Source organism: Pongo abelii, chromosome 6, assembly GCF_028885655.2.
Source record: "Pongo abelii isolate AG06213 chromosome 6, NHGRI_mPonAbe1-v2.0_pri, whole genome shotgun sequence".
Classification (NCBI taxonomy): domain Eukaryota; kingdom Metazoa; phylum Chordata; class Mammalia; order Primates; family Hominidae; genus Pongo; species Pongo abelii.
The window spans coordinates 110285333-110429511 of NC_071991.2; the positions used below are offsets into that span (position 1 = coordinate 110285333).

Here is a 144179-nt window from a genome sequence, read left to right on the forward strand (position 1 = left end):
GGACCAGGACAGGTGTTCCAGAGGACACAGTGTTTAAAATGAGAAGGTACTAACTACAGAAGGCTGTGGGAGAGATGGGAAAAAAGAATGCTATCAAGAGAGGGTACAGCATGTGCAAAGGCTCAGAGGTGAAGGAATTCACAATTTGAGACATTCAGTGTTTAGAACTTAGGTATGTAAAATTGATAGTTTGTGTATTAAATCATAAAGCCATCTGGAACCTGTTAGCTTAGCCCAATTAAACACAATGCTCCAGAGGCCATGGTGTTATCTATCTGGGCTATTTTGTTTTCCTTTATAACTTGAGGTGGCCTAAATTGTGTGAATTGCAAACAACCACCCAGCAATGTGGTGCAAAGGATTACTCAGGAGACAGTGTAAGTGGCTTAGTTTTAAAAATGATAAAAAGCTACTATTTACTCGATTCCTTTAATAGGCCAAGTATAGTGCTTAAGTTCTTCACATATATTTTTCTCATGTGATTCTAACAGGGACCTAATAATGTTTTCATAGTATAGTTGAAGAGACTGAGGCTAACTGTATCAGCTGGTTCTTGCTATGTAACAAATTATCCACTCACTCTGCCCATTGACAATGTAGCCTGGGCTCACTAGGTGTTCTGATATTGGCTGGGCTCCCTTATGCATCTGTGTCAGCTGAAGGTTGGTTGGTTAGTTATTGGCTGGGTTACCTAGATCTTTTCCACACGGTTACTCATCTTCCATCAAGCTAGCCTGGCTTTGTGCTTACAGAGGAGCTGAGAGGAGAGAGAGAGAGAGAATCATAGAGAAAGAGAGAGTAAGAGAGAGAGATTGCATAAGTGCGAGGACCTTTTAAGGCCTGTGTTTAGAAGTAGAATGCTGTCAGTTCTACCATCTTCTATGGGCCACAGTAAGTCATTAGGGAAGTTCCGATTCAAAGGGTGGGGGAACAGACTCCACCTTTTGAGAGGAGGAGCTGATAAGTCCTGTTGGAAAGGATGTGGGGAGACAGAGAGGTCACTAACTAGGGTCAGGGTGTTTTGAAGAACATATTGAAAAAACTAAGATAAGACAATGAAGTAATAATCAATTCTACTGTAAGAAGAGAGGCCACATATTTGTCCAATGTCTCCACTGTGGTAAGTGGCTGAGCTAGAATTTGATTCCAATGCCTTTTCTCTTTTCAGTTGATTCACTGCCTCTCCTACTATTTACAACAAAGTTCTTGAAAAGTGTACGTTGATGAGCAAGTATATCCTGCTTAGACATAAAATGACCTGGAAATGGAAATTTACTCTGGGTGAGTGATGATGTAGCTTTTATTCATTTTGTAACCAGAAAATATTTTGCTAGAGGAAAAAGCGTGAATTGGGAAGTTGGTAGTTTAAATTCACAAAATTGTTATCTTGCTAGCTACAAACAGAGTCCTTAGCTACCAGTGATATTTTTCTCTCCCCTTTAGACCTATTTTTTTTTTTTAAAAAAAACAAAAGCAAAAACAAAAACATCTGACTGTTTGGAAGAGGCAGGGCCCGCATGACAGATGAGCAAATTCTGCTTGGATAGAGATTGAGTGGAGATTTTCACTTGGGAAAGCCCAAGTGTCTTAATTCCTCCACTGTGGCTGTTTTTCTTCCTTAGACTTTCCTGTGACATATTGTTGCCATGCATGGGTTTGTACTTGTAAGATATTTTATTTCTCTTTGTTTGGTTTTTAAATTGCCCTCATATGTTCAAAGTGAAATATTCTAACAAAACATTTGAGTTATTGACTTTAATATTTGTACAGGTTTTGTTTAATAGCAGAAAGAGTATCTGCTAAACACTGTAACTCCAGTGGGGTACAATGGACAGATACATGAGGTTGTCTTTTCTTTTTTTACCATACTTGTTTAGATATCAGAGTAAAGCATGCTTTATAATATCTCTTTAAATAGAAATTGTCCATATAATAGTGTAGCACATATTTTATGAAAGCTAAACTTAATATCCAAGTCTTGGAGATAGTAATTTATTTTAAATACCTATATTTATATTAAAAATGGTTACTACCCTCAATCTAAGAAGGAATATAACAGTTCTATTGTACTATATGGGTTAGACATTACCAAATTCATTACCTATCTGAATCATAATTGTCAGCCTTCCTCCCCATTATCCATCCGATTTCTTTACCAGCCTTTTTTCCTCTTCTTGACTTTGTATTCATAATGAGAAATGTTAGCAATAATAGCTTTAATAATGGGAACACTGTCTTGAATTTTTATAGCACAGTTCCACTAGGAGGTTTAAAGTGATTCAGATGAATTTCTTTGTTTTCACTGGCAACTTTCCAATGAGTTAGAGTGTTGGAATAAATGCTACCTCAGCTTCACGACTGTCTTTGTCATCCCCTTCATACGACTGATTATTTGCCTCTATCTAACATGAACCTGATCTCTTTCTCACTCCATTCCCAGAGTCACAGGCATTTACTATCCCCGTAAATGTGTGTGTGTGTGTGTGTGTGTGTGTCTCTATTGCTTTCAACTTCCCTCTCCTCCTACTCTGGGCACACCTAGGGGTTTAGCAATGCTCTAGACTAAATAATATAAAATGAAAATGCAAGAGCTTGCCAGAAGTAACACTTAACCAAAGTGCCAATTCTGTTTATCAGAAATATGACTAACCTTAGCTCATGACAAATGGTAATTTTCACATCTAGACAAGAAGACGAAAGAATAGGATTCATGAAAATTCAACTTATAAAATATTCAATTTTGGATGAGTTGGATAGGAATTCTGATACAGGCAGTAAAGACCAGGAGATGCAGAATAACACTTTTTGCATGCTAAGTGCATTTGATTAAATAACATCTTTTAATGATTTTCTTGTTAATGGCTAGTCACTGATGTCAGTGTTGCCTATGTGATTATGAATTTTGGGATTGATTATATTGGCATAATACAGCCTAAGAGAAAGAGAAGAAGCTCTTGGACACAGACATTATGTATTTTCTTTCTTGGGATCTTTATTCTTTCTTTCTTTCTTTTTTTTTTTTTTTTTTTTTTTTTTTTGGGACTACAGGCGCCCGCCACCACGCCTGGCTAATTTTTTTTGTATTTCTAGTAGAGACTGAGTTTCACCGTGTTAGCCAGGATGGTCTTGATCTCCTGACCTCGTGATCTGCCCTCCTTACTCTAACAATAGTTTTTAGTTTTTAACATTTAAAGACACGCACAAGTGAAAGAAAATATCAAGTCAACTGCATTTCTACATCTCAGAAATCTTAAAAGTTATGCTGGAAAAATGGTCCTCAAAGCAAAATATGAAATTTTTAAAATGGTCACATTTTAGTTGAACTCATGAAAAACTTGTAACATGATTAAGAGCTGGCATTAAAGAAATGTGTGATTATTGAAGACTATATAAACATCTATATTTGATTCACTTATAAAATGTTCAGTAGTTCTGAATGCTGTTCTAAAGTAAAAGTGAATAACATTTTTCCCATGATGTTTTAGCAGCTACTCATTCTTCATTTTTACAGTAAGATTTTGTTTAAAATATCATACTACATATTTTTGTTGTTAAAGTAGAGATGAAAATATTGCGAAGTGCTGAACATTTAGGTTATCCTATAGATTTGCACAAATAAAAATATTTTTAAAAATCATAATTATATAATATAATTAATATATTAGAGATATTATATATTACAATATTTTTATATGTGTATATATGAGTTTTTTTCTGGGAAATAAATCCCTAGAATCAATAAAAACCATTTGGCATATATGCTCTTAAATTCTAAAATTAATTGATTAAAATATTCAAACTTTCCTACCTACGTAAACTAATTGAACTCTTATGATGAACTGCTTTGTTTTGACTGGTGTTGTTAATTCCTTTGTTCCATCTGCATGATAGTTCTTCAATTCAGCCTATGTGATGATCTTGTCTTAACTTGGCTAGGCTATGGTCCCTAGTTGTTCAATCAAATACTAGCTTAGGTGTTGCTGTGAAAGTATTTTGTAGTTGTGATTAACTCTCATAATCATTTGACCTTTTTTTTTTTTTTTTTTGAGACAGTGTCTCGCTCTGTCACCCAGGCTGGAGTGTGGTGGTGCCATCTCGACTCACTGCAACCTCTGCCTCCCAGGTTCAAGCAGTTCTCATGCCTCAGCCTCCCCAGTAGCTGGGAGTACAGGTGCATGCCACCACGCCTGGCTATTTTTTTTTGTATTTTAGTAGAGACAGGGTTTCACTATGTTGCCCAGGGTGGTCTCAAGCTCCTGAGCTCAGGCAATCTGCCTGCCTTGGCCTCTGAAAGTGCTAGGATTACAGGCATGAACCACCACACCCGGCCTATCATTTGACTTTACATAAGGGAAATTATCCTAGATACCTGGGTAGGCTGACTCAATCAGTGAAAGGTCCTAAGATAGAACTAAGACATTTAAAAAAAGATGAAATTCTACCTATGTATTGCAGCTTCAGGTCATGCCATAGAGTTTTCAGCCTGCTTTTTCTGATACCCTACCCTATAGATTTCAGACTTGCCTGGTTGGCCCTCACATTTCTATAAGCCAATCCCCTGCAAAAAATCCTTTGATATATACCTCCTACTTGTTCTATGTCTCTGGTTTAACCAAATTTGACCTCCAACTGCCCTTTCAACAGTTTCACCTGAACTATCTTTTAGAAATTGCTGTAAAGAATTTCTGAGCTGTTGATAAAAGAATTGCAACAGCAACCCATTACTTTAAATGTACAGTATCTATAAGTTGCCCTTGCTTTACACAAATATTTACTTCATGTGGCATCCCAATTTGCAGCTTATTTTTCCAGATTCCTATTTCTGTCTACTGACCAAGAAGGCTTTAACATTCCCCTCACTTCACTAAACTTTAGACATGTTTCTTCCTGACTATAGGCCCTTGACCTCCCTTTTCTTGGAGCATTTACTTTAGAAAACTTGCATTTGTAAATACCTTCTCAGTTCCTTTGAGATGTAAATCTTCCCCCAACCTCTTGCCAGTTTTAGAACCGAGAAATGTCTTTCTCAAGGAGCCATCTCTTTGAAATGCAATCATCAAGGAAGATAGAGCCCCTGTCTCCTACTCTGTGCGGGGAAAGGAGGCTAACTTCCATAATCACCAATTAGCAAAGATGGTCTAATCACATTGACAACCTCTCCTCTTCAATGTCTTCCAGTACTTTTCCACTAACTCACCCCAGTGCTTAGACACTCTCGTTTTTGTTTCAGTGGAGTTGAGTTCAATCTTTCTCCTCTATTGCAATAGTCATGAGTAAAGTCTTCCTTGCCTGTTTAACTGTCCAATGCATTTTTCCTTGCAATACAATGGGTCATAAGATTAGAGTGTGTATTCTTCAGTTATTCATAATTTGGTAAATACAAATTCATTTAAATAAGACTTTGTATCACGAGCATGTTGACTTTGGCATAATGATTGGGGTTTTGACAGTATATTCTATTTATAAAAACAGATTTTTAACAATCGTATGCAAATTTTTGCATATATAAAAATGACAAAATTATTACAAGGTACTGATTCTGAATTAATAAGGACCAGCAGTAGTTTATGTAATAATGCCACTACTACAATGATTTACGTTAATATTGGCCAGCTAATTGTTACCATCATTTCCCAGCTTTTTAGCCCACTCCTCTTTTTTTCCTCTAGCTTAAAGGAAACGCTAGCCTAAAGACTAAGAACACAAGAAAATAGTGGCCATTAGTAATTTTGTGCCTAGACAGAGTTTTTGTTGCTATCTCAAACAGAAAAAGTTTGTTTGCAAAAATTTAATGTGAGTCCAGTTGCTTCTGCTATTGAAAACAGAAGAGCTAGAAATTGTGAAAAGCCATACAGAAGTTCTGTTTAGATTTCGTATGTCTGAGAGACTCTTAATAATCCCACATGTTCTTCCAGCTTCTGCATATAATCATTTCCCTGAAATTACAAGGTCTTCTATTTTGTGGCCATTATTGATTATTGAACTAAACAAACCAGGGTGGCTACTGGTCAATATAACCAGAGTTCTAGCACATGTAACAAACAGAGGAATGTATTGCTGAGGAAGCTTGGACCCTGTGACTAAGCATACAAGAAGGAAATGTGTAGAGGACTCCAGGCCCAAACCTGTGCTTTGGAGGCAAAGCATGCCAAACATAAAAATACAGCTGCTTTTTTTTTTTTTTTTAACTGTGTATGTATCTTAAATACTAAGAGTATAGTCTTCTTGACGAAAGGGACCACATGCCGGTTATTATATTATGAACATTATATATGCTGGAACTTAACAAATAATTAGTATAGAGAATTACCTATGTTTAAGATTCTGTATACATAGATTGCTATATTGATTACTTCATATAAAAATTTTCTCACCAATTTCTTTTTAGAGCAAATATCTTTTGAACATTTTTTTGCATGAAGTACTGTAATCTTATTCATCTATAATTCCAAGAAAGTAAATACAGAGTACTCTGTTTACATTAGCCAAACAAGAGTTATTATAAAATCATAAATATTCTCCCATATCTAACAATAAAGGATTAAAGTTAAAAAGTGTAAAAATAAAAAACAACACATTAGAACATACTACTATATATAATCACTTAACCACAAAGGAAGACACTAAGAAAGGAAGACAAGAGTCTCAACCAGAAAAATGGCAGCATAATGGCAGTACCAAGTCTTTACTCATCAATAATAACACTAAATGTAAATGGTCTCAATTCTCCAAGTAAAAGTCATGCAGTAGCTGAATGTGTAAGGAAACAAGATCCAAGAAACCTACTTAACCTATAAAGACTCAATAGACTGAAAGGGGTTGAAAAATATATTGCATGCAATTGGAAAGCAAAAAAGAGCAGAAGATATATCAGATAAAATAGACTACAAACCAAAGACTGTAAAAAAAAAAAAAAGACAAGGGAGGTTTCCATATAATAATTAAGGAATCAATTCAGCAGGAGGATATAACAATTATAAATATTTTATGCACTCAACAGCAGAGCTCCCAAGTATGTAATGCAAACATTAGTAGATCTAAACGGAGAGATAGAGTGCAATAGAATAATAGTAGGGAACTTTAATACCCAACTCTCAATCTAGACAGCAAATCAACAAAGGAATAGTGGAGTTAAACTACACACTAGATCTAATAGGCCTAATTAACATTTATAGAACATTTCACCCAGTGCTGCAGCATACACGTTCTTTTCATCAGCACATGAGACATTCTCCAGAGTAGACCATGTCGTAATCCACAAAACAAGTCTGCACAAATTTCACCACAATAGAAATTATACCAACTATCTTTTTTAAAATTTTTTATTTTCTTTTTTGAGATGGAGTCTTGCTCTGCACCCAGGCTGGCATGCAGTGGCGCAGTCTTGGCTCACTGCAACCTCTGCCTCCAGGGTTCCAGCGATTCTCCTGCCTCAGTCTCCCGGGTGGCTGGGATTACAGGCATGTACCACAATACCCAGATAATTTTTGGGTTTTTAGTAGAGACGAGGTCTCCCTATGTTGATCAGACTGGTCTTGAACTCCTGACCTCAGGTGATCCGCCCACCTTGGCCACCAAAACTGCTGGAATTACAGGTGTGAGCCACCGTGCCCAGCTTCAAGTATCTTTTCTGACCACAAAGGAGTAAAACTACAAATCAATAACAAGAGGAGCCTCAGAAAATACACAAACACATGGAAATTAAACAACATGCTCCTGAATGACCAATGGGTCAATAAGGAAATTAAGAAGTAAATTTAACAAATTTTTGAAACAAATAAAAATGGAAATACAACATACCAAAATCTATGGGATACAGCAAAAGCAGTACTAAGAGGGAAGCTTATAGCAATAAAGTCTTATGTAAGAAAAGTAGAAAGACTTCAAGTAAACAACCTAATGATGCACCTCAAAGATCTAGGAGAGCAAGAACAAACCAAACCCCAAATTAGTAGAAAGAAAGAAATAATAAGGATCAGAGCAGAAATAAATGAAATTGAGACTAAAAAAATACAGAAGATCATCAAAAAGTTGTTTTTTTGAAGATAAAATGGACAAACCTTCAGCTAGATTACTTAAGAAAAAAGAGACAATGGGGTTTTCTAGATATACTATCATGTCGTCTGCAAACAGGGACAATTTGACTTCCTCTTTTCCTAATTGAATACCCTTTATTTCCTTCTCCTGCCTAATTGCCCTGGCTAGAACTTCCAACACTATGTTGAATAGAAGTGGTGAGAGAGGGCATCCCTGTCTTGTGCCAGTTTTCAAAGGGAATGCTTCCAGTTTTTGCCCATTCAGTATGATATTGGCTGTGGGTTTGTCATAAATAGCTCTTATTATTTTGAGATACGTCCCATCAATTCCTAATTTATTGAGAGTTTTTAGCATGAAGGGTTGTTGAATTTTGTCAAAGGCCTTTTCTGCATCTATTGAGATAATCATGTGGTTTTTGTCTTTGGTTCTGTTTATATGCTGGATTACATTTATTGATTTGCGTATATTGAACCAGCCTTGCATCCCAGGGATGAAGCCCACTTGATCATGGTGGATAAGCTTTTTGATGTGCTGCTGGATTCTGTTTGCCAGTATTTTATTGAGGATTTTTGCATCAATGTTCATCAAGGATATTGGTCTAAAATTCTCTTTTTTTGTTGTGTCTCTGCCAGGCTTTGGTATCAGGATGATGCTGGCCTCATAAAATGAGTTAGGGAGGATTCCCTCTTTTTCTATTGATTGGAATAGTTTCAGAAGGAATGGTACCAGCTCCTCTTTGTACCTCTGGTAGAATTCGGCTGTGAATCCATCTGGACCTGGACTTTTTTTGGTTGGTAAGCTATTGATTATTGCCACAATTTCAGCTCCTGTTATTGGTCTATTCAGAGATTCAACTTCTTCCTGGTTTAGTCTTGGGAGGGTGTATGTGTTGAGGAATTTATCCATTTCTTCTAGATTTTCTAGTTTATTTGCATAGAGGTGTTTGTAATATTCTCTGATGGTAGTTTGTATTTCTGTGGGATCGGTGGTGATATCCCCTTTATCATTTTTTATTGCATCTATTTGATTCTTCTCTCTTTTTTTCTTTATTAATCTTGCTAGCGGTCTATCAATTTTGTTGATCCTTTCAAAAAACCAGCTCCTGGATTCATTTATTTTTTGAAGGGTTTTTTGTGTCTCTATTTCCTTCAGTTCTGCTCTGATTTTAGTTATTTCTTCCCTTCTGCTAGCTTTTGAATGTGTTTGCTCTTGCTTTTCTAGTTCTTTTAATTGTGATGTTAGGGTGTCAATTTTGGATCTTTCCTGCTTTCTCTTGTGGGCATTTAGTGCTATATCTCCTTAAGCTGATAAGCAACTTCAGCAAAGTCTCAGGATACAAAATCAATGTGCAAAAATCACAAGCATTCTTATACACCAATAACAGACAAACAGAGAGCCAAATCATCAGTGAACTCCCATTCACAATTGCTTCAAAGAGAATAAAATACCTAGGAATCCAACTTACAAGGGATGTGAAAGACCTCTTCAAGGAGAACTACAAACCACTGCTCAAGGAAATAAAAGAGGATACAAACAAATGGAAGAACATTCCATGCTCATGGGTAGGAAGAATCAATATCATGAAAATGGCCATCCTTCCCAAGGTAATTTACAGATTCAATGCCATCCCCATCAAGCTACCAATGACTTTCTTCACAGAATTGGAAAAAACTACTTTAAAGTTCATATGGAACCAAAAAAGAGCCCGCATCACCAAGTCAATCCTAAGCCAAAAGAACAAAGCTGGAGGCATCACACTACCTGACTTCAAACTATACTACAAGGCTACAGTAACCAAAACAGCATGGTACTGGTACCAAAACAGAGATATAGATCAATGGAACAGAACAGAGCCCTCAGAAATAATGCCACATATCTACAGCTATCTGATCTTTGACAAACCTGACAAAAACAAGAAATGGGGAAAGGATTCCCTATTTAATAAATGGTGCTGGGAAAACTGGCTAGCCATATGTAGAAAGCTGAAACTGGATCCCTTCCTTACACCTTATACAAAAATCAATTCAAGATGGATTAAAGACTTAAATGTTAGACCTAAAACCATAAAAACCCTAGAAGAAAACCTAGGCATTACCATTCAGGACATAGGCATGGGCAAGGACTTCATGTCTAAAACACCAAAAGCAATGGCAACAAAAGCCAAAATTGACAAATGGGATCTAATTAAACTCAAGAGCTTCTGCACAGCAAAAGAAACTACCATCAGAGTGAACAGGCAACCTACAAAATGGGAGAAAATTTTCGCAACCTACTCATCTGACAAAGGGCTAATATCCAGAATCTACAATGAACTCCAACAAATTTACAAGAAAAAAACAAACAACCCCATCAAAAAGTGGGCGAAGGACATGAACAGACACTTCTCAAAAGAAGACATTTATGCAGCCAAAAAACACATGAAAAAATGCTCACCATCACTGGCCATCAGAGAAATGCAAATCAAAACCACAATGAGATACCATCTCACACCAGTTAGAATGGCAATCATTAAAAAGTCAGGAAACAACAGGTGCTGGAGAGGATGTGGAGAAATAGGAACACTTTTACACTGTTGGTGGGACTGTAAACTAATTCAACCCTTGTGGAAGTCAGTGTGGCGATTCCTCAGGGATCTAGAACTAGAAATTCCATTCGACCCAGCCATCCCATTACTGGGTATATACCCAAAGGACTATAAATCATGCTGCTATAAAGACACATGCACACGTATGTTTATTGTGGCATTATTCACAATAGCAAAGACTTGGAACCAACCCAAATGTCCAACAATGATAGACTGGATTAAGAAAATGTGGCACATATACACCATGGAATACTATGCAGCCATAAAAAATGATGAGTTCATGTCCTTTGTAGGGACATGGATGAAACTGGAAATCATCATTCTCAGTAAACTATCGCAAGAACGAAAAACCAAACACCGCATATTCTCACTCATAGGTGGGAATTGAACAATGAGAACACATGGACACAGGAAGGGGAACATCACACTCTGGGGACTGTTGTGGGGTGGGGGGAGGGGGGAGGGATAGCATTGGGAGATATACCTAATGCTAGATGACGAGTTGGTGGGTGCAGCGCACCAGCATGGCACATGTATACATATGTAACTTACCTGCACATTGCGCACATGTACCATAAAACCTAAAGTTTAATAATAATAAATAATAATAAAAGAAGAAAAAAAAAAAAAAGAAAAAAGAGAAAAAACTCAAATAAATACAATTAGAAATAAGAAAGAAAACATAACAACTGAAATCTCAAAAAAAAAAAACAGTGAATCATTAGAGACGATTATGAACAACTATACGACAACACATTGGAAAACAGAATAAACGGGTAAATTCCTGGACACATACAGTCTACCAAGATTAAACTATGAAGAAATAGAAAGCCCCAACAAACCAACAACAAGTAATGAGAATGGAAGCATTAATAAAAAGTCTCCCATCAAAGAAAAGCCCAGGACATCATGGATTCACTTCTGAATCCTACCAAACATTTAAAGAGTTATTACCAATCCTACTCAAACTCTTCAAAAAAATTAGAAAAGGGAATACTTCCAAACCCATTCTGCAAGGCCAGTATTACCCTCATACCAAAATCAGGCAAGGACACAGCAAAACAGAGAAAGCTACAGGCCAATATTACTGACAAATATAAAAATATATAAAATATATAAATATATAAAAAATATAAATATATACAAATATAAATATATGAAATGTTAAAAATCCTCAACAAAATACTAACAAACTGAATTCAACAACCATGGTCAAGTAGGATTCATCCCAGAGATGCAAGGACGGTTTAACATAAGTAAATCAATAAGTGTGATACATCACATTACCAGAATCAAGAAAAAAAAACATATGATTATTTCAGTAGATGTGAAAAGAGCATATGATGAAATTCAGCATCCCTTTATGATGAAAACCCTCATCAAACAGGTATAGGAGGAACATGCCTCAAAATAATAAGGGCCATATATGACAAACGCATGTCTACCATTGTACTAAACAGGGAAAAATTGAAGGCCTTTTCTCTAAAGACTAGAACAAGACAAGGATGCCCACTTTTACCACTATTATTCAATACAATACTGAAAAGTCCTAGCCAGAGTAATTAGGTAAGAGAAAGAAATAAAGGACGTCCAAACTGGAAAAGAAGTCAAATTAGCCTTGTTCACAGACAGCATGATCATATTATACTTAGAAAAACCTTAAGACTCCACCAAACAGCTATTAGAACTGATAAAGGAATTCAATAAAGTTGCAGGATACAAAATTAACATATAAAAATAAGTAGCATTTATATATGTCAACATCAAATAATCTGAAAAAGAAATCAGGAAAACAATCCCATTTATAATAGCTACAAAAATATAAAATATCCAGGAATCAATCTAACTGCAGAAGTAAAAGATCTACACAAGAAAAACTATAAAACTCTGATGAAATAGAAGAACACACACACACACAAAAGATATTCCATAATCATGTATTAAAATAATTAATATTGCTAAAATGACAATACTATACAAATCAATTTACATATTAAATGCAATCCATATCAAAATATCAATGATATTCTTTACAAAAAAAGAAAAACATTCTAAAATTTATTTATTTAAGCTAATTTAAAATGTGAATAATTTCTTTATTTATTTTACTTTATAAAAAAACTTTGTGGGTACATAGTAGGTGTATATATTTATGTGGTGTATGAGATGGTCTGATACAGGCATGCAATGTGAAATAAGCACACTATGAAAAATGGAATATCCATCCCCTCAAGCATTTATCCTTCAGAGTTACAAACAATTCAATTACACTATTTAAGTTATTTTAAAATGTACAATTAAGTTATTATTGACTATAGGCATCTTCTTGTGCTATCAAATAGTAGGTCTTATTCTTTCTATTTTTTTTTGAACCCATTAACCATCCCCACATACCCTCAGCCCCTCACTACTTTTCCCAGCCTCGGGTAACCATTCTTCTACTTCCTATGTCCATGAATTCAATTGTTTCGATTTTTAGATCCCTCAAATAAGTGAGAATATGCAGTTTGTCTTTCTGTGCCTGGCTTATTTCACTTAACATAATGATTTTCAGTTCTATCCATTTTGTTGCAAATAACTGGATCTCATTCTTTTTTATGACTGAATTCATACTCAATTGTATATATGTATCGCATTTTCTTTATCCATTTGTTCATGGACACTTGGGTTGCTTCCAAATCTTAGCTATTGTAAACAATGCTGCAACAAACACAGGAGTGCCAACATCTCATCGATATACTGATTTCCTTTATTTTTGGTACATACCCAGAAATGAGATTGCTGAATCATATGGCAGCTTAATTTGTAGTTTTTTGAGGAACCTCCAAACTGTTCTCCATAGTGGTTGTACAGTCCCATCAACAGTGTACAAAAGTCCCCTTTTCTCCACATCCTCGACATCATTTGTTATTGTCTGCCTTTTGGATATAAGGCATTTTAACTAAGGTGAGATGATATCTCATTGTACTTTTGATTTGCATTTCTCTGATGATCAAAGATGTTGAGCACCTTTGCATAAGCCAGTTTGCCATTTATATGTCTTCTTTTGAGAAATGCCTATTCAAATCTTTTGTCACTATTTTGACTGGAGTATTAGATTTTTTTTCCCTAGAATTGTTTGAGCTCCTTATATATTTTGGTTAATAATCTCTTGTTAGAGGTGTAGTTTGCAAATATTTTCTCCCATTCTGTGGTTGGCTCTTCACTTTTTTGATTGTATGCTTTGCTGTGCAGAAGCTTTTTAACTTGATGTCTTTCCATTTGTCCATTTTTTTGCTTTGGTTGACGGTGCTTGTGGGGTATTGCTCAAGACGTCTTTACTCAGGCCAATGTCCTGGAGATTTTCCCCAATGTTTTCTTGTAGTAGTTTCATGGCTTGAGGTCTTAGAGTTAAGCCATTAATCCGTTTTGATTTGTTTTTTGTATATGGCAAGTGATAAGGGCCTAGTTTCATTCTTCTGCATATGGATATCCAGTTTTCCCCACAGCATTTATTGAAGAGACTGTCTTTTCCCCAGTGTATGTTATTGGCACCTTTATAAAAAATAAGTTAACTGTAGGGGTATGGATTTGTTTCTGGGTTCTCTATTCTGTTCCATTGGTCTATGCTTCTGTTCTTATGCCAGTATCATGCTGTTTTGTTTACTAAAGCTCTGTAGTATATTTCAAAATCAGGTAACATAATTCCTCCAGTTTTGTTCTTTTGGCTTAGGATAGCTTTGGCTATTCTGTGTCTTTATGGTTCCATGTAAATTTTAGGACTGTTTTTTTTCTGTGAAGAATGTCATTGGTATTTTGATAGGGATTGAATTGATTTGTAGATTGCTTTGGGTAGTATGGACATTTCAATGATATTGTTTTTTCCAAACCATGAACATGGACTATCTTTCCATTTTTGGTGTCCTCTTCAATTTCTTTCATCAGTGTTTTATAGATTTCATTATATAGATTTTTCACTTATTTGATTAAGTCCTAGGTATTTAATTTTATGTGTGGCTATTATAAATGTTATTACTTTTAAATTTCTTTTTCACATTGTTCTGATTTCACATTGATCTGATTGCTGCTGATTTTTGTATATTGATTTTGTATTCTGAAACTACTGAATTTACTTATCAGTACTAATAGTTTTCTGGTGGAGTCTTTAGGTTTTTCCAAATATAAGATCATATCACCTGCAAACAAGGATTATTTGAGTTCTTCCTTTTCAATTTGAATGCCTGTTATATTTTTCTCTTCTCTGATTGCTCTAGCTAGGACTTCCAGTAGTTTGTTGCATAACAATGGTGACAGTGGGATCCTTGTCATGGTCCAGATCTTAAAGGAAAGTCTTTTAGTTTTTCCCCATTCAGTATGATACTAGCTGTGGGTCTGTCATGTATGGCTTTTAATATGTTGAAGTATGTTCCTTCTGTCCCCCGTTTTTTGAGAGTTTTTGCTTTATGAAGAATTGCTGAATTTTATCAAATGCTTTTCCAGTGTCAGTTGAAATAATTGTATGTTGATTCATTCTGATATGATGTATTGTAACACATTGATTGATTTGCATGTGTTGAACTATCCTTGAATCCCAAGGATAAATCCCACTTTGTCATGATGAATGATCTTTATAATGTATTGCTGAATTAGGTTTGCTAGTATTTTGTTGAGAATTTTTGCATCAATATTCATTAGCAATATTGGCCTGTATCTTTTTTTCTTTGATGTGTCTTTATCTGGTTTTAGTATCAGGGTAATATTGGCCTCATAGAATTAGTACTCCTCCTTTATTTTTAGACTACTTTGAGTAGGATTGCTATTACTTCTCCTTTAAATGTTTGGTAGAATTTAGCAGTGAAACCATCAAGTCTCAAGCTTTTCTTTACTGGTCTCAAGCTTTTCTCTACTGGGAGACTTTATCATGGCTTTGATCTCATTTCTTGTTATTGTTTTTTTTAGGGTTTATATTTTACTCCTGGTTCTTTTGTTAAGTTGTATGCACCTAGGAATTTGTCCATTTCTTATAGATTTTACACTTTATTGGCATATAGTTGCTCATAGTAGCCATTATGAGCCTTTGAATTTCTGCAGTATCAGTTGTAATGTCATCTTTTTCATTTCTGATTTTATTTACTTGGATCCTCTCTTTTTTTCTTAGTCTGACTAAAGGTTTGTCAATTTTGTTAAACTTTTCAAAAAACCAGCTTGTTTTATTGATCTTTTGTATCATTTTTTCATTTCAATTTCATTGATTTCTGCTCTGATTTTTATTATTTATTTTCTTCTACTAATTTGGGGTTTGGTTTGCTCTTGCTTTTCCAGTTCTTTAAGATGCATCATTAGATTGTTCATTTGAAGCTTTTTTTTCTTTTTTGATGTAGGCACTTATAGATATTAACTTCCCTGTAGTACTGCTTTTGCTGTGTCCTGTAGGTTTTGGTATGTTGTGTTTCTGTTATCATCTATTTCAATAAAATTTTCAATTTCTTTCTTTTTTTTTCTCAGCCACTGGTCATTCAGGAGCATATTGTTTAGATTCCATGTATTTGTATAGTTTCCAAAATTTATCATTATTAATTTCTAATTTTATTCCACTGTGGTCAGAGAAGATGCTTAATATTATTTTATTTTTTGAGTAAAATATGGTCTATCTTTGACAATGATCCATGTGCAAGGAAAAGAATGTGTATTCTGCAACTCTTGGATGAAATATTCTGTTCTGTAAATATCAATTAGATCTATTTGGTTTACAGTGCAGACATAATCTGGGAGGCTCTTTGGAGCTCCTCATGGGGGAAAAGTTTCTGTCTAGCCAAACAGGCAGCCCTGACTGGCATGTGGAAACATTGCTGTCAGCTTTACCACTTTCAGTCACAGAAGATACACAAAGGGACAGTAGTCTCAATAATTGTTTAAACACATTTTTAAAGGCCCATTTTTCTTCCTCCATGAAGAAACAAATTTTCTGGCCAATCTAGTGCTAAGTGCCGGAAATCTATGTTACGGCATTTTGAGTTCCATTCTGATCTAATTCAATTCTGGTGAAACAAATTTTCACCTGAAAAGCATTGATTGATTTCTCTCTGCAGTGATTCCTTTTTAAAAATGCGCTTGAAACTGGGTTGATATATCAACAGGAAGATTCTATTTCTTCTATATTTCTTGGCATCATTGTCTGTACCCAGCAAGAGAATAGCAAGGCTATCTTTGGATTATCTGTGCTTTATATCTAATCTTGTTTGAGATACTTTTTATGAGAAAAGATGAAAGTATGAAAAATGTAAATTTCTTTAGATAAAGATTTATAGGTCTCTTCTTTTTAACTATATTCACCAGTAAATTTTTTTTTTCTGTTTAGGTATATATAATGTAAGAATACTAATATAAGATAAATAACACGATTTTATGCCAATTCTAGAGTTTATACTATAGTTTCAAATTTAAAATACTTAAATGATGTTTCATGGTTTGGAAGCAATTTTGACCCTACTGCATTCTCAATTTACTGAGTCGTTTGTTGAGTAATGACTAAGTGCCAGGCATGATGCTAGGCCTGAGGACTAAGACTTTTTATTTTCAAAGATCTTAAGGGGTAGTAGAGACTGTGCACAAAAGACAGGCATTTGTAATATAATGGGATAAGTATTTGAGTGGATTTATATTCCATTTTTCCCATATTATGGGTGATATAAGAATGTAAGAAAATAACTGTGTTTTAGGAAAAAGATTGGATATGTTTGTCTGGTTCTGATCTTGATTTTCCAGCCAATTATTAAAATAATCTTGCTGTATTTATGTTCGTGCATGGGTGATGTGGGGAATAAAAACAGTCAAATTAGATGGTATTATATATATATATATATATAGCAGATTTTAGACTATAAACCATAGTATGGGTAAGTTGATGTTGATGTCATAGGTGAAATCTTTGAAAAATGTAGTGGCAATTAAAGAATTTACAGACCACAAAAACCGAACATAATGCAATGCGATATCTGTTTATACAAATCAATTACAAAAATGGTGCTGTATAACAATTTCTAAACAATGACTTATAATTAGTTGCAATTTAAAGTATTCAACAAAACTTTGAAATTCATCAACAATCCTCAGTCCTGCTGAGTGCTTCTGAAATCAACAGTTTTGCTCAAATGAAATAGAAAATTAAAGATGAAAAAGTTATATTTCTAAGAATTGGGCTTAGCTCAGAATGTAACCTTGGCCTATTCCAATCTAGGTCACACAAATTTGCACTATTATTTCTGTATAATGAAGAGATCCAAGGTATTTTTCTAATTTTTCAGTGTTGGTGGCAGAAATGGCATGGAGCAAATGTTCACTTCTGAGCAGGAATTACATCGGAAGATCATCTACTTCCTCCTGGGCTCAGCACACACCGTTCTCTCTAAAGTGCAGACCCATCAGCATCCTGTTTTTCTATCCTTTTCTTGGCTTCTCATTTTGGCTTGCTCTTCTTAGTTTAGGCTGCTTGGGAGTGAGGTTGCAACACTGTAAAAGGTGGCTTGGGTTTTTAGCTCCACACGAGAAGCTTCCAAATTTCAGTCATGAAGTGTCACTTTCTCATGCTCATTCAGTATCTCAGAGTCACACTGGGTTGGTAAACCTATTCTCATGCTCCACTTGGAAAAGGGAACCAGGGTGAGAAAAACCAATTAGTTTATCCATTAGAAAAACACACCTAATCAATCTAATGATAATAGCATACATTATATAGACAGCTAAGCCGTTTTACCTACATTATTTCATTTAATGCTCACACCAACTCTGAGATAGGTGCTACATGAATGCCACACTACTACAAAATTCCCATTTTACAGATAACAAAACAGAGGTTAAGAGGTTAAACATCACACCACCAGTAATTTTAGGAGAATAATAATACATTTTTATGTAAAAAGTATTTAATAAGCAATGTGCAATCTAAAGTTTCATCAGTGTCCAAAAATGAAAGCTTTACTGAAATGTCTAATTTAAAAAAGAATATAAATCTTTACTAATATGATATTTGCTATCAAGGCTAGAGAAATATGTTTAGAGAATCCCACTTTTTGTAGGAAAGAGAAGAAAGAAAAAGAAACTTCATAGTTGGAGTTTCAGTCTGAAATGAAAAAGGGAGAAAAATGAGCCAACCTTTTCAGAGAAGATTGTTGAAACTTCCTAGGCATAGGACTTGGTGCTGATGAGAGCCTTTTTACCATAGGAACATATGTGGAAAATCAATACTGCAGGTCACAAACCCTGTCAGTAAATTCCTGTAGTGGAGCAAAGACCATGTAGAAGTGCCAACCAGAACAGATGTCATTCTTAACTTCATTTTCTCAAACAGAGAAATGCTTGTGGATTTAAAATTGGAACAAAATCTTCACATAAGCAATCATGAATTGGCAGAATTAGGGATTCTAAGAGAAGGCCTGGAAAAATGCTGAAAAACGAATAAAAAAAGGCTTAAAAACCTGATTTTGGCAAACGTGAAATTATAGGACAGACTTTCAACCCATTTTTTTTTTTTTTTAACATTCCTGCAAAGCTGCAGTCACATGTTCTTCATCTCAGGCCCAGGCATGAGCAACGCCCCATGTCAATTCTACTAGGGCAGGGAGTGCATGATAAGCTTGAGCTGCTTGATTAGAATTATGATAGACAATATTCGTGGCATCTAGGGTGGCTCTGGTATAGCCCTATGCCCAGCAGATCTCAGTGTCTCCCTGGATTGCTATACCTGCACTGGGGCACCTGCCTTGGTTTCCAGCTAAGGTGAGAGCCATTCATTTTTGGCTATGGTCTCAACACATTTCTTGATGCTTGCCATTGAAATGAATCTCATTTGTTTTACTTTGTGCTGCTAGCTGAGGTCTTGTTCAGAGAAAACATATTTTTCATAATTGAGGTAATAATATTTACCCACTTTTGAATATTGTTTATTGCTTTGTATCTCCAGAATTACACTCAGATAATAACCTATGATGCTGTTAGAAGTAAGCTAAATTTTGTCGTGACTTTTTCCTTCATGCTAGTTATTCTCAAAACCAGTTAGTCCCTTCAGTCTGCCTGGCAGAGTTCCCAGTATGTCTCACCATGTTACTCACATTATCCCGTGGTTCTCATGAGATGGAATTACATTAGAGTGAAAAATTCCAAGGAAATAGAAAAACATTAAGAACATTAAAAATTTAACATTATAGCTCATGATCTAGAAAGGTTGATTTAAGGAAATGATTCAGTAAAGAACAAATGTGTACTTATTAAAAGTATGTGTAATGGGAGCGAGGATCTGTGTCTAGTGAAGAATGTAGGGTGAAAAGTTGTGGGGTCTAAACTTCTGAGTGAGAAAAGAGTTGCAACCTAGAGAGAGAAAAATAGAAGTTTCTGAATTTCCAGAAACAAGATAGATGTTAGAATCATACAACAAATGGGATCCTAGCAGTCATTAAATAAAATTCATTGCATAATACAGGAATTCCTTCTGTAACACTGCTGATACTGATCATCTGCCCACAACTTGAAATTTTGCAGCTCTGGGGAACTTATTACTGGTAAGTAGGCCACTTTATAGAGGAAAATAATAAAGGAATATATATTCTTCTTAATAAGTGGAAACAGGCCAATAACATGGCACTAAAGATTTTTAATGCTTAAAAAGACTTTAATATTTTTAGCAGGAAGAGCCTAATCTACAGTCTGAACTCAACTGAACATGGCTCTGGGACTCAGGGCAAACATACTACAAAAGGGAAGAACTAATACATATTTTCTAATTAGCTCAGCTACCTACCTCCATTCCAAGGACACTATTATCCATTTTTTGAGACTGACTAATGGCCAATGCATAAGATGTGAAAAGGTCAGACTGGAACCCATATTTCTTTCATCATAAAATACAAATTCATATTTCCATATTGTTACAGTATTGCTAATAGTTATTATTATTCAGTAGTCTGCTTTTATCTGGATATTTACCAGCTGGTATTTCCAGTCATTGGTGTCCTAGATATATGGGTAGAGAAGGAAACCCCATTTTTTGCAGAGGGCTGCAGCGTTGCTTAGTTGCTTATTACGTTCTTGAACAGGAGGTGTCTAAGATGTAAGGACTTTTTATTATTAGCCAGAGAGACTGCCTTACAATAATTAGCTCATGTAATTCTTATTTTGACAGATTTCTGACCCACAATATCCTAAAAGAACAATTTATGTATAATTAAGCAAGTAAGTGTGATTCCAAAAGAAAATTGTAAAATAGATAAAATTTATATTTCTAGTGAATCATAATAACAAATATTCACTGACTGAATTAATAGTCATGGTTAGTAGAGTAGAATGAAGAAATGACTTACATCCAAGAGATTACAAAAATCTAAATTCGAATATATTTAAGAGAAAAAAATAAGTGAAGAAAGAAGGGGCAAAAATGAGAACATGACAATAGATTCTACAAAGCTAGGATGCTCACAAAATCAAGCAAAGCAGCAATGACTGGACAGTGATCAATTGATGGTATTTGCAAGGAAAGGATTCTTAAATAACGATCTCTAGTGAGCTTCATGGATTTTCTGTGAAGGGTTAGGGATAATAAAACTTCTTAGAAAATTTCACTGAAATCACCATACTGTTGCCTTCTGCTTCAACATGATCACACTGGCTACTCTGATTAGGGTACTGTTTATAAAGAAGAGTGTGTATGCCTGTGTGTGCACGTGTGTGTGTGTAGAGACAATGTGTCTCTTAATGAAGACGATTTCTGCATCTTTAGAACATTTATATTCTATGTCTACTGATATCTTGTTCCAAAGTAGCTGTAGAAATAAAATTAGCTCTTTAATGGATTATATCATCATGGGAAATTAGGAAAATGTCTTTCCTCTTCCCTCTTCTGTAATTCTGCCTCTAACTGGTCATTAGGACACGTTGAGTTTTTTTAAATATCCATTTCCTCTCCTCCATTGCTGACTGTTCTTAAAGTTTGGTGCTTAATAACCTTTACCATTGCCTTCTAACTGGTTCTCTTGCCTCCTGTTTGTTCTTTCAATCTGTCTTTCATATTGCCTCTGAGTTATCTCCTGAAAAGAGAGATCTGATCCACTGGCCCCCGTTAAAAGCAAAAACAGCTTATATGGCTCCCCATGGTGGAGAGAATAAAGTTCTGCATTCCCTATTTCAACTATGAATTCTCTAGGATGCATTACTTGACTATGTTTGGTACTAATGTTCTGTGCTCTTAAAGATTTTTGTCTTTTTCCTGTTATAAAACCTTGCCAAACTGTATTGGAAATCCTGATTTACTTACTGACCTACTATGATTATATTGTTGGTCTTGTTTTAAGTTGTATTGCTATTCCCAGTAGTCACTACTATATAGTATATGAAAGTTAAGGGCTGGAACAAATTTGGCTTTAACTTGGCTTAGTTTTCCACTCCATGCCTTTCTGTGCACAGTGCGGTGCACCTGTTCCTCAACACTACCCAGCACTTCTGGGCTCTTCTGCCTTGGCACACTCTCCATGTAATGTAACCTTTCTGACCCTGTATGGTAAGACTTCACCTGTCATTGAAGCCAGACCTCTAACTGTACATTCTCTTTCAAGCTTTCTCTGATCTCATTTGTCTTCTTTACTTCTTTGGAATCCAATTGCACATTCTTTTGGACTCTACCATAGCACTGAACTCTTTCTGCTTGGAAATGCAGTTAGCTTTTAATCTCACATTTTCTCTACTTCTTTGAAAGTTTCTTGAAGATAGATGTGATGCCTAGCTCATCTTTACTGCCTTCATGGCATAGATGAAAAGTGCTAACTTTAGGAAGAAGATGCTTACTAAGTATTTTTTAAGTGGTCAAGGGAGTATTTGATGGATCAATATTTCCTCATGTGTGTTCTGCAGAACTCTATTTCTGCAGCATTTCAGTAGGTTTTATATGAAATGGAGTTCTATGGTCAAGGAGGTTTGGGAAATTCTGTGTTTAACAGAGTCAAACTGTTTTATTTTTAACTGAGATACTGATTAGAGTCTTAAATGCTGAAGTTTGTCGTTCTCTAATGGTAAAATATTTTATCCAGCATTTCCAAACTTACATGGGCTACAGAACTCTTTATTCACACACTGCCATGTTACATATAATCCAGTGAGAAGATCTGGCTGGCCCCTGTTTTACAGTTGCAAAAAGTTCCAAACTCCAAACTAAATGGCCTTGGAGTTAACTAAGTTAGAGACTAAATCTTTAACTGAGTTGACATATGAAGATGCTCTGATCTTCATGCAGCTATAGCCTTTGACTTTTGAGCTGCAGGAGGCAATATCAGTGAGACTCAGCAGGGCAAGCACTGTTAGAGGATTTTTTTAACCATTCAGGATGTCTAAATTACAGTTAAGCAGAATGTCTCAATATTATGTAATTTATCCTAGGATGCAGGCTATTATAAGGAAATTTTCACAATTAATTTTTGTTACTTGATTCCTCTTAACTTACCCACTTTGAAGATGTACATTTTGCATATTTACCATAGCATAAGAGAATCTTGAAGAACAATTTTATAGATGTGCAATTGTATGAGCTTTATACAAGAAGAATTGCAACTCATTGTTCAAAGTCAAAATGAAACAGGGCTTGATAAGTAGTTTTTCGAAAAGGAAATCATCCTGCTCCAATTTCAACACCCACATCAGTAACATGCACTATAACCTGCCCTGACAAATCACACGATATCAATAATGTCTTAGAATATAATGTATACTCAGTTTTCACTTGGAATCTGCACTAGGAAATAATGGAAGACGTTGCCTTGGGAAAATATACTTCAGTTTCTATCATTCTCTTCATCTCAAGTATAGTCTTCTGAAGAGCAGAGCTATATCCTTTGTTTCCTTTGTATGCTCCTCCAACTTGAGTGCTGTTCCGTGTACCCAGCAGGTACTCTAAAGACATTATTAGGCTGATGCCCAAGTAAGTAAGTACCTTCATTAAGTTTTAAATGCAAGAACATCTTGATGATAAGGTATGATGGAGTGTAGGGGTGGTGGTGGGCAGAAGCACCAGCCCCCTGGAGACGGAAAACAAAATTCAAAAGACCTTGATAAGCAAGAAATGAATATAAAGACGTTCTCTGGTACACTCAAAGAACAAAAATCACATTGTATAAATGTAAAATGAGTAATAAGGAGCTAGATCCAAGAACCTCAGGGAAACATGGAAAAGTCATCATGAATTATAAGAGCTCCCATGAGTCAGTAATATGGTGCTTTTAAAAACTGAGCATTTTCCCAAGGATATGTTAAAAAGGAGAATAGTAGGCAAGGTTTATGCTTGGAGTACATCTCATGTTAAATGACATACCTAAATGAGATAACCTGAGTATATTGTGAGCTAAAGAAATAAAACTCAACTGATATTTCAATTTTGTGAATTTTTCCTGCAAGATTCCTGAAAATATTGTGCCAATTAAGTCTCTTTCTAAATAATGGCAGCATTCACAAGCTCAGATCTCAAATTCCCAAGTATAATATTGGTTACAATGCAGATGAAGTATCCTTTGTGTTCTAACCATGACGAAATGACAACCACCATCCTGGGGAACTATTCCCATGTGAAGAAGAGTGACTGAATTCCTGTCCTTGTAATACTCTGGTAGCATTAGGAGCAGTATTCCCATCCTGTCAAACTGTGTGCACCTCTTTTGCTGAATATTCATTAGATTTCAGTTACACATGCTATAGGATTTCAAAGATCTGTAATGACTGAAAAAATTCATATACCTATTTTGGATAATTCATGTTGAGTATTAAATAGGAAATGAAATAAAAAGATTATTTCTCTTTTATTAACTCATTAAGACTATTGTCTAATACAGTTAAGAATTTTAAATAAAATATGCAACTGGGGAAAACTAAAGCAAACAGAGTTTTGCCATAGCTTTATAATGGTGTGTAAACTCAGTTTGTCACAAAAGGCATTTTGTTAGAGGAGAATGTGCACATCAAATATATTCTAAAACTGAGAAGTAGAAATTCCCCATTTTATACAAGGCAATCTAAAAATGTAAGGAAATAGAGATTTTGAGCAATATAACTGATATGTAGATGAGAAATATTTCAACTTTGTACTTCATAAAAGATATACATTTTCAAATTGACCATTATAAAAACCAGTTACCCTGCCATGAGGAAGCCCAAACATCTTTTAAAAAGACCCACATCAAGAAAAATGGGAACTCTCAGTCCATAGCTCCATCTGAGCTCTCAGAGGCCAGCTGCCCCCATTTGTCAGTCATAGGAGTAAGCCATCTTGAAAGAGGATTTTCCAGCACCCAGTCAAGCTGCCTACTTCAGGTTAGGCTCTCCAGAAGCAAACACTGAGATGGAGTGGGTAATACAAGTGGGTAGGAGAAATCAACATCTGTGAAAGAAAGAGGAAACGCAGGACCGAGCAGAGGAAAAATCTAAATCGTAATGAAGGTCTGACAAAGCCCTTGCCAACCAGCTATGAAGCTCTACAGTGGATTTTGCCCATCGAATTTGTTCAGTGTCAGGTTAGAATGAGCAGACCTTTGTATGCCTGCCTTGCTTAGTCATCAGATGAGAGCTGCCCTGGAAAGGATGTGACCTCCGGATGAAGCAGCTCTCTGCATCTAAGACAGATCCCGAAAGGGCTGACAGCTAGAAGTGTCTGCTAACCACACACCCCATACACCCCACAGCTGGACAGCAAGTTTTTCCTTGAAAGGGGAGGATCTTTGTGGTGCATCTCCTTATCTGCCCCACTGCCCCAGCTGATGCTATGTGGAGCAGAGATGAGTTTTCCTGGGGAGGTTTTGTTATACAGCAATAGTAACTGTGATACACCAAAACTTTTCCAAGCTATAAAATGACAAAAAAGTGAAAACTCTAATTTAATTTAGGTATTTATTTATTTGATCTCTGTATGAGTAAGGATTATTTAGGAATTTATTCGTTTGGTCTCCATAAATAATGGAAAGAATCAAAAAGAAAAAATATCAAGGAATAGACAACTCTTTAGTGTAAAAGTATCATAAAGTTTGAACAGCAAATGAGACAATATTTATAACAAAAAGTAGGCAAAGAATTTTTATCATATATGATATACTCAGACAAATCAATAAGTTTTAGTACAGAAATAGGCATGTCAGAAAAGAGATATCTGTCTATATAGATAGATAATATACATATAAAAAGTGCTCAATCTTGTGAATACATAAAGGAATACAAGTTAAAACTAAAATAATCACCAGTTTGATTTACAAATAAACAATATTAAAATAAAGTGTTAATGTTTATGTTAAGGTCATAAACATAAGGTCATATGATGTGCAATAAGGTCATTCACATTAACAGTGGAGGAAGGAGAATTTCATCAGACCCTTTTAGAAAGCATCTTGGCAATAGGCATTGTGAGGCCTGTTGTGGGGTGAGGGGAGCGGGGAGGGATAGCATTAGGAGATACACCTAATGTAAATGACAAGTTAATGGGTGCAGCACACCACCATGGCACATGTATACATATGTAACAAACCTGCACATTGTGCACATGTACCGTAGAACTTAAAGTATAATAAAAAATATATATATAGAAAAAAAGAAAATGATCAAAAAAAGTCATAAAATATAAATGCAAAAAGAAAAGTTATAAAATTCCATGTCCTCTCCCATCCAGTAATTAAGTTTCCCAAACTCTACCTTGCGTAAATATTCTGAAAATATGGCCAGTATTTTTGTATTAAAATGTTTATTCTTTTATTTTTGTTAATAGCCAAATAAGGGGATAGTTGTAGTAACTGATGAGATAGAACGTTATATGGCCACTAAGCATACTGTTTTCTAAGAAATTTTAATGGTGAGAAAATGTTTATTATGTTCAAAAATGTACACAGAATCTATATACAATACAAATCCAACTATGAAAAAATATATATGTGTTTGAAAATGTGGCGACGTGTCCATAGTTGCTTCTGCTAGGAAGTTGTTCAAATAGTATTATTAATTTCTACCCACTTTGGACAGAGTCATTTCTCTTTAAATTGCCACCTTAATACAAGGCATTAATGTCTTTACTCTCAGTTCAGGGAATGTACAAGTGTCCCAGACTATTGGATAGAGTGGTTCCCACGCAATAATTTTCAAGGAATTCACTCTCAAGCACTTTTAAGTGCTGAGCTTCTTTCACTCACCTTTGCTTGTTGTGGCCAAACATCCCTTTCTTCTGCTGAGTCTCCTTTCTTTCCATAGCTTCCTCTGTGGGACAGCTACTTCTCTGCTTTCTCTTATTCCTCTCTTTCAATCACAGTTTTCTGCCCTGAACTGTGTCCAGACAAGGTTAGAATTATCTTTAAATCTTTGTTTTTGCTCTAGTGTGATCTTCAGTTTTTATTGAGTGTGATAAACTAGATGATATAGGAAACATACATAAAGTGATTTGAGCTAATAAATGCTTTGGCTTGACTTATCCACTTTATTGTAGCAAGACTTATGCTGGTTAGAGGAGACTAGATGAATTAAAAATCCCTTCTACTTGACATCCTGTAGTTCTGAGAACTTTTGGGAAGGAAAGTACATTATATTTAACTTGTAAGACAGTTTGTATTCATGGAATCCACAAAGTTCTAGAAAAGTATGAAGTCACACTGAAGATTTGTCATCAGAGGTGTAGAGAAATGACTCAATCGCCTCATGAGATCTCTGTGTTCAGTTTTTTTTTTTTTCCCTAGTCTGTTTAATGGCAGAAGAAGTGGGCAGTGCCATGGTCTCTTACACTACTAAAAACTAGTGTTAAAAAGTAATGCTAAAAGTAGTTTATCCTTACTCAGAAAATTCTCCGTTTGACAAAGACTTTTTTTGAGAGAAAAAGAGATAATGAATGTATGGATTTTTCAAGGGTATTTTAGGTACATTCAATGACTGCACCATCCTCTAAAGCACCTCCCTGCACTTGATTCTCTTCCAATAAAGGAGAAAATCAACAGAAGCAAAGTTGACAGCAAAAAAAAAAAAAAAAAAAAAAAAAAGTCATGCTGCCTGTGACAATGTGTCTGGGACACAAAGCATTGACCTTGAAGCACTGGTCCATTCATTTGTGGATGATTTAATCACTAGGACCTTTTAATGTCTGGATCATTGCTCCATGGCATGTGATCCCATGGATCTCCCTTGCTCCTGTTTTCTCACATCTATCTTTATTACTCATCAAAAGGAAACTCGAGATCTCCACTTCTATGAGTATTGGCTCAATCTTACATAGGGAAGAAGTGGGGGAAAAATTGGGAACTAAAGAAATTATCAAACCATTATTCATAGGTGAAGTCTACTGAAAAATATTCTCTAATTGTTAAACTCAAAATATTTTCTACATATCTGTTATGTAGATATTATTAAACAACATTTATTTAGAAATCCAGAAGAAAATGACACCCTAGCTGGGGTAGTTGGGAATGTGGATAAGAAGAAACAGAAGTTTATATCAGGGAGGCTACTGAAAATTGGTCTTATAATTACAGAGAAAAGAACCATACATTCTAGAGATAACACAATAAAAGATGTGTGTGTGTGTGATGAGTTAGCGTTTATTGTTATGACCATAATAAAGTGAATTATTTTAAATTCATTTATCTGTTAAAACAAAAGCAGAACATAACAGGTAAAAACCTTAATATGAAAATATTAAATCTTAGTACAAACTAGTAAATTTGCATTGGGAGAATGAGATTCAGAAAGAGAAAAAGACCTAATTGAAATTGTTTTATTTAAATAAAAGGAATAAAAATAAATTTGTGCTTGATTTGTTATGCATTAATAATTAGCAAGTAAGTAACGTGTGCTAGAATGTTATGTTAATTTATGTTAAAATAATTCAATTCCTTGTAAAACATTAAAAAGAGAGCATGATCTATATTTTAAAACCAGATTAAAAAGGGGGTGACATATGTGAAAAAAAAAACTTGAAGGAAAATAACAGAACATTATGAAGACTATGTAGAAATACTGAAAATGTTTGAGTAATGCTGAGTCAAATATAAGAAATTGAATATGTGTGGATTATATAATTGATGTAAATATAAATTCATGTGGCAGACGATATGTGAACATGTTAGGACAGTGGCATTAATACTATTGCTATTATTATTAAATTATTTTAAATATTATCTTATTTTAAAAATATCCCTCCAACGCTTTATCCTGAAGAGTCAAATACTTTTATAATTTTTTTGAACTAATATGTCTTTGAATAAAATGCCAGGAAAATTTTGCAAAGAAAACGTTTTATTTTTGTTTGTAAACAACTTTAACAACCTTGCTTTATTTTTGATATCTAACAACTAACCATTTCCATAAAAGCATCACCTATAAAATTAGTTTAATGGTGATGTGTACTGATCTATGATGGAATTCAATTATCGTTCAGATAATTATCAAAGTGATTACATTTCATGACTTAAAAAAATCTTTAGTAATTTTGTATATTTTTTTCATTTGGCATCATTGGAACATCACTAGAATGATCTGCCTCCTCTTGGAGTTGTTTCAACATATGTTGTATTTCCCATGACTTAGTACTCAACATCTAGTTACTGGAGCAGAAATGGAAAATGCCATCAAAGATAGCTGAAAAGGCTTATTTTCCTTGAATTTTTCCTGAGGACAAGGATGACTCGTATTATTTAATGTTGTTCATGCTATTAATGCCACAGCCCTGGTAAACTGAAGCATTAAAGGTTCCCTCCAGCCACAGGATGCATTGTAATAAGAAGAGGCAGCAGGATTGTTCAGTCATGTGATGAGCCCATCCCATTTCAGCAGCCTTAGGGAATGTTGTCCCCCTGGTGAGATCCATAGATCTGATTGATTAGAAATCGTCTCTGTCTAGACGTAGTTCTTGGTGGAATATATTTTCCTTGTAGAGGAACCATTTTTCCAGTTCTGTAATGGTTTTGAAATGATCAATTTGTAAATGAGGAAGAAATGTAGGTAGTGAGTAACTAACATTCATGTTGTTGAGTCATGATTAATTACCTCATAATCCCAGTATTTCCAATGCTGCATTTAGCACAGAGTAATCATTGAAGTAACTGGGACTGTGCTGATGATATGCAGAATTTTAAGTAATCCATGTTGGACTCTCAGTGAAATTTCAAATCCAAAAATGATATGAAAATGGAATGTAGTTAAAATAGATAAAAATAACATTAGCTCTTTTAACCCTTTTTATAATCCTGTGGGTGGAACTAAGCTGGAGGCATTACACTATCTGATCTCAAAATATGCTACAAAGCTATAACAAAACAGCACAGTCCTGGCATAAAAACAGACATACAAACCAATGGAACAGAATAGAGAGCCAAGATATAAGTCTATGGATTTACAGTCAATTGAAGGTGTCAAGAACACACAATGGTGAAAGGATAGTCTCTTCAATAAATAGTGTCAGGAAAACTGGATATCCATAAGCAGAAGAATAAAATTAGACCCCTCTCTGATACAATACACAAAAATCAACTCAAAATAAGTTAGAGACTTAAATGTAAGACTGCTAGAAAAAACACAGGGAAAAGCTTTTTGACAATAATTGGGCAATAATGTTTTGGATATGACCCCAAAAGCACAGGTAACAAAAACAAAAATGGACAAATGTGATTATATCAAACTAATAAGCTTCTGTACAGCAAAGAAAACAATAAACAGAGTGAAGAGACAACCTACAGAATGTGAGAAAATATTTGCAAGCCATACATCTAATAAGGGGCTAACATATAAAGTACATAAGGAACTCAAATGATTCAATAACAAGGACACAAATAACCTAATTTTGAAATAGGCGAAGAACCTTGTCTCAGTACATTGGTGCTGTTACAACAAAATACCATAGCTGAGTAATTTATAAATAATGTAAATTTATTTCTCACAGTTCTAGAGGCTGGGAATTCCAAGATCAAGGAGCTGGCATTCAGAGTCTGGTGAGGGCCTTCTAGCTGTGTCTTCGGCATGGCAATAGGTGAAAGGGTGTAGCTCATTTCCTCCAGCCCTTTTATAAGGCGCTAATTCCATTCATGAAGCCAGAGCTGTCATTCTCTAATAACCACCTAAAGGCCCACCTCTTAATACTACTGTGTTGGGGATTAAATTTCAATATGAAATTTTGGAAACGACACAAACGTTCAAACCATAGCATTCCACTGCTGGTTCCCCCAAATTCATGTCCTTCTCACAAAGAAAATACATTAATTCCATTCCAATAGCCTTAGAAGTCTTAAGTTTTTCCAGTATCAGTTGAAAAATCTAAAGTCCAGAGTCTCATCTAAATATCATCTAAATCAGATATGGGTGAGACTCTAGGCACAATTCATGCAGAGATAAATTGCTTTCAAGTTGTGAACCTGTGAAGTCAAACAGGTTATGTACTTTAAAATACAATGATGGGACAGGCACATGATAGACATTCCCATTTTAAAAGGGAGGAACAGGAAAGAAGACAGGGGTAGCATATACCAAGTAAGTTCAAAACCCAGTAAGGCAAATCATAGTAAGTCTTGAGGCTCCAAGTGGATGAATATGTAACAAAAATGTACATTCTGGAGATCTATTTGACAGCATAGTGGCTACAGTTAGTAATCATGTATTGTATACTTGAAAAATTCTGAGAACAGATCTTAAATATTCTCACCACAAAAAAATTAGTATGTGAGGTGATGGATATATTAATTAGCATGATTTAATAATTTCTTAATGTATACATGTACAAAAACATCATGTTGCATACCATAAATACATACAATTTTGTGGAACCTGAATATCCTTTCTTCTCCCTGCTAAAATAGGCTCTATCAGGACTGGCTGAGCTAGTACGGTCTCTTGCAAAAATCAGGAGCATCTACATTGTGCTATGCAAATGGAAAATAATTAGATCTGTTGAGCAGATATCATCTTTATAATATAAAAAATAAATACTATGAATGACACAGGCTTGATACTCAGGCAAACTGAACAAAGTAGAAAACCAGGCCAATTGTTTAATTAAATTTAAAATAAAGGTGCATTACTAGACAAAATAGGTAGAAGCTGGACTAATGATTTCTAAAGTTCTTCCATGATAAGAGCCAGTGTTATAATGAGGAATGAAGGCCTTGACAGTCCACATGTGGTAGGCTGAATAGTGGTCCCCTAAAGATATCTAAATTTCAGTCCCTACAACCTGTGAATGCTGTGTTAGATGGCAAAAGAGACTCTGAAGGGTTAATATCCAGAATATAGAAAAAATTAATGCAACTCAACAAAATATCACATAACTTATTTAAAAAATGGACAAAAGATTTGAATAGACACTTCTCCAAAAATGATACACAAATGGTCAGCAATCATATGAAAAGATGCTCAACATCCCACTAATCATCAGAGAAACACAAACAAAAACAATGAGATATCACTTCACACCCATTAGGACAGCTACCATAAAAAAATGGAAAATAAGTATTGGCAAAAATGTGGAGAAATTGGAACTCTTATGCATTGTTGGTGGTATTGTAAAATGATGCAAATGCTGTGGAAAGCAGTATGGAGGTGCCTCAAAAAATTAAAAGTAGAACTACCGTATGATTCAGTAATTCCACTTCTGGATATAGATCCAAAAGAACTGAAAGTAGGACCCCAAAGAGATATTTGCATACCCATGGTTGTAGCAGTGCTATTCACAATAGCCAACCCAAATATCCATCAATGAATGGGTAGATAAATGTGATACATACATAAAATAGGGTATTATTCAATCTTAAAAAGAAAGGAAATCCTGCCACAAGTTACAACATGGATGAACCTTGAGGGGATTGTGCTAAGTGAATAAGCCAATCAAAAAGATACTGTGTAATTCCACTTATATGGGGTATCTAAAGTAGTCAAACTCATAGAAACAGAAGCAGAACGGTGGTTACCACAGGCAAGGAAGAGGTGGGAAAAGGGAGTTTAATGGGTATAGTGTTTCAGATTTGCAAGATGGAAAAGTCCTGGAGATCTGTTTAACAACAATGTGAATATAATCAACACCACTGAATTGTACATTTAAATTGGTTCAGGTGACAAATTTAATGCTATGTGTTTTTTGCCACAATAATTTTTTAAAAGGGATTTTGCAGGTGTGATTATGTTAAGGATCTTGAGATGGGGAGGGGATCCTGGATTATCCAGGTGGACTCACTCTAATTACAATGGTCCTTACAACAGGGAAGCAGCAGATCAGAGTGAGTAGTAGATGTGATAACAGAAGCAAGAGGTTAGAATAATGTGGCCATGAGCTAAAGAACGCAGCTAAGGAATGTGGCTACTAGAGGTTGGAAGAGGTAAGAAATGGATTATTTCGTAGAGCCTCCAGAATGAACCAGCCAGCCCTGTAGACACCTTGACTTAAGCTCTATAAATTTTATTTGGAACTTTGACTTTCAGAAGTCAGACTTTCAGAATGAGAGAATAAATTTGTCTTGTTTTAAGCCATTAAATTTGTAATAATTTGTTGCAGCAGCGGTAGGAAACTAATGCACCATATAAGAGCTCCAGGAAAAGGTAGACAGAAGCCTTTGAGATGAGTCCTTGGAGGCTCTAGTCTAGAGAAAGTAGACATGGTGTCCTTTGATGTATAAAGAAAAGGGCCAACTTAAAGCAAGGTAATAATAACTTACTCTTTGTTGCTTGGAGGGAGGAATAAAGATTGGTCTAAATAATGGTGAATTTTCTCTTCCTCTGTGATAAACCTGTAACCTATAAGCCTTGGCAACATCTATGATGATTTCTAAATATCACAACTAACATCTGAAACCACCACACCTTTATCAAAATAAATACAAATTTTACCCTTTCCATAAATATGATCACCCAGATTGGATAAAATATGATTTGATAGTGCTAACCCAAATTTAGAATTATTTTATGTAATTAAGTTTATGCTGATAAAGTCTGAAAGTTATGATAACTGTGCACTGTTTTCTTTCAACTGATCAATATACCCAGAGAAGAGAAATATTTTAACTTACATAGTTTATCACTAGCCTAACTGTGTGTATGCTTTCAATAGGAAAAAAACAACTTTTCTATTGCCATGCAAGTTTTCCTATAATGAGAAACATTAGGAGTTGAATAGAGCTAGATTTTGTGCAACCATTGGCCCAAAATCACATATAATATTGATGGGAAATATGTTATATATATGGCTGTTGCATTAGCAACACATATATATATGTAATCCATATATATATAGTTTTGAGAACATATATTATATATAGTTTTGAGATTCTTTTGCTTTCAAAAATGTGAATGTCTTATTTTATGAGGCCAATTAATACTTCACAGTCTGAGTAGTAAAAATAAAAATAGTCAGGAAGGGGCAAAAGGTTAAGTAAATATGTTGCACAGTTCCCTGTGTTGGGAACATAATGTAGTTATTAATGAATATTGCTGCTTGACCCAACAGATTTAGTCTGTTTTATCTTGCATTTATATTATAGAGTAGCAAATGCTTTTATTCCCCTTCCAAGGCAGAATAAGCCTCAAACACAGAACCATAATATTGAGCAGATGATTAAAACCATTAGCTAAAATCTTTTATGACAAAAAGATGAAATGTACTAGATAATGACACAGGAAACATAAAAATGCTGTTTTTATAAGTGGGGACATTTTACCTTCTTTAAATATGATTCAAGGTTTTTCTTTCTTTTGTTATTAAATAATTTCACTATTATCTATATTTGTACTTTGACAGCTTATTTTTTCCTCTTTGCTATATTTAACTTCGTTAGAGGGTATACATTCACCAGTCTTTTGAATAGTATACAGCATACAATTAATATACTTCCTATTAAGACAGAAAAAATGCACTACAGCTGGCTTTCTTGAGAGAACATTCACACATATATACAGTCTTTTGAAGGATAAATTTCATAAAGACTCTTGCATTTTGTGTTACATTTATTAAATCTCCCTGCATAAATTTTCATAATTTCACATTTTATTAGTAATTGCCATTTCTATTTTTCTAGTCTCATCTGAAACATACTTACCATTTCCATTAGAAAAAAAATCTAATTTCCTAACAATACAACCAAATACTATAAGAGTTTGCAGCATCAATGGAATGAGCATGCCAGCTCCCTTCTTCCCATAAGATGACTCTAAAATATGACTTTTAATTTCCAAAGTCTTGGGATAAAATTGAGACACAGCCTGTTTCTCTTTAGGTGCTGAAAATCTGAAATTTATTTCTAATGAATACTTATCTCAATCAAATACACCCTTATCAAAAGTATTTATAGCTCTTGTAGGGTTCAGTATGTAATGATTCCACCATTAGACTTACAAATTCATACTTCTTACCTCAATACATGAATCACACTTGGGTGTAGCAAGATATCTGAGTCTCATAGTTTTAATCTCAAACCGTAACTTTTTAGCATAGAGTATATTTTCCCTGCAACAACTAAAAAAATCTATTAATATCACACATAGTGATATCAGTTGATTAATAAGTAATTATTTGAGATCCTATTACATGGTAGGCACTAGTAATAAAGAGGATTCTTACCCTGAGGGACCTGAGCTTCCACCAGACAGAAGGAAAAGTCATGTAAAAAAACAAACAATATGATTTATAGTCCTTTGGGGATAAAAGAAAAAAAAAAAAAAAAAAACAATAATTTCAGGTAATGATAGATGCTTCCTAAGATGACAAATACGGTGATTTAAAGCATGACTATTGGGGGTTGGGGGATGACTGCTGGTATGGGCCAGGAAACATTTCATCAAAGAGGTGGAAGAAGAACCCAGCTGTGTTCTTCTCAATGGAGGAAAAAAAAAAAATGATAGTCACACAAATGTCTGGGGAATGGAGTTCCATGCAGGACTAGCAAGTGCATAGACTCTGAGATGGAAAAGGAAATCCATTAATTCTGGAGCTTTATACTGAAAATTTGGATAGCGATGAAGTCGAAGAAGAAAGCAGAGACAGGTTATATGAGGCCACGTAAATCACTGTATGGAGCTGAGGCTGTAAGTATATTGGGAAGCTATCAGAGATATTCAAGCAGGTGAATAATAGATCTTAATTTCACTTTAGGAAGATGATGCTGACAAGATTTCTTTTACTTGTTGCCCTTCTCATTCACTAGCTTGCCCAGGACCATCAATTTTTTCTCTACCATAACCCCTTTTATCCATCTACTCCCCTCCATTCCCAATGTCACTATTTAAATTCAGGCTTCTATTTTTATTTTCTTGAGCTACTACTATAAAGTACTAACTTGCCTCCTTACCTCCAGTCTTTTGGTTTTCTGATCAGTTCTGATTTCTCCTAGCAGATTCTCCTGACTTAAAAACTCATCAACCTCCTAATGCTTAAAAATTAGCTGAAGTATCCCTATGTAGAAGGTTTCCAGAAAGAAGTCCTGTATTTGTACTTCACATATCTAGAGGTCTGGCAAGGTGGGCTTAGTGTTGTTAGATTTATTTGAGGAACTGAGTTTCTCAAATAAAGAGATTCACTTTTAAAAAGATAATTTCTTGATGATTTGTTTGAGTTCCTTCTAGATTCTTGCTGTCAGTCCTCTGTCGAATGTAGAGTTTGTGAATATTTTCTCCCATTCTGTAAGTTGTTTATTGGGTACAATGTACACTATTTGGGTGATGGGTGCACCAAAAACCCAGATGTGATTAGTATAAAATTCATCCATGTAACCAAGTCACTTGTACCCCTAAGTCTATTGAAATTAAAAATAAAATAAAAAATAATTTCATCCCACTAGCTTGGTCCAAAAATATGGGGTGAATGCTGGAGATGAAGGCAGATTTTGAATATAGCGTATACATGCTACTTGGGTTTCTTTTTAGCCCAGCTTCGTGAACTAAAGCAATGTTTTTTGGGAAAATTGTCCGAAGTAGAGATTCTTTAAAGAAAAAATGAAAAAAACATGCAACAGTACTTTGTGTCCTCACAAAAGGTATACCATGACTTACTCTCTTATTTAGAAAATCTGTGGATCTCAAAGACAAATCTTGGTAACAAAAGTGAGGTTACCTAAGCACTCTAGACAGATTAAACAACAAGTTTCTCCCACTATTGAATGGAGAAAACTATCAGCATCCATTTAGTATTTATTGGAATAATCTCAATAGTTTCAGCTTTAACTTTACCAGATACAAGCTTTCTTCAAATCTGCACTAATCTTGTACAAATCAGTGACTTATTCAGGGCACAGTTTGGCTATTAGTGGAAGTTAACACAGACAGGCCTGCAGATAAGTGGGTGATAGTGTAAAACACATCGTGCTGTGGGTTTTTATTACAGCAATTAATCCAGAATCTGAGAGGAACACAAACTCGTACCTTAATATCATCCCTCACTCAAAATCACTCATTTAGCTCATTTCGGAAGCCTTGTCACTGCCTGAAAATAAAGGATTACAGATGAAAGTTGCCACATCCTGTGGAGAAGAGGCAATTATCCTTTATTTGGTTTCCAACTTCCCTTGTAAATGTGCCAACAGATAAAGTGTTGGTGTGAGTTCAGGGCTGTTAGAATTTTTTTTTTTTTTCTCACCACATGAGTCAATCCTGTTCTTAGGCTTTATTTCCCAGTGATGGCTGTGTACCTAGCAAGTGTTATCTTCCCATGTTTATGTCTCCATGACAAGAATTACCATTTTAAAATAAAATGATCAAGTTGGTGGACTGATGGCTTTTGTGATCACACCACAAATTTTACTTACTTGTTTTCAGTGTTGAAAGTGATGAAAACAATCACTTGATTACTTGTTTTCAGTGTTGAAGACTGGCAGTTTTAATGTTTTCCCTTGGGATGTTGGATTCCAAGTATGACAAGATGGGGGATCTTCTTCCTCAATCTCTGTCTTTCAAGGACCCTGTACTCACTCCTGGTTGTCCCCACAGGAGTGCTGAAACATGACTGCAACAGACTTGCAGTTGTGCAGGAGATCCATTCAGCCGCACAGAGATGACCGGAAAAATGGCTGGCGCAGGGGAGTCCTGGGTAAAGAACGTGGAAGTTTGAATCAGAAATGGAGTCATGACTCTGCCGGTTACTAACCAGTTTTATATATCATTGAGATTACTTCTTTTTTTTTTTATTGCAGTAAAAAACACATAACATAAAATTTACCCTCTTAACCATTTTCTCATTGTACCGTTCAGTATTGTTAAATATATTCACATTTTTGGCAGGGTGCTGTGGCTCCCGCCTGTAATCCGAGCACTTTGGGAGGCCGAGGCGGGCGGGTCACGAGGTCAGGAGATCAGGACTGTCCTATCCTGGCCAACATGGTGAAACCCCGTCTCTACTAAAAATACAAAAAATTAGCCGGGCGTGGCGGCGCTTGCCTGTAGTCCCAGCTACTCAGGAGGCTGAGGCAGGAGAATTGCTTGAACCCGGCAGGCAGAGGCTGCAATGAGCCGAGATCACACTGTTGCATTCTAGCCTGGGCGACAGAGAGAGACACTCTTGCTCTCTCTCTCTCTCTCTCTCTCTATAAAATATATATTATATAATATATGTAATATATGATGTATAAATATCATATATAATATAATATATATATTATATTATACCTATATTTTTTACCATTTTTTACATTTTGTGCAATGGATCTTCAGAACTCTTTCATCTTGCAAAACTGAAACTCTATATCCATTAAATAACTCCTCTTTCCTCCTTCCCCCACCTTCTGGTAACCACCATTCTACTTTCTGTTTTTATGAGTTTGACCACTCTAGGTACCCTATATAAAAAGAATCATACAGCATTTATCTTTTTGTGACTTGCTTGTTTCACTCAGCATAATGTCCTGAAGTTTCATCCATGTTGTATCATGTGACAAGATTTACTTTCTTTTTTAAGGCTGAATAATATTTCATTGTATATATATATATATATATATATATATATATATACACACACACACATATATGCTACATTTTGTTTATTCATCTATTGAGATTACATTTTATTATCTTCAAAATGAGAAATAATAAATCATTTTTACCTCAAAGAATCATTGTTAACATCTAGTGTAAACTACGTTTGTCACTATTATATTGGAAAGTTATGCTTTAGATGTATTGACCAATGATTCATTAAATCTGAGTTCTATCCTTGGCTCTGCTATTCATTTTCTGACTATACACCAACAGTCTACTTGCTCTGGGGCCGCAATGTACTACAGTCTACTTGCTCTGGGGCCACAGTGTACTATCTGTAAAATCATATTGTCTTAACTACTGAAGAGGACTGTTGAAAGATGAAAAATGCAGATTCATTCCTCAGAGTAATTTATTCCTCAGTTATTCCTGGAGCCCAGGTGCTCAGTCCTTATCATCTCTGAGATCACTCAGGAGAGAAAGCTGTAATCTTACAGAGCCTTGGTCTCCTAATCTATAATATTGATTGAAGCTAAACAAGCTCTCCCAAATTACTGAACTTTAAAACCACCAATTTAAAAAAACCTCTAGTGATAAACATATACATTGTACACCCTCTTCAACATTATTTTGATATTTAAAAAATACTATGTGTCTAAAACCAAAATGCTGTATAATTTTAGAACCTGCTTTTTCAAAACTGTATATTCCAAACACTCCCTCCTCTCTGTCAAAGTCTAATGATGACACAGATGCTGCCCACCTCATACCCTCAAAATATCCCACAGAATTGCACTGGATAAGCACTAAGGCCCATTTGAAAATTCTATGATTTGAACTTTTGAATTTTTAGGTAATTTTCCATTGCATCGGTTTTTCTGGTGTTTTCAGGATCTGTGCCAAATGTGAGGCTGCCCTTGCCACTAAGGACTTCTCACATTGCAACTATCAAGATGATGACGAACTCATCAATAGATGGAGAGAGACTCCTGTATTTTGAAGGACTCTGGATAATAAATAGGTAATACTGATAAATCTTATACTTATTTTTGTTTAAACTGGGAAAAATAAAGCAATGCTAGCAAGTTTGAAAGTGATAGTCTAAGAATTATACTGATTGGTTAAGCACCTGATTATTGAATGATTGAGCCACGGGAGGCAAGGAACAGAAAGATACAGAAGTTTGCTGAATCCTCTTCCTCCCCAACCCAGAAAGCCACTAGGGGTTAATCACCTTGTCACAAGGTTGTCTAAGTCCAGACTTGTATTAGAGATGGAATGGGTGAAGGTTATCAAGGGAGTGTGAAATGGAAAACTTGGCAGAATAGAATGAGCTTTCTGATTACTATTAGAATTTTTTTAGATTGACTTTCAACATTTCAGGTTAAGCTCAACTAGAAAAAGTTGAATTTCTCTAAGGCAATGTTTAACATGTATCTATCTCAGAATAACTTGCTAATTTACATATTTATAGCACTTCGATTTAACAGTACTGAAAACTTTTAAATAAAAATCTAAGCACTTAACAGTATGTGAAGTATGAGTTATGTCTTATTGTGAATATCTAAATGTATTTTCAGCAAGAATCCTGAACATAATGGCATATATAACTTCTTTATGTATGTAAAATCAAAACCATTTATTTATTTATTCTATTGATGAAAAATTAGTTATTTATATTATTTGGTGCTATTAATTGAATATGCAACTTTGAAAAAAACAGGCTAGTCAGAAAGTATGCTGACAAAACAGAACAGAAGCTACAACAAAAAACTTTAAGAGATATTTTGGACAAGGCATTTTATTTTATCTAGATATAATCTCTATTCTTAGTATAGTGCCTAATATTATAAATGATGAGAAGGTTAACTAAAAACAATTGAAATAGAGTAAAATTTTGATGTGCATATATATTCTTATTTTGAACTTAAAGAAAGGTATATTTGACTTTTATTAATAGAAAATTGTTTTATTTTTGTTCTTTTAAAGTAAATATTTAAATAATATCAGTTTGAAGGAGTGCCAAATTATTGGTTGGCTCTGAAGGTTAGTATATTTCAGTCTGATTACAAGGACATCTTATGGAATTCCTATGGCTTTGCCTGTACCTGAGACACCTGCTGATTAGGCAGTCACAAAGAAGTACAGATGAAGGAGTGATTAATCTGACCTGGGAGTAAAATTAGTAATTCAGGAAACCTCAACAGAAGACATATGGTTAAACTTAGTTTTGAATCATGGTATGGTGTTCACCAGGCAAAGGGAGGAAGTCGATCATAGAGGATGCAATGTTAGTCCAAGGCACAGCAGTGTGGTTTGTTTGGAAAACTGACAGTGTTTCAGTGTGGACATAAAGATGAGGCAGATTAGAGGTCAAGACAGAAGATCCTCAATGCTTGATGAATCAGAGGTGGAAGGAGAAAATGGGATCAAAAGTAATACTAAGATTTTCAAGTCATATTCATTTGCTCTTGAACCATTTTTGATTGCTATGTACATGGGTATTACAACATTTTAAATAATAATCTTGTAAAAGCACCTACAAACAGGAAATCTCTTTGTTACCAAACATTAAGGAGAAAAAACAAGAGTATTTATAAGAATGAAAATAATTATGTAAAAAATCTCTTCCTGAGAGAAAAGCAAAAAATCAATTAAAAAAAAGATTAAACCTCATTTAACTTTGACATTTTTGCAATGTTAGAAAGAGATACTGTTTAAAAATATGGCTATTAACAAATCCTGCTCTAATCTAGGGAATATAAAATCAACCACCAAACCTCTTAGTGCTTTACTCAATTGTGTGTGTGCGTGTGTGTATGTGCATGAGAGAGAGAAATGAAAGAGATATATTTTAGAAATATTCTTTTAAGAAGGAGATAGGCAGATATAACATGCATAATCTGCACAAGGTTATAAACTTCATTGTGTATAAAAATGCATAATTATTTGGTTAGGCTATAAATAGAGGAAGTATATAAACAACCGAATTTATTTAGAAAAAAATACATATTTGCACCAATGATATGAAGTCAAAGACAAATAGAACAAAGTACATTCTAATTGTTGTTTCTTCAGTGATAATACCAGACATAACAAGAGTTTCTTGCTCCCTGTCATTTCCTGGTAAAAGAGTACAAACCATTACCACTCCATAGACACACTTAAAATGCCCTCAACTATTTCTGCAAATCCCCAGAGATAATCTCATGAGTTTTCCTGAATCGATCCTCTCAGTCACCGCATAGAGTCACCATATTTCTTCTTCTTTTGGCCCATGTTTCTTTTGGAGATGTCACCAAGATGATTTACAATGGTGTGTTGCCCTCTCTCTGGTTCTTGAATTGTCTCCTATTGCTTCTGCTAATCACCACTGTGCAAGATTTCTCTGGACTAAAGTTATTCTATTCAAGACAGGAGGATACTCTGAAATGCACACACATCTATATGCCACACCTTGTCAAGAAGGTCCCAAATATATGCCAATAGTATTCTCAAAGATTTGTTTACATCATGTGCAAACCACTTTTTCAGCAACTGTTTGAACATCTGTCTCTCTTATTTGGGCTTAAATAGGATTTCTTGGGTGCTGGCCAGGAAGATCTCAGTCTACTTAACACACGACTTGCACTTTTTGCTAATCTTTTTCTTGTCTTTGAATTGAAGCTTAGCATTCACAAACAGTTATTTAATTTTAAACTCTATAACAATCCTATGAGGTAAGTAGGATGGATATTACCACCATTTTATAGACCAGAAACCTGAAACTTGAAAAGCTGCATTTACTCAGCAAGTAAGTTACAGAGCAAGCACTTAAGTCCAAGTTGTCTGAGCCTAGAATCAGTGCATTATGCTCAGCTGTCTCCATAAAGATGGAGATGTGGTGCATATCAACTGCCACCTCTATTGCTTAATAACTGTGATCAATTATAGAACAACATCCCACCCTTAATGACAGCGGATTCCTCTCACTGCACGTAAGCATCTCATCAAATCCATGATTCCTCTCTCCAGAAAAATGTACATCAGTGGGCAGCCCCATGCATGCACACGCTTTACATACTTTTGCAAGTTGTTACAAGGGTTTTTAAAATATCCCGAACCTTAAGTCCCTATTCAAATGGACAACTGTCTTGTAGATGCTGATTCTGTCCTTTAAGGCCAGTTTTATAAAAGAGGTTTTATTATGTGTATTTTAGTACTAATGCTGTATGTTCTTTTGATTTCAAAATCTTTTACCCAAGGCATATTTCCTTTTAAAAGATTTATTAAAAATGCATAAAAGTAATTGGGTCTATGTGGTAAAGAAAAGTTTGATTGAAACACTCAAGAATTCTATTTTCCTAGAAGCCATCTTAACAAGTTATGATTTCTTATCATGTTTACAGTAATGAATTGGACTACCAAAAAATACCTAGGTATTTGACTTAAATTTTGTGTGTGTACATATAAACATATATATTTAATTACTTTAAATTACTCAGAGCCAACTTGAGTAAACACTTCTTGAACAAATACTTCATGAAGTCTTTTTAATAACTTAAAAATATGTCTATGTAACACGAAGTAACTTATCCTTTTGGTCAGTTGAGTGGTTAATTGTCTAGTGTCTGATCAGTATCAATAATCTGTCTGAAAATTGCGAAGGACAGTAGTGGAGTAACAGGCTCAAACTCAGTGGTTCTCAACCATGGCTGCACTTCTGAATCACCTGGGATTTTTTATGCTTTGGCCCCAGTTCCAGGAATTTTGATTTAACGGGTGTGGAGTGTGGCATGAGTAATAGGATTTTTAAAAATGGGACAATTCTCAAAAAGCACAACAGAGGGTATGCCTGTATAATGTATGAAGCTGGGGTAAGTTTAGATTATTTTCTTAGGAGAGAAGCAGGGTTTAATAAGATGATAGCTGGCCAAAGTAATAAATTTAGCCCATCCTTCCATCAACGAATCTTTTTTTTTCTTTCTTATCACACACAACAGATAACGTCTGAATTGACAAACATGCAGATATATAGTGATTACATAGTCTATGTAATTAACCTTTCCATCATGCCTGAAGAATTATAATCCATGATTGTATTTAATCAGAATCATGGAACATGTTAACTGTAAGACTCATCAGAGCTGTATGATGCAGCTCCTTATTCTGAGCACATCACAAAATGTCTCATATAACAGAATAAATTTTTGAATCACAGTTTAATGAACCCCATCCAATGCTTTTAAAAAACATCAAACAACCAAACCCTTAAGGCTGAATTCTTGTCATTAGAGAGTTTCAATTATTTGCACCATATCTAGAGTGGTTTAAGGAGTTAGAATAGTGGTGGAGAGGAAGAGAAGGGAAGAATCAAAAGTCTAGAGTAACCTGAGGAATATGGGGTCAGCCTATTTTTTAAAAACTCATATTTAATGATGTCTTTCCTTGAAAAGTATTCCTCCCATACCCCCATTTCAGAAAATGGGGAAATAAGCAATTGGAGATACATGTAGTACCTGAGGATGGAGAAGAGTAGAGAGGATGAAGAAGAGAAGGACAAATTTAGGGCTGACTCCTAATGGATGACCTTGTGTGTACTTTCTCTACTCCTGCCCTTAGTCTACACAAAGGACTAGCGGAATGGCACCTGGAAGGACTGGGAGCAAAGAGTTACCTAGGGAGAAGCTTTGGCTTTGAAATGTAGATCAGATTTGAGGCAGAGTGAATGGGAAAAAACACAAATACATCTTGACATGTATCATATCCTCTCATTCTTTTTTCCTCTCATCCCCATCTTCATAATGTTAGTTTAACAATAACCTTTTTCCTAAAATTGGTTGTTTTAAGAATAAATGGCAACAGATATCCTTCCCTCCCCAAAATGTAGGATCTGGATTTACAAAACTAACAGAAATGATTAAAAGAGAAGTAAAATATCAAAGACTAAAGTCATCAGTGTGAAAATTATGAAAATGTGTCAATGTTCTACCCCAAACATTAATAGCTATGTCTTAATATTAAGAGCAAACACCTATCAAGTACTTGATGTACTAGGCATACTTTTAATTTACATGAATTAATTTATATAAATTTCACTACAACTCAAGAGGTGGGACCTATTATTATCTCGATTTTACATATGTGGAAATTGAAGCCCAAAGAGGGAAGTAAACCCATGCAAGGTTGAGTTCGGGTTACATTCTAAGACATTTAATTTCCATAGTCCATATTATTAATCACAATATCACCTATACATAAAAACAATTTAATCCAATTGGCAGAAGGGAGAGGAAGTAGGAATTTGCATTTCTGGGAAGAGTTACCAAGTATTGCAGGCAGTTAGGTGGAGGAATCTCTGGAAAATTCCATTAATATTCCCCAATTAGAAGCATGTAAAAAACTGGACTTGCCAGGGAAAATGTAAAAAAAAATTTCCCAATTCCTTAGATAAGCGGGACTGAAGGCTGAGGTTGGAAAGCTCCAACTTTGCAATAGATAAAATAGGAAAACACAAGAAATAATCTAGGAATGACTACTTTGGTCAGCACTAGCAGTGGTAAACAAGGAGATCTGAATAGAAGAAAATAATCACCTCATCAGAAGACAGTGGTGACCTGTAAACTGATCCTGATGTAAGAGTTTAAACAAAACGAGAAAAAGAATAGAGACAAAGTTCCCCAGTACTGGCTTCCAGAGCTTTTGGATGTTTCTCATTCCCTCAGCAGGGGAATGAATAACTGATATAGTTTGGAAGTTTGTCTCCTCCAAATCTCATGTTGAAATGTAATCCTCAATGTTTCAGGTGGGGCCTGGTGGGAGGTATAATATTTAGGTTATGGGATAGATCACTCATGAATGGCAGCAACACTATCCCCTTGGTGATGAGTGAGTTCTCACTCTGGCAGTTCATGCAAGATCTGGTAGTTTAAAGAGCATGGCACCTCCCCCATTCTCTCTTGCTCCCTCTCTCATCATGTGACATTGCCTTCTCTCCCTTCATCTTCTGCCATGATTGTAAGCTTCCTGATGTCCTCACCAGAAGCTAATGCTGGAGCCATGTTTGTATAGCCTGAAGAACCATCAGCTAATTAAACCTCTTTTCTTAAAAAGTTACCCAGTCTCAGGTATTACTTTGTAGTAACACAAAAATAACCTAACAAAGCAAATTGGAGTGGGATGTTGCTATAAAGATACCTGAATATGTGAAAACAGCTTTGGAACTGGATAATGGGCAAAAGTTGGAAGTGTTTGGAGGGCTCAGAAGAAGAAAGGAAGATGAGGGAAAATGTAGAACTTTTTAGAGACTAGTTAAATGGTTGTGACCAAAATACTGATAGAAATATGGACAGTAATGGGGTCAGGGGTGATACTGGGGTGGGGACAGGACACAGGAGGCTGTCTCAAGAAATATGGAGAGTAAACGAAAGGCTGATGAGGTCTCAGATGGAAGTGAGGACTTTGTTGGAAACTGGAGTAAAAGTCACCTATGTTATGCTCTAGCAAAAAAACTTGGCTGCATTACATCCATGCTCTAGGAATCTGTGGAAATTTGAACTTAAGACTGATGACTTAGGGCATATTGTGGAAGAAATTTTTAAGCCGCAAAGTGTTCAAGATGTGGTGTGGCTGCTTCTATCAGTCTACGATCAGATGCTGTAGCAAAGAAATGACTTAAAAATTGGAACTTATATTTAGAAGGAAAACAGAGCATACAAGTTTGAAAAATTTGCAGTGTAGCCATGTGGCAGCCTAGCCATGTGGCAGGAGAGTAATCCAAGTAGGCTTTGGAGAAACCACTTGCTAGAGATATTATCATGACTAAAAGGGAGCCAAGTGTTAATATCCAAGAGAATGGGGAAAAAGCCCCAAAGGTATTTCAGAGATTTTGGAGACAACCCCTCCTCTAACGGGCCCAGAGGCCTAGAAGGAAAGAATAGTTTTTTGGGCCAGGCCTGGGGCACTACTGCCTTGCTCAGCTTCAGAACACAGCTCTCCACATTCTGGCCACTCTGTTTCCAGCCCCAGCTCAAAGGGGCCTAGATACAGCTTAGGTCGCTGCTTTGCAGGACACAAGCCTTAAGCCTTGGCAGCTTCCACATTTTGTTAAGCCTGCAGGCACCCAGAATGCAAGAGTGAAGGAGGTTTTGCAGCTTCCACCTAGGTATCAGAGTATGTAGTGGAAATCCTGGGTGCCCAGGCAGAAGCCTGCCACAGGGGCAGAGTCCCCACAGAGAAACCTTACTAAGCCAATGCCAAAGGAAAACGTGGTGTTGGAGCTCCTACACAGAGTTTCTATCAGGGCACTGCCTGGTGGAGCTGTGGGAAGGAGGCTGCTGTCCACCAGACCTCATAATGATAGAACCACAGGCAGCTTGCATCTTGAATCTGGGAGAGATGTAGGCACTTGACTCCAACCCATCAGAGTAGCCATGGGGGCTTCACTCTGCAAAGCCACAGGGGTGGAGCTGCTCAAGGCCTTGGGAGACCACCCCTTGCACCAATGTGTCCTGGATGCAGGACATGGAGTCAAAAGAGATTATTTTGGAGCTTTAATATTTAGTGACTTCCCTGTTGGGTTTCAGACTTTCATGGGGCATATTGCCCCTTTCTTTTGGCTGATGTTTTGGGATGGTAATGTTTACCCAATGCCTGTAGCACCATTGTATCATAAAAATAAATAACTTGATTTTTATCTCACAGGCTCATAGGTGGAAGGAACTCATCTCCAGATGAGACTTTGGACTTTAGGAACTTTGAGTTAAGGCTGGAATGAGTTAAGACTATTATGAAGGCACGATTGTATTTTGAAATGTGAGAAGGACATGAGAATTGGGGGACCAGGAGCAGAATTTTATGGTTGCAATGTTTGTCCCCTTTAAATCTCATGTTGAAATGTGATTCCCAATGTTGAAGATGAGGCCTGGTGGGAGGTGATTAGCTCATGGGGGCAGATTCCTCATGCATAGCTTGGCACCATCCCCTTAGTGATAGATGAGTTCTCACTCTGGTAGTTCACGGGAAATCTGGTTGTTTAAGAGAGTCTGGGACCAACTCTTTCACTTTATCGTTCTTCCTCTCTTGCCATGTGATATACTTACTACTCCCCCTTTACCTTCTGTCATGATTGTAAACTTATTGAGGCCTAACCAGAGTCAAATGTCAGCACTATGCCTCATGCACAGCCTGCAAAACCATGAGCCAACTAAACCTTTTTCTCTTCTTAAATTTTACCCAGTCTTAGGCATTTCTTTATAGAAATGCAAAAAGTAGTCTAATACAGTAACCATTAGTGCATTTTCCAGGAAAGGCATTGAATAGTACCCAGGTAAATATTAAATTAATGAGAATTTACTGGCATGATTTCTAAATTATTTTGTTTTTGTTTTTATTTTGTTTTCTTTTAAAAATTCTTCTGAAATATATATATAGAAAATTACATAAATTGAAAGAACAAAAAGATCAACAAACTACCACACAGTGAAAATTCCCACGTAACCACTGCATGTGTCTAGAAATAAAACATTAATGGTCCCACAGAAGTGCTTCTTACACTCTCTCTTGACTTCTAACACCATGTATTAGTTTGGCCCATTTTTGGATTTTATATAAATGGGACACGAAATGTTTATTCTTTTGTGACTTGCTTCTTCCACTCAACATTGTGAGGTTCATCCCTGTTGTTGCATGTAGCACTAATTCATTTATTGTCATTGCTATATATTGGTTGTGGTAGATTGCTATAATAACGCCTCCCAATATATCATGCCCTTTTGTGTACACACCCCTTTGCAACGTGATGTTGCTTCTCCTGCTATCAAAAGATGGAGTTGCAGGAGCCAAGACGGCCGAATAGGAACAGCTCCGGTCTACAGCTCCCAGCGTGAGCGACGCAGAAGACGGGTGATTTCTGCATTTCCGTCTAAGGTACCGGGTTCCTCTCACTAGGGAGTGCCAGACAGTGGGCGCAGGTCACTGGGTGCGGCATTGCCTCATTCAGGAAGCGCAAGGGGTCAGGGAGTTGCCTTTCCTAGTCAAAGAAAGGGGTGACAGACGGCACCTGGAAAATCGGGTCACTCCCACCCGAATACTGCGCTTTTCCGACGGGCTTAAAAAACGGCGCACAAGGAGATTATATTCCACACCTGGCTCAGAGGGTCCTATGCCCACGGAGTCTCGCTGATTGCTAGCACAGCAGTCTGAGATCAAACTGCAAGGTGGCAGCGAGGCTGGGGGAGGGGAGCCCGCCATTGCCCAGGCTTGCTTAGGTAAACAAAGCAGCTGGGAAGCTCGAACTGGGTGGAGCCCACCACAGCTCAAGGAGGCCTGCCTGCCTCTGTAGGCCCCACCTCTGGGGGCAGGGCACAGACAAACAAAAAGACAGCAGTAACCTCTGCAGACTTAAATGTCCCTGTCTGACAGCTTTGAAGAGAGCAGTGGTTCTCCCAGCACGCAGCTGGAGATCTGAGAACGGGCAGACTGCCTCCGCAAATGGGTCCCTGACCCCTGATCCCCGAGCAGCCTAACTGGGAGGCACCCCCCAGCAGGGGCAGACTGACACCTCACATGGCCGGGTACTCCAACAGACCTGCAGCTGAGGGTCCTGTCTGTTAGAAGGAAAACTAACAAACAGAAAGGACATCCACACCAAAAACCCATCTGTACATCACCATCATCAAAGACCAAAAGTAGATAAAACCCCAAAGATGGGGAAAAAACAGAGCAGAAAAACCGGAAACTCTAAAAAGCAGAGCGCCTCTCCTCCTCCAAAGGAACGCAGTTCCTCACCAGCAACGGAACAAAGCTGGACGGAGAATCACTTTGACGAGCTGAGAGAAGAAGGCTTCAGACGATCAAATTACTCTGAGCTACGGGAGGATATTCAAACCAAAGGCAAAGAAGTTGAAAACTTTGAAAAAAATTTAGATGAATGTATAACTAGAATAACCAATACAGAGAAGTGCTTAAAGGAGCTGATGGAGCTGAAAACCAAGGCTCGAGAACTACGTGAAGAATGCAGAAGCCTCAGGAGCCGATGTCATCAAATGGAAGAAAGGGTATCAGCGATGGAAGATGAAATGAATGAAATGAAGCAAGAAGGGAAGTTTAGAGAAAAAAGAATAAAAAGAAACGAGCAAAGCCTCCAAGAAATATGGGACTATGTGAAAAGACCAAATCTACCTCTGATTGGTGTACCTGAAAGTGACGGGGAGAATGGAACCAAGTTGGAAAACACTCTGCAGGATATTATCTAGGAGAACTTCCCCAATCTAGCAAGGCAGGCCAACATTCAGATTCAGGAAATACAGAGAACGCCACAAAGATACTCCTCGAGAAGAGCAACTCCAAGACATGTAATTGTCAGATTCACCAAAGTTGAAATGAAGGAAAAAAGGTTAAGGGCAGCCAGAGAGAAAGGTCGGGTTACCTTCAAAGGGAGGCCCATCAGACTAACAGCGCATCTCTCGGCAGAAACTCTACATGCCGGAAGAGAGTGGGGGCCAATATTCATCATTCTTAAAGAAAAGAATTTTCAACCCAGAATTTCATATCCCGCCAAACTAAGCTTCATAAGTGAAGGAGAAATAAAATCCTTTACAGACAAGCAAATGCTGAGAGATTTTGTCACCACCAGGCCTGCCCTAAAAGAGCTCCTGAAGGAAGCACTAAACATGGAAAGGCACAACCGGTACCAGCCGCTGCAAAATCATGCCAAAATGTAAAGACCATCGAGACTAGGAAGAGACTGCATCAACTAACGAGCAAAATAACCAGCTAACATCATAATGACAGGATCAAATTCACACATAACAATATTAACTTTAAATGTAAATGGACTAAATGCTCCAATTAAAAGACACAGACTGGCAAATTGGATAAAGACTCAAGACCCATCAGTGTGCTGTATTCAGGAAACCCATCTCATGTGCAGAGACACACATAGGCTCAAAATAAAAGGATGGAAGAAGATCTACTAAGCAAACGGAAAACAAAAAAAGGCAGGGGTTGCAATCCTAGTCTCTGATAAAACAGACTTTAAACCAACAAAGATCAAAAGAGACAAAGAAGGCCATTACATAATGGTAAAGGGATCAATTCAACAAGAAGAGCTAACTATCCTAAATATATATGCACCCAATACAGGAGCACCCAGATTCATAAAGCAAGTCCTGAGTGACCTACAAAGAGACTTAGACTCCCACACATTAATCATGGGAGACTTTAACACCCCACTGTCAACATTAGACAGATCAACGAGACAGAAAGTCAACAAGGATACCCAGGAATTGAACTCAGCTCTGCACCAAGCAGACCTAATAGACATCTACACAACTCTCCACCCCAAATCAACAGAATATACATTTTTCTCAGCACCACACCACACCTATTCCAAAATTGACCACATACTTGGAAGTAAAGCTCTCCTCAGTAAATGTAAAAGAACAGAAATTATAACAAACTATCTCTCAGATCACAGTGCAATCAAGCTAGAACTCAGGATTAAGAATCTCACTCGAAACCGCTCAACTACGTGGAAACTGAACAACCTGCTCCTGAATGACTACTGGGTACATAACAAAATGAAGGCAGAAATAAAGATGTTCTTTGAAACCAACGAGAACCAAGACACAACATACCAGAATCTCTGGGATGCATTCAAAGCAGTGTGTAGAGGGAAATTTATAGCACTAAGTGCCCACAAGAGAAAGCAGGAAAGATATAAAATTGACACCCTAACATCACAATTAAAAGAACTAGAAAAGCAAGAGCAAACACATTCAAAAGCTAGCAGAAGGCAAGAAATAACTAAAATCAGAGCAATACTGAAGGAAATAGAGACACAAAAAACCCTTCAAAAAATTAATGAATCCAGGAGCTGGTTTTTTGAAAGGATCAACAAAATTGATAGACCGCTAGCAAGATTAATAAAGAAAAAAAGAGAGAAGAATCAAATAGATGCAATAAAAAATGATAAAGGGGATATCACCACCAATCCCACAGAAATACAGACTACCATCAGAGAATACTACAAAAACCTCTACGCAAATAAACTAGAAAACCTAGAAGAAATGGATAAATTCCTCGACACATACATTCTCCCAAGACTAAACCAGGAAGAAGTTGAATCTCTGAATAGACCAATAACAGGAGCTGAAATTGTGGCAATAATCAATAGCTTACCAACCAAAAAGAGTCCAGGACCAGATGGATTCACAACCGAATTCTACCAGAGGTACAAGGAGGAACTGGTACCATTCCTTCTGAAACTATTCCAATCAATAGAAAAAGAGGGAATCCTCCCTAACTCATTTTATGAGGCCAGCATCATCCTGATACCAAAGCCGGGCAGAGACACAACCAAAAAAGAGAATTTTAGACCAATATCCTTGATGAACATTGATGCAAAAATCCTCAATAAAATACTGGCAAACTGAATCCAGCAGCACATCAAAAAGCTTATCCACCATGATCAAGTGGGCTTCATCCCTGGGATGCAAGGCTGGTTCAATATACGCAAATCAATAAATGTAATCCAGCATATAAACAGAACCAAAGACAAAAACCACATGATTATCTCAATAGATGCAGAAAAGGCCTTTGACAAAATTCAACAACCTTCATGCTAAAAACTCTCAATAAATTAGGTATTGATGGGATGTATCTCAAAATAATAAGAGCTATCTATGACAAACCCACAGCCAATATCATACTGAATGGGCAAAAACTGGAAGCATTCCCTTTGAAAACTGGCACAAGACTGGGATGCCCTCTCTCACCACTTCTATTCAACATAGTGTTGGAAGTTCTGGCCAGGGCAATTAGGCAGGAGAAGGAAATCAAGGGTATTCAATTAGGAAAAGAGGAAGTCAAATTGTCCATGTTTGCAGACGACATGATTGTATACCTAGAAAACCCCATTGTCTCAGCCCAAAATCTCCTTAAGCTGATAAGCAACTTCAGCAAAGTCTCAGGATACAAAATCAATGTAAAAAAATCACAAGCATTCTTATACACCAACAACAGACAAACAGAGAGCCAAATCATGAGTGAACTCCCATTCACAATTGCTTCAAAGAGAATAAAATACCTAGGAATCCAACTTACAAGGGACGTGAAGGACCTCTTCAAGGAGAACTACAAACCACTGCTCAAGGAAATAAAAGAGGATACAAACAAATGGAAGAACATTCCATGCTCATGGGTAGGAAGAATCAATATCGTGAAAATGGCCATAATGCCCAAGGTAATTTACAGATTCAATGCCATCCCCATCAACCTACCAATGACTTTCCTCACAGAATTGGAAAAAACTACTTTAAAGTTCACAGGGAACCAAAAAAGAGCCCGCATCGCCAAGTCAATCCTAAGCCAAAAGAACATAGCTGGAGGCATCATGCTACCTGACTTCAAACTATACTACAAGGCTACAGTAACCAAAACAGCATGGTACTGGTACCAAAACAGAGATATAGATCAATGGAACAGAACAGAGCCCTCAGAAATAATGCCGCATATCTACAACTGTCTGATCTTTGACAAACCTGAGAAAAGCAAGCAATGGCGAAAGGATATCCTATTTAATAAATGGTGCTGGGAAAACTGGCTAGCCATATGTAGAAAGCTGAAACTGGATCCCTTCCTTACACCTTATACAAAAATTAATTCAAGATGGATTAAAGACTTAAACGTTAGACCTAAAACCATAAAAACCCTAGAAGAAAACCTAGGCATTACCATTCAGGACATAGGCATGGGCAAGGACTTCATGTCTAAAACACCAAAAGCAATGGCAACAAAAGCCAAAATTGACAAATGGGATCTAATTAAACTCAAGAGCTTCTGCACAGCAAAAGAAACTACCATCAGAGTGAACAGGCAACCTACAAAATGGGAGAAAATTTTCGCAACCTACTCATCTGACAAAGGGCTAATATCCAGAATCTACAATGAACTCAAACAAATTTACAAGGAAAAAACAAATAACCCCATTAAAAATTTGGTGAAGGACATGAACAGACACTTCTCAAAAGAAGACATTTATGCAGTCAAAAAAACACATGAAAAAATGCTCACCATCACTGGCCATCAGAGAAATGCAAATCAAAACCACAATGAGATACCATCTCACACCAGTTAGAATGGCCATCATTAAAAAGTCAGGAATCAACAGGTGCTGGAGAGGATGTGGAGAAACAGGAACACTTTTACACTGTTGGTGGGACTGGAAACTAGTTCAACCATTGTGGAAGTCAGTGTGGCGATTCCTCAGGGATCTAGAACTAGAGATTCCATTTGACCCAGCCATCCCTTTACTGGGTATATACCCAAAGGATTATAAATCATGTTGCTATAAAGACACATGCACACATATGTTTATTGCGGCATTATTCACAATAGCAAAGACTTGGAACCAACCCAAATGTCCAACAATAATAGACTGGATTAAGAAAATGTGGCACATATACACCATGGAATACTATGCAGCCATAAAAAATGATGAGTTCATGTCCTTTGTAGGGACATGGATGAAATTGGAAATCATCATTCTCAGTAAACTATCACAAGAACAAAAAACCAAAAACCGCATATTTTCACTCATAGGTGGGAATTGAACAATGAGAACACATGGACACAGGAAGGGGAACATCACACTCTGGGGACTGTTGTGGGGTCGGGGGAGGGGGGAGGGATAGCATTGGGAGATACACCTAATGCTAGATGACGAGTTAGTGGGTGCAGCGCACCAGCATGGCACATGTATACATATATAACTAACCTGCACACTGCACACATGTACCCTAAAATGTAAAGTATATTAATAATAAATAAATAAATTAATTAATTAAAAAAAAGATGGAGTCTATTTCTTCATCATCTTGAATCTAAGCTGGCCTTATGATTTCTTTAACATTGACTGTGATAGAAATGATACTATGAAAAAAAAAAAAAAGAAATCATACTATGCAAGTTCTACAGCTCAGCACTAAAATCCCTTGCAATTTTGTCTCTTGTTCTCTTAGACCGTTTGACCATAATGCTGTGAAAAAGCCCAACCTAATCTACTCAATATGAAAATATCTGCAGAAAGAAGAATGGAGGTACTCTGGTGCCAGCTAGTACCATGTTCCAAAGGCCATCTTCAGCCTGCAGATTCAGGGAAGACATCAGATGATGGTAGCCACATGAGTGAGTTCAGACAAGAACAGTAGAAGAAAGTTCCAACCAACTCACAGAATTTTAGAAAATAGATTGGCATTTTAAGCCATCAAGTTTTACAGTAGTTTTTATCTGACCATAGATAATTGAAAATATACATACAAATATAATTTATTTATCCATTTACTACATTTGTGTTGTTTCCAGTTCTGGACTATTACAAATAGTTCTACTATCATCTTTAGGACACATATGTATGCATTTCTGTTAGATATATGTCTAGAAGAGGAATTGCAACATCAGTATTAGTAAATATTGGTAAAGGGTTATCTTTCCATAGGTAATATAAGAGAGACTAGTTGCTCCATGCCCTCCCTAATAGAAGGGGAACATCACACTCTGGGGACTGTTGTGGGGTGGGGGGAGGGGGGAGGGATAGCATTAGAAGATATACCTAATGTTAAATGGCGAGTTAATGGGTGCAGCACACCAGCATGGCACATGTATACATATGTAATTAACCAGCACATTGTGCACATATACCCTAAAACTTGAAGTATAATAATAATAATAATTAAAAAAAGAAGCTTACCTGAAGAAGAAATCATTCATGCATGTGTGCAGACACATATAAACACACATGCACACACACAAAGCAATATTCTGTTTTGTTTAATGATCCACACATTGTATTCACTTTTGCTCAATATTGATATTTCCCTATTATCTTTTTATTTGTGTATTTCTGGTTGTCCTTTGACTACCCTTTTATTTTCAACCTATGAATTACATTGTTTTAGATGTCATCTTGTATGCAGTATATGAATATGAGAGCATTATTTATCAAAACTTATGGGATTTTAGGAAAGATATACTCAGGACATATGTATAACTTTAGGTACTTTCAATATATAAAAAAGAAATAAAAACAATAAATGAAGCACTCTTTTGAGAGGTTATAAAAAGAACAAAATAAATCTAAGAAAGCAGAAGTAAAGAGTCAAAGATAAACGCAGAAGTCAATGAATTAAACTAAGGAAAGTAGGAGAAAGTATTAAGTTAAAAGAGAATTGACTTTTCAGGGAAATCCAAATTAAAACAATGAGGTACCATCTCATGCTTGTTAGAATGACTATTATCAAAAAGAGAAAAGATAATAAGTGTTTCCCAAGATGTGGGGAAAACAGAACTCTTGCACACAGTTTATGGGGATGTAAACTGGTACAGCCAGCATGGAAAAGAGTATAGAGTTTCCTCGAAAAAGTAATAATAGGGCTACCATATGATCCAGAAACCCCACTTTTGGGTATATATCCAAAGGAAATGAAATAAGTGTGTTGAAAATTATCCACAATCTCATATTCATTGCAGCATTATTCACAAGAGCCAAGATATAGAATGAACCTAAGCATCCATCAACGAATGACTAGATAAAGAAAATGTATAGATACACATTGGAATACTATACTGCTTACAAAGAAAGAAATCCTGTCATTGATGACAACATAAATGAACCTGGAGGACACTATGTTAAGTGAAATAAGTCACACAGAGAAAGACAAATTCTGCATGATCTTACTTATATGTGGAATCTAATAAAGTTGATCTCATAGAAGTAGAAAATAGAATGTTGGTTGTCAGTGGTTGGCTGATAGAACGAGGAGGAATGGAGGAAATGTTGGTCAAAAGATACAAAATTTTAGTTAGAGAAGAGGAAAAAGTTCAAAAGATCTATTGCACAACATGGTGACTATAACAATATATTCTTGAAAATTGTTACAAGTAGATTTTAAATGTTCTTGCCACAAAAATAACTATGTGAGGTAATGCAGATGTTAGATGAAGAATAGCTGAATTAAGCTACTTCATAATGTTTACATATTTCAAAACATTATGTTGTACATGATAAATGTGCAAAATTGTATTTGTCAATTTAAAATAAAATGTTTAAAAAGAAATTTATGAAGGAGGGTTGTTAAAGAAAAAAGGTAGATTGATAAAAAGTAAAATTCTAGTTACAGATTTGGTCTAAAAAACTTAAAATTATAAATAAGCAATTAGCTAGATTAAACAACAGTAGGAGAAAAAGTCCCATAATTAGACAAATGTAGCAATAAGTAAAAACAAAGTAACCATAGATAATGAAGAAATTAGGTATATAAGATTAATTTTTCAATAGTATAACTTTGACTATATTAGTGAAATATACAAAGAAATGAAAAAATAAAAATAGCAAGATTGGTTCAAGAAAAGATAGAAATGACAAATATATTAATAAATATAAACAATTGGGAAAATTGTCCAAAACTGTACCTTAGAAACTCTGGACTGAGATTATTTTATGAATGATCCATTTTAAATTTTTAATGAGAAATAACTCAGATATTATTTAAACCTTTTGAAAGCATAGAAGGATAAGAAAACCTTCCGACCTGTTTTGAAAAATCATCTTAATATTGCTACTTATGCTTGAGTGTGATCATGCAAAAAAGAAAGCTACTGCCCAATTTCAATCTTACATGGCAATATTGTTGTAAAAAAATTTGTTATAAAAAATTTTAGGATATTATCAAACAAAATGCATATTAGAATATACACTAGTATATATTCTAATATAATATAAGTATTTTATATTAGTATTAACACTAGACCCCCAGTGGTGTTTTCTTTAAAATCAGGGAAAAGACAAGAAGGAATTCAGTTTACTAATAATAAACAGCCTAAATCCTCAGGGCATAAAGCTCTAGAAGGAGCACAATACCCATATTTAGAGAAGGGAAAGAGAGACCTTGGGAGCTATTTGGGGCCAGATGAGCATTTAGGAACAGTTTTTGAAAAGTGACTAGGCAAAAATTTGCCCAGGACCCTTTCAAACTCAGCAATCCCTTGTAATCCAGAATGATTAAAGTTGCTGCATCTCTTTGATTTTCAACAGGTAACTCTCCAAATTCCTTAGCTCACAATAATCACAGCCTGAAACTCCACTATCTAGAGATCTTTTGAAGTTAAGCATTTATGCATATACCTTGGTGGTGCAAGGTGACTCTTTTGCTAGGTTATCATATCACTGACACATTAAGGGGGGACAATAGTAGCTAGTGTTTATTGAGTGCTTAACTATCTGCCAGGCACTGTTCTAATATCTCATATGGATGATCCCATTTAATCCTCACAATAACCATATTACATATGTGGAAACAGGTATAGCAGTGTGACATAACTTACCCAACATCACAAGCTGGTAAGTGATAGAGCTGAGATTAAAATCCAGCAGCTAAGTGCAAGAGCTGCTGCTCTGGACTACTATGCCACATTATCCTGTTCTCAGAGTGCAGAAGTCCTGTGTAGGGGGCTTTCCAACATTCCAACTACATTTATTCAAAAAACATTTACTGAGAGCTACCTGTGTGCAAAGCACCATGAAGCCTCTGTAGTTGATAAACACATAAACATGACACTTTTCTTGACCTTGGGAAACTTATTCTCCGTTAAAGGAGATGAATATGGGAATAACAAATGACCCTTCAGGGCTGGATATAGGGTACTTGGTTGTGGTTGTGGGTGGGTCAGGGCTCTTCAGCTTACATTTTGTGGCAGAGAATCTTCTTTGGAGAACCCAAGCTTTTGGGATTCCTCATTTTACCTATTAGAGCACAAATCTATGCTTATTTTCTCTGATGTGTATGGTGAGTTCTGTACTTTTGTTTTGAACATATGTCATGGAAAGACAAAGATTTTTTTCCCAGGTATTTTATTACTCAAGTTTCAAAAACATTACAGAAAATAAACAATAAAGAAATATGACTAAGTAACATAGGACTTCCAAACTTTTCCCTCTTAGGGAATGAAATAAGTAATATCATCCTAAAGATAAATACCTTAGTTACTCTCTAACTTGGATAACCCGCTGGGAAAAACCTTGATATTCATAGATAGAAGGGTGAGAGAAACCAGTCCTGCTAGAACTGCTCTTTCAGTTGTGAGCACATTTTAATGAAGTGCCAGTCTTTTCATGCCAAATTCAGAAGGAAATCTCTGGGTACCAATTGATGAAATGATTTCATTCCCAAATGGAATCTAAAGTAAAATAAAGCCTCTCGCATTTTGCAGAGCACAGCACTCTACAAGTTCAAAAGGTAAGACATACTTGCAGTACGTATAAACTGTGGAGTACATTTGAAAATAAAATTTTTAATTATGTTTGACATTTCAGGCCCAGCGCTGTCATCCTGAAGAAAAGTAACATCTGTTTTGACATCTCCAGTGGTAGAGACTTTAAATCAGTTTCCACATTGCTTATCTGCTGGCTAATCAGAATGGATGCAGTATTCTTACCAACTCATTAACAGGGAAAAAAGAAAAGATATGCAGAGAAATAGGGCAAACTAAAACTGATATGATGAATTTAAATGAAAAATTTAATGGCCTTTGCATATATTACATCTAAACTTTCATTCAATGTAAAATTTGACAATTTCATTTAATTCCTAACTGTACAGAAATTTATTTTTCTTTCCTATTCCTGATGTATACCTTTGCTTCCACTTAAATATAATAAAACACTAAAGCATATTTTACTTCTCAAACTATTTAGTTTCATCTTAAACTCAAGGTTTGAATTGGAGAAAATTGATTTGTTATTTTCAATAAGATGTGCTATAAAAATGCAGGATTTCAAACTGCAGGTATTAGAAAAACATCATGTTATATTGTTTCTTTAGTGGTTATATAGTCTTAACATCTCTTGACTTATTACAAACATTAGATTTAAAAGCACAGTCAATAAAAACTGCTCCCTACAGGAATTGTAACTTCCATGTCTTCCGTGTTTTTGAAACTTTCTTAAAGCTATACCAACTTAGTTTTAGGTATCTCTTATAAAGAAAAAAAAACCATTTCCACTTGAATAAGTCAGGACTTCCCTCAAAACTTTACCTGGATTATTTGGGTAATAAGTGGGTTGCCTCTGTTCTCTTTCTTTCTTTTTTGTATGTGTAGGCATAAACTTCATATTGCTACTTAAGCACTGACCTATTCATTGTAAACTGGTTGAGTTACATATAAAGTTTTCAGTCCAGTGGACCAACTCAGTTAAGTCATTTTGTTAGTATAGATGTTAGTATATATGCAGCCCGAGTTAATAGAGAAGCTGGGAGAAGCTTACAGTGGTCTTTATTGGTAAATATATGGGAGGACAATCCTTCAACCAGATTAATACTGTGAAAGACTTGTGTGTTCTTCAAAGAAAATGGCAGAATTTAAACAAAGGAACCTAAAAGTGATTGAAATAATTTTTATATTAAATATGCCTAAATAGTTAGAGATAGGCCATATTTAAAAATCTGATTTACAAAACAAACAAAAAGAGACAGGATTATAAAAAAAGAATAATATGTCACCATTAATAACAAAATAATGGTTTACTATCTTTTCTTTGACTTTATTTATAGTAGAAACACAGTTTATAGGATACAGTAGTAAACACGGTTCAGGCCTCCTCTTTATTAAGGATTAAAAATGTTTAGATGAACCTGCATTTTCTTTAATGCCAGAGTGAATGTCAGTAAAAACAGTATTTGGCAAAGCAGCTATTAATTTTTGATGGGTTAAAATAGGTACATGGTCTAGACTTTTTTGCTTATAAATTGTCATGATGCCATTTTTGGATGAGTTGTAAATATAATTCCTCCCTTCATCCTTGCCACTCCATCATAGAATTCTATATTATTTCTTCAAAATATAGAATATATTACATATTCTCCATAGTTGCATAAATTACTGTCAATGTTTAATTCTCAGTACATCTATTGATATGACTTGGTTGTGTGTCTCCACCCAAATCCCATATTGAATTTGGATCCCTCATGTTAGACGTGGGGCCTGGTGGGAGGTTATTGGATCATAGAGGTGGTTTCTAATGGTTTAGCACCATTCTCCTAGTGCAGTCTTGTGATAGAGTTCTCATGAGATCTGGTTGTTTGAAAGTGTGTAGCTTCTTGCCCTTTGCTGCTTGTTCTCTCTCTCTCTCTCTCTCTCTCTCTCTCTCTCTCTCACTCTCTCACTCCCCCAACCCCCCTGCTGCTGGCCATGTGAATATGTGCTTGCTTCCCATTCACCTTCTGCCATGCTTGTAAGTTTCCTTATGCCTCCCCAGAAGCAGAAGCCTGTATAGCCTGCAGAACCATGAGCCAATTAAACCTCATTTATTTATAAATTATCCAGTCTCAAATATTTTAGAGCAAGGCGAAATGGAATAATACAGAAAATTGGTACCAGATGAGTGGGGCATTTCTATAAAGATGCCCAAAAATGTGGAAGTGACTTTGGAACTGGGTAATGGGCAGAGGCTGAAACAGTTTGGAAGGCTCAGAAAAACACAGAAAGACGAGGGAAAGTTTGGAACTCCCTAGAGACTTGTTATATTATTGTGGCCAAAATGCTGATAATGATATGGGCAGTGAAGTCCAGGCTGAGGCAGTCTCAGATGGAGATGAGGAACTTATTGGGAATTGGAGCAAAGGTCACTCTTGCTATGCTTTAGCAAAGAGACTGGCAGCATTGTGCCCCTGCTCTAGGGATCTGTTGAACTTTGAACTGAGAGAGATTATTTAGGGTATCTGGTGGAAGAAATTTCTAAGCAGCAAAGCATTCACGTTCTGACCTGGCTGCTTCTAAAAGCATTTGCTCATATGTGTATGAAGAGATTAGCTGAAACTGGAACTCATATTTAAAAAGGAAGCAGAGTGTAAAAGTTTGAGAAACTTGCTGCTTGACCACGTAGTAGAAAAGAAAAACCCATTTTCTGTGGAGAAATTCAAGCTGGCAGCAGAAATTTACATAAATAATGAGGAGCTGAATGTTAGCAGCCAAGACAATGGGGAAAATGCCTTAAAGGCATCGGTATAGTTTGGCCTTGTGTCTCCACCCAAATCTCACCTCGAATTGTAATCCCCATAATCACCACATCTCAAGGGTAGGACCAGGTGGAGATAATTGGATCACAGGGGCAGTTTCCCCTATGCTGTTCTCATGATAGTGAGTGAGTTCTACCAGTATTTTTTATAAGCATGGGGCATTTCCTCTGCTTGCACTCACTTTGTCCTGCTGCCCTGTGAAGAAGGTGCCTGATTCTCCTTTGCCTTTCACCATGGTTGTAAGTGTCCTGAGGGTCCCCAGCAATGTGGAATTGTGAGTCAATTAACCTCTTTTCTTTATAAATTACTCAGTGTCAGGTATTTCCTCATAGCAGTGTGAGAAAAAACTAATATAGGCATTTCAGACACCTTTGCAGCAGCCCCTCCCATCACAGGTCTGGAAGCTTAGGAGGGAAAAATGGTTTCATGGGCCAGGCCTGGGACCCCAGTAATGTGTGTAGCCTTGGGACATGGTGCCTTGCATTGCAGCTGCTCCAGCCATGGCTAAAAGGGGCCAAGGTACAGCTGAGGCTGCTGCTTCAGTGGGTACAAGCTGCAAGCCTTGGTTGCTTCTGTGTGGTGTTAAACCTGTGGGTGCACAGAAGGCAAGAGTTGAGGCTTGGGAACCTCCACTTAGATCTCAGAGGATGTATGGAAATGCCTGGATGTCCAGGCAGAAGTCTGCTGTAGGGACAGAACCGTTATGGAAAACCTCTACTAGGGCAGGACAAGGGGGAAATGTGGAGTTGGGGCCCCACACAGAATCCTCATTGGGGCACTGCCTAATGGAACTGTGAGAAGTGGACTATTGTCCTGCAGACCCCAGAATGGTAGATCCACCAGCAGCTTGCACCCTCTAACTGGAAAAGCTGCAGGCACTCAACATCAGCTCATGAAAGCAGCCGCAGGGCCTGTACCTTGCAGAGCCACAGAGGCAGAGCTCTCCAAGCCCTTGGGAGGCTACCTCTTGTGTCGGTGCAGTCTGGATGTGAGACATGGAGTCAAAGGAGATTATTTTGGAGCTTTAAGATTTAATGACTGCCCTGCTAGATTTCAGACTTGCATGGGACCTGTAGCTCCTTTGTTTTGGCCAACTTTTCCCTTTTGGATAGGAGCATTTACCCAATACCTGTACCTCTATTGTATCTTGGAAGTAAGTAACTTGTTTTTTATTTTACTTGCTTATAGACTGAAGGGACTTACCTTGTCATAGATGAGACTTTGGGCTTGGACTTTTGAGGTAATGTGGAAATTTTGGGCTTGGACTTTTGAGGTAAGGTGGAAATGAGTTAAGACTTTGGAGAACTGTTGAAAAGGTATGATTGTGCTTTGAAATGTGAGAAGGACATGAGATTTTGATGGGGCAAGGGTCTCCACCGAAATCTCATGTTGAATTGTAATCTCATGTTGAATTGGAGGTGGGGCCTGGTGGGAAGTGATTGAATCATGGAGGTGATTTCTAATGGTTTTGCACCATCCCCCTAGTACAGTCTCTTAATAGAATTTTCAGAAGATCTGGTTGTTTGAAAGTGCATAGCACCTCCCTCTTTATGCTCTCTCTCTCCTGCCAGCATTTGAAGATATGCTTGCTTCCCCTTCACCTTCTCCAATGATTGTAAGTTTCGTTAGGCCTAACCAGAAGCAGAAGCCTGTACAGCTTGCAGACCTGTGAGAAAATTAAACCTCTTTTATTTATAAATTACCCGGTCTCAGGTATTTCCTTACAGCAGTGTGAAAATAAACTAATCCATCCATATTGCATTCACATACCTATTAAAACTGTCTTATTCAAAAATTATTTAGAATTTGAAGGTACCATGAAATAATATTTATTTTTAAATTATTGTTTTTCTGTGTGAAATATAAGTCACCTTGATTTAAGGAAGAGAAGATTCAACATCTTTTTATGTACAAATAATTTCATTTTATCCTCACAAAGTAAAAACTAGTTTAATACTAGCTAGTACTAGAAGCATCTCAGATATACTTTGAACTAAACAATCATTTATAGTAGATGTCACACAACACTAATAATTATGTTCTGCCAAGTATCTTATTTAGTTGTAATCATTTTATCCTGGAGGACATACTAGAGAATTACACTGATGAAGGCTGGACATTTTGTGGATCTTTTATGAAGATATATTTTCATGGATAAGGTGAATGTAGGATATACCTGTTTAAATAGATTGTTACCACCATCACCACCACAACAGCAACAATAGTATTAAATAACCATGGGTTTTCTTGAAGAAACTACAATGAGTTGTTCTTCTTTAACGAAGTGTTTTACTCCATACAGTGTATATAAGCAACGGATACAGGAATCAGGAATGTTGCTGATATTCTTGGTTGTATACAAAAAAATCAACATTTCCAAACCTCTTTCTATGATATTGTTCTGATATTATTCAAAGACAAAATTAATTTTTCAATAACTCAGACATAAGTAATTTTACCAAGAACTTGAGCTTTTATTAGAAAGGATAAAAACATAATTAATTGAATAATAAATGGTGACAACAGAGTTAGCATTTTTTTCTTCTCCTTTTTCAAATATTAATTCTGTTAGCATGGTTAAATGACCTAGAGGTTCCTCTAATTTCAGAAAATTTTCTTCATCTTAAAGTCCAAGTGAGATAAAAGTGAGGATGAAGAAGGAAATAGTGTGAGACTCAGGATATTTAGGTAAGAAATTATCTTCCACATTTCCTTTTTCTCCCCTTATCATTTGAGTGATATGTTTTGGAGAGTCAAAGCTAAGTTGGTGTCCAACAGAAACGGCACTGAAAATGTTGTTTAAGTCAGTTTTTTGCCTAGGCCTTGTGACAAAAGAGCTAAGGGGTGGTGTCCTCAAGGTCTTGAATGAGAAAAAACTCAGCTTTTCAGCTAAGTCATCTTGTAAGCAATTGAGTTTAAAATCCTAGTTAACATTTTCATGGGTTGAGGCTGATAGAGGATTTGAGGACCTGGTGATGCTGTTTATTTTACGCTGTGGCCTTGATGCACAAATGCTTTAAGGCCAAAAAGAGAATGTTGCAGAAATGTATAGCATCTAGTGTTCACACAACCTCAGAAGTGCTTTTCAGCATTACTCCATATTTTACTTCAAGTGATTGTGATAGTAGACAGTGCTCTATTCATACTTGTTTTAAATTAGTTAAAATAAGAAGTAAGCAACATAGCACTCATGTACAATACAGTGAGGTATGTGTGTATGTTTTAGGCAAATTTTAGTCATTCACATGTTCCTTCATTATAAAAGATATCCCATTTCAGATTTGAATTTAACATGCAATTTATTTAGTGGGACATTATATATTATGTCTTTCTTTTCAGACTTTTTGGCATTTTAATCATAAAGGAGAGGCAAGCTAATATTAGTAGTTCAAAAAACAAGGTCAAAAGTGTAATATTATTCCTTCAACAACATTTCAAATTCTGAGTCAAGCAATTGATTTTTTATTTTTTAAGACATTTCTCTTTAGGATATACAGATATATACTTTGAAACAAGTGAAATTTGTAGTTTTACACCAAAATGGGCATTTGCACTTAATATACAAGCTGTCTTTGAAATAAATAGCAATATAACATTTTAAAGTTTTCTATGAGTTTCTTTTTTTTTTCTTTTCTCTCTTTTTTTTTTGTTTTTTGATACAGAGTCTCGCTCTGTCATCCAGGCTGGAGTGCAGTGGCGTGATCTCGGCTCACTGCAAGCTCTGCCTCCCGGGTTCCCGCCATTCTCCTGCCTCAGCCTCCCGAGTAGCTGGGACTACAGGTGCCCGCCACCACGCTCGGCTAATTTTTTGTATTTTTAGTAGAGGTGGGGTTTCACTGTGTTAGCCACGATGGTCTCGATCTCCTGACCTCGTGATCTGCTCCCTTCGTATTATATTTGATATGCTTTTTCTTTCCTGAATCAGTAAAATTTTGTGGCATTTGAATGTTATGAAGTAGAATTTGATCTATTGTATGCTGTCCAAATAAATGTTATAATTGATAATTACTAAGTTAACTTGATTAGTAAATAGGCAAAACTTACAAAGCACACTCAAACCTCTGTTCTGACCTTTGAATCATGTTTTTCTTACACACCAGTTGGATTTGCTAGATGATTTCTATATCACCACTTGAGGCTATGTAGTTGTGTCTTTTAGCTTTTTATTATATCTTATAAATATTGGATAGTAGGAAATATTAGTAGTTAATTGAAATTAGTTTTGCCTTACAGTTCTTAAAATATTATTTTGATTCCTAAATTAAATTTTTCAATATGATTACTTTGTTTTTCTCAGAGATAACTTTTACTTTTAAAATCTTGAATAACTCTTTTCTATGAAAATCATAATATAAAAATTGAATTTACATTCATAAGTCTATACAGATATAAATAAATGATTGATAAATAAATACAAAGGAGAGAATAAACAAATCTCTGTAAAAGAATTCCAAATGAGTATGTAGATACTCCACTTTCAAAAAGGTGGAGCATGACTTTCTACTCCTTAAGCGTGGGCTGCAGATAATGGCTTTCTTCCAGAATAAAGGGAAGAAAGTAGTAAATTCACAAAGGAGAACCTGAGAAGCATTATATCAGGTGATCGAGATTAAAGTCAGCAGAGATAAGACATGTTGATAGTATGTACTCTTGATATGACATGGAAAGAATGGCACTTTACCTCTATTCTTTCTCCCTAAAACCCATGACCTAAGTCTAATCATGAGAAAAACATCAGAAAAATTCCAACTGAGAAAAATTCTGCAAAATGCCTGGCCAATACTCCTTCAAACTATCAAGGTCATCAAAAGGAATACTGAGAAACTGTCACCACCAAGAGAAGCCTAAGAAGAAATGACAAGTTGATGTCATGTGATATCTTGGATAGATTCCTAGAACAGCAAAAGAACATTAGATAAAATCTAGGAAAATTTGAATAAAGTATGGTTTTCAGTTAATTGAAGAAATGTATTTGCTAGGAAATCTCTTCTATTGGTATATTAAAATTAATTCCTAGACTATTGATAATGCTTTTCAGATATTCCATTTAATTCAACATTGTGCCAAAACAAAGAAACTGACACTATGCTCAGATAAAAGACAATCTGTAACAAATACCAGTACATTTTTCTTTTTCTTAATTTCACATGTCAAACAAAATCAATCAAAATGCCATTTAGTATACTGGAGTAAGAAAGGGACCAACTATCTCAAGACTTTCTTAATGGAAGAAAATCAAAGTATAATCATTTATAAATTAAAGAGGGAAATACATTTATAACAATACTGGGCATAACTACTTAGAATATAAATTACTTGAGATTCCGTGTATGACATCAGTCTTGGAGACAATCTATACTTGAAGATATGTCAAAAAAGATTATGTTTCTATGGAATCATTTGCAGTTTTAGAAATTATATCTGCCATGATTAAAGACTATTAGGTAATTCCTCCTATATAAAAAGCTTTTAGCAAATGTGTAAGCTACAGTTCTAATTTTGCTGTTATTCTCAAGCATTATCAGAAATTTGATTAAATTTGTTCATGGCCATGAGATAAATGAAAATGTACATATCTTCTATTTTGCATCACTAGTGGTATATTCTTAAGAAGAATAGCACCTTATGGAGGAACCTTATGACTGAGGCATCATTATTTTTATTCTCTGTGTACTGTAGTGCATACATTAGCAGGCATATTCTCTGGTGAATGGCAGCATAATGTAGAGAAACAGGACTCTGGAGAACCATATGGAAGCTCTGTGTTCCCATAGCAACTTGAGCATATATTGAAAGGATCTGTTTCCCTGACTATTCTCCTGTATAGTGTAATAGACTTAGTACAGGGGCTGTATCTTGTTTTTCTATTCTCATTTGCTACACAGTTTTTAAAGTGAACCATTCTGATTTTAAATGATTTTAGAGCCAGATGAGTGGACTCCAAAATAATATATAAATCTAATCCCAACTATGCTACTTACTATCAATATGACAGTAGAAAATTTACATTTCCTAATTCATAGAAATGAGATTATCTGTTTAGAAGATTTGACCTAAAGTGAATACTAAATAAATATTTGGCTTTCTTTAACTTAGTTAAGGTTGTGGACTTTTTTCAATATCACTTCAAGCATTGTTTTTACTTCTATTATTAAACAAATTGCTTCTGTTATCATTGTTAGAATCAAGCCTTAATTGGAAAGAGATGTCTTTGTTCAGGACAATTGATGGGCTAGATAGCAGAGAAGTATTTTTAATAGTTGATGACTCAGCCTTGGGCATAAAGGAAAACTAGGTTCTTTCAGGAAACATAACTGAGTTAAGGCAAGGCTTTTATTTTTCTAACTTTATAGAAGCTTTAGTTCCTTTTTTGATTTTCCATTTATTGCTGTTTGTAAAAAATACAAGTGAAAAAAGAAAAAATATGAGTAATAAAAGTGTAGAAGTTATATATAAGGCTTATGTGACTTAAATAGACTAAAATTTGAAGGACAAAATGTAAGGTTAATTCACTTTAAAATTTTTCAATATTTTCTTAAATATTGCAATGCTATTTTAAGTTAAAACACTTTATTTTTTGTTTATAATTTACTTCTAAGAAAAAATTGAAATAGAAAAGATTATTTGTCTCTTCAATCAATAAATTCTTTAACCACTGCTTAGTCTTCTGTTCTTAGCATTATTCTGTGTATATTTACTCACTTTTGTCAGGCTGTCTCTCCTTTTATTACTGGACACCACTGCTTCTATGGTGCCATATTCTTCTGGAGTAAGAATATTATACTCAAATATAAAGTGTAAGAGGCTATGCAAATAAGGCATTCTACTACATAGGGAGGAATTGTTGTGATACTGAAGTGTAAAGGACTCACCTAGAGTGAGTATTTGCTTTTCAACATTCTGATGTCTAAAGAAGAAAATCTCTGGGTTAAATTGTTTTATCAGCTGACATTTTGCTAGTTGTGCTTTATCTACGGCACACATTACTAACCTGGGGTCCAGAGATAGAATTCATCTTTATTTGGGTGGAAAAAAATCTTTTTTTAAAATAATGTAGTATTAAATTGTGAATGAGGGTAATCAACCACAATAGTATTAGCAGTAATTATGATTTTTCTTACTATCATAAATCAGAGATATTTTTGTATCTAATTATAGTTGATACAAATATCACAAAATGTTGTTTACATTCACTACTACTTTAAAATGTGGTGCTTATTAGGCCTACCACTGGGTCTGGTTACTTAATGCCTTTATAAAAAAGATGGATATATATTTTGTCACAAACGGCTTTGAAAATATTTCATAATTATGTTTCAATCTATCTGGTTTTTTTTAATATTATGTATTTTATTTTATACATTAAAAAACCTCATTCTGAAAAAGAATTTATAACTTCACCTAATTTTTCTTTTAATCAGTTATTAGAAAAAAAGCATAGAGAGATCCTGAATCTCCCTAACATTTCAATCCATGGATTCAAGCCTCATAATCTCACTTCAGAGTCTAATTATGTGGGGTCATTTTTATATGTGAGGGAGAGAGAAATCCAAGAGGTATATTTTTTCTAACAATTATAAAACATAACTGGGGAGACAGAGGGTGGAGCAAGATGGTAGAACAAAAAGATCCATCCAGTAATGCTGTGATTCTTGCAGACTTGCAGAGGTACCACCTTGATGATCTTGGACGAGATCTGGTAGAAGTGTATTAACATTACAAATTTTGTCCTTCAAATTTTACCCTATTTATTTAACATCTGGTAAAATTATCTGAATTACTGCACTTGAGATGCTCCCTAAAGCAGATATGGCTTAGGTCACAACACCCATGTCCTCTCAAATATCTGAAAATCCTTCCAAAGAAGGACATCTACAAATAAGCCCAGCCAGTGAAGACCACAAGAAATATCTAGCCTTTCAATGCCCAGATACCAAAGAACATCTATTAGCATCAACACCATCCAAGAAAACATAACCTCACCAAATGTACTAAATAAGCCACTAAGAACCATTCTAGAGAAGCAGAGATATGTGACCTTTCTTACAGAGAATTCAAAATGGCCATGTATAGAAAATGCAGAGAAATTCAAGATAAAACAGAGAAGGAATTCAGAAATCTCACAGATAAACTTCACAAAGAGACTGAAATACTTAAAAAGAATCAAGCAAAAATTCTGGAGTTGAAAAATGCAATTTGCATACTAAAGAATGCATCAGAGTTCTATAATAGAAGAATGAATCAAGCAGAAGAAAGAATTAGAGAGCTCGAAAACAGACAAATTGAACATAAACTGTCAGAGGAGGCAAAAGAAAAAAAAGTAAAAAACAATGAAGCATGCCTACTGGATCCAGATAATTGCCTGAAAAGGGCAAATCTAAGAGTTATTGGCCATAAAGAGGAGGTAGACAAAGAAATAGTGGTAGAAAGTTTATTCAAAGGGATAACAACAGAAAACTTCCAAAACCTAGAGAAAGACATCAAAATCCAAGTACAAGACAGTTATAGAACACAAGTAGATTTAACCCAAGGAAAACTACCTCAAGATATTCAATAATCACACTCCCCAATGTCAAGGATAAAGAAAGGATCTGAAAAGCAGCAAGAGAAAAGAAACAAATAACATACAATGGAGCTCAAATACATCTGGCAGCACACTTCAATGGAAAACTTACAGGCCAAGAGAGTGACATATCTAAAATGCTGAAGGAAAAAGCTTTTACTGTAGAACAGTATTGGCAGTGAAAATATCCTTCAGACATGAAAAGGAAATAAAAACTTTTCCCAGATAAACAAAAGCTGAGGAAATTCATCAATACCAGCCCTGTCCTACAAGAAATGCTAAAGGGAGTACTTCGATCAGAACCAAAAAATCTTTCCCAGACAAACAAAAGCTGAGAGATTTTTATCAATACCAGATCTATCTTATGGGAAATGCTAGAGAGTACTTCAATAAGAAATATTAATAAAAGGGCATTAATGAACAATAAGAAATCACCTGAAGGTCCAAAACTCACGGGTAATAGTAAGTACACAGAAAAACACAAAATAATATAACACTGTAACCGTGGCGTGTACACTACCCTTAACCTAAGTAGAAAATCTAAACAATAAACCAATCAAAAATAATAACTACAACTTTTCTAGACACGTAAATACAGTAAGATATAAATAAAATCAATAAAAAGTTAAAAACCAGGTGGATGAATTTGAGGCATAGAGTTTTAATTAGTTTTTATTTTGTGTGTGTGTTTGTTTATGCAAATAGTGTTAAATTATTATTAGATTAAAATAATGGGTTATAAGATAGTACTTGCAAGCCTCATGGGAACCTCAAACAAGAAAACATACAATGGATACAGAAAAAAATAAAAATAAAAACACTAACTCATGTTATCAGAGACAACCACCTTCACTAGAGGAAGACAGAAAAGAAGGAAGGAAGATAAAACCACAAAACAACCAGAAAACAATTAACAAAATGGCAGGAGTAAGTCCTTGCTTATCAATAATATAGTAACATTGTATGTAAATGGATTAAACTCTCCAATCAGAAGACACAGCCTGGCTGAATGGATGAAAAAAAGACTCATTGATCTGTTGCCTGCAAGAAACACACTTCACCCATAAAGACACAGCGAGACCGAAAACAAAGGGAAGGAAAAAGATATTTCATGACAATGGAAACCAAAACAGAGCAGGATTCACTGTACTTATATCAGACAAAACAGGTTTCAAGAGAAAAATGGTAAGAAGAGACAAAGAAGATCATTACATAATGATAAAGGGATCAATTCTGCAAGAGGATATAACAGTTTTAAATATATATGTATCTAAACCCGAAGCACCCAGATTTCTAAAAAATATTATTGGAGAGAGAGAGATAGGTCCCAACACCCCACTTTCAGCATTGGGCAGATCTTCCAGACAGAAAATCAACAAAGAAACATCAGACTTAATATGCTCCATACACTAAATGCATCTAACAGATATTTACAGAATACTTCATCCAAGACCTGCAAAATACACATTCTTTTCCTTGCACATGGATCATTCTCAGGGTGAACCATATGTTAGGTTACAAAATAAGTCTTAAAACACTCAAAAAATTGAAATAATATCAAGCATCTTCTCTGACCACAATGGAATAAAACTAGAAAATAAAAACAAGAGAAAATTTGTGAACTATACAAATAAATGGAAACTAAACAATTTGCTCCTGAGTGACCAGTGGGTCAATAAAAACATTAAGAAGTAAATTGAAACTTTTTTTTCAAATGAATAATAATAGAAAAACAACATATGAAAACCTATGGGATACAGCAAAAGTAGTACTCGGGAGGGAAGTTAAGAGCTCTAAGTGCCTACATCAAATAAGAAAAAAAAAGACTTCAAATAAACAATCTAATGATACATCTTAAAGAACTGGAAAAGCAAGAGCAAACCAAACCCAAAATTAGTACAGGAGAAGAAATTATAAAATCGGAGCAGAAATCAATAAAATTGAAATGAAAAAAAAAATACAAAAGATCAATGAAACAAAAAGTTGGTTTTGTGAAAAGTTAAACAAAATTGACAAACCTTTAGCAAGATTAACTAAAAATAACAGAGAGATGATCCAAATAAATAAAATCAGAAATAAAAATGGAGACATTACAATTAATATTGAAGAAATTCAAAGGATTATTAGTGGCTACTGTGGCAACCATATGCCAGTAAATTGGAAAATCTAGAAGAAATGAGCAAACTCTTAGATATACACAACCTACCAAGACTGAACCAGGAAGAAATCCAAAACCTGAACAGGCCAATAACAAATAATGAGATTGAAGCCATAATAAAGTCTCCCAATTAAGAAAAACATGGGACCTGAGAGCTTCACTGCTGAATTCTACCAAACATTTAAAGAAGAACTAATAGCAATTCTATTCTAACTATTCCAAAAAATAGAGGAGGAGGAAATACTCCCAAACTCTCTCTATGAAGCCAGTGTTACACTGATATCAAAACCAGACAGACACCTCAAAGAAAGAAAACTACAATCCAGTATCTCTGATGAATATTGATGCAAAAATCCTCAACAAAATACTAGAAAACTAAATTCAACAATATATTTGAAGGATCATTCATTAAGACCAAGTAGAATTTATCCCTGGGATGCAAGAGTAATTCAACATAAAGAAATCGATCGGTGTGGTACATCAAATTAACAAAATGAAGGACAATTGCAATGATCATTGCAATTGATACTGAAAAAGCATTTGATAAAATTTAACATCTCTTCATGATAAAAACCCTAAAAAAACTGGGGATAGAAGGAACATACCTCCATGTAATAAAAGCCATATACTACAGACACATAGCTAGTATCATACTTAATGAGAAAAAACTGAAAGCCTTTCCTGTAAGATCTGGAACATGACAAGGATGTCGTGTCATTGCTCTTAATTCAACATAGTACTGGAAGTCCTAGTTAGAGCAATCAGAAAAGAGAAAGATATAAAGGACATACAAACTGGAAATGAGGAAGTCGAATATCCTTGTTTGCAAATGATATAATGTTTTATTTGGAAAAAGCTAAAGACTCCACAAGAAAGCTATTAGAGCTGATAAATAGATTCAGTAAAGTCACAGGATACAAAATTAACATTCAAAAACAAGTAGAATTTATGTATGCTAACAGCAAACAATGTGAAAAAGAAATTAAAAAGTAATAACATTTATAATGGCCACACATAAAATTAAATATCTAGGAATTAACAAAATAAGTGAAAAATCTCTATAATTAAAAACTATAAAACACTGATAAAAGAAATTGAAGAGGACATCAAAAAATGGAAAGACATTCCATGTTTAAGAATTGGGAGAATAAATATTGTTAAAATGTCCATACTACCCAAAGCAATCCACAGATTCAATGCAGTCCCCATCAAAATACCATTAATATTCTTCACATAAATAGAAAAAAAATCCTATAGTATATATGAACTACAAGAGACCCAAAATAGCCAAAGCTATCTTAAGCAAAATAAGTAAATGAAATGGGAGGAATCACATTCCCTGACTTCAAATTATACTACAGAGCTATGGTAACAAAAACATCATGATACTGGCATAAAAGCAGACACATAGACCAGTGGAACAGACTAGAGAACCCAGAATTCTATCCACAAACCTACAGTAAACTAATTTTGACATACACTGGGCAAATGACAGTCTCTTCCGTAAATGGTGCTGGGAAAACTGGATATCCATATGCAGAAGAATGCAACTAGACCCCTATTTCTCACCATATACAAAAATACAATCAAAATGAATTAAAGTCTTAAATCTAAGTCCTCAAACTATGAAACTAGTATAAGAAAACGTTGCAGAAAATCTCTAGGACATGGGTCTGGGTAAAGACCTCGTGAGTAATATGCAACAAGCATGGGCAACCAAAGCAAAAATGAGCAAATGTGATCACATCAAGTTAAAGTTTCTGCACTTTAACTTAGTAAAAGTAAAGTAAAGGAAGTAAAAGTAAAGGAAGCAACCAATAACGTGAAGAGCCAATCACAGAACAGGAGAAAATATTTGCAATCTACCCCTCTGACAAGTGATTAATAGCTAGAATATATAAGCAGCTCAAACAACTCTATAGGAAAAAAATCTAATAATTCAATTTTAAAATAGACAAAAATATGAATTGACATTTCTCAAAAGAAGACATCCAATGACAAACAGGTATATGAAAAGGTGCCCAACATCATTAATCATCAGAGAAATTCAAATCAAAACTATTATGAAACCTCTCACCTCAGTTTAAATGGCTTTTATCTAAAAGGCAGACAATAACAAATGTGGCTGAGAATTTTCAGAAAAGGGAGCCATTGTACTCTGTTGCCGAGGATGTAAATTATTACAATCACTATAGAGAACAGTTTAGTAGTTCCTCAAAAAAACTAAAAATACAGCTACCATACAGTCCTGCAGTTCCACTCCTAGGTATATATGCATAAGAAAGAAAATTGGTATATTGAAAAGATATTTGCACTTCCATGTTTCTTGCAACACTATTCACAATAGCCAAGATTTGGAAGCAACCTAAGTGTCCATCAGCAGATGAATGGATAAAGAAAATTTGGTACATATACACAATGGAATACTATTCAGCCATAAAAAAAGAATGAGATCCAGTTACTTGCAGCCACATGAATGAAAGTGGAGATCACAATGGTGAATGAAATAAGCCAGGCACATAAAACAAACATCACATGTTTTCACTTATTTGTGGGATGTAAAAATCAAATCAATTGGACTCATAAACATAGAGAATAGGAGGATAATTACCAGAGGCTGGGAAAGATAGTGGGAGGTTTGGGTGGAGGTGGAGATAGTTAATGGGTATAAGAAATAGAAAGAATGAATAAAATCTATTATTTGATGGCATAACAGGGTGACTATAGTCAATAATAACTTAATTGTATATTTGAAAATAACTTAAAGAATATAATTAGATTATTTGTAACTCAAAAAAATAATGCTTGAGGAGATGGGTACCCCATTCTCCATGACGTGCTTATTTCACATTGCATGCATATATCAAAACATCTCATGTACCCAATAAATATATGCACCTGCTATGTACCCACAAGAATTTAAAAAAATACTTTAAAAATTAAAAAATATAAAAAACACTGGTTAGATTTGAGTTTTTGGTCAATAAATGAATCTTTTATTTTAAAAAAAAACTACTGAAAAGATAACACTAGGTTAATACTTCATACCACACATATATGTAATTATTAAAATGCATTGGAAATCTAAATATAAAAAATAAAACCATATAAGTACTGTAAGAATAAATTCCAGTATAAACTGATAATAGAGAAACATTTTCTAACTATGACCCAAAATTCAGATGCGATAAAGAAAAAATAGTGAATCTGGCTTGACTTATGTTTGTGTTGGTTAAGTAAAGTTAAAAGACAATTGAAAAATTTGGAGAAAATATTTGCAATGTAGATTAAAGAAAAAGGGGTTATATTGCTAATATATATATTTTAGAATTTGATATAAAATGCCAAAATTTTAGAAGTAAAATTGGCAAGATATATGACATGCTAAAATTGTTCTCTCATCTCTCTGTTTTTCTTCCTTTCTTCCAAATCCTTTAAACCTTTTAAAAATTTTCAGCTCAGGAAACCTTCAGGGCCTGTGTTATCAGATGTCATTTGACAAACAGGAAAAAACAAGTTGGTCACATTTTGATCTTGGTTAACATAAAACACACACACGCACACACACACACACACACACAAACACACACCCCAATACATATTATTATTATTTTTTCTGAATAATTTGAGAAGAAGCTGTATTGTAATGTTCCATTACCCCTAAATATTTATATACTTTTAAGATTAGGGATACTTTTTTACATAATTTCCAAAAATGTATCATAATCAGAACATTGATACAACATCATTATCTAATGTATTGATCTTATTTATGTTTTAGTAATTGTCCCAAAAATGTCCTCTTAGCAAAATTAAAAATATATTCCAGAATCACACATTACATATTAATATTTTAAGAGTGAATATTAGAATAATAAAGCTATGACATATGACTTTTAAATCAATAAAAAGAAAATAAATGAGTAATAATAAAAATCAATTCAAAAGTAAGAGAGGAGAGAAAGAATAGAACAAGTGGGATGAACAGAAAGCACAAAATAAGGTAACAGAAATCTATTCCAAATATCACTAATCACACTCTAGATAAAAGTTATATAAAATATAAGTTAAAACATAGAAATTAAGTGGCTGGACTTTAAACTATATAGCTTTTTACAAGATATATGCTCTAAACATAAAGGCACAGTTGGGCAAAGGATGGAAAAGGAAATACCAGTCTAATGCTAGCCAAAAGTAAGCTAGTATAATTCTATTGGTATTAGACAAAATAGATTTTAAAACAAAAAACACTGATAGTGACAAAAGGAATAGTACCTAATAGTTAAGTTTTCAGTTCTTAAAAATATATGTAAAAATTATGAACATATATGTCAAAAATGACTTCAAAACACATAAAACAGAAATTTATAGAACTAAAAAGAGAAATTTATAAATTTGCAATCAGAGTGAGAAACTTGAGTTTTTACTTCTAGTCTTTGGAAGATTGAACATGCACCAACAGATAAAATTTTGAAAATCAATAAGGATATAAACTTGAGCGTGAAATTAACAAGTTTTACCAAATAGGTTTGTATAAAACCCTACAGATGAAAGTTAGCAAATGCATGTTATTTTTATACCCACATGAAACTTTAAGGAAAATTGACTGTAAAGTAGGCCATATGGTAAGACTCAACATGTTTCGAAGGACTGGCCTTTCAGATTACATTGTGTGATTCCAGGACAATTGTTAGAAGCCAACAATAAGAAGATAGCTAAAATTATCTCCATATTTGATACTTTAGAAATGTCCTGCTAGTAATTCATAGATCAAAACAATAAATTCTAGTAAAAATGAGAACATATTTAGATCTTAATATTATGTAAATAGGTGACAAATTCTGTTTAAGAAATGCTTTAAATGAGTACCACAAATTTTTATATGTATTGCTTATACATCTGAGGAAATAATAAACTTGTAGATAGGCTAATAGAATTGATCTGAACAGAAACATAAAAAGAATAAATAGTTTAAAAATAAAAACATAACAGAACATCCGAGAACTCTAGGAAATGTCAATAAGTCTAACAAAAATGGAAGTGCAGTTTCAAAAACAGAAGAGATGACACTTTGGAAATGGGCCAAATAATATGTGAAAAGATAATAGCTGATGATTTTTAAAACAAATTGAAGAAAAGAAAACCTAGATCAAAGAAGTCTAGAGAACCCTAGGCAAAAGAAAGAAAGAAGAAGGAGAAAGGAAGATGTTTAGAAATATTATAGAATGCTGAAAAGTTAAAGACAGTATCTTGAAGGCAAACAGAGGTAAAAAGTATATATTATGCACAGCTAACTTCTTAGAAATTTTGCAAGCCCAGAGTGTTATCTATAAAGTACTCTCAACTTAGAATTTTATACTCAGAGGAAATACCTTTCAAAAGTGAAAGTAAGATAAATACTTCTACAGACAAACTCTGAGAAAATTCATTGCCAGTAGAGCTGAACTATATGAAATATTAAATAACATGTTTAGGCAGAATCTACACAAAAAAATGAAGAGCACTGGAAATGGCAAAAAGGGTTAATATAAAAACATTTTCTTATTTTAATAACTTTTTACTATAAAGTAAAAGAGTAACAATGTATCATTGCAAGATATTGAAACTGTCCAACTAAATAGAGACATACACCGTGTTTGTGGATAAAATATTTAATTCTATAAAGTTGGTAAATTTTCCAAAATTGTTTTAAAAAGTTAGAAAAGTGCAATCAAAATAACAAGAGTGTTTTTAATGTTTTTTTTTCCCTTTGTGAAACTTGAGAGTAAATTTATTTATTTATTTAATTTATTTTAACTTTTATTTAAGTTTGGGGTATAAATGCAGGTTTGTTATGTAGGTAAACCTGTGTCATGGGGATTTGTTTTACAGATTATTTCATCAGTGGTTTATTAAGTCTAGTACCCATTCGTTATTTTTCCATATCTTCTCTCTCCTCCTACCCTCTACCCTCCACCCTCCAAAAGGCCCCAGTGTGTTTTGCTCCCTTCTAAGTGTTTATGTGTTCTCATCACTTAGCTCCTACTTGTAAGTGAGAACATGCAGCATTTGGTTTTCTCTTTCTGTGTTAGTTTACTAAGGATAATAACCTACAGCTCCATTTATGTCCCTGCAAAAGACATGATATTACAACTTAATTGTAAACTTAAAATAAAAAAGAGAAGCTCAAGACTTAATAAGACTTTAGAAAATAAGAATAAGTTTGAAGGACTTGCTTCAACAACTAGCTGGAATAATTGATGCAATGTGGTATTCTTTTCAGGAATCAACACAATAAAAGGAATGTAATGTAATAGAAAAGACAAAAACATGGGTATGTATTTCTATATGAGGAAGCATATAAGGAAAGTGGGTCTGCAGATGAATGAGAAAATAAGGAGCTATTCAAAAAATAGTTATGGGTTATATATAAAAATGATATTGTTCAATACTTCATGTGATATAAAAATCTAATTCAGGTGGAAAAAAGATTTAAATATGAAAGGCAAATTTAAAAAATGTTTAAAAGATAAAGCTTTCTTAAAGAAAACACATGAAATAAATCTTAACATAAATATTGTTAAATTTGATTATATTAAATTAAGAACTTTTGCTAGAAATCTAATGTAAAACATAGTGACTGTAGTTAATAGTACTGTATTGTATACTTGAAATTTGCTGAGAGAGTAAAACTTAAATGTTCTCACTTCACATACACAAAACTGATAACAATGTGAGGTGATGCATGTGTTAATTAACTTGATTCTGATAATCATTTCACAATGTATACATACATTGAAACATCACATTGTACACTCTAAATATATACAATTTTACTTTTCAATTATACCTCAAAAAAGCTGGAAAAATTAAGAAATTCTGTTCATTAAAAGTACCATAGTAAGAGTCCACCACTGTGCGAATGTTTTGCCATTTTATTTCTATGATCCACAAAATTAGTATAAAGATACATAAAACTCAATGTGAATAAAATCAATGTAGTAAAAAAAAATAAAGAAAAAACCACAAAGTGTGTGAACAGACATTTCAGAGAAAATAAACATGATTAGTCAATAAAGATAAGACATGATGATCATAGTAGAAAATCCTGAACAGTTTCTTAAAAATGTACAAGAACTAGGAATTGCGTTTAGCAAAGCAAAGGATAGAAGGCCACTATACAAAAGTTAATTCTATTCCATATGGTAGCAATAAGCAATTAAATAAAAATTAACATCATTTACAATAGCCTAAAAAGTTTAAAAATTTAGAGAAAATTTAATAAAACATATACAAGTTTGATGCCAAAAAGTAGAAAACATTGTTGAGAAAAATTAAAGAAAACATAAATGAAGAGATATACCATGGTCATGGATCAGAAGACGTTATCATTAAAATGTCAATATTCCTGAAATTGATCTGCAGATTTAAGACAATTCTAATAAAATCTTGGCACAATTCTTTTGTAGAAATTAAAAACTGGCTCTATATGTTATATGGAAAAACAAAAAACCTAGACTAGATGGTTGGTGGGCTCATAGTGATCAAGAGAGTGTAGTGTTGGCTTCAAGGTAGACATATAGATAAATGGAGCAGAAAATAAAATTCAGAAGCATGCTCCAATATATTCGTCAATTATTTTTTGACAAAGTTGCCAAAATACTTCAATAAAGAAAAGATAGTTTTCTTTTTCAAAAAATAGTCCTCGAATGTTTGTCATCCCAAAACTTATATTTTGAAGCTTCAATCCCCATTATGATGATATTTGGAGGTGGTGCCTTTGGGAGGTAATTGGGTCAAGGGGATAGTGCCCTCATCAGTGGGATTAGTGCCTTATAAGAAGAGAAAGGAGAGAGAAGATGGCTCTGTCTTCACCATGTGAAAATAAAACAAAAATATGGCCATCTGCAAACCAGGAAGAGTACTCTCACCAGATACTGGATCTGCTGGTGGCTTCATCTTGGATTTCCCAGCATCCATAATTGTGACAAATAAATGTCTGTTGGTGTTCTGTTATAGCAGCCTGAATGAACAAAGAAAATAGGGAAATAATTAAACGTCATGAAGAAATAATCAATCTTAACTCTAACCTGCACCATATGAAAATAGAAGTGGAGCATAAAATGAAATGTAAAAATTAAACACAAAATTTCTAAAATGGATCACAGGCAACAAGTATTGTGACCTTGGATTAAGCTTGTTTTTTGCTTTTTCTTTTTTCTAAGATATGCTCCAAAAAGCATGAACCATTAACCACAATAACAACAAAAATTCTGTTCATTTGGATTTCATGAAAAAGTAAAACTTCTGCTCTTTGAAAGGTATGGTTAAGAAACTTGACAGACAAGCCACAGACTGGGAAAAAATATTTGCAAATTATATATCCCAAAACAGACTTTCATCTGAATGCATTCTATTAGGAATATAACATATTTCTAATATATTATGAACTCTCTAGACTCAATAATAACTAAACAAGCATTCTAATTAAAATGGGCAAAATATTTGAATAGATACTTTAACAAAAAAGATATATGGGTGAAAAATAAGCACATGAGGGGAGGAGCCAAGATGGCCGAATAGGAACAGCTCCCTTCTACAGCTCCCAGCTTGAGCGACGCAGAAGACTGGTGATTTCTGCATTTCCATCTGAGGTACCGGGTTCATCTCACTAGGGAGTGCCAGACAGTGGGCGCAGGTCAGTGGGTGAGTGCACCATGCGCCAGCCGAAGCAGGGGCGAGGCATTGCCTCTCTCGGGAAGTGCAAGGGGTCAGGGAGTTCCCTTTCCAGAGGTGACAGACAGCACCTGGAAAATCGGGCCACTCCCACCCGAATACTGTGCTTTTCCGACGGGCTTAGGAAACGGTGCCCCAGGAGAGTATAGCCTGCACCTGGCTCAGAGGGTCCTACGCCCACGGAGTCTCGCTGATTGCTAGCACAGCAGTCTGAGATCAAACTACAAGGTGGCAGCGAGGCTGGGGGAGGGGCGCCCGCCATTGCCCAGGCTTGCTTAGGTAAACAAAGCAGCTGGGAAGCTCGAACTGGGTGGAGCCCACCACAGCTCAAGGAGGCCTGCCTGCCTCTGTAGGCTCCACCTCTGGGGGCAGGGCACAGACAAACAAAAAGACAGCAGTAACCTCTGCAGACTTAAATGTCCCTGTCTGACAGCTTTGAAGAGAGCAGTGGTTCTCCCAGCACGCAGCTGGAGATCTGAGAACGGGCAGACTGCCTCCGCAAGTGGGTCCCTGACCCCTGATCCCCGAGCAGCCTAACTGGGAGGCACCCCCCAGCAGGGGCAGACTGACACCTCACATGGCCAGGTACTCCAACAGACCTGCAGCTGAGGGTCCTGTCTGTTAGAAGGAAAACTAACAAACACAAAGGACATCCACACCAAAAACCCATCTGTACATCACCATCATCAAAGACCAAAAGTAGATAAAACCCCAAAGATGGGGAAAAAACAGAGCAGAAAAACCGGAAACTCTAAAAAGCAGAGCGCCTCTCCTCCTCCAAAGGAATGCAGTTCCTCACCAGCAACAGAACAAAGCTGGACAGAGAATCACTTTGACGAACTGAGAGAAGAAGTCTTCAGACGATCAAATTACTCCGAGCTACGGGAGGATATTCAAACCAAAGGCAAAGAAGTTGAAAACTTTGAAAAAAATTTAGAAGAATGTATAACTAGAATAACCAATACAGAGAAGTGCTTAAAGGAGCTGATGGAGCTGAAAACCAAGGCTCGAGAACTACGTGAAGAATGCAGAAGCCTCAGGAGCCGATGTGATCAAATGGAAGAAAGGGTATCAGCGATGGAAGATGAAATGAATGAAATGAAGCGAGAAAGGAAGTTTAGAGAAAAAAGAATAAAAAGAAACGAGCAAAGCCTCCAAGAAATATGGGACTATGTGAAAAGACCAAATCTACGTCTGATTGGTGTACCTGAAAGTGACAGGGAGAATGGAAACAAGTTGGAAAACACTCTGCAGGATATTATCCAGGAGAACTTCCCCAATCTAGCAAGGCAGGCCAACATTCAGATTCAGGAAATACAGAGAATGCCACAAAGATACTCCTCGAGAAGAGCAACTCCAAGACACATAATTGTCAGATTCACCAAAGTTGAAATGAAGGAAAACATGTTAAGGGCAGCCAGAGAGAAAGGTCGGGTTACCCTCAAAGGGAGGCCCATCAGACTAACAGCAGATCTCTCGGCAGAAACTCTACAAGCCAGAAGAGAGTGGGGGGCCAATATTCAACATTCTTAAAGAAAAGAATTTTCAACCCAGAATTTCATATCCCGCCAAACTAAGCTTCATAAGTGAAGGAGAAATAAAATCCTTTACAGACAAGCAAATGCTGAGAGATTTTGTCACCACCAGGCCTGCCCTAAAAGAGCTCCTGAAGGAAGCGCTAAACATGGAAAGGAACAACCAGTACCAGCCGCTGCAAAATCATGCCAAAATGTAAAGACCATCGAGACTAGGAAGAGACTGCATCAACTAACGAGCAAAATAACCAGCTAACATCATAATGACAGGATCAAATTCACACATAACAATATTAACTTTAAATGTAAATGGACTAAATGCTCCAATTAAAAGACACAGACTGGCAAATTGGATAAAGAGTCAAGACCCATTAGTGTGCTGTATTCAGGAAACCCATCTCACGTGCAGAGACACACATAGGCTCAAAATAAAAGGATGGAGGAAGATCTACCAAGCAAACGGAAAACAAAAAAAGGCAGGGGTTGCAATCTGAGTCTCTAATAAAACAGACTTTAAACCAACGAAGATCAAAAGAGACAAAGAAGGCCATTACATAATGGTAAGGGGATCAATTCAACAAGAAGAGCTAACTATCCTAAATATATATGCACCCAATACAGGAGCACCCAGATTCATAAAGCAAGTCCTGAGTGACCTACAAAGAGACTTAGACTCCCACACATTAATCATGGGAGACTTTAACACCCCACTGTCAACATTAGACAGATCAATGAGACAGAAAGTCAACAAGGATACCCAGGAATTGAACTCACCTCTACACCAAGCGGACCTAATAGACATCTACAGAACTCTCCACCCCAAATCAACAGAATATACATTTTTTTCAGCACCACACCACACCTATTCCAAAATTGACCACATATTTGGAAGTAAAGCTCTCCTCAGTAAATGTAAAAGAACAGAAATTATAACAAACTATCTCTCAGATCACAGTGCAATCAAGCTAGAACTCAGGATTAAGAATCTCACTCAAAACCACTCAACCACATGGAAACTGAACAACCTGCTCCTGAATGACTACTGGGTACATAACGAAATGAAGGCAGAAATAAAGATGTTCTTTGAAACCAACAAGAACCAAGACACAACATACCAGAATCTCTGGGATGCATTCAAAGCAGTGTGTAGAGGGAAATTTATAGCACTAAATGCCCACAAGAGAAAGCAGGAAAGATATAAAATTGACACCCTAACATCACAATTAAAAGAACTAGAAAAGCAAGAGCAAACACATTCAAAAGCTAGCAGAAGGCAAGAAATAACTAAAATCAGAGCAGAACTGAAGGAAATAGAGACACAAAAAACCCTTCAAAAAATTAATGAATCCAGGAGCTGGTTTTTTGAAAGGATCAACAAAATTGATAGACCGCTAGCAAGATTAATAAAGAAAAAAAGAGAGAAGAATCAAATAGATGCAATAAAAAATGATAAAGGGGATATCACCACCGATCCCACAGAAATACAAACTACCATCGGAGAATACTACAAACACCTCTACGCAAATAAACTAGAAAATCTAGAAGAAATGGATAAATTCCTCGACACATACACTCTCCCAAGACTAAACCAGGAAGAAGTTGAATCTCTGAATAGACCAATAACAGGAGCTGAAATTGTGGCAATAATCAATAGCTTACCAACCAAAAAGAGTCCAGGACCAGATGGATTCACAGCCGAATTCTACCAGAGGTACAAGGAGGAGCTGGTACCATTCCTTCTGAAACTATTCCAATCAGTAGAAAAAGAGGGAATCCTCCCTAACTCATTTTATGAGGCCGGCATCATCCTGATACCAAAGCCGGGCAGAGACACAACCAAAAAAGAGAATTTTAGACCAATATCCTTGATGAACATTGATGCAAAAATCCTCAATAAAATACTGGCAAACCGAATCCAGCAGCACAGCAAAAAGCTTATCCACCATGATCAAGTGGGCTTCATCCCTGGGATGCAAGGCTGTTTCAATATACACAAATCAATAAATGTAATCCAGCATATAAGCAGAACCAAAGACAAAAACCACATGATTATCTCAATAGATGCAGAAAAGGCCTTTGACAAAATTCAACAACCCTTCATACTAAAAACTCTCAATAAATTAGGTATTGATGGGACGTATCTCAAAATAATAAGAGCTATCTATGACAAACCCACAGCCAATATCATACTGAATGGGCAAAAACTGGAAGCATTCCCTTTGAAAACTGGCACAAGACAGGGATGCCCTCTTTCACCACTCCTATTCAACATAGTGTTGGAAGTTCTGGCCAGGGCAATTAGGCAGGAGAAGGAAATCAAGGGTATTCAATTAGGAAAAGAGGAAGTCAAATTGTCCCTGTTTGCAGACGACATGATTGTATATCTAGAAAACCCCATTGTCTCAGCCCAAAATCTCCTTAAGCTGATAAGCAACTTCATCAAAGTCTCAGGATACAAAATCAATGTAAAAAAATCACAAGCATTCTTATACACCAACAACAGACAAACAGAGAGCCAAATCATGAGTGAACTCCCATTCACAATTGCTTCAAAGAGAATAAAATACCTAGGAATCCAACTTACAAGGGATGTGAAGGACCTCTTCAAGGAGAACTACAAACCACTGCTCAAGGAAATAAAAGAGGATACAAACAAATGGAAGAATATTCCATGCTCATGGGTAGGAAGAATCAATATCGTGAAAATGGCCATACTGCCCAAGGTAATTTACAGATTCAATGCCATCCCCATCAAGCTACCAATGACTTTCTTCACAGAATTGGAAAAAACTACTTTAAAGTTCATATGGAACCAAAAAAGAGCCCGCATTGCCAAGTGAATCCTAAGCCAAAAGAACAAAGCTGGAGGCATCACGCTACCTGACTTCAAACTATACTACAAGGCTACAGTAACCAAAACAGCATGGTACTGGTACCAAAACAGAGATATAGATCAATGGAACAGAACAGAGCCCTCAGAAATAATGCCGCATATCTACAGCTATCTGATCTTTGACAAACCTGAGAAAAACAAGCAATGGGGAAAGGATTCCCTATTTAATAAATGGTGCTGGGAAAACTGGCTAGCCATATGTAGAAAGCTGAAACTGGATCCCTTCCTTACACCTTATACAAAAATCAATTCAAGATGGATTAAAGACTTAAATGTTAGACCTAAAACCATAAAAACCCTAGAAGAAAACCTAGGCATTACCATTCAGGACATAGGCATGGGCAAGGACTTCATGTCTAAAACACCAAAAGCAATGGCAACAAAAGCCAAAATTGACAAATGGGATCTAATTAAACTAAAGAGCTTCTGCACAGCAAAAGAAACTACCATCAGAGTGAACAGGCAACCTAAAAAATGGGAGAAAATGTTTGCAACCCACTCATCTGACAAAGGGCTAATATCCAGAATCTACAAAGAACTCAAACAAATTTACAAGAAAAAAACAACCCCATCAAAATGTGGGCAAAGGATATGAACAGGCACTTCTCAAAAGAAGACATTTATGCAGCCAAAAGACACATGAAAAAATGCTGATCATCACTGGCCATCAGATAAATGCAAATCAAAACCACAATGAGATACCATCTTACACCAGTTAGAATGGTGATCATTAAAAAGTCAGGAAACAACAGGTGCTGGAGAGGATGTGGAGAAATAGGAACACTTTTACACTGTTGGTGGGACTGTAAATAATTCAACTATTGTGGAAGTCAGTGTGGCGATTCCTCAGGGATCTAGAACCAGAAATTCCATTCGACCCAGCCATCCCATTACTGGGTATATACCCAAAGGACTATAAATCATGCTGCTATAAAGACACATGCACACATATGTTTATTGCGGTATTATTCACAATAGCAAAGACTTGGAACCAACCCAAATGTCCAACAATGATAGACTGGATTAAGAAAATGTGGCACATATATACCATGGAATACTATGCAGCCATAAAAAAATGATGAGTTCATGTCCTTTGTTGGGACATGGATGAAATTGGAAATCATCATTCTCAGTAAACTATCGCAAGAATAAAAAACCAAAAACTGCATATTCTCACTCATAGGTGGGAATTGAATAATGAGAACACATGGACACAGGAAGGGGAACATCACACTCTGGGGACTGTTGTGGGGTGGGGGGAGGGGGGAGGGATAGCATTGGGAGATACACCTAATGCTAGATGACGAGTTAGTGGGTGCAGCGCACCAGCATGGCACATGTATACATATGTAACTTACCTGCACATTGCGCACATGTACCCTAAAGCCTAAAGTATAATAATAATAAATAAATAAATTAATTAATTAAAAAAATAGAAAAAAAGAAAAATAAGCACATGAATAGACATTCAACACCATTAGTCATCAGGAAAATGTATTTTAAAACCACTACACTACCTGCACACTAGAAGAGCTAAAAGTTTAACAACTGAAAATTAAAAGAAAAAAAAAAAAGAAAACCCAAATTGCTGTGGAGGATGTGGAGCATTTGCAACTCTCATAGGATCCTGGTGGGAATGTTTTCCTCTATGGGAAACATTTTGGCAATTTTTTTCATTAAATAAAACTAAACATATATTTAACATACAACCTATCAATTTTACTGCTAAGTATTTACCCAAGAGATATGAAAACATATATCCACACAAAGACCTCAGTGTAAATATTTATGGTAGCTTTACTCATAATGATCCCAAACTGGAAACAACCAAAATACTTATCCACTGGCCAATGTATAAACACATTGTGTTAATTCACACAATGGAGTGCTTCTTTGTAGTAAGAAGGTGCAAAGTATTGACATGTGCAACAGCCTAGGTGAATTTTAACAGCATTATGCTAAGTGAAATAAACCAGACAAAAAATTACTATATATTGTATGATTCTATGTGCATGATATTTCACATTTTGTGTGGAAAAACACAAAACTAAAATAGCAGAAATTAGATCAGTGGTTCCCAGGAGCTTGAAGTATGAGTCCAGGGACACAAGGGAAACTTTGGAGGAGTAATGGAAACATTCTATGTCTCACTGAAGTGGTGATTATACATCTGGCAAAGCCCATTAACTGTACACCTAAAAAAGGTGAATTTTACATTATGTAAATTGTACCTCAATAAACCTGAATTTGAATTTTCCATTTTATTTCAATCTTATTGGAAAAATTATCAAGTTTGGAGGTTGTCGAGTAATGTAATCTGTACTGTACAGTTTGTGGTAGTGTAAAATGGTTCAACCACTTTGAAAACAATTTGTCATTGTCTATTAAATATGAAGATGTACCTATTCTACAATCCAGTAATGTTGCTCTTCATTTTATAATTTGAAAATATCTTGGTTCTATGTACTTAGAATTAACAACATTATTTCTATATGCAGCAATAATATAGAAAATTATAGAAAAATCATTTTTGCAGCAATTTTAACAGGATAAAAGTGAAAATGATTCATTGTCTATTGACATTAGACAAATAAATTCCATGTATTCATTCAGTGGTATATTGTACAATGGTGAAAATCAATGAATTACAACTACTTGAACAACATGGTTTACTCTTGGAACCACAATATCTAATAAAAAGGACAAAACATGGCACACAGTATTGTAATATGTATGCATATACATATTACATATATGTATATGTTCAAAAAGAGTTACAACTTAATATATAATTTAAACATATGTACATATTTGTTAAAATTATAATTAAAACTCAGGGATTTATTAAGACACAATTTGGGATAAGAAGGCTGCAAAATAAAGATCAAGAAACACATTCTGCTGTATCTACAACACTCCATTTCTTAAGTTACATGTTGAGTCATGGGTGTCTTTTATCATTGTTTAATAACTTATTATTCTCTACTTTCTTTTGTATGTAAAAATACTTTATATCATAGGTATTTTAATAACATCTCTTAGATGTCAATATTGCCTACTCTACTCTCCCCCTTTTTGGCAAAGTTGCTACCACTCGCTGCCCTTACTGAGCTGGTGGAACACCATATAACCCTACTTTGTGGTATCATTTGTTGGGCTAGAGGTGAAATCCTGACATATGCAATAGCTATGAGATTGCTCAATAATCTTGAATTTCAAGAATTTGCCTTGAAGAGAAAAGCTGAATGGAACTTACTTTTGATCAAAATCTTGAGTTGAAACACAGAGAAGTTACCAGTTATTATAGGTAATTTAATCTAAAGGAATATCTAACATGAAACCAGTGAGAGCTGCCCATGATTAGAAGTCATAGTTCAATAAACTCCTAAAATTATGTGCAAAATTTTATGTATATCCCTCAAGGGGGATCATATCTTTCACTTGGTGTCTTTGGTCTAACACAGGATAAAAAACACTGGGGCAAAGTCTTACGAGGAAGCTGAGTAGTTAAGTGAGAACACACCAGAGTAGGGATAGACATCACTAGGCTGGTGCCCAGATCTGCATCTGCGTCTGCTTTTCCTGAAAAAGATGCTCTTCATCTTTTTTTTTTGGAGTCTTATGAGAAATATGAACCTGTCAAGAAGTTCAATTGAAAATTTTTAAAATGCTTTGGACCACAAGCATCCTATGAACACACAGACATGATACACAATGAATTTTAAATTAATGTTCAAATTTGGATGTTTTCTTAAAGAATAAAAGTAATTTACAGTTTTTAAAACTATTGCTCTGGAAAATAGTTGGAAGGGTTAACTCTTAGCAACTAATTATCACTTGATTCGAACCAAGGAGAGATTTTTTAAAAATTAGAAATTTTGGTGAGAATCCTTTCTTTTTATTATTCATTAGATTGGAAAGCACCATTGGGCACCCTTAAAACTATAATGTGCTTGGCTATCCATTTCTTTAGGTTGTGTGTTTGTAGTTGCAAGGAAAACTCAATGCTTCTAATTGCAAACATTCAAAAACAAACAAAAATAAACAAATCACAACAAAATTCATCTTTTTGTGTTGCAAATTCCTAGCTATTCTATCATTATAAATTCTGTCAAGCAGAAATGACAGAACCATGTTCCAGCTTCTAAAATGCATGTCTCCATAGCACATACTGCTTCTTGCTTATTTTTCTCATGTTTAAAAATCATTCACGGGAAAAGGTAATTAGGACTTGCAAAAATCTTTAAAATGTGATATAGTTTGGGTATGGATCATGGTGGCAGATTTCTCATGAATGGTTTCACACTGTTCCCTTGGTGCTGTCGTCACAATAGTGAGTGACTTCTCAGGAGATCTGGTTGCTTAAAAGTGTGCAGCACCTTCTCTCTCTCTCTCTCTCTCTCTCTCTCCATTCTCACCATGTGATGTGCCTGCTCCCCCTTTGCCTTCCACCATGATTGGAAGCCTCCTGAGGCCTCCCAAGAAGCAAATGCTGCTATGATTCTTGTATAGCCTGCAAAACTGTAAGTCAATTAAACCTCTTTTCTTATAAATAACCCAGTCTCAGGTATTTCCTTATAGCAATGCAAGAATGGTCTAATATAAGATGTTTTTCTTATAGTGTAATTTTATTGGCTCTGTATCCTCCAGCTAATATTTCTGAAGCCCCTTTTATTTGTACACTTCCATAGCCATTCAGAGGAAATATCTCACTCATAAAAAATGCTTTGCCATATGGTGTTAGAAGAGTATATCTCCCAGTACTTAAGGAGATAGTTTTTTTTTTTCCAAGTGGCAAAACCTGCAGGAAAAACACAGGTGACAATTTGGCAGTGACTTTGTAACATCGTATCAATTCCAATTACCCTGCTGGACTGCAAATCTATCTTGAAGTGAAGAATCAAATAGATCACAAACCAGACAGGAAGTTAAAGTTTTTTTTTTCCTTCCTCTCTTATTTCATGCACTGGCTCTCAAAATGATGGTTATAATGCTATATACAAAGTCGGCTTGGCACAGTGGCTCACGTCTGTAATCCCAGCACTTTGAGAGGCCAAGGTGGGTGGATCACCTGAGGTCAGGAGTTTGAGACCAGTCTGGCCAATATGGTGAAACCCTGTCTCTACTAAAAAAAAAAAAAAAATACACAAATTAGTCAGGCATGGTGGTGGGCATCTGTAATCCCATCTACTTGGGAGACTGAGGCAGGAACCCAGGAGGCGGAGGCTGCAGTGAACCGAGATCACACCACTGCACTCCAGCCTGGGCGACAGAGGGAGATTCCATCAAAAAAAAAAAAGTAATTAGTTGTGTACTCCACTGTTACATGTTACATGGTTTGAGGTTTTGAGGTTAAACAAATGTGACTTCTGAAATTTCACGCAAAGAATAAATAAAAAAATTGTACCTTCTAGGTAAAAAAAATCATACCTTGTAAGTACTATTAAATGCTTTATGTCACACATAAACAAATCACTGTAAATAACACATAAAGACAATTTTATATAGCTTTAAGTGCAATATAATTCAAATGCATGGACATCTCCAGCTATACAAGATTTAATCTGATTTTTCCTACCAATGAAAATATTCTTTTGTAAATGTAGTAATTTAATGTTGCACCTATAATCCTGAACTTCATTCACATAATAAAGTTTTGATATATAACCTATAAATTCCATAAAGCTCATAAAAGAAAGTAGCCAAAAGTGGACAGGCTAAGTAAGTAAGGTGGCCAAGCAATTCTAATCTTCTGAGAATGTGTCACTGAAAAATTGTCATATATAAGAAGTATGGTGGTGAGAAACATCATCTGGCAGACCATGGGAAAGGTTCATTATTATAGGTCAAAGATAAAGACATCTTGCAAAGTGGCAAAGGAATACTCATTTAAGAAAAAGAACTGAAGAACTTATAATGCTTGACCATTAGAGAAAATATTGGAAATAATTAAAATCGGAAATAATTCCATAAACGGAAGCAAATAAAACAAAACCCTGCAAAAACCTCCCAGCTTTTGCTGTAATTAAAAATTTGATGAAAATTGTGCTTGTGTAATGGTGTTGCAGTTCGACCCTATTGCTATATGCAGTCATTTCCCTTTAAAATTGTGGAATGCAGACTGGGCAACCTAGAAAGACCCCATCTCTACAAAAGAGAAAAATTAAAATATTAGCTGGGCATGGTGGTGCATGCCTGTAGTCCTAGCTACTTGGGAGGCTAACGTGGGAGGATTCTTTCAGCCCAGGAATTTGAGGCTGCAGTGAGCTTAGATCACACTACTGCTCTCCGAACTGGGTGACAGAATTAGACCCTGTCTCAAAAAGAAAAATAAATAAAAATAAAATTGCAGAATGCCTTTACATACCCAGTATTTTATTATTTGAAAAAGTAGTTCAAGAAATATTTTGAAAAACAATACAATTTTTATTACTGGATATTAAAAATATATGGCTCTATTTATTAGGTGAATCGTGTCTCCCCAAAATTTATATGTTGAAGCCCTAACACCCATTTCCTCAGAATGTCACTGTATTTGGAGATAGCACTTTTAAAGAAAAAAAATTAATGTCCGGGCACAGTGGTTCATGCCTGTAATCCCAGCACTTTGAGAGGCCAAGGCGGGTGGATCACTTGAGGCCAGAAATTTGAGACCAGCCTGGGCAACATGGTGAAACCCTGTCTCTAATAAAAATACAAAAAATTTGCTGGAGGTGATGGTACATACCTGTAATCCTAGCTAATTGGCGGGCTAAGGACCAAGAATCACTTGAACCCAAAAGGTGGAGGTTGCTGAGATCATGCCAGTGCACTCCAGCCTGGGCGACAGAGCAAGACTCTGTCTTAAAAAATTAATAATAAAAATAAAAACAAAAAAGGAGAGAGAGAGAGAAGATTAAGTTAAAATGAGGTCATTAGGGTGGGCCCTAATCTAATATAACTGGTGTCCTTACAAGAAAAGGAAGGAGATAAGGACACACAAAGAGATACCAGGGATGCATGAACACATAGAAAAGATCATCTGAGGACATGTCACAGAAATGGCCACCTGCAAGCCAAGGAAGGCCCTTGGAAGAAAGCAAACTTGCTGGCACCTTGATCTTGAACTTCCAGCTTCCACAAATGTGAGAAATAAATTTATTATTTAAGGTGCCCAGTCTGGTATTTTGTTATGGCAGCTCTAGCAAATTAATACACTCTACGTAAGACATTGAAAGTAGCTGGTTCTAAAATGACTATTGTAAATATGTTCAACTATGTCAGTAAGTTACTTGAATCATCACAGAATTATAAGAGGAATTTAAAGACACTTAAGTAATCTAAGAAAAAAATAAAATAAATTATGATAGCCATCATTTAAATAAAAGCTTTTATCTCTTTATGAGAGATTCAGTTTTTCTTTTTTTCCCCCAAGATGGTGGATTAGAGGCTTTTAGCATCCTTCAGCCACTTGGAAATAGTGAAACTGTATGAACTTTATTTCAGTTCTATGAACTTTATTTCAAGAAAGAAAATGTGAATTCACTGGAATAGTGAAAGACACTTCAGATCCCAGAGAGAAGGTGGGCAAGCAGCCTCTGGGATGGCATTTGGCTGATAAAAGTGAGTAAAGCCACTGTACATGAGAGAGGCAGAGAGTCTTTCTTTATGACTCATCTTCTCACTAGGGACACATGTAACCCAGGCCAAGGGAAAGCCCTTTATTTCTTGAAAGCCCTTTATTTCTTGAAACTTGGGGAGAGGCTAGGGGATGCCGAAAGGGAAAGACATCCAGAAATGTGGGAATTTTCCTGGATTTTGGACTGAGAGCAGAACACCATTTTTAATTCTGGCTCAAACAGTGATATGGTTTGGCTGTGTCCCCACCCCAAATCTCCTCTTGAATTGTAATCCCCACATATCAAGGAATGGACAGGTAGGGGTAATTGGGTCATTGGGGAGGTTCCCCCATGCTGTTTTCATGATAATGAATTTCATGAGATCTGATGCATTTATATATGTCTGGCATTTCCCTTGCTTACTTTCATTCTCTCTCCTGCTGTCCCATAAAGAGATAACTTCTGCCATGATTGTAAGTTTCCTGAGGCCTCCCCACCCAATGTGGACCTGTGAGTCAGTTAAACCTGTTTCCTTTATTAATTTACCCAGTCTCCGGTATTTCTTCATAGCGGCATCAGAATGGACTAATATATACAGAGTCAGTCTTTGTTTGGTGACTCAGTAGAATGGCCACACAGACATTTTAGTGTTAGGCCAGAGATTGGAGGAAGCACTTGCTCTAGAGCAGGAGGAGTACTCCCACAGCCAGAATTGAGTGATGAATGTGGTAAGTGCCCCAGTAGTAAGCGCTTGAATTGGGTTGCCTCCCAATGCAAGACTGAAGTGGTAGGAGAGTTGATGAAACCACAGTTTATCCTGGATGGCAAAACATTCAGCCACGGAAAGTTTTGCAACTTGGAACTGGTCTGTGTTTGTCACTGCTGGTTGCCCCAGCCTGCCACCGAGATTGTGGTGCAGTGAGGTCCTCTCTGCTCCACACCCAGGCATTTCTCCAGGCATTCAGAGCACCTACTTGCCTAGATTAGCAGTCTGAGCAGGCCCATCCTTCCTGTGCAGAGACTGTGGTATAACAGGGCTCACTGTGCTCCATGCCCAGGCATATCTCTGGGCATTCAGAGAATACACTCACCTGGATTAGCAGCCTGAGCTGCTGCCACCCTTCCTGTGCAGAGCCTGTGAGGCAGAGGGGCCCTCTCCACTCATTCCCAGGGACATCTCCAGATATTTGGAGTACCTGCTTGCCTGGATTAGTAGCTTGAGTCATCCCACCCTTCCTGTGCAGAGATCTTGGTGCAGTGGTGATCTCTCCACTTCACACCTGTGCATATTCATAGGCATTTGGTGCAGTCCCTTGTAGGGATTAGCTGCCTGAGCTGCCCTCACGTTCCTGCAAAGCTTTTGTTTCACCACCGGCTGGTCCACTCCTTGCTAGGGGACAACTTCCAGGCAATCAAAATACCTGCTTGCCTGGATTAGTAGCTGTCTCTGCCTTCTCCTGTAAAGACATTGCTGCAATAGAGGTTATTCCATTCCTTGCCAGGGACTAGTTGTTCACTTAGATAAGTGCCTGAGTCTCCTCTCGCTTCCTGTGCAGAGATCTTGGCAGGCAGCACACTTTCTAAACCACGCCCACACATATCTCCAGGCATTTGGAGCATCAACACTTGTAGATTAGGAATTTAGGCTGCCCCCTCTCCCCATGCAGAGAACTTAGGGCAGCAGAGGTTTCCCAACTCAATGCCTAGGCACAACCCTGTGTGCTTGGGGGCTATCTACTTGACCACATCCACTTGGTACTGGTGCTTGTGTCTGCCATTAGGGAAACTGTAGGCAGGCCTGCCCTGTTCACCTCCACCCATCTTGGTCCTCCCTCTGGGACTGAGCAGAGATCTCAGACAATGATGTATTCGACAGATCAGTGCAATACGTGAGGCAACAAAGAGCTTCCCCTAAAAACAAAGATCAAGTGTATACCCATCTAGATTACCTATAGCCAGGTCTTACCCATAAGTGCTACATTCTGACCTACAGGTTGAATAGTGCAACACAAGAGGAAATCTGATACAAGTGCCAAACACTGGGGAATGAGATCAGCCTCCTGAGATCTCCACCATCCCAACCTCACAGGAGGCAGTGAGTATGCTCACAAGCCCAGCACATCAATACTAAAACCAGCTGTTGAGAAAGCCACCATACAAAGGCTAAATATAACCATGGAATTTAAAAAGATTTCTTGCCTAAACTCACTCAAAACCGTTCAACTACATGGAAAAAAAACAACCCCATCAACAAGTGGGCAAAGGATATGAACAGACACTTCTCAAAAGAAGACATTTATACAGCCAACAGACACATGAAAAAATGCTAATCATCACTGGCCATCAGAGAAATGCAAATCAAAACCACAATGAGATACCATCTCACACCAGCTAGAATGGCGATCATTCAAAAGTCAGGAAACAACAGGTACTGGAGAGGATGTGGAGAAATAGGAACACTTTTACACTGTTGGTGGGACTGTAAACTTGTTCAACCATTGTGGAAGACAGTGTGATGATTCCTCAAGGATCTAGAACTAGAAATACCATTTGACCCAGCCATCCCATTACTGGGTATATACCCAAAGGATTATAAATTATGCTGCTATAAAAACCCATGCACACATGTTTATTGTGGCACTATTCACAATAGCAAAGACTTGGAACCAACCCAAATGTCCAACAATAATAGACTGGATTAAGAAAATGTGGCACATATACATCATGGAATATTATGCAGCCATAAAAAATGATGAGTTCATGTCCTTTGTAGGGACATGGATGAAGCTGGAAACCATCATTCTCAGCAAACTATCGCAAGGACAAAAAACCAAACACCACGTGTTCTCACTCATAGGTGGGAATTGAACAATGAGAACACTTGGACACAGGAAGGGGAACATCACACACCGGGGCCTGTTGTGGGGTGGGGGGAGGGGAGAGATAGCATTAGGAGATATACCTAATGTAAATGACCAGTTAATGGGTGCAGCACACCAACATGGCACATGTATACATATGTAACAAACCTGCATGTTGTGCACATGTACCCTAGAACTTTAAGTATAATTAAAAAAAAAAGAAAAAAGATTTCTTGCCACTGAAAACACCCAGAACCAAAGCCAAAGGGACTGCAAAACGTTATATATTATAGACATCTCCTCAAAGGGAGAAAAATCCCATCCAAATTATGGCAAAATTGAAAAAGTAAGGAAAGATAACATATCCAGATAAAAGAACCAGATAAACAACTCCCAAAATATTAAAAACCAGAGTATTACAACACCACCCAAGGGGAACACTAACTCTACAGCAACAGATCCTAGCCAAAATGAAATAATTGAAATACCAGATAAATAATTCAAAATATTGATTTTAAAGAAGCTCAATGAGATCCAAGAAAAAACAATACTAATAGAAAGAAATCATAAAAACAATTCAGGACATGAAAGAAGAAATAGACACAATTTAAACAAAAAACTTCTGAAAATGAAAAATTTATTGAAGAAGTTACGAAATACAGTTGAAAGCTTTAACAATAGTCTAGACCAAGTGGAAGAAATAATTTTAGAACTCGAATATAGGTCTTTTAAATTAACCCAGTCAGACAAAAGTAAAAAATAAAGAATTGAAAACGTGAACAAAGCCTTTGAGAAATACAGGATTATGTAAAATGTCCAAAGCTGTGAGTCATAAGTATTTTAGAGAAAGATGAAGAAAAAATAAAAGTATGTAAAACCTATCTGAGGAAATAATTAAAGAAAACTTCAATAGCCTTAGAGAGATTTAGACATTCAGATGCAAGAAGCTCATAGAACTCCTGGAAGATAAATTGCAAGAACTTCACCAAGGCATATAGTCATTAGACTGTTCAAAGTCCACATAGAGGAAAAAACTCCTAAGAGCCACAAGAGAGAAGCATCTAATCACCAATAAAGGAAATCCCATCAGACTAACAGTGGACTTCGCAGCAGAAACCAGAAAAGACTGGGGGACTATTTTTAGTTTTATTAAAGAAAAAACAATGCCAGCCAATAATTTCATACCCTGCCAAACTAAGCTTCACAAATTAAGGAGAGATAAAGGCTTTCCCAGAAAAACAAATGCTAATGAAATTCATCACCACTAGACTGGCCAGCCAAGGAACATTCAAAGGCATTCTAAACATGGAAACTAAAGGATGACACTTGCCATCATAAACGGTCACATAGATCAATTACACAATTGGAATCAATTACACCTAGAAATCAATTACACAATTGAAACCCCTAGGTAATTATATAACAACACTATGACAGAAACAAAACCTCAAATATCAATATTAATCTTGAATATAAAAGACCTAAGTGCCCCACAAAAAAGAGTGGTGAATTGGATAATAAAACCATCCCACCTGCTGCCTACAAGAGACACATCTAGCTTTAAGATAGGTACAGACTCAAAGTAAATGGGTGGAAAAAGATACATCACACAAATGGAAAACAAAATTGAGCAGGAATAGCCATTCTCATATGAGATAAAACAGACTTTGAACCAAAAAATAGTAAAAGAAAAGACAAATAAGAACATTATATAATGATGATAATAAGAAAGAATCAGTAATTGTATTACTGTGTTTTCACACTGCTATAAAGATACTACCTGAGACTGGACAATTTATTATAAAGATACTACCTGAGACTGGATCATTTATTAAGAAAAGAGGTTTAATTGACTCACAGTTCCACATGGCTAGGGCAGCCTCAGGAAACATACGATTATGGCAGGAGGTGAAAGGAAAGCAAGGTACACCTTACATGGCAGCAGGAGAGATGGAGAGAGAGAGCAGGGGAAATTCCAGACGTTTATCAAACAACCAGATCTCATGAGAACTCTCTTGCTATCATGAGAAAAGAATGGGGGAAACCACCCCCATAATCCAATTATCTCCCACCAAATCCCACCCTTGACACCTGGGAATTACAATTCAAGATGAGATTTGGGTTAGGACACAGAGCCAAATCACATCATTCCACTCCTGGCTCCTCCCAAGTCTTATGTCCTTTTCACATTTCAAAACCGATCATGCCTTTCCAGTGGTTCCCCGAATTCTTAACTCATTCTAGCATTAACTCAAAGGTTCAAGTCCAAAGTTCAAGTTCAAATCCCTTTCGCCTATGAGCCTGTAAAAGCAAAAGCAAAGTAGCTACTTCCAAGATATAATGGAGGTACAGGCATTTGGTAAATGTTCTCATTCCAAAAGGAGGAAGTTGGCCAATAACAAAGGGGCCATAGGCCCCACTCAAGTCCGAAATCCAACAGGGCTGCTATTAAATTTTAAAGCCCAAAATAATCTCCTTTGACTCCATTTCTCACATTCAAGGCACACTGATGCAAGGGGTGGGCTGCCAAGGCTTTGGGCAGCTCCACTCCTGTAGTTCTACAGAATACAGCCGTTTGGCTACTTTTTACCAGCTGGCGCTGAGTGCCTGCATCTTTTCCAGGTGCATGGTGCAAGCTGCTGATGGAACTACCGTTCTGGAGTGTGATGAATGGTGGCCTCCTCTCACAGTTCCCCTAGGCAGTGCCCCAGTGGGGACTCTGTGTGGGGACTCCAACCCCACATTTCCTCCCAACACTGCCTGCATATCCAGGTGTTTCCATATACATCCTCTGAAGTCTAGGAGGAGGTTCCTAAAGCTCACTCTTGTCTTCTGCACACCCACAGGCCCAACACCACGTGGAAACTTCCAAGGTCTGGGGCTTATACCCTCTGAAGCAATGGTCTGAGCTGTATCTTGGCCCCTTTTAGCCCCGGCTGGAGCCACAGTGGCCGTGATGCCAGGTACCATGTCCTGAGGCTGCACAAAGGAACAAGCCCCTGGGCCTTGCCCAGGAAATCATTTTTCCCTGCCTAGGCCTCTGGGCTTGTGATAGCAGGGGCTGCTGTGAAGGTCTCTGACATACCCTGAAGACATTTTCCCCATTTTCTTGTATATTAACATTCAGCTCCTCATTACTTAGGCAAATTTCTGCAGCTGGCTTGATTTCCTCCCTAGAATTTTTTTTTTTCCTATCACATTGTCAGGCTGCAAATTTTCCAAACCTTTATACACTGCTTCCCTTTTAAATATAAGTGCCAATTTCAAATAATCTTTTTGTGAATGCATACAAATGTATGCATTCAGGAAAATCCAGGTCACATCTTGAATGCTTTTCTGCTTAGAAATTTCTTCTGCCAGATACCCTAAATCATCTCTCAAGTTCAAAGTTCTGCAGATCTCTAGGGCAGATGCAAAATGCCACCAGTCTCTTTGCTAAAGCATAGCAAGAGTGACCATAGCTCCAGTTCCCAATAAGTTTCTCATCTCCATCTGAGACAAACTCAGCCTGGACTTCATTGTCCATATCATTATCAGCACTTTGGTCAAAGCCATTCAACAAGTCTCTAGGAAGTTTCAAACTGTCCCACATTTTCCTGTCTTCTCCTGAGTCCTCCAAACTGTTCCAACCTCTGCCTCTTACCCAGTTCCAAAGTCACTTCCACATTTTCAGCTTATCTTTATAGCACTGTCCCACTACCTTGGTACAAATTTTCTGTATTAGTTCCTTTTCACACTGCTACAAAGATACTACCTGAGACTTGGTAATTTATGAAGAAAAGAGGTTTAATTCGCTCACAGTTCCATGTGGCTGGGGAGGCCTCAGGAAACTTACAATCATATTGGAAGGTGAAGGGGAAGCAAGGCATGTCTGACATGATGGCAGGAAAGAGAGAACGAGCAAGGACGTGTCAGACACTTATCAAACAACCAGATTTCATGAGATGTTCCTTATTATCATGAGAACAGGATGGGGGAAACTATCCCCATGATCCAATCACCTCCCACCAAGTTCCACCTTTGATATCTAGGGATTATAATTTGAGATGAGTTTTGGGTGGGGACACAGAGCCAAACCATATCAGTAAGAAAAGATCTTCCAACAACAACAAAAAAGTCCATGACCAGATGGGTTCACAGCCAAATTTTACCAGACATAGAAAGAAGAGCTGGTACCACTCTTACTGAAACTATCCCCCAAAATTAAGGAGGTGGGGTTCCTTCTTAACTCATTCTATGAAACTAGTATCACTCTGATACCTAAATCAGGAAAGAACACAACAAAAAGGAAAACTACAGGTGAATATTTCTGATGAACCCTAATACAAAAATCCTTAATAAGATACTAGCAAACCAAATCAGATTGTCCACAGTCAACGTAGAGGAAAAAATTTTAAAGGCAGCAAGATAGAAGCATTTAATCACCTATAAAGGCAATCCCATCAGAGTAACAGTGGACTTCTCAGCAGATACCTTACAAACCAGAAAAGATTGGGGGGAAAAGTACATCAAAAAGATAATTTATCATGATAATGTGGGTTTTATTTTAGAGGGGGTGCAAAGATGTTTCAACATCTGCAAATCAATAAATATGATTAGTCACAGAAACAACTGAAAACAAAAACGGTATGATCATCTCAATAGATGCAGAAAAGGCTTTCAAAAAAATCCAATATACTTTCCTGATAAAAACCTTCAATGAACTAGGCATCAATGGAACATACCTTGAAATAATAAGAGCCATATACGACAAACAACAAACCCACATCCTCATTTACACTGAATGGGAAAAAGCTGAAAGCATATCCCCTGAGAACTGGAACTAGACAAGGTTATTCATTCTCACAACTCCTATTCAACATACTGGAGGCACTACCCAGAGCAATCAGACAAAAGAAAGAAATAAAACGCATCCAAATTGGAAAAGAGGAGTTTAAATGATCTGTGCTCACTGATGACATGATTTTATACCTAGAACTTCCTACGTCTCCTCCAAAAGACTCAAAGACTTGATAAATAAATTAAAGTTCTATGATACAAAATCAATGTACAAAAATCAGTAGCATTTCTATACACCAATAATTTTCAAGCTGACAACAAAATCAAGAACTCAATCCCATTTATAATAGCTGCAAAATATAAAATACCAACAAATACATTTAACCAAGGAGGTTAAGGATCTCTATAAGGAGAACTACAAAACAGTGATAAAAGCAATTGTAGATGACACATACAAATGGAAAAACATCCCATGGTTGTGGATTTGAAGAATCAATGTCACTAAAATGACCATATGCCTAAAACAATCTACAGATTCAATGCATTTCTATAATATTACCAACATCATTTTTTTCCCAAAATTTGAAAAAACAATCCTAAAGTTCATATGGTACCAACAGTACTCTGACTAGCCAAAGTAATCTTAAGAAAATAGAATAAATTTAGAGGCATCACATTGCCTGACTTCAAATTATATTATAAGGCTATCATAATTAAAACAATATGGCACTTGTACAAAAATAGACATATAGATCAATGGAACAGAATATAGAACCTACATATAAAGTCAAATGCCTACAACCAACTAATCTTTGATAAAGTTGTTAAAAACAAACAATAGGGAAAGGACATTCTATTCAATAAATGGTATTGGGAAAATTGGTTAGCCATATGCAAAAGAATGAAACTGGATCCCTATCTCCGACCATATAAAAAAATTAACTCAAGATGGATTAAAAAATTAAATGTTATACCTGAAACTATAAAACTCCTGGAAGAAAACCTAGGAAAAACTCTTCTTGAGATTGGCCTAGGCGTGAATTTATGAAGAACACCCTAAAAGCAAATGCAACAAAAATAAACATAGACAAATGGGACATAATTAAACTAAAAAGCTTCTGCACAGTAAAACTAATATTCAACAGAAAAAAACCCTACAGAATAGGAGAAAATATTTTCAAATTATGCATCTGACAAAGGACAAATATCCAGAATCTACGAAGAACTCAAATAAACTCAAAAAGAGAAAAAAAACAACAACAAAAACACAACCCAGCCCCATTAAAAACTGGGCAAATGACCTGAACAGACATTTCTCAAAAGAAGAAATACAAGTGCCCAACCAATGCATGAAAAAAATGCTCAACATCACTAATCATCAGAGAAATGCAAATCAAAACCACAATGAGTTATCATCTTATGCCTGTGAGAATGTCTATTATTAAAAAGTCAAAAACCAACAGATGTTGTCATGGATGCAGAGAAAAGGGAACACCTATACACTGTTGGTGGGAATGTAAATTAGTTCCACCTCTATGGAAAACACTGTGGAGATTTCTCAAAGAACTAAAAATAGAACTACCATTAGACACAGCAATCCCACTACTGGGTATCTACCCAAAGGAAAAGAAAGTACGATATAAAAAAAGACATCTGCACCTATATGTTCATTGTAGCACCACTCATAATTGCAAAGTCATGGAACCAACCTAAGTGTCCATCAATGTTTGACTCGATAAAGAAAATATGGTATATATGGATCATGGAATACTACACAGTTATAAAAAAGCATAGAATCATGTCCTTTCCAGCAACAAGGGTAGAGCTGGAAGCCATTATCCTAAATGAACTAACTCAGAAACAGAAAACCAAATATCACATTTTCATACTTGTGTGAGGTAAACAAGGGGTACACATGGGAATAAAGATGAAAATAATAGACACTGGAGACTCCAAAAGGGAGAAAGATGGGAGGGGACAAGGGCTGAAAAATACCTGTCATGTACAGTGTTCACTATTTGTGTAGTGGTACACTAGAAACTAAATCCCCATCGGTATGCAATATACCTATGTGAAAAACAAGCACATGTACCCCCTGAATCTAAAATAATTTTTTTAAAATTAAATTTAAAAATAGAGATATTCTTGGGTTGAAATATGAACTGGTGTTAAACACCATTGTTTCTTCAGTCTAAGGATAGAAGTAACAAGTTTATTTGACAAGGAAGTTTGTCAAATTTGTCACACTGGAAAGAATTCCAACATATTTCGGGGTGGGCTCAGAAATTGTTCCATAACCTATTATAGAATATTAAATGATGCTTTCTTTTAGAGTAAAAATTGGTAATTGATCCCTTTACTGACCTCAGTTTAATACTGCTTTATTTTAAATGCACAAGAAGCTTCATTCTTTGTTATCTGTTAAGTTGAGAGAGGTCTTCCCTACAATTAATTTGGCAGCTATTTTAGATACTAGAGACCTTTAAATGATCACAGACCACCACCTTAATGGCAATATCTTTTATTTTCCACCACATGCATGACATTTGGTGTAGATTTGCTAACTGAAGTTATGGCTGGTTCATCATTTGAGGCAGCAGTTCATATACTTAAATACTAGACGCAGTAAACTTTCTGATCCCAGGTTCTTCACACATTTTTTGATGTGTGACCACCACTTAATCTTATATGTCAAAGTGCTTCTATTTATAAAACACGATTATGGATACCTTTTATCACATTATATTTCTCAAGAAGGATGATTTATAAGATACAAAATGTACTGTTCTTATAATAAATAGGATAATCTTTGAAAAGAATGTGATATTCAGAAAGAAGTTACCCTAATAATAAATATAAATTTTTAATTAATATATTTCTATATGCCAGTCAATTTTTTATCAGGGATTATTAAATAGTGTGTGAGTATTTTGCTTTATTATTTTTCTTTCATTCATCTGTCTGATCAGATATAACCCCTAAGAAATGGTGGCCAATGGATATAAACGGAAGTAAATTTTAATCAGCATATTTTAAAACTTGAGAGTAGTTATGGTAAAGGATGAATGGTTGGAGGTTTTAACTACTGATTCTATTGATTATCATTAAATTTATAGATTATTTATGAAATAATTTCTATTATACCATAACAGAGACTTTATAAACACTACAAATAAATTCAAATAATTTCTAAATAAAATTATTATAGTGCTTTTTGTCATCATTTGATGAAAGGGAAAAATAAACCCTGAAATACATAGAAGTATAAAATAACAATTATAAGTAATTAACAGGAGTACACTAGACTTATATAGAGGTTATCAAAAGGTCCAGGGCTGTGAGTCATACATAGCTTCATATTCCCTGGCCCTGGAACCCTGGAAAAGTATAGAATAATGGGATACATGTTTTTTTTTTTTTTTTTTTTTTTTTTTTTTTTTTTTAGAAGGAGTCTTGCTCTTTCGTCAGGCTGCAGTGCAGTGGCTCAATCTTGGCTCACTGGAACCTCCATCTCCCAGGTTCAAGCAGTTCTCCTGCCTCAGTGTCCCAAGTAGCAGGGACTACAGGTGCATGCTGCCACGCCGGGCTAATTTTTTGTATTTTAGTAGAGATGGGGTTTCATGGTGTGCCCTGGCTGGTCTCGAACTCCTGAGCTCAGACAATCCTCCCGCCTTGGCCTCCCAAAGTGCTAGGATTACATGTGTGAGTCACCACACCCGGCTTCCTTCCTTCTTTTAAAGCAGCCCAAATTGTCCTCAGAAAGTCATGCAAAAGAACACAATTCCCTATCATTTTCATATCAGTTGTAGATACATTAAATATTAAATGCTTGCTACTTCACCGGTAATTAAAGTAGATAACAAAATTCATGTAGAATGTTTTAGTTATTGTACAACATATCATCAAAATAAAATAATAACAAAGGTATTGGTATAACTTATCCACTTAAAATCTGTCAGGCTATAAATGTAAAAAGGATTAATGTATCCATTTCTTCCCACTCACTCTTCCTATTTATAGACTTTAAGAAAAAAATTTGACATGACTTGTATAAGAAGAAAATGTCAAAAGGTTATAAAACACTGCAGAGAAAACGTTTTTAATGGGTCTTCCAGAATCCTGAAATAGAAAAGATCAGAAATAAGGTTATTGTAATGAAACCAGTTAATGGAACCAGTGTTCAAGACATGTTTTCTAGTATTATTTCTACCTACCTGTACTGCATAATTAGTGGTAGGCAAGTTAGGTTGTAAACTGTGAGAAAAACAACATATTTTCCATCTCTGGCTCCTAGCTCTGCTGCAGGCAGCTGGGAGTGTTTTCCAGAAATAGAAGATGGCTGTAACAAACAATAAAATATAGGCAGTGAGAGCCACGATGATCTCTTTATCACATCTGTCATCACTGTACATACTGACAGTTTTATCAGAATGCCAGGGAGTCTGAAGGCAATGTGTCATAATCTGTGGGGATGCCTGGTCCCAAAGGATTTAGGGCTTCATTAGGAAACAAAGTAAGAACTTAAATTAAATAAAATTTTTAAAAATGAATTCACATTTCCTAGTAACCTGAAATGAGACTTTGAATGCTATAATAAATGCATGCTTCCATGACACAAATTTGCTTTTGCCTGTATTCATTACCTTTTTTTTTTTTTTTAAGTTACTCCTTGGCTTCTTATAATCAGAAACACAGAGACTTGGGTCTTGTATTTAATTGTTTGATGATGTTGAAGACCTCAAAACCCAAATGATGAAACTCACTGGTGGTTGTAGTTTTTTATCTGCGTCTTCTTATCAAATTAGTCAGTAAAGTAAACCACTTGCCGACGCTGCTCAAGCTTGAGTTCTTATCCTGACATACCAATTGATTATATAACTTCAGGACTAAATAAGAATGTGTTCAAAGGTGCTGGAAAAGGTCAGAAAACCTGGGTTCCAGTTCAGCTCTTAGGAAATGTGTGACCTTAGAAAGAGAATCATTATATATCACCTCAGGTTGTTGCTATGAGATCAAGTAAAATAAAGTCTTTCGTAAAGTAAAAGATTATACATTTATATATTTGTTTAATAGCAGAGAATAGGTATATATTATTAAAGCAACAAAATATTCCCAATGAAAAGTGCTGGAATAGAATTAGGACATTGGGGTTCTAGGCTTAACAACATGTTAAATAAATTCTTCTAGTTGTATGCTGTGGTGGCTAATATGGGATTGACCTGACATTATTGGTAATATAAGGCTGCTATTTTGAAGATCTGGCTAGTATCCTATATTTTATTTCTAAAAGTTCTACCTGTCAGACCTTGGGTTAGTCACTTAACTTCTCTAGGACACTAGTTTATAGGAATGTAAAGGAATTAGATTAGATGATTATTAACTTCCATTCTAGTCTTAAAATGGCCTACCACATTCACCTGCCTCCTTCTTTGTGTTGAAATCTGGTAAGGTCAGCACAGAAAGAACCTTCAGACTCAGCATTTCCTGTTGGAATGTGGCTGAATGGAACTGAGGTTTTTCCGTTACTGGCTTTCCTGTCCAGTTTATCTTCACATTAAAGATTCTGGTACAAAGTACTCTATATCGTGGTCATCAGGATTCTTGCTTGTTTTTGCCTGAGGCTTGCAGAGATGTGTGTAAATATTTCATTATTCAAACTAACACTTAAACTAACCCTTTCTTTTTCTTTTTTTCTGTTTTCATGAAAGACCTGTCGAAGAAGCACCTACATAACTAATGTTATCACAGATACAGACCATCAGCAAATCAAAATTCAGAACCGCAGATGTCTTTCTGAGGGTAAAACTAGAAAGATTCTAAGAAACAGTCATTCTGTGTTTGAAAGAACCATGACTCCTAAACTATCACAATCCTATTTCCTGTTACGCCTATTGTTCATGCTTTCTGTAATGTCTTATCATTTTGACAGATTAAGCGAATTCATGTTAAATTACACAAAAGCAGTAAAAGTAAAAGCATTTAGGTATAGAAAACATGCATAGAAAATCATGATTTATTTCAGCTAGGCCACAGAGGGTTAATTGTCAATGTTTTGAATTTTATTTTCTGCCTCTTTTGTGATTTGGAATTATGTTAAATCAATTATCCCTTTAATTATTTTATTTTCAATCTTTGGGGGTGTGTGTGTGTGTGTGTGTGTGTGTATAGATACGAACACACACACACAATGGGATAGACCAGCAGGCTGGAGGCTGGAGACTGCAGATGCAGAGAAGAAATTGTAGTTCAATTTCGAAGCAGTCCACTGGTAGAATTTTTGCATCCTCTGGGGAGGTCAGTTCCTGTTAAGAGGTTCAGCTGATTGCATGAGGCCCACTCACGTTACAGAGGGCAATCTGATTTACTCAAAATCCACTGATATAAAGGTTAATTTAATAAAAAAAAATACCCATCCAGAAACAGCTAGAATAATGTTTCACCAAATATCTGGTTAGAGTGGCCTAGCTAAGCGGACACATAAAATTAACTATCACATAGCTCTTCCCTTATACTTTACTGTTTTCTTTAGGATACTGTTCTTAGCTCCCCTCAGCTATCGCCAAGGCTGATCTACCACATAATGAATAAACACTTTTAAACGTGTATCTTCAGTTTTCATCTCTTGCAATACCTGTAGTTCCAACATGCTTAAAACAAAAACTCATTATTTTTTCTCCCTTATCTACTGCTTTCTTTTATTAATGGCACCATTATTCAATCTAAAAATATTGGAGTCATCTTTAAATTCTCCCACTTGATCCTTTTATTATTATTATTATTATTATTATTATTATTATACTTTAGGTTTTATGGTACATGTGCACAATGTGCAGGTAAGTTACATATGTATACATGTGCCATGCTGGTGCGCTGCACCCACTAACTCGTCATCTACCATTAGGTATATCTCCCAATGCTATCCCTCCCCCCTCCGCCCACCCCACAACAGTCCCCGAAGTGTGATGTTCCCCTTTCCATGTCCATGTGTTCTCATTGTTCAATTACCGCCTATGAGTGAGAATATGAAGTGTTTGGTTTTTTGTTCTTGCAATAGTTTACTGAGAATGATGATTTCCAATTTCATCCATGTCCCTACAAAGGACATGAACTCATCATTTTTGATGGCTGCATAGTATTCCATGGTGTATATGTGCCACATTTTCTTAATCCAGTCTATCATTGTTGGACATTTGGGTTGGTTCCAAGTCTTTGCTATTGTGAATAATGCCGCAATAAACATACGTGTGCATGTGTCTTTATAGCAGCATGATTTATAGTCCTTTGGGTATATACCCAGTAATGGGATGGCTGGGTCGAATGGAATTTCTAGTTCTAGATCCCTGAGGAATCGCCACACTGACTTCCACAATAGTTGAACTAGTTTACAGTCCCACCAACAGTGTAAAAGTGTTCCTATTTCTCCACATCCTCTCCAGCACCTGTTGTTTCCTGACTTTGTAATGATTGCCATTCTAACTGGTGTGAGATGGTATCTCACTGTGGTTTTGATTTGCATTTCTCTGATGGCCAGTGATGATGAGCATTTTTTCATGTGTTTTTTGGCTGCATAAATGTCTTCTTTTGAGAAGTGTCTGTTCATGTCCTTCGCCCACTTTTTGATGAGGTTGTTTGTTTTTTCTTGTAAATTTGTTGGAGTTCATTGTAGATTCTGGATATTAGCCCTTTGTCAGATGAGTAGGTTGCGAAAATTTTCTCCCATTTTGTAGGTTGCCTGTTCACTCTGATGGTAGTTTCCTTTGCTGTGCAGAAGCTCTTTAGTTTAATTAGATCCCATTTGTCAATTTTGGCTTTTGTTGCCATTGCTTTTGGTGTTTTAGACATGAAGTCCTTGCCCATGCCTATGTCCTGAATGGTAATGCCTAGGTTTTCTTCTAGGGTTTTTATGGTTTTAGGTCTAACATTTAAGTCTTTAATCCATCTTGAATTGATTTTTGTATAAGGTGTAAGGAAGGGATCCAGTTTCAGCTTTCTACATATGGCTAGCCAGTTTTCCCAGCACCATTTATTAAATAGGGAATCCTTTCCCCATTTCTTGTTTTTGTCAGGTTTGTCAAAGATCAGATAGCTGTAGATATGTGGCATTATTTCTGATGGCTCTGTTCTGTTCCATTGATCTATATCTCTGTTTTGGTACCAGTACCATGCTGTTTTGGTTACTGTAGCCTTGTAGTATAGTTTGAAGTCAGGTAGCGTGATGCCTCCAGCTTTGTTCTTTTGGCTTAGGATTGACTTGGCGATGCGGGCTCTTTTTTGGTTCCATATGAACTTTAAAGTAGTTTTTTCCAATTCTGTGAAGAAAGTCATTGGTAGCTTGATGGGGATGGCATTGAATCTGTAAATTACCTTGGGAAGGATGGCCATTTTCACGATATTGATTCTTCCTACCCATGAGCATGGAATATTCTTCCATTTGTTTGTATCCTCTTTTATTTCCTTGAGCAGTGGTTTGTAGTTCTCCTTGAAGAGGTCCTTCACATCCCTTGTAAGTTGGATTCCTAGGTATTTTATTCTCTTTGAAGCAATTGTGAATGGGAGTTCACTCATGATTTGGCTCTCTGTCTGTCTGTTATTGATGTATAAGAATGCTTGTGATTTTTGTACCTTGATTTTGTATCCTGAGACTTTGCTGAATTTGCTTATCAGCTTAAGGAGATTTTGGGCTGAGACAATGGGGTTTTCTAGATATACAATCATGTCATCTGCAAACAGGGACAATTTGACTTCCTCTTTTCCTAATTGAATACCCTTTATTTCCTTCTCCTGCCTAATTGCCCTGGCCAGAACTTCCAACACTATGTTGAATAGAAGTGGTGAGAGAGGGCATCCCTGTCTTGTGCCAGTTTTCAAAGGGAATGCTTCCAGTTTTTGCCCATTCAGTATGATATTGGCTGTGGGTTTGTCATAGATAGCTCTTATTATTTTGAGATACATCCCATCAATACCCAATTTATTGAGAGTTTTTAGCATGAAGGGTTGTTGAATTTTGTCAAAGGCCTTTTCTGCATCTATTGAGATAATCATGTGGTTTTTGTCTTTGGTTATGTTTATAAGCTGGATTACATTTATTGATTTGTGTATATTGAACCAGCCTTGCATCCCAGGGATGAAGCCCACTTGATCATGGTGGATAAGCTTTTTGATGTGCTGCTGAATTCGGTTTGCCAGTATTTTATTGAGGATTTTTGCATCAATTTTCATCAAGGATATTGGTCTAAGATTCTCTTTTTTTGTTGTGTCTCTGCCAGGCTTTGGTATCAGGATGATGCCGGCCTCATAAAATGAGTTAGGGAGGATTCCCTCTTTTTCTACTGATTGGAATAGTTTCAGAAGGAATGGTACCAGCTCCTCCTTGTACCTCTGGTAGAATTCTGCTGTGAACCCATCTGGTCCTGGACTTTTTTTGGTTGGTAAGCTATTGATTATTGCCACAATTTCAGCTCCTGCTATTGGTCTATTCAGAGATTCAACTTCTTCCTGGTTTAGTCTTGGGAGAGTGTATGTGTTGAGGAATTTATCCATTTCTTCTAGATTTTCTAGTTTATTTGCGTAGAGGTGTTTGTAATATTCTCTGATGGTAGTTTGTATTTCTGTGGGATCGGTGGTGATATCCCCTTTATCATTTTTTACTGCATCTATTTGATTCTTCTCTCTTTTTTTCTTTATTAATCTTGCTAGCGGTCTATCAATTTTGTTGATCCTTTCAAAAAACCAGCTCCTGGATTCATTAATTTTTTGAAGGTTTTTTGTGTCTCTATTTCCTTCAGTTCTGCTCTGATTTTAGTTATTTCTTGCCTTCTGCTAGCTTTTGAATGTGTTTGCTCTTGATTTTCTAGTTCTTTTAATTGTGATGTTAGGGTGTCAATTTTGGATCTTTCCTGCTTTCTCTTGTGGGCATTTAGTGCTATAAATTTCCCTCTACACACTGCTTTGAATGCATCCCAGAGATTCTGGTATGTTGTGTCTTGGTTCTCGTTGGTTTCAAAGAACATCTTTATTTCTGCCTTCATTTCGTTATGTACCCAGTAGTCATTCAGGAGCAGGTTGTTCAGTTTCCATGTAGTTGAGCGGTTTTGAGTGAGATTCTTAATCCTGAGTTCTAGCTTGATTGCACTGTGATCTGAGAGATAGTTTGTTATAATTTCTGTTCTTTTACATTTATTAAGGAGAGCTTTACTTCCAAGTATGTGGTCAATTTTGGAATAGGTGTGGTGTGGTGCTGAAAAAAATGTATATTCTGTTGATTTGGGGTGGAGAGTTCTGTAGATGTCTATTAGGTCTGCTTGGTGCAGAGCTGAGTTCAATTCCTGGGTATCCTTGTTGACTTTCTGTCTCGTTGATCTGTCTAATGTTGACAGTGGGGTGTTAAAGTCTCCCATGATTAATGTGTGGGAGTCTAAGTCTCTTTGTAGGTCACTCAGGACTTGCTTTATGAATCTGGGTGCTCCTGTATTGGGTGCATATATATTTAGGATAGTTAGCTCTTCTTGTTGAATTAATCCCTTTACCATTATGTAATGGCCTTCTTTGTCTCTTTTGATCTTTGTTGGTTTAAAGTCTGTTTTATCAGAGACTAGGATTGCAACCCCTGCCTTTTTTTGTTTTCCATTTGCTTGGTAGATCTTCCTGCATCCTTTTATTTTGAGCCTATGTGTGTCTCTGCACGTGAGATGGGTTTCCTGAATACAGCACACTGATGGGTCTTGACTCTTTATCCAATTTGCCAGTCTGTGTCTTTTAATTGGAGCATTTAGTCCATTTACATTTAAAGTTAATATTGTTATGTGTGAATTTGATCCTGTCATTATGATGTTAGCTGGTTATTTTGCTCGTTAGTTGATGCAGTCTCTTCCTAGTCTCGATGGTCTTTACATTTTGGTATGATTTTGCAGCGGCTGGTACTGGTTGTGCCTTTCCATGTTTAGTGCTTCCTTCAGGAGCTCTTTTAGGGCAGGCCTGGTGGTGACAAAATCTCTCAGCATTTGCTTGTCTGTAAAGTATTTTATTTCTCCTTCACTTATGAAGCTTAGTTTGGCAGGATATGAAATTCTGGGTTGAAAATTCTTTTCTTTAAGAATGTTGAATATTGGCCCCCACTCTCTTCTGGCTTGTAGGGTTTCTGCCGAGAGATGCGCTGTTAGTCTGATGGGCCTCCCTTTGAGGGTAACCCGACCTTTCTCTCTGGCTGCCCTTAACATTTTTTCCTTCATTTCAACTTTGGTGAATCTGACAATTATGTGTCTTGGAGTTGCTCTTCTCGAGGAGTATCTTTGTGGCGTTCTCTGTATTTCCTGAATCTGAATGTTGGCCTGCCTTGCTAGATTGGGGAAATTCTCCTGGATAATATCCTGCAGAGTGTTTTCCAACTTGGTTCCATTCTCCCTGTCACTTTCAGGTACACCAATCAGATGTAGATTTGGTCTTTTCACATAGTCCCACATTTCTTGGAGGCTTTGCTCGTTTCTTTTTATTCTTTTTTCTCTAAACTTCCCTTCTCACTTCATTTCATTCATTTCATCTTCCAGGGCTGATACCCTTTCTTCCATTTGATTGCATTGGCTCCTGAGGCTTCTGCATTCTTCACGTAGTTCTCGAGCCTTGGTTTTCAGCTCCATCAACTCCTTTAAGCACTTCTCTGTATTGGTTACTCTAGTTATACATTCTTCTAAATTTTTTTCAAAGTTTTCAACTTCTTTGCCTTTGGTTTGAATATCCTCCTGTAGCTCGGAGTAATTTGATCGTCTGAAGCCTTCTTCTCTCAGCTCGTCAAAGTCATTCTCCATCCAGCTTTGTTCCGTTGCTGGTGAGGAACTGTGTTCCTTTGGAGGAGGAGAGGTACTCGCTTTTTAGAGTTTCCAGTTTTTCTGCTCTGTTTTTTCCCCATCTTTGTGGTTTTATCTACTTTTGGTCTTTGATGATGGTGATGTACAGATGGGTTTTTGGTGTGGATGTCCTTCCTGTTAGTTTTCCTTCTAACAGACAGGACCCTCAGCTGCAGGTCTGTTGGAGTACCTGGCCGGCTGTGTGAGGTGTCAGTCTGCCCCTGCTGGGGAGTGCCTCCCAGTTAGGCTGCTCGGGGGTCAGGGGTCAGGGACCCACTTGAGGAGGCAGTCTGCCTGTTCTCAGATCTCCAGCTGCGTGCTAGGAGAACCACTGCTCTCTTCAAAGCTGTCAGACAGGGACATTTAAGTCTGCAGAGGTTACTGCTGTCTTTTTGTTTGTCTGTGCCCTGCCCCCAGAGGTGGAGCCTTCAGAGGCAGGCAGGCCTCCTTGAGCTGTGGTGGGCTGCACCCAGTTCAGGCTTCCAGGCTGCTTTGTTTACTTAAGGGAGCCTGGGCAATGGCGGGCGCCCCTCCCCCAGCCTCGCTGCCGACTTGCTGTTTGATCTCAGACTGCTGTGCTAGCAATCAGCGAGACTCCGTGGGCGTACGACCCTCTGAGCCAGGTGCAGGCTATACTCTCCTGGGGCACCGTTTCCTAAGCCCGTCGGAAAAGCACAGTATTCGGGTGGGAGTGGCCCGATTTTCCAGGTGCCGTCTGTCACCCCTGGAAAGGGAACTCCCTGACCCCTTGCGCTTCCCGAGTGAGGCAATGCCTCGCCCTTGCTTTGGCTGGTGCATGGTGCACTCACCCACTGACCTGCGCCCACTGTCTGGCACTCCCTAGTGAGATGAACACGGTACCTCAGATGGAAATGGAGAAATCACCAGTCTTCTGCTTCGCTCACGCTGGGAGCTGTAGACCGGAGCTGTTCCTATTCGGCCATCTTGGCTCCTCCGATCCTTTTTTTTTTCTAACAAAATTCCAATTCACACACCTCATCACTCAATAATATTTATTAAACATCTTCTAGGTATCAGATAATGTCCTCAGCAATGTCAACAAAATAGTGAGGAGGCAGACAATAAGCAAACATTCACCCCAATAATTTTAATTGTGGTAAATGTTGTGAAGGAAAAGCATAGGATGCTAGAAGACTGTAAAACTGAGGGGCCTCATACAGTGTGAGAGGGTCAGGGAAAGCTGGGATCGGGAGGATACCTAGGAGTTAGCCCAGCAAAATTGAATGGTAAGGAGAGGAAGAGTACATCAGGCAGAGGAAACATGAGCAAAGACTTTGAAAAGGGACTAAATAAGAGGCAATAATGATGCCTGAGTACTAAGTCATGAGCTTTTACCCTCACAGTGACGCCATGATATAAGTATAATGGTGTAGATACCAACTTTTGATCCATTGTAGAGGCTCAACAAATGTCTGTTGCATAAATACACATTTTAACTGAGGAAACTGAGGCTCAAAAAGATTACATAAGGAGCTTAAGTTTATACAAGATTAAGTGGCAGTGAGAACTCCACCTTCTGGAGAAGGCTCAGAGAGGAGAGTTATTGCCTCTAGTTACCCCATTGCTGGCCCATCACCAAAACAAAGAAACACCATCAAACTTCTAAATCCTGGGTAAATCCTGGTAAAACAGTGTACAATATTCTGATTTTGCTAGACCAAGAATGATTTTTCTAGCATTTGGTTTGCATGATTTTGATCATTTTGGAATATATTCACATCAAATAACCCTAGGTCTTGATTAAATGATTCAGTTTCTCTTCTGCTCTTAATTAATCTCAGCATTCATTTATTGCTTTCTTTATTAAAAGCAATAATAACTTTTTTAACCTACTGCAATATTTGCTTTAATCTCACACAAATGAAGTGATAAGGAATTTCAGAGGTGACGAGATTTCAAGAATAACTTACATCTCCTCTCACCCCACCCTATACCCCCTGCAGGAAGAAGCAATGTTTCTAATTTAGAATATAGTATCTCATAAAAATAGAATAATAGGATTGTGGACTCCATAAAAATCTCTTTTTATTTGTAATGAATAAGCTTTACACAAGAAGAATTAGAATTCTTATAAGGAGAGTCATCTTGAATTTAGAAATTGATCATATATTTTCAGTTTTAATATCTACTGTAGTGGAATTGGTATCAGGTTAGTAATTTTGAAACCAAGTACAAAGTGTTCTCCAGATATGAAAGTTTACTGGAAATAGAGATTGGAGATATTTTTACTCTCTGTCTATGACTGCTCCTCAACTCATTGCACTGCATCTTCTGGCCCCATCACTCCATTGAAACTGTTTTTTTCCATGTCCCCGTGACTCCTAGTTGTTTAATTCAATGGAAACCACTCAGTGGCATTCCATACAGGAGACCTCTCTTCACCTTTTTCTCATTTGTCAGGACATCAGCCACTTAGATTTTCCTTCTGCTCTTTGTTGTGGCGCTTTCACCATGTTCTTTGCTGCACCTTCTCCTTACGAGAGCTCCAAATGCTGGATGAAAGTCCTGGATAGAAGTCATACTGGTTCTTTATTGAGCAACATGCATTTCCTAGGTGATTGATCACATTTATTACCATTTAGATATCATCTGTGTGCCAAAGTCTTCCTAAGTGTCTTTCCAGTATACAGGTCTTTCTTTAGAAATACAGGATCTCCTTGATATTTCCATCTGGGTTTGTCTTAAGCATCTAAACTCAACATGCCTAAAACTGAACTGCTCATTACTCCTCACCCCAAACTTACTCCTTTCATTGTTTTTCCAGTTCAATGTAAGGTACCACCATCTATCAAAAAGCCTGTCATCCTTGATTTAATTGTTTCCCATCCAGCAAATGCTGTTAATCTTATCTTCAACATATGTTAAATATTTTCACTTCTCTTCATTCCATAGCTACAACTCCCATAAAAGCCACCACCACCTCCTGCCTGAACTCCTTCAGCAGCTTTGTAACTGGTCTTGCTTTAATTCTTGCCATTAGTCTGTTATCAATACAGAGAACGTTTAGAAATACAGGTCCATCATTAAAGGCACCTGCTCAAAACTCTTTTCATTGTACTTAGAATAGAATCAAATGTAACAACTGTTGCCAAGGCTCTATGCCATATGGCCCTGTCTACCTCTACCCATCATCTTCTGAGTTTCTTTTACTTCAGCCCAGCTGACTAGTCTTCTTTTGACATTGAAAACATTCCAAAGCCCTTGCTCATTTCTGTTCCTAAACATGCAAGATATTTCCAGCATTTGGGTTTTTTTGGTGTAGCCTCTGCCTAAAAATCTCTCTTCATCTTTAAAAAAAAATTGTACTTGTTTTTATAGTGGCTGATTCTTTTTTAACCCTTTAGTAAATCTCCTTTAGGAGATTTACTGAAAATTTCCTTCTCAGGGAGGTATTTGCAGATTGCTTTACCTAAGTGTCTCCTCCACTCCCGGTCATACTCTAATATCATTCTTCCTTCCTATTACTTACCCAACTTTGAAATTGTCTTGCTTATTTATTGTCTTTCTCCTATAGCTAGATTATAAACTCATTGACATTAGAATCCTTGATTATTTTGATTTCCTTTGTATCAAAATTTCCTAAAATAAGGTCTGCTACATAGTAGAAAAATAAAAAAAAGTTTATATTAAATAAATGAATTAACACTATCTCTAAACATAGGAAATCCGTTGGTAATGTTTACTATTAATGAAAAAACTTGGACTCAGTGAAGTTAAAAACTTTCTCAAGGCAATAAAATTTTAAGCATGGAGCCAAGATTCAAAATCTATACTCATTAAATAGAATATATGTCATTGGGGGAAAACAGAAGGTAATTAGCAAGTTCTTTTTCTTTAGTCAGATTAAAATTCACAGAGGTCAAAAGAAAAATCTTATAACTAATTATAACTACTATTCATTTATTATGTATTTATGGGCCACAGTCTCTGCTAATTCATTTATATACTTTTCTACAAGTCTATGTTTTCATCTTATAGTTAATTAATTTGTGAAGGTAATTTATTAGTATTCTCCAGAATGAGGTTTTTGTTTTTTGTTTTTTTGCTGTATTTTGAGATAAGGTCTCACTCTGTTGCCCTGCCTGGAGGGCAGTGGTGTGGTCACAGCTCACTGCATTTTCAAACTCCTGGGCTCAAGCAATCCTCAGCCCAAGGCTCTGTTTCAGCCTCGTGAGTAGGTGGGACTACAGGCATTTGCCATTATGCCCAGTTAATTCTGTTATATTTTTATTTTTTTGTAAAGACAGGGTCTCACCATGTTGCCCAGGCTCAGACCCAGGGTTCTAACAAAGTCCTTGCATATAACCACTATAATAGCCTGCCTTTTTTAACTTAAGAGTCAAGAGCTAGATAAGATTATACCCTTGGCCCAGTGTTTTGGCTTACACCTGTAATCCCAGCACTTTGGAAGGTCAAAGTGGGAGGATCACTTGAGCACAGGAGTTCGAGACCAGCATGGGCAACATAGCAGGAACCCACCTTTATAAAAAATAAGTCTCTCTTGCTAAGGTTGCTAGGATTCATTTATTCATAAAGATGCTCTCTCACTGTCTTTTGAAGTCCAGTATCAGCTTATTTAAAATACATATGGTATGGTTAAAAGCATTGCAATATAGAACCAGTTATGGTATTGTCACAACTCCTATAGTTCAGTGAGTAGGAGGGAGAGTTGCAACTCTTTTTACTCCCACCACCCACAGCTCAGTGAATGGAAGGATTATAGCCCATTTACTTGCATCACCCACAGCTCAGCGAACATGAGGGTTAGAGCTTTCTTGCTCCCACTGACCTCAGCTTGGCAAGTTCTGCGTTCCTATTCCATGGCCAAGAGGAATAAGGTACATGGACACTGGAGAGTGGGTAAGGTAGAGAAGAATTTCATTGACCAACAGAAGAAAGCTCTCTGCTGTGAAAGGGGACTGTAAAAGTGGGTTGCCCTCTGTGAGGCTGACTCTGGGGTTTTTATGGGCGTAGAATGGGGGAGTCCATGCTGATTGGTCCATGGGTGGTCTTGGAAAAAGCAGCATTTGATTAGTTAAAAGGCATCATCGAGAAGTAACCAGTCCAGAGAGAGTGAGTAAGATGGGGATAGAAGTTCTCACTCTGGTCGTGGACTCTATGTGGAACAAGCAGCTCGGTCCTCAGGTTGAAGGTTGATCCTTACTGGTGACCAGCCCCTGTCTGCGTAGGAATTTGTCTGTCTCCTATTGCTATCAGTATTAGGCTGGAAAATAGGGACTCATAATCTGAATCCTGAGGTCATTCCCCATTTTCTCTGGCTTGAACTCACTATTTAGAAAGAGTTGTGGAGGAACTGAGAAGGATTCTTATTAAGAAGTACAAAATTGTTAAAGTAGAAGAAATAGATTGGTAACACAAAAGTTAAAGGAATTGCGGTTTAGAGAGGAGTTACTAAATTATTTTAAGGATATAAACAGCTCCTCGAATAAAGTGAGCTATTTTTTATTGCCACAAGGCTGACTAGAGGTTTAGTAAACCTTAACAACTTTAGCAAGAGAGACTTATTTTAGACTTAAGTCTTTTATCATTTTAATAGAAAGTAATATTAAGTAATGTCTTACTGATATTGACCATATGTCTGGTATTGTATATGTATCTAGTTACTCAAATGATAGACATTTTCAGATGTCCCAAGTTGCTACAACTTGAGTGGTTGTATAAAAATTAAAGGGGAAATTATCAACTGATAGATTATAACATAGGTCCAAAATAAAGTGCATTTGGAGTTATTTGAACAGTTTGGAAATAGACAACTAATCTGAATGAGTTGCCAGTATTTAAAAATCCCAGCCCAGAAGGGCTCTCACTCTAGGATTTTCCTTGCAAAGCCAGAAAAGACTGTAGATTTCCTGTCTCTCCCAAGGGGTGAAAAAAGCTAAGAAGCAAGTATGAAAGTCACGGCTCTGATACATTGGCCCACTAAAAAATGAATATTTAATGATAACATTATGAAATGCTTTCTTTTGCTTACACCTTACTACTTTACTAGGAGGGATCTTGTGTAATAACAGTAGATTAAATTGTAAAGGATGAGAGTCGCAGACTTTAAGGTGGGATGGTGGAGTACTTAGGGAAGCCCCAAAACAACAGGCAAGACAAAACAAGACAAAATACCAGAAAGAGAAGTAAGACATAATAGAGCAGGAGAAACATTTAATAAAATAATGGCCAAGAATTTTGTAGGATTAATGACAGACACCAAACCAACAGACCAGAGAGCTCATAGAGTACCAAGAAGAATAAACACCAAAAAAATGGACACCAAAGCATATTGTATTCACATTATAGAGCTAAAGACAAAGAGAAATCTCGGAAGAAGCCAAGGGCATGAGGGGTGGGTGGGTGTGTGGGTAGGGAATTTCACCTACAGAGGAATAAGCATAAGAATTACAGCATACTTCTCATAAGAAACCCATGTGTATTTGTTTCATAAAGCTGCAGTAACAAAGTACCACAAACTGGGTAGCTTCAAATCACAGACATTTATTCTTTCATAGTTCTGGAGGCTAGAAGTCTGAAATCAAGATGTCAGCAGGACTATGTTTCCTGTGAAGGCAATCCTTGGGATTTCCTGGTTTGCAGTTGCATCACTCCAATATCTTCCCCCACCATAGCATGGCCTTCTCCCCTGTGTTTATTGTGTCTTCATATCACTCTCTTTATAAGGACATATGTCATTATGACATATCTTTATCTTGATTATATCCACAAACATTATTTCCAAATAAGGTCACATTCTCAGGTACTGGAGGTTCAATGTATCTTTTTCGCGGGTATAATTCAACTCAAAACACCTTCAACTCACAACACCTTGTAAGCAAGAAGACACTGAAGTAATATATTTGAAATGTTGAAAAAATACCACCAACCTTGAGTTATATATGCAGTGAAATTATCCTTCAAAAGTGAAGGAAATAGTTTCTCAGGCAAACAAAACTGAGAGAATTTTTTTTTGCTAGCTGTCCTGCCTTGCATATAATGTTTAAAGAATGTTTTCAGGGAGAAATAAAATGATATAGGTCAGAAAGTCAAATCTATGTAAAGAAAGGAAAAACACTGGACAAGGAATAAGTTAAAATAAATTTAAATATTTTCTTTTCCTTAATTTTAACTAATCTAATAGATATGTCACAGCCAAGAGGAGTCTAAGAGAACACAATGAGTAAATGTAAGGTGGTATACTCGTTAGGATCCTAGAAAGGAAAAGGACATTGGGTTAAAACCAAAACACTGAATAAAGTATGGAATAAATCAATATTGGTTTATTAATTATAAAATGTATGCCATACTAATGTAGGATATTAATAATAGGGAAAACTGGGTATAGGAACCATAATACAAATAAACAAAAAATACAAAAATACAAAGATACAAAAATGATACAACTCCTTGTATTATTTCAACAATTTTTCTGAAAATCTAAAACAGTTCTTAAATGAAAAGTTTATTTAAACAATATTATAAACAAAAAATGCCAAAAAATTTGATGAAACAATGCAAAACAAAATACCTTGATCTCACAAGAAACTTAAGATTTGACAGGTAGGTAAAAGACTAAATGGAAACAGAACTTCCAAGATTCATTATGATTGCTGTATTAGAGGAATGGTGCCTTATTTTCTGGCAAATTCTTTTCATGTTAGAATGACATATGGAGAATCTGCCTCTCTGGACCTCTTGTGTATCTAATTCTCTTGCTCAATGGTCCAAAACTGTAAGACCTTGTGATACGGTTTGGCTCTTTCTCTTCTCTCAAGTCTCATCTTGAATTGTAATCCCCATGTGTCGAGGGAGGGACTTGTAATCCCCACATGTTGAGGGAGGTAGGTGTTTGGAATATGGAGGCAGTTTCCCCCATGCTGTTCTCATGAGAGTGAGTGAATTCTCACTAGACCTGGTGGTTTTATAAATGGTAGTTTTTCCTGTGCTTACACATGCTCTCTCTCTTGCCTGCCACCATGTAAGATGTACCTGCTTTGCCTTCTGTCATGATTGTAAGTTTCCTGAGGCTTCCCCAGTCATGTGGTACTGTGAGTCAATTAAACCTCTTTCCTTTATAAATCACCCAGTCTCTGGGAAATTCTTTATACTAGTGTGAAAATGGTCTAATATACTTTGGCTGTTCTTTCATTAAGCCACTTAGAATTGTTAATGCTCAAGGCAATTTTGAAATGTGAGATAAAACATAACAGTTCTTGCACTACACCAGGTATCCCTTTGGACAAAGAATAGTCTTGCTTTTTGCTCAGGGGTGTCAAATGTTTTGGCTTCCCTGGGCCCCATTGAAAGAAGAATTGTCTTGGGCCACACATAAAATGCACTAACGCTAACTATAGCTGATGAGCTAAAAAAATCACAGAAAAACCTTATAATGTTTTAAGAAAGTTTACGAAGTTGTGTTTGGCCACATTCAAAGCTGTCCTGGGCCGCATGTGGCCCACAGGCTGCAGGTTGGGCAAGCTTGCTCTAAAATCAATGGCTTCTCTAAGCTCAAGCTTCCCTTATGCAGCACACTCCTGTGTGTGCAGCTCCACCTAGCTCTCTTTGTTGCTCTGTGCAATTTTGGGTTCAGTGAAACCAATACAACTATGCTGACAATACTTCTATTGTTTGTGCTGCCTTAAAGTTCTTCTCTGTGACCAGGAGTCTTGCATTCTTCTATTACCTTCCATAGGACTATGGAAGGCTAACTTATTAGCTTGTATAGTATTTTGGTGGGAGTCCTCCTGGTTCTAGCCCTCCTTAATATCATCAAACTTATTTAAGTAGCATAAAATCCAAAGAGAGTTTATTTCCAATTATTTCTTCTTTGAAGCACATTGTATTTAATTCTTTTTACTTACTTTTTTACATCTTTTTGGTTCACTGTATCCCATTATTTCATTCACTAATTTTCTTTTCAGCTGTTTTTATTGTGTTTGTTTCAATTCATTAAATATTTGACATCAACAATTATATTTTTCTGGAAATTCCATTTATTCTTCTTTCAAATCTGCCAGACATCTTTTAAAAAGCCTCCTGCTCTTTATGTTGTGAACTTCATCCATTATGTTTTAAAATACTTTTAAACATAGTTAACATCTTGTCTCTGAAAATTTTAATATCTGAATTCTTTGAGATTTCATAGTATGTTTTCTCTGCTGCCACTTCCTTATGGTGCCAAATTTCCTCATGTGTCTTATAATTTTGGAATGTAAGTACCTGTTTAAGTATGTCTGATGCAATGACCTAGCTTGAGATAATTCCTCTAAAATGTATTTACATTTGCTTCAGCAAGGTTCCCTGGGGCACCCCAAGTCTGTGGCCCTTGAAATTAATTACCACAGTCTGGCACAGTGGCTCATGCCTGCAATCCAGCACTTTGGGAGGCTGAAGTGGGCAGATGAGGTCAGGAGTTGGAGACCAGCATGGCCAACATGACAAAACCCTGTCTCTACTAAAAATACAAAAATTAGCCAGGTGTGGTGGCACATGCCTGTAATCCCAGCTACTCGGGAGGCTGAGGCAAGAGAATTGCTTGAACCGGGGAGACGGAGTTTGCAGTGAGCCGAGATCGTGCCATTGCACTCCAGCCTGGGTGACAGAGCAAGACTCCATCTCAAAAAAACAAAAAGAAATTAATTACCACTAATAAGGATAAACCTACTGCTAAAATACTCAAGGGAGACCTCTTCCACACCCACCCTGGACCCAAAATTCAGAAGGAGACTGAATAGATTTCCTGCTCCTTACTTTTGCCAGTAGGTAGATATTTTTCCAGTTTATCATTTCATTTTGAGATTGTAGCTTTGAGAGTTTTCACCTTACCCTGGCTCAAATCATTGCCTCTGTTCACCTACAGGCTGTTGTACTATCATCTGCTCTCTTTCTTCTATTGTACATATGGGACTTTCCTCTTATCCCTGTTTTATAGTCCAGACTTGGAATTTTTACATTCCATTCTTATTCTTTTGGTGGTGTTGTTATCCTTAAATTTTAATATGCATACTTAACAATATTGAAAACTGATGAATCTGTTCTCATTTAGGATAACAAAAACACATTAGAATAGTATCACTGTAAATATTTGTCTGTCTTCCATGCATTCTTATTTAGCATTTAATTGCTGCCATTTTTATTAAACTTTTTGTTGAAGAATAACATAGTAGAAAAAATTAAACGTATCTTCAGTTTCCAGATCAATTAAATTTTACAAAGATTTTTACAAAGAGAACACAGGTGTGTAATCGCTACTCAGACCAAAAATATAATATTGATGGCAGCGGCGCCCTGTCTGAAGTGACTGCTACCATGATACCGGCTGCAGTAGGGGAGGTGCAGCCAGGGCTGCACTCCACAGAGCCGGTGGGATCCCCACCTGCCCCCTTCCAATTTGGAAGGGCAGAAGCTCCACCCTTCCAGGCAAAGCTGCAGCTGCCCAGCCACGGCTGTGGACCAGGCATCACTGTGCTCTCAGGGGCCCAGGAAGCCCCTTGCCCCTCCAGGCTTGAAAGTGTCTGTTCCCACTGCCTGGGTTCTCCCTGCTCCCAGAGTCCCCTCTTATTTCAGAGCAAAGCTGTGGGCGAGCTTAGGCGCTGTCACATCCCAGCTGGGTGTGTGTGTGTGCTCAGGGTGATGCTGACATACCAGCCCCTTGCCACATCAGCATCCTCTCGACTTTGGGTGCTGACCAGCACGGGAGGGAGGCCGATGAGGGGGCTAAAAATGACTTGGTGTAAACCTGTAGGTGCCCCTTGACATGAACAGCCTGGGTGTCATAAACATTAGGTTGATGATGGCAGGAGGCAGACAGGCTCCTCACAGAGAGGGTCCCTGGTGAAGCCTCACCTTCAAGCCAGGGATGGCCTGAGGCCTGGGGGCCTAGCCACCAGTTCCGCAGACCAGACTGAGGACTTATGATGCCTTTTTTCAGGTCCACCCATGACCACCCATAGACCAATCAGCATGCACTTCTTCTCCTCTGAAGCCCATAAAAATCCTGGATTCAGCCAGACTTGAGCAGACTTTCGGATGACCTTCCTGTGGATAGGAGCTACCCACTCTGGGTCTCCTCTCCACTGATGGCTGCACAAACATAGGAAGAACCTGTCTGCAGAAAGGAGCTCGAGTTTCCTAAGAGGTGTACTGTCACTCAATAAAGCACTTATTTGCCTTTCTCACCCTCTAGTTGTTCATGTACCTCATCCTTCTTGGACACAGGACAAGAACACGGAACCCACCAAATGGTGGGACTGAAAGAACTGTAACACAAACAGGGCTGAAACACATCCCCCCTGCTCACTGCATTGCAAGTAACAAGAAGGAGAGAGGAGCCCGGACCTTAGGTCTCCTGAGCCAGAGCTGTGTGTGCCTCTTTGGGGCTCCATGGTTCCTGGTGTCTCCAAGCATTCAGGTGCCACTGCATTCCCTGGAGCCCACAGTGGAAGCCACTTGTGGTACACATGGTGCAGCTGCAGCCTTGCACAGAACTGGCACCTGTGCCAGATCCTGGAGCTGCCCACCCCACCACAGCCGGCATGCCTAGCTGTGTGCAGCAGCCAACCCTGTGCTTGCTCGCTCATGCACCCCTTGCCACTCCATTCCTGGCTTATCCTTGGCAGGTGTGGGATCCAGGCTGATAGCACAAGCTGAGCGTAGCCGGCCAGATTGAGTGGGCAGAGCTCAACAGGCCTGAGCAAAACTTGGGCAAAGGTGCTACTGGCCACAGATTTTTCCAACTAGTGAAGTAACACCCCAAGGATCCTGTGATGAAATAGAATATTTATAGAACTCCAGAAGTTCTTTGTATACTTTTTCAGTCATTCCTTCAAGTTAACTATTATTTTGGTGATTAATTTGACTGTTTTAATCTTGAACTTTAAATAAATAGAATGAATCAAATAGGATACTCTTTTGTGTTTGGCATCTTTCACTCACTACTATAATTATGAAGTTTATCCATTTTTTTTTGTGGCAGTGGATTTTAAATTTTCATTTGCTGTAAAGTTTTCCAGTGCCTGAACATACACATTTATTTACCAATTTTAATATTGAGTGTTTTGGGGGTTGCTTCTAGTTTTTTTGCGGACACTAATAATGCTGCCATGAAATTTGTTATATGTCTTTGTTTGCATATGTGTGTGCATTTCTGCTGGAGAAGAATTACTGGAACACAGGGAAACATATGTTCAACTTCCCTTACATTGCCAAACAGTTTCCAAAAGTGATTATTCCAATTTACACTTACATAAAATGTTTGAGAATATCAATTGCTCTATGTCTTTGCCAATATTTGATATTGCTATCCTTTTTCATTTTAGTCTTTAAGGTGGATGTGTGGCTGTATTTTATTGTGCTGTTAATTTGCATGTCCCTGATGACTAATAGTAGTGGGTACCTTTTCAAATGCTTATCGGCCATTTGTTGTTGTTGTTTTGAAGTACCTTTTCAAGTATTTTGTCTCTTCTAATGATTAATTTGTTTTTAATTATTGATTTGTCAAAGTTCTATATATGTTCTGGATACAAGTCCTTTATCAGATAAATATGTTACAAATACATTCTCTTAGTTAGTGGCTTACCTTTTGACTCTTAAGTGTAGGTCTGTTTCTGGACTGTCTCTTCTGTGATGTTGAACGTTTTGCCTATTCTTTCTCCAATACCACAGTGCCTTAATTACTATAGTTTTAAAATAAGTCTTGATATCTAGTTTATCCTCCAGTTTTGTTGTATGTGTTATTTAAGATTGTCTTGGTTATGCTTACCCTTTTACATTTCCAAATAACATTTTAAATTATCTTGCCAATTAAAAAAAATTTGCTAGGATTTTGATTGGAATATCACTAAATTTATACATCAGTTTGGGAATACTTGAAATCTTTACAATATTGAGTTTTAAAATTAATGGACATGACATATTCCTCAATTTATTTAGGTCTTTAAAAGTCTGAATCTGCTGGTGGTCTTCATATTCCATGATTCACCTGCAGAACAGAGATTGGACTAACACTAAAATAACTAAAATAATTTTAAAATATTAGAAAATAGGGGGAGGGGCCAGGCGCAGTGGCTCACGCCTGTAATCCCAGCACTTTGGGAAGCTGAGGTGGGCAGATCACCCAAGGTCAGGAGTTTGAGGCCAGCCCGGGCAACATGTGAAACCCTGTCTCTACTAAAAATACAAAAATTAGGCGGATGTGGTGGCGCACGCCTGTAATCCCAGCTACTCAGAAGGCTGAGGCACGGGAATTGCTTGAACCCATGTGGCAGAAGTTGCAGTGAGCCAAGATCGTGCCATTGCACTGCAGCTTGGATGACAGAGCGAGACTCCATCTCAAAAAAACAAAAACAAAAACAAAACAAAACTTGGGTTAGGGGCTTTAATATGAGTAAGATGCATATAGTGGTTGCTTCTTCCAAGGAGAGGAACCAAAATACTGAGTAGATAATTGCATTTGAAATAGATCATCTAAAAGAAAACACTGTGATTCAACAGACAGGTGATGGAAAGCACCAAAAGCAAGAAAGTAGAAGGAAGCAAGGCAGCCTGTTCAGCTTGGATTGTCTGGGAGTCTGGAGAGGCTCCTTAATGCAGGCAAAGTGTAAGTGAAATACACCCAGAAGTCCACATTCCTGCCACAGACTCCTATAATCCTAGCTAAAGGGCAGCCTCTCGACTCTCACAGGCCCTGAGACTAACATAGGGAGCTTCCTGGAGACTGTGCAAAGACATTGCTCTAGAGACAGAGCTCACACTGGGTCTCACAAGCCTCCAGTCCTAAGCAGTGACATTTTGAGAGCAAAGTCCCCACCCATAGAGCCCCATTGACATTTCTTGCTCACAGCTGCTGTACTTGGGGCTGAGGTGGGAGCCACTGGCAGCAATCCCTCCCTGCAAGCAGAAGGGTGGCCACTAATTTTCACATACCCCTGAGGACAAATTCTACTGCCTGCAACCACTACCACTGTGGGCTGATGCTGAGCGAAGGCAGAAAAGAAGTACATGCCTCCCAGACACTTGCCTAAGTTTGCTCCCACTGAAACCAACCCTATCCTCCCCCGTGGCAGGACCAGAGTGCAGGTGCTACTGGCTCTCCCTGAGAATTCCACCAGAAGCCTGGGGATTACCCTGCCCCTGGCTACCACAGACAGCAGCTGCATGTGCCACAGGGTGGCCTGAGGGCAGGGCTGCCTGGTCCAGCCTCATCTCGCACCTGAGCATTCCATCAAGGATCTTAGTGATCTTCCAGCCTAGCTCACCATGGTTGGCCCCTGAGCACTCCTTCTGAGGTCTGAGGTTGGGTCCACTCAACTTGCTGCTCCTTCCACAGCTATCACGCACAGGCATGGGCCACTAGTAGCCGTAGGGACTGGCCTGCCCAGCGTGTTGCAGCCATCAATAAAACCAGCATGGACAGCTTAGATCTCAGAGGGTTGTCCCACCACTGATTGCCATTGCTCATGCCATGCCCACTGCCCAGGAACTTCAAAACCCACCCACCTGCCTGGCCCATCACTGCCATTCCTGGAACCTGAGCAAGCCACCTGGAGGCCCAATAATCAACTTGCCTGGACCTGATAACACCAGTGCCAGAGCACATTGCTCTAGGGCACAATGATATGCATGCTTAGCCACTGATGCCACCACTGGGCCAAAGACTTGCCTATCTGGCATCCCAGTCTCCAGCACAACTTTATCATAACGTCTACTAATAAACAAACCCTAACACACCAAGGAAATCACAGACACCACTAACATTGTTTATAGCCAAGTACAGAGACTACACTACTGCATGTACTCAGAATCAAATACTTTACTCCTATTCAACATAGTACTGGAGTCCTAGCCAAAGCAATCAGTCAAGAGAAAGAAATAAAAGACATCAAAATTGGAAAAGAAGTTAAGTTTTTCCTCTTTGCTGGTTATATGGTCTTATGTCTAGATAAACCTAAAGATTCCACCAAAAAACTCTTGAGATCTGATAAATAAATTCAGTAATTGCAGGATACAAAATAAACATACAAAAATTAGTAGCATTTCTATACACCAATAATGAATTAGTTGAGAAAGAAATCAAGAAAGCACTTCCATTTATAATAGCTATAAAAATTACCTAGGAATAAATTTAACCATGAAGGTGAAAGACCTCTACAAAGGAAACTACAAAACGGTGATAAAAATATTGAAGAGGACACAAACAATTGAAAAGACATTCCCTGCTCATGGATCAGAAAAACTAATGTCATTAAGATGATCATACTGCCAAAGCAATCTACAGATTCAGTGCAATCCTTATCAAAATATCAATATCATTTTTCACATAAATAGGAAAAACAATCCTAAAATTGGCATGGAAACAAAAAGGAGACCAAATGGCCAAAGTGATCCTGAGCAAAAAGAACAAAGCTGGAGACATCACACTATTTGACTTTATAATATATCACAAGCCTCCAGTAACTAAAACAGCATGCTATTGGTATAAAACCAGACACACAGATAAATGGAACAGAATATAAAATCTAGAAATAAATCCATGTATTTATAGCCAACTGATTTCCAATAAGATGCCAAAAACATATACTGAGAAAAGGAAACCCTCTTCAATCAATGGTGTGGAAAAATTGGATATCCACATGCAGAAGAATAAAACTAGACTCTTCTCATGGTATAATTTTTTTATATATTAATACTTTAATCTAGAGTATGAAAGACTTAAACATAAAACCCGAAACTATAAAACTACTAAAAGAAAACATAAAATCCTTTAGTGTGTCAGTCTAGGCAAAGATTTTATGGCTAAGATCTCAAAGCACAGATAACAAAAACAAAATAGACAAATGGGACTATATTCGATTAAAAAGCTTCTGTACAGCAAAGGAAACAATCAATAAAATGTCAGGCTCTTGAATTAGAGAAAATATTTACAACTATTCATCTCAAAAGAGACTGATATCCCAGTATAAAAGCAACTCAAACAAACAGTTAAAAAAATCAAATAGTACCATTAGAAAGTGGGCAACGGACATAAATAGACATTTCTCAAGAGAAGACATACAAATGGCTAGCAAGTATATGAAAAAAATGCTCAACCTCACTAATCATCAGGGAAATGTAAATCAAAACCATAAGACATCATCTTACCCTAGTCAGAATGGCTATTACTAAAAAGACAAAAAAGTAACAAATGCTGGTGAGGAAGTGGAGAAAATGCAACTCATACATTGTTGGTGGGACCATAAATTAGTATAGCCATTAAGAAAAACAGTCTGGAGTTTTCTCAAAGGATGAAATATAGAACTACCATATGATCCAGCAAACTCAGCACTGGGTATTTATCCGAAGGAAAGATCAAAGGGACATCTGCACTCACGTGTTTATTACAGTATTATTCACAATAGCAAAGTCACGGAATCAATCCAAGAGTTCCTCAATGGACTAATGAATAATGAAAGTGTGACATATATAAACATTGAATACTGTTTGGCCATAAAAGGATGAAATTTTGTCATTTTCAGTGATATAGATTGCATTGGAGGTCATTATGTTAAGTGAAATAAACCAAACACAGAAAGACAAATTGTGTATGTTCCGACTCATATATGGGAACAAAAAAGTTGACCTCACGGAGACAGAGAGTGATATAATAGATAATAGAGGCTGGAAAGGGTGTGTTGGAGGGAGGCAGAGATGAAGACAGGGTGTTCAGTGGGTACACAGGTACAGTCAGATAGAAGGTATAAATTTTAAATTTCAGTAGCAGAGTAGTATAACTATAGTTAGCAACAATGTATTGTATATTTCAAAGTAGCTTGAAGCAAGAACTTAAAATGTTCCCAACACATAGAAATGATACTCAAGGTGATGAATACTCCACATACCCGGACTTGATCATCGCACATATTATATATGTAACAAAATATCACGTGTACTCCACAAATATGTACAATATTGTGTATCAATAAAAAGTATTAGAAAATAACTTTAAAAACAGTTCGACAATAATAGTTTTTTCAAAGCTTTGTACTATGTAGATATGGAGTAAACAGCAATTAGAGAACAAGAAGAAAAAAAGTATTGTTATGCTGTATGCAATTTTTCTTTATCAATTCTAGACTCTTTCAGTACCTTGAGAGTTGTTAATGTCTTGAGTCATGAAAATAACATAAGGAGGTTTATTTTACAACACAAGCAAATTGAAAAAAAAACACATAACAGAGAAACTAAAATCAGACAAATGTTTTAAGGCTCAACATTTTGGACTAATTAGAAAGAACAGCTACCCTGTATTCACAAAAAGCCTGGACAATAGGCTAATCTTGAGGACATATAGTCTTGTTTTTCTTAAGTACACACAGTTATTTAAACAAGTTGTTCTCGAACTATTTCAAGAAGAGCTCCTTAGGCTTTCATTAAAAGCATTAATGAAACTGACTTGTAATTAAGAATACGCATTTGTATAAACATTTGTTAAAAATCGATAAAAATGATTCTTAGGTTATTTAGAAATCCAATATCTTCAATGATTTTGTCTACATTATTAATTTGATTCACAATCACTTTTTCTTAGTATATATCCCAGGTTTAAACATAAATTTTAAACTCGTGTAGTTCAAATGAATGAGGTCTCACTGTATTTTAAAATGATTCTTTTAAAATAAAAATAATCTCCATCTACAAAAATAAATGAAACATAGATCTCGAGAAAAACATGTTTTTGTCATATACTTGTTACTGTTATCAGCTGTTTTGACTAGGATGGATTCAAAAGTTAGATATGCCAGTCACATGCATTGAAGCCTACCTTTCCTTCTAACTGTATATTTATTATTCATTCACTAATTCATTCAATAAATATTAATATTAACACTGCCTTTGGATGTCAGGCACTCTTGTGGGAAGATAAATGTGTATACACAACTGACAAACTTTCCACTGTCATGGGCTTTACAGTCTAATGAAAAGACATAGATAATAAGCAAGATAAATAAGTAAAAATAGTATGGTAGATGATCAAAAGGGCTAAGGAGACAAGGTACAAAAAGGCAATGGCAAGTGTTTTAGGGGGTTGGAATTTAGAGGGGTCACTAGGAAAGGACTTGTCAATGGGGCAATATTTGAGTAAAAATTTAAAGGAAGAAAGAGAATAAAATATGCTAATTCTTAGAGAAGAACATTCTAGTAGAAGAAACAGAAAGTGTCAGGATCTTGAGACAGCAGCTTACTGGGAATTTAGTGCCATCACCAGGAGTAGGGCTAATGGGAGGAAGAGCAATAAGAAATAAGATTTGAAAAGAAACTAGATCAGATTACATGGGATTTAGTACATCTTTATAAGTACCATGGCTTATGCTCTGGCAAATAGGGAAACATTGAAGGATTTTGATTAGTCCAGTGACATGGTCTCACTTTACTTTTTTTTTTGTTGTTGTTGTTGTAGATCTATTATTTTTATTTATTTATTTATTTTTTATTATACTTTAAGTTTTAGGGTACATGTGCACAACGTGCAGGTTAGTTACATATGTATACATGTGCCTTGTTGGTGTGCTGCACCCATTAACTCGTTATTTAACATTAGGTATATCTCCTAATGCTATCCTCCCCTCTCCCCCCCACCCCACATTTTAGCTTTAGAAAAATCCTCATTATTGCTATGGTTAGAATAGACCAAATGGGAACAAAAAAGCATGGTTCGAGAGATCAGTAGGAAGCTATTGTGAGCAAGAGGATTTGGTCAGAGCAGAAGCATTGAAGCCAAGAAAATTGACTGGGCTCTGGTTATATTTTGATAGTAGAATGAACAGGATTTTGCTGATGGATTAGATATGGGATGGGAGGATAAGAGAAAAGACAATAATGATTGTAGTATTTTTAAGTCCACTTTTTGTTTAAAAATTATTTTATAATTACAGAAAAATTGCAAAGATAATACAGTTTTCAGGTACTTCACACCCAGTTTCCCATATTACTAACATGTTACTATTATTTTGGTACATTTGTTAAAATTAACAAGCCAATATTTACATATTATTATTAACTAAAGTCAACATTTTATTTAGCTTTTTAAAATTCTTGCCTGGTGTCCTTTTTCTGTGCCAGGATCCCACCCAGGGTACTATTACATTTAGTTGTCTCATCTCCTTAGGCTTCTCTTGGATGTGACCATTTCTCTTACTTTTTATGTTTTTGATGACCTTGGCACTTTTGAAGGAGTACTTATCATTTAAAGACTGTCCTTTCATTGGGATGGATTTGATAGTTTTTTTTTTTTTTCTGATTAGACTGTGTTATGGACTTTTGGGAGGAAGGCCAGAGGAGCAGTGCAATTCTCATTATAGCATATGAAGGATACATCTGATAAACATGACTTACCACAGTTGACGTTAGGCTTGACTATCGGGCTAGGGAAGTGTTCATGAAGTTGTACCACTGTCAAGTTACTCTTCTCTCTTCCTTTTCATATTGTACTTTTCGGAAGAAAGAAACAATGTGCCGCCCACACTTAAGGAATGAGGAGTTATACTTCACATCCTTAAGGGCAGAGTATCTACATAGATTATTTGGAATTTTCTGTATGAGACATTTGTCTCTTATCTTTATTTATTTATTTTGTATGAACTGATGAACATTTATTTTATACTTTGCATTAAAATCTAATACTACTTTATATTTTTTTGTTGCTCAAACTGTTCTGGCTTTAGCCATTGGGCATTTCTTCAGCTGGGTCCTGTGTGTCTTTGACATATTTTTATCATTTTTGTTTTTAGCACTTTCTTACTTTTTGGCACTGCAAAATGCTTTAGGCTTATTTTTTATTTCTTGCCCTAGTCCTAGAATCAGCCATTTCTCTAATGAGCTCTAATTCCCTTACTGGAGAATGTATTAGAAACCAAGATCTAGGTGTTACGTGCACTCATTGCTATTGGGGTGTCATTGCTTATAGGCCCTCTCAGCTGACAGGGCAAGGAAATACATGTGTGTGTACTAACATATGTATATATACAAATCTATGTATATTTATGTACAAACAACTATATATATATTAGTTATACATGAATTCACACTAATGCCTCCACCTTGAATTCATCACCACGTACCAACCACATAGATCATTCTAGCTGTCTCCCTTTGTTATTTCCCACTCCAACAGGGAGAAACCTGGCTCACAACATCCATCATCCATTTACTTATTCAATTCCAGTATACCCATTTCCAATGTTACTTAAGTGAGGACATTTTGCCCCTTTTCAGTATGCATCTTTCATACATTTGTAATACAGCTGGATCCTTCTGTCACATTTTGCATTCTATCCTGGAATCTTCCAACCTCTTAAATGTTTATGTTTTTGTTTTTAAGTAGCATACATTAACGTACTGAACAGTTTTATGGGTTTTGACAAATGTGTACTGTCATATATCCACCACAACAGCATCATCCAAAATAGTTAAAGCTCCCCTGTGCTTCATCTGTTCAACCCTGCCCCTCCCTCTGCATGCCTGGAAACCACTTGTTACAAACTCATGATTTTGAACTGTAGGCTACAAACCTTTAAAATAATCATACTATTCATTTGTATTTATGTTTAAAAGTCACCTTATTTAATAAGATAAAAAGAAGGGATAATATTAGGATTGTTCTGGTTATATATTGCTGCCTAACATATCACCCCAAACTCAGTGACTTAAAACAGCAATCATTTCTTTTTCTTTTTTTTTTTTTCTACCCCCTTCCCCGGGTCAAATCTGCAATTTGGGCAAGGCTTAGAGAAGGATTATCTCCATTCCTCTACTACATGGAGAAAAAGGATCTCATTTTATCCTTTCATAGGCCAGTTCCCTTACATAAGATGTTACTCAATGTACTTTTTGGGAAATGTGTTCAATGCAACCACATCTATTAAGTTCTTATATATACAAGGTTTTTGGCTAAGCAATGTGATGAATATAAAAAATTCCAAAAAGAAATGCAAAGATAGGCTGTGATTCCTGCTCCCAAGGAATTTATAAATCTAGGTCATATTAATTTTAATGGAGATTTAAGTACTATAACAAACACCAAAATAGCAGTGGCTGAAGCAAGATAAAACAGCATTTCTTTTTCAGGTTACAATATAATATAAAAATTCAGCGTTGGTATGGTGAATTTACAATGTCAGAGACCCATTTTTCTTCTATCTAGTTGCTTTACCAACCCTAGGACCAAAGTCTTCCTCAAATATCATCACATTCTGGGTGATGGAAGGCTAAAGATTACTTTCTTTAAGGTCATGACTTGGAAATTGATCACACCAACTCTGTTTACATCTTATTGGTGAGGTTGTTGTCATGTGACCACACCTATAGTCAATGGAAGATGGGAAAGCAATATTTAGCTGGGATTCATATAATCCATTCAAATATCATAATATTTAAGGTAGATGGGGAGAATATTGCCACAAGGGTTATATAACTTGTATTTTCATAGAAAAATGACTATGATACAAGGAAGAACATCATTACTGCTTGTAAGGCTGATATAAACTGTGATTTGGGGATTCAAAAAATAGAGATTAATTCTGAAGGTAATAAATAGGAAAGTATAGAGACACAAACATGAGCATTTAAATATGAGTAAGAATATGAAAGACTGAATCCTGACCAGAGTCAGAAAGATATAACGTTTAATTTTGGGTGAGCAGAAACCCAGTCTGGTTTAAGTCATGTTTCAAGAGTGGAAGTAGCTAAAGCCAAAGCAAGAAAGGCAAGTCAGTAGCCAGTTGTAGATGACCTTTATTTTTAGGATACGTTCTAAAAGTAAGCTTGTGGATGGGCTTTGCTAAATGTATGACACATAATAGGTTATTAGTAAACATTAGATTCTTTTCTTTCATAAGAATTTAGGTTTATTCTAAATTTACTAATTTTCTTTTTAATGAAAGAAAGTGACTTATATAACCTTACTTTGGAGAAGTTACTATTTGTCTAAGAGGGTGGTAGAAAGTAACAGATTGACTGCTGTGACATGGATTAGCAGCAGTCTCCAGGAGAGAGGTGATTCAAAAGTTAAAAAAGAATTCTTAAAAATGAAAAACTCACTAGATAGAGTCAAAAACAGACGTAAGATGGCAAAAGAATCAGTGATTTCAATCATAAGACAATTGAAATTATTCAGTTTGAAGAACAGAGACAGAAAGTTTAAAGAAAATAAAATAGAAATACAAAGACATGTAGGAAAACATTCAACATCCAACATATATGTAATAAGATTCCAAGAAGAAAACAACAGAAAGGAGTAGAAAAAGATTTACATATATAATGGCTCTAAATAATTCTCAGTGGAATAGAGACAAAAAGAGCCATATCTAGACATGTTATAATCAAACTCATGAAAATCAAATACAAGGTGAACCATCATTTACATTTTCTTTTTTTGAAATTTTTAAATTTATTTATTTATTTTTTTAAATACTTTTAGGTTCAGGGGTACATGTGCAGGTTTGTTACATAGATAAACCTGTGTCCTGGGTATTTGTTGTGCAGATTATCTCATTACCCAGGTATTAAGCCTAGTGCCCATTAGTTATTTTTCCTGATCCTCTCCTTACTCTCACTCCTCACCCTCCAATAGGCCCCAGTGTGTGTTGTTCCCCTTATAAGTGAGAACATGTGGTATTTGTTTTTCTGTTCTTGTGTTTGTTTGCTAAGGATAATGGCCTCTAGCTACATCTATGTCTCTGCAAAAGACATGATCTCATTCCTTTTTATGGCTGCATAGTGTTCCAGGGTGTATATGTACCACATTCTCTTTATCCAGTATATCATTATTGATGGGCATTTAGGTTGATTCCATGTCTTTGCTATTATGAATAGTGATGCAATGAGCATATGCATAGATGTGTCTTTATAATAGAATGATTTATATTCCTTTGGATATATTCTCAGCAATGGGATAGCTAGGTGAAACAGAATTTCTGGAATTCAGTATATTCCCAGTAATGTGATTGCTGGGTCAAACAGAATTTCTGCTTTTTAGGTATTTGAGGAATCACCACACGTCTTCCACAATGATTTAACTAATTTACACTCCCACCAACAGTATGTAAGTGTTCCTTTTTCTCCACAACCTTTTTTGACTTTTTAATGTTATTTTTTGACTTTTTAATGACAGCCATTCTGACTGGTGTGAGATGGTATCTCATTGTGGTTTTGATTTGCATTTCTCTAATGATTAGTGATGTTGAACTTTTTAAATATGTTTCTTGGTCACATGTATTATATGTATGTCTTCCTTTGAGAAAGAAAATATCTTGAAAATTCCAGTGCCTTTGGAAAAAGAGCCAATATGCACACTTGCTTTGCTTTGCTCAGGTACACAGCATCAATCTTTGTAGACAATGGTTACAGTTGTTTCTTGACAGTGAATTCTAAATGTAAATAATTATCAGAGGTATTAACAGTTGACTGCTCAGAGAAATTCTCTGAACTAGTAAAGGAGAAACCTAGGCACCAGCACCCTTTTATTTTCATGATGCTGTATTATAATTTCAGAGCCAAGAAAGAGTCAACTTCAGAACTACTTGAGAGGAAGTACTTGAAAGTAGAGAGAGAAAAAGGAAAGTAAAAAGGCTAAAGGAGGGTGAAGGAAAAAACTTAAATGAATCAAGACAAAAGGAGATGACCAAATGATAGATAAATTCCAATTTGTCTATGAATAAAACATGGTGGATGCCATATTTATTTTTGTATTATACATTGTAATTATAAAAACAGTGGAAAGAAGCTGATAAAAGATAAGTTATCTGGAGGCAATTTAAAATAATTGTTTGGAAAAATGTCAGTAGACATTGCTGCAAAGTATGTCTTGCAGGAATAGCACATTCTAGTATAAGTGAAAATTAAAATAATACATTAATGTTATGTCATTTTATAGTCTTGCTTTCAACAGTAAAGTGCAAACTTGATTTAAGCACTATGATATTAAAAACAAATTATTTTTTGCCACAATATGATTCACTGAGTTTTCCATGGTTTTTCTTTTTTGTATTTCATTGGTTTTTCTGCTTTTATTTTTATTTCTGCTCTTGTACTTGTTTTGAATTTATTTTGCTCTTTTATCTCAAGATAAAAACTTAGATTAATTATTTAAGCAATTTTTCTTTTCTGACACAAGCATTTAATACTATAAATTTATTCTTTTATTGCAGCCCACAAGTTTGATATATTGGGTTTCTACTTACATTATATTCTAAACGTTTTATTTTTGAGCCATGGAGTGCTTTGACCCACGTGTGTTGTTTAATTTCTAAATATTTAGGGAGGACTTTCACATATGATTCTGTTATTTACTTGTGGTTTCATTCCTTTGTTGTCTGAAAATATGTCTTGTATGATATTAACTCTTTTCAACTTATTGCAGTTTGTTTCATGGCCGAAAATATAGTCTATTTTGGTGAATATTCCATTGCATCTGAAAATGTGAATTCTGCTCTTACTAGAAGGGTACTCTACGAACATCAACTAGGTTGACTTAGCTGATAATGTTCTTTAGGTCTTCTATATTTTTATACATTTTCATCTACTTTTTCTGCCACTTACTTAGAGAAGAGTATTGAATCTCCCACTGTAACTGCTGATTGGTCCATTTTTTCCTTTCAGTTCTATCACTTATTCCTTCCTGTATTATGAAATTTTATTTTTATGTACATATAAACATTTAGGAATGTTATGTCCTCTGTAAAAATTATAATTATGTATGTCCTGGTAATATTCCTAGTTCTGAAGTCTATTTTTATCTGACATTAATAAAGCCACTCAGTTTTCTTTTGCATATTGCTTCCATGACATATAGTTTTCATCCTTTTACTTTTAACCTTTCTATGACTTCATATTTGAAATGTTTTCCAATTTCTTTAGTTTGTTCTTACTTAACCTGCCGTCCTTATCTATAATCGAATCTGACAATCTCTGCCTTTTAATTGGTATTTTTTGATCATTAGAATTTACTGTAATTGCTGTTATTTAATTTTTTGAAATTAAATCTACCATGCTGGTGGTGATTGTCTATTTATCCCGTCTGTCATTTGCTTTTTTCTTTCTCTTTCATTATTTTTATTATTTATTTTTATTTCCACTATTGGAAGCATATTAGTAATACCCTTATTTTCTAGTGACTTTCCTAGGATTTGCAATGGATATCTGTAACTTATCAGAGATAATCTCCAAATATTACTGTACCAATTAGTGTACAGTTTAAGCAGATTATAACATATGTTACATTGCTCCCTTTCATTTTTGTGCTACAATTGTCATTCATCTTACTTTTGCACATTGTATAAACCCACTATCATGTTACTATTTTTTTTGCTTTAGACAGCCAATTATCTTTACAGTGATTGAAAATAAGAAAACAAATATTTTATGCTTGCCCTTACTTCACTGTTTCCAGTGCTTTTCACTTCTTTCTGTGTAACCAAATTTCCATTTGGTATATTTCTTCTGTTTGAAGAATTTCCTTTAACATTTCTTATTGTATATGCATGCTGACAATGAATTCTTCTTTAATTTACCTTAAAAAAGTACTTTATTTTGCTATTCTTTTTGAAGAACACTTTTACTGGGAATGGAATTCAGAATCAAGAGGTTTTTCTCTTTCAGCACTTTGAAGATGTTATGTCATTGTATTCTGACTGGCTTAGTTTCTTATCTTGAGATAAGAAATCTGTGGTCAATCTTATCCTTGTTTGTCTCTGACTTCATGGTTTCCTCTTTATCTTTTATTTTCAGCAGTTTGGCTATAGTATTTCCAGTTTTATTTTGTTTTGTTTTTGGAATGTATGTTAGTCTGATATTTTCCCACAGCTCTTAATTTCTCTATTCTGTATTTTTTCATGTTTGTTTTCCTCTTCTTATTTCAGTTTCAATAATTTATTTTGCTTTATCTTCAAATTTACTCAATCCTTGTTTCCAGTCTTGTAATGAGAACATCAAAGGAATTTTTTGTCTCTGTTACCATGGGATTTAAATTTTTTTTAGCATTTTCATTAGACTAATTCTTACAGTTTCCATTCCTCTGATGAAATCTGCTATCATTAATTCTTATAGTTTCCATTCCATTCCTTATAGTTTCCATTCCAAATCCACTCTCTGTTCATGCATGTGGTCCATCATGTCCTCTAGATCCTTTAACATATCTATTATATTAAGTTTACTTTTAAATCTTGTCTGATAATGCCAACTTATGGATCAATTCTAAGTCTGGTTCTATTGACTGCTTTATCTCTTTCCAATGAGTCATTGTTCTTGCATTTTTTGTTTGCCTTATAATTTTTTATTAAATGCTGACATTATGTATAGAATAGTAGAACCTTAGGGTAACAATATTTATGGTGGAAATGCCTCTTCTTCTGTCAGAACATTAGTATGAATCAAAGAAATCATCAGTTGAGCAGAGTTTTGGTTTTATTGTTGTAATATTGGAATTCGCCTTCAGTGTATCACAGGCTTCACATTTCTCCAGTGGTTGGCAGGGGTTACCTTGTGTTTTGATCAGTGTTTTTACTCAACTCTCATCTTTAGAAATTTCTTCACATTTGAGCCGAGGAGTAGAGACTTGGTTGATGCTCTTGTTCCTTCTCTAGCAGTAGACTGCTATTGCTTATTACTTGGTATTAGTCTTATGTTAAGAATTAGGTCTTGTTTCCTCCTCCCCTGCCCCCTCTCTTTTCTTGTCTATCTTCAATATTTGGAAAGCTCTGTGCTCCTAGGCCTCAAAGGTGGAGATTTGCTTGCATTCCTTCCCCCTCCCTCTCATGGTAGCTGAACTCTGTATTGTGTTTGTGGTTGATCTAGGGCAGGGATAATTTTTTTGCCCCTTATCTAGTGTGATATGGTTTGGTGGTTTCCCAACCTAAATCTCATCTTAAATTGTAGCTCCCACAATTCCCACATGTCATGGAATGACCTGGTGGGAGGTAATTGAATCATAGGGATGGGTCTTTCCTGTACTGTTCTTGTGATAGTGAATAAGGCTTATGAGATCTGATGGTTTTATAAGGGAGAGTTTCCCTGCACACGCTCTCTATTTACTGCCGCCATGTAAGACATGACTTTGCTTCTCATTTGCCTTCTGCCATGACTGTGAGGCCTCTCAGCCATGTGGAACTGTGAGTTTATTAAACCTCTTTTTCTTTGTAAATTACCCAGTCTTAAGTATGTCTTTATTAGCAGCATGAGAACAGACTGTTCTCATGAGATTATGAGAGAGAACATAGTGTTAGCTGATCATGCTTGCTATTGGTTTTGGATCCTGGAGTCAAGAAGATTTTCTGTCCTTTCCCAATGGGCATAGAGTTTTTGCTTATATACATCTCCCAGCAGCAAAGGACCTTAGCTTGTGTCCTGAAGCTGATGACTATTTCTGCCCCAGTGCTAGTGGCAGTGAGTTTTCATTCTACACATGTACCCAAACAATAGATTTTTACCTAGGTTCTGGGGAATGAGAGAGTTTGCTGCTCTTCCTCAAATGACTTAAAATGACTTAAAATTTTTCATTTATAGAATAAAAAGTGCAAAGAAGCTTAGCAGGGAGGGTACTCTCCCATTTCCTTTCTTGCACCAGTCTTTTTTATGAGCACTTGGGTGGTGGGGGAAGGGCATGGAAAAGAGCTTATGAGTCAGTGCAGAAACCCCTGTTTCTGGGGACATCGAGTATTACCACTGACATTCTAGTTCTTTGACAATTTGTTAACATTTTAGCCCATTTATTTTTGTCTGTGTGTTTGATGGCCACCACTTTCTCCTGTGCCCTGACATAAGTGAAATGACTTGTGTGCACTGTCTCTCCTTTTATAGGCTTGTCATTCTATGGAATTCAGTTTTCTTGGTTGCCTGGAGACCTCAGCTGTCTGAAAGGCTCTAGAAAAATTATGATTTTGTTGATGATCTGTCTTTCCCTCATTATTAGTGTGAAAGCAGCATTCTCTTGTGGCTTTTTACATCCTCATCCCAAGTGAAATCATATCAATTTTGATAGATGCTTATTTCTGTGCTATCTTAATGAAGAATTAAACATATTTTCTATTTATTTAATCTAGAATTTTAGTTGTTTTTCATAGAAAGGTCTTCAGAGGGTTTTGGTAGGAAAATTCTATATTTAAATATGATTGTTAAATATTTAAGGATAATCACTAGAACATTGTAAATAACATAGTATAATTTTCAAACCATTAGAGAAAAACAACCCCACAGAATTGGACTAATTTAACTAAAGGCAAGGTCCATAATGACACTGCTTTTCATCAAATGAAAAAAAAAAACCCATGTGCTATTTCAGAGAACTCTCTTGAATAGAAACACTCTGCATTATTTATTTATTTTCTAAATTCAGATTTTTCTAGAGAACAATACAAGATTTTCTTCTGTGAAGAAGTTTTTCATTTCCCTTAATGTCTACACTGGAGAAATGGACTTGCATTTTGATTAGGCTAATCATTATTAGTATTGTCATTCACCACTAGCCCCTCAAGAGCATTTAGTTAAAAAATCAGCATTAAGGGCAGATTATTCTATTGAATGGAAGAATGTTTTAGGACTTTTTTCCAAGGGGAAAAAAATGTCTTTTCTGACCTTTGCTTTTAAGCGCCATGAAAATCTATTACACTTTCATGTTTGTGCTGCACAGCTCAAAAACACAGTGAGTGTAATTTCCTTTTTTGAGGCCATTTTGTTATGGGAATAATGGAGAAATATGTTGCTACAGTACCACAAAGTCATTTTTGTATAGACAAGTTGATAGTTGTGATAAGGAACTTGATATAATTAATTCTCACAGTTTAATTCTCACAGGGTATTTACATTCACCACTCCTTGCCTAAGATAAAAGAAACAATCTTTGGGTTTTTTCCTTCAAATTCTGGAATGTCTTTAAGAAAGAATACTGGAAGCTTGCCCTTCTCTTAAAAGACCCCTCCAGCTGTAAAATTCAATGACCCTTTAGTATCAGTTTTCTTAAAGGAGTTAGTAGATGAGGAATTTATCTTAAATCCCATCCCAGAAGATTTTCTAACTGAAGTATTAATATGTGGCAGTTCCCCAGCATGGAACCAAGAATAGTGAGATGTGATAAAGCTTCACTGTGTTTTGTAGCATGTTTTCTGGAAGAAAAAATAGAATCATTTCTGTATTGTGTAGTGTGATGAACAATTAAAAATAATACTGTTTGCAAGCTCTCTGATTTAGAATTCTAAGCTGAATTCATGTCTATAAATTGCCTTTAATATGTAAATGTCTTGAACAAGCATTTGTAGTACATTCAATTTAGAGGGTGCATTTAAATTCACTTCTTAGAATAATACTCTGAGTTAGGTTGAGTTTATTTCCATCCTACAGAGAAAAATTAGTAAAGAAAGATTTTTTCATCTATCCTAGCCTAGGCACTAAGTAACAATGAGGCATTCATTTATCCCTTCATTCATTCACTGACTCACTAACTACATTTTCATAGATAGAGGGCCTTCTTTGATGTAGGCTCTCTGTTAAAAACTGAAAATACATAGATGAAATTCATTCCTGATCTTAAGGTGACTATAGTCCAGTAGGAAGCCAGAAGCCAAAATAAACAATGAATGTAATATAATAATTGTTATAATGAGAGAATGAACAAAATGCAGCGAGAACATAGGCAAAGGATAATGTAATTCTACTTGGGAGTATTCGGGAAGACAAAGTATTGGGGAAGAGGTCCTTGAGGATTAGCACAGAACTATTAAATGACCTATTAAAGAGGGAGTAGATATCTGCTAGTCACATGTCAGAGGCTAAGGGCTGGGTGGAAAGGAGAACTTTCAAGGTATATGGGATAGCATGTTCAAAGTCTTGGGGGAATCACCAGTGTTTCTGTAATCATGGAGCAGAAGTTGAGTGCAGAGCTGGAAGAAAAGGATAGGCAGTAATGAAAGATTTTACATATTTTTCTGAAAGTTTAAACCTTCAACCTTAGAAAGTAGGAAACCATTGGAAAGTTTAAAGAAAAATCCAAAGGATTAGATTTGCATTTCAAAAATGCAACTGTGGCTTCACTGTGAAAGGTAGAACTAGAAGGCACAAGATTTATTCTTTCTTTCTTTATTCCACAAACACTGTTAGAGAAAGGGCACTCTGTTGAGCACTAGGAGTATACTACTAAGGGGCTAGCCAGGTTCCTACCTAGTAGAGTGTAGTCCCATGGAACAGATGCACAGAAATTAAGCAAATAAATACTCCAGAGTTTGCAAACTGAATGAAGGGAAGAGTGTCAGCTAGAATGATTAGGAAAAGACTCTCTGAGAACTTTCACTGTTAAAAATTACACACTGCTTGTGACAAATCTTACAACTGATTATCACAATCAGGTAGTCATGGTACCTGAGCTGTGAGTGCTGAGGAACTCTCAGGTAGTGTTCAATGTGGAATTTGTTCTCTTACATCCCTTACCCAAGAAGATTAAAAAACTTGTTTCACTGCAATTATACAAAGAAGTATTTTTGCAATAAGTATTATTCAAGACTTAAGGTGGATAACAGCAATACCTCTGGAAGCTATTGCACTTTTATGGCTTTTTGAACAGGAACAGAAATCACTGAAGTCTGTATTTAACGACTTAAGTTAGAGCAGTCACAAAGCGGTAGAATGATACCTCACTGTAGTTAGTATATGAAGTTTCATGTAACAGAATAACTAGATCTGTGTGCACTGGCAATGATTACAATGAGCCATGGGGTAGTGTGTTGTACTGAAGTGGGTCTGGGCATAGTGTAGAAATAGCTATCACTAAGGAGTCTCCATTAGGGAGCAGAAAAGTCATTTTACAAGCTTCTCCAGCCATTAACTTATGATTCAGAACAGAATCACAGCCTATTTTCAAAAATGTTATGATGTGTGTACATTTGTATTTCAATTATATATTATAAAACTATAAAATATAGATTTATATAATGTAGGATCTGTTTTTCTCAACTAAATCTTTGTTTTTAAAAATTATTCCAAGGAATCTTTCACCAATTTACCTGGATTGGTTAGAGTCTATAGCAATTGTATACACAAAGTAAGCAATACCTCTTTTGTAATGAAATAAGAACAATACCTACTCCTGCATGATATATTGGCAAATAGTCAATGCTTATTAAATTAAAGGGATGCTCATTTCATTGGGGAAGTATTGTATTATAGTGGTTAGGAGTGTTAGCTCAGTGCTCAGGTGGCCTGGGTTCCAATCCTGGGTCTGCTATCTGTTAGCTTGAACCATAGACAAGTTACCTAAACTTGCTAAGTCCTAGTTTCTTCACATTTAGAATAGGAAGAGAAATGCTACCTAAAAATAGGCTGGTTGTAAGATTTCAATGAAATAATCCACAAAGTATGCTTGGCACAGTCTGCGACACATAGTAATTGTTTGGTGTTTTAACTACTGATTATTTAAGCAATGAATATTGCACATGATCTCCCTAAGGAAAAATAATTTACTGGCTAACATAAAAAATGCAGTTGGAAACATGGGCTTATTTTGCTCTGAATAAAGCTAACAAATCTATGTACAATTAAAAGTTCATCTCATGATAAAAAAGAGGGGAAAAATAATCCTAATCTTTATCCAGTTCAAGAAGTTTCAGTGATCCAGGTTCCACAATGTGG

General features: G+C 36.3%; 2 long non-coding RNA genes across 2 annotated transcripts; one reads left to right on the top strand and one right to left on the bottom strand.

The window, feature by feature from the left end:
* Nucleotides 1–17632: 17632 nt before the first annotated feature.
* LOC134761783 (uncharacterized) lies at nt 17633–106137 on the bottom strand. Its single transcript, XR_010140911.1, has 6 exons — nt 106092–106137; nt 104889–105013; nt 80204–80295; nt 37357–37633; nt 26794–26923; nt 17633–18240 (listed from the first exon to the last, which is right to left on the bottom strand). It is a non-coding gene; the product is annotated as an uncharacterized LOC134761783 (long non-coding RNA).
* On the top strand, nt 48014–59223 carry LOC129060454 (uncharacterized). The gene is made up of 3 exons (XR_008527191.1): nt 48014–48427; nt 54523–54688; nt 58872–59223. It is a non-coding gene; the product is annotated as an uncharacterized LOC129060454 (long non-coding RNA).
* Nucleotides 106138–144179: the final 38042 nt, after the last annotated feature.